Consider the following 129980-nt stretch of genomic DNA (forward strand, 5'->3'; position numbering starts at 1 on the left):
CCCCTGCCTGAAGGAAGTAAAAATGAATAGGGCCTTTGTGCTGGACTCCATGCATCCCATCTGTATTTCTGAATTGCCTGTCCTCTGGATGACTCCCCAGCCCTGTACCATGCTCCTCTGACCTCCAGACGTTCTAGGCATTGCTTTCACCTCCAACAAGGCACTCAGCTTCCTTTACCTCTCTTCCCAAAACACAAATAAAAATGGAAAAGAGAATGTCTGAACTGAAGTTTAATAGGTACAGCCAGACAGGCCAACAACCCAGTGAGCCTTTCCCATTTTACATCTTAGAAATCATCTAATCTCCCAGACACAGCCTTCCAGTTCCATGATGATGGTGTCTTCCACCTTGGGAGTGTAGGGGGTCACTGCCCCAGTCTAATGTGCCTGGGGGTGATCCCTTTATGCTTGTCTGACATGTATTTTATCACATTTATTTCCCCAGTCTGTCTTCTGGTTTTTATAATTTCTGCTTATATATCTGCTTTACACACTCTGCTCAATTGTCTCCACATCCCCCTGAAATTTGGGTAAAGTAGATAAAATCTCTTTTGCTTTTGTCTCTACTCCTTACCTTGAGAGTTTCCTTTAGATCGCCTCTTTTCAGGTCCCATTACTCTCTGTCATCTGGAAAAGGAGCTGAATTCCCTCCCATTGATCATTTTTTCATTTGTTTAATGTCATATTTTAATTTCTTCCTCTTTGAGGAGGAAATTGCTCAATCTCTTTATACCTTTGCAAAATTTCTCAGTTTTGCATTTATTTTAGTTATTATCATAGATACAATAGCGTGCTTAGAAAGATGCTGTCCTTAACCTAAATGCCCATCGACAGACAAATGGATAAAGAAGATGTGGTACATATATACAATGGAATATTACTCAGCCATAAAAAGGAACGAAATTGGGTCATTTGTTGAGACGTGGATGGATCTAGAGACTGTCATACAGAGTGAAGTAAGTCAGAAAGAGAAAAACAAATATCGTATATTAACACATATATGTGGAACCTAGAAAAATGGTACAGATGAACCGGTTTGCAGGGCAGAAATAGAGACACAGATGTAGAGAACAAATGTATGGATGCCAAGGGGGGAAAGTGGCGGGGGGTGGTGGTGGTGGTGTGATGAATTGGGAGATTGGGATTGACATATATACGCTAATATGTATAAAATGGATAACTAATAAGAACCCACTGTATAAATAAATAAATAAATAAATAAATAAAAAGAAAGAAAGATGCTGTCCTTATGGTGTGGACTTTGGTCTCCAACAACCAAGAAAAACAAACAATAACTTTGTGTAATGCTTTCCAGCATGAAAATTGAGTCACAAAACCTGAGGACACATCAGAGAGGGCTTTAACCCCCTAAAATAGTAATAGTAATAACAATATCTGACAAAGTAATAAACTTTCACATACATACACTATCCAACTGATGGCCCTCCTCAACCCTTAACAACCCTATAAGGTAAACAGGGTGGGGCAGTTTCCAGCAACAACAAAAAAGAATTACTGATTCCAATGGTATGTACTCACAAAGATTTCTGCCCTTGTGTTTTGTTTGTTTTTGCCTTTTTTGTTTTTGTTTTGTTTGTTTTTGCATGTGACCTGGTGTACTCAGGTCTTCCTTCTCCTTGAGAAAGAAGGATTGGATTGGCTGAAATTCTTACCTATGAACTCAGAAAATTAATTCACTTTTCCAAGGTTTCTGTCAATTCCAGGAGGCTTATGTCTTATGTGTCTGACTCTGACTTCATGTCACTTCTCAACTCTTGGTCTCATTCTAACCCATACAGTTATTTGCCCTTTAATTGACCCAGACGTGGAACGCAGCCCTATTCTTTAATTTACACATCCACACACGCACACACACACACACACACACACACACACAATAACTTTCTAAATAAGGAAGACTGTATTAAAGGTCTGTGGACAAAGAGGAGTGGGTTTTTTATGAAAAAATAATACAAACCTTCTAAAACTGGACATTAGATTTCTCTGTTCAAATGGGTAGATCTTCCTACCAATTTGGGCAGGCCACCTGCAATCTCTTCCTTGCCCTGTCTTCCCTTTTCTCCACTCTCTTCCCATCTCCCAAGTTCATATCCCTTTCTATGGGAGAACCAACTACCATCTTTTTATCAGGTCTCAATTTCCTGTTGTCAAATTCTCATCTTTTGCCCCAAGAAGTACATCAAGGTGTTTCACAAAACAAAAACAGGAGGAAATCTGGAGATAGCTATAGAGATCATCTCTCTGAATTACAAATACAAACAAGGAAACTGAGGCTCAAAGGCTTTAGGTGACTTCCTGAGACCAGAGAGTTGATATCACTTCCAATCCTCTGTCAGGTGCAAGACACAAAGCCTCAGAGACAACTTTGCAATAAAGCTCCCAGTGCCAGACTGTGGGCCTATTTTAAGATGCAATCAATTGTGCTTCAAACATTTTGGGGAGACATCATGGCCTTCTCCACCAAGCTCCATGAGGTGTTTGTGAAATGCAATTGTGATGTGTGACCTGCTTGATATTTGCCTCACGTTGGTACCGGATTGTGGGTGTTGCCTCCAGTTGCCTAAGGAAGTGTAAACACTAATGTTATTTTGCTTCCACTGTGTGTGATACTTACTGAGCAATACAGATAAAATTAGTTTCTGTTCCAGTAAATACCCAATTTAAAGAGTGTCTCTGTTTTTCTCCTTCCCTTTTATATTGTGTTTTTCCTATACTGTTCATTCCCTTTATTATAATGTGATTTGGTCTTGCTTTCCATTCATAGTTTCCAGCAGTAATAAAAATAATTATTCCAAATGATAAATGCTCACTAAGAGTTCTACCCTCATGTTGTATTTATTTAGCCTGGACTGAGCCCAGGGTTGCATTTTCTGAGCAAATACAGCACACATTAGAGCACTCCACACAATCAGTCCCTGGGGATCCACACACCAGCTCCTCAAAACTTCCTGCGGTATCTCCAGACACATGTCCCCAACACAATTTGGACGGGGCAGTCCAGGAGGGGTAGGACTTGAAACTAAGGAGGAGATCCCAAAGCTGGTGCTGAGAAAAATGTTCCTCATCCCACAGGGGTAGCATGGTGACAGGCAGGCCTGGCCTCATCAGAACCTCTAGTGGAATGATGGATGTGTCCTGGCAGGGGGCAAAGTGGGGCAAATCCAGGAGCAGCAAGAAAGGGAGGCAGCATGAGAGAAGTCCATGAGCAAGTATCAGGGTTCAATCACCAAGGTGGAGTTTGGGGATCTCCTTCCCACCCAGGGGGCAAGGGAGTGTCGAGAGTGAGATAGGGCAATAACTCCCAAAGGACTGGGATACTGGGCAGGTTACCAAGAAGAAGCCCTCACCTCATTCAACAAATATTTTGTGAACAACCACTATGTATCGGGCATTGTTTTGAAGGCTGGGGAAACAGCAATGACAAAATTAAACATAGTTCCTACCCTCATGGAGCTTATAATCTAGCGAGGAAGACAGATCATAATTAAATAATCCCAGAATTTGACTCATGATATGTGCTATGAGGAAAAGGTACAAGGGGCTTTAAGGATGCACAACAGTGAGCCTTCGCTGGGTCTGGGAGGTCAAAAGCGTTGCTGAGGGAGGGGCATTTAGGTTGAGCTCTGAAGGATGAGCTGGCTACCCGAAAGACATTCACCAGAGAGAAAAAACCTCAAAGAAGAGGGAAATCAGCATGTGCTGAGCAGTCCTGCATTCAATAAGTATTTATTAAGTACCCACTATATGCTGGCATTTGGGATACATTAGTGAACAAAAAGGCAAAGATCCCTGCCCTCATGGAACTTATATGTTTGCAGAATGTGAAAGTGGAAAACACATAGGGTGAAAACTGGGCAATGCTAATCACCTCGATGTGGCCAAATGTAAATGGGAGAGCTTGGAGATTAGGCTGCAGGGTGGGAGGGGGCCAGACTACAAAGACTTTTTCATCACACAGAGGAGAATTAGATCACAAGGAGCCCACTTCCCTGGATTCTGCAAAGACAAGGGCAGCATCTTACTCATCTCTGTATCTCCAGCACTTAATACAGTGCCTGACAGATGACAACTGCTCAGCACATGAATGAATGAATGACCTTAGACAGGCCAGTGAACAATGAGAAGTACATTTTAGAAAGATAACCTTTGGTGGGAGGGAGATAAATTAGAAGTTTGGGATTAACATATACACACTACTGTGTATAAAATAGATGAACAACAAGGACCTACTATATAGCACAGGAAACTATATGCAGTGTCTTGTAATAACCTATAATGGAAAAGAATCTGAAAAGAATACATATATGTGTATATATTCTTGTTCAGATCACTTTGCTGTACACCTGAAGCTAACACAACATTGTAAATTAACCATACTTCCATTTTAAAAAAGAGATTGAAAAAAAAATGATAATCATGTAATACAGAAGATGGGATTGAGACAAGGAGACCAGCTAGAAGGAATTGCAGTTGTCTAGATGGGTAGTTGTCATATGGGTTTGCCTGTTTATTTATAAATTGTATACCTCAGTATCACAATACTGAGACAGTCATTACTAAAACACACATAAAAATAGGAATTTTATTATTTTCTTCCTCCGCTCCAGTGGAGATTGTTCTGGAGACCAGTGCTCTAGATGATGAGGATTGAGTAGTGAAAGAGGCAAAGGAGATGGAGATGGAGAGGGGTGTGTTTGAGGACAAGTGGGGGTCTGTGTCCCACACAGCACAAGAGCTGGACAGCAGCCAGCCCTGATGAGAAGGAACATACATGGATAGAAAACAGCGCTGAATTGCTGCTCCAACAAATTCTACGGTCTGACCCACGTGGAGGAATCTGGTCAAACACACCTCATCCAGGATTAGTTGGTGTTTGGTAGGATAACCTGAGGGTGTGGTAAGAAGGGAGAAGAAGGGAAGGTGTCTAGAAGAAATGTGGTTGAGGCCAAAGCAAATCCAGAGAAGGTGACGGCCTTCTGCCGAGGGTGTTTACTGACCTGGATCTACCTGTGAGTGGAAATCTCACCTGGGGCCTCAAGCTGTGAAATCAATTTACAGTTTATTCCCTCTAGTCATGAAGCCAAGAGGGGCAATAGCCAGAAGGCCCATCCACGCTGATGGTTCATCCACTCTGGAAAGTCTTATAGGCAGAAATAGTATTTTCTCTGTCTGCCCAGACTCCCACTGCCCATCAACTACCCTGGTGATGATGATCACTGCCATTTAATGAGTATCCACCATGTGCCAGGCATTGACTTAGGAAATTTATGTTTAGTTAACGCTCACAGCAGCCCTGTGAAGGAGACATTGTGCTCTCCCTGTCCTCATGCCGTAGATAAGGAAAATGAGGATTAGGGACAACGACATTGTACCACCGGTACTTGTCCAAACTGAGATTAGAACCCAGGTATGTCTGACTCCAACTGCATTCGCTTTTCACTATACCTGCCTCTGCCTCATGTAGTTACTGGGAGCTGTGGGTTCTGGTCCTAGCCTCCCTTTTTGACCTTATCAATCCCCATGCCTGCCCTCCCAGGTGCTATGCTCTGCCGCACTAAACTTCCTGCTGCTCCCTTACACACCATCTTCTTCACCATGCTTCTCAACTTTAATGCCAATGCTGTGGGTCCACAGACCACGTTTTGAATAATAAGGACCTAGAAACTCACGACAAATGCAGAATCTCGTTTCTGCCCCACCTCAGACCTACTGAATCAGAATCTTTAACAAGATCCCCAGGGGCTTTATATGTGCATTATAATTTAAGAAGCATTGGTCTCAACCTGAAATACCCTTTCCTTAGTTCTGCACCAGACCACCCTTTACTCTTTTGAGCATTTACTATGTGCTAGGCACGGTGCTTAGAACTGAAGACACAAAGTCAAATTAAATATGAGGCACAAACTTAAGATGATGATAATGTATCCACGAGAAAGACATGTAAATAAATAGTATTTTTTAAAGGGTGAGTGCTATGAACAAGGTAAGGGTAAGAACAGGATGTAGTATTTTCCATACCTCACTATCTCTAAGCACCATCATAATACCAGATACCAAGAAAAGGTCAATGATATTTCTGTAAGAAAGTAATGGACACACATACACTACCAAACGTAAGGTAGCTAGCTAGTGGGAAGCAGCTGCATAGCACAGGGATATCAGCTCGGTGCTTTGTGACCGCCTGGAGGGGTGGGATAGGGAGGGTGGGGGGAGGGAGGGAGACGCAAGAGGGAAGAGATATGGGAACATATGTATATGTATAACTGATTCACTTTGTTATAAAGCAGAAACTAACACACCATTGTAAATCAATTATACCCCAATAAAGATGTTAAAAAAGAAAAAAGAAAGTAAAGGGGGGAAGGTAAGACATAGAAAAGGAAGGAAAGAGAAATGATAGAAGGAATTACAATAAACTATAATTTCTAGGGACTTCCCTGGAGGTCCAGCGGTTAGGACTCTGTACTTCCACTGCAGGGGGCACGGGTTTGATCCCTGGTCTGGAAGATCCAGCAAGCCACTCAGCACGGCCTAAAAAAGACAAATAAATAAAATAAACTATAATTTCTAAAATGACAACTCAAACAAGATATACCCATCAGTGACTTCCCCAAGGGGCATCTTCACTTGAACACTTGATACCCTGATAAAAAGATCACTGTAGCCCCCAATCCACCAAACTCTCCTTTACTCATGTGATTCATTTGAACAATGGTGTTATCATTCAGTAAACAATTAGCCTAGAAATCTGGATTTATCCTTGACTCTTCCTTCTCCTTTGATCTTTCTATAAAGCTATTAAAAACTGCTATTGTTCTATTCATTCATGTATTAGTTACTCAGTGTCCAAGGAATGTTCTGAGTAGGAGGTCAGGGGTTGAAAAGATCATTTCTAGCTGAAGTGCTTGCAGAATTTCTCATGAGAATCAGGAAGTCAGAGCGTGTGGTCAGACAGAGATCTGAATCCTGGCCCAGCCACTTGCTAGTTGTGACGTTAGGGCAGTCCCCTAACCACTGTCTGTAAAAGAGCATAACGATATTACCTCACAGACTTAGGTAAGGAATCAGTGAGACATACACCATTGTTATTATTATCATTGTCATGGAGCAGGGTGGGATATGAACATGCAGTTGATGACATAGCTTAAACAAAGAGAAGAGGAAAGGATGGAGACCTATTAAGGGAATGGTGAGCCATCTGCTTGGCCTGAGGCCCAGGGTATAATAGAAGCAGAGGGAAAAAAGGCTAGAACAGCTTCTTGGGGTCCCATCATGGTGTACTTTGCTACCAAGTCAAGAGATCTGTGGTAAATTTGATAGTAAAAAAAAACACTGAACCTTTCTACAATAGAGGGAATCATGATAAAAATTTGCTCTGCCTTGACGTGTGGGAGGAGAGTGGCAAAGATAGAGATGGAAGAACCTTCAGGTAAAACAGGGTGGTTGAGATTGATTCAAAATGGTGGAGTAGAAGGACGTGTGCTCACTCCCTCTTGCGAGAACACCAGAATCACAACGAACTGCTGAACTATCATCGACAGGAAGACACTGGAGCTCACCAAAGACAAAGGAGAAGCCACAATGAGATGGTAGGAGGGGTGCAATCACAATAAAATCAAATCCCATAACTGCTGGATGGGTGACTCACAAACTGGAGAACACTTATACCACAGAAGTCCAACCACTGGAGTGAAGGTTCTGAGCCCCATGTCAGGCTTCCCAACCTGGGGGTCCAGCAATAGGAGGAGGAATTCCTAGAGAATCAGATTTTGAAGGCTAGTGGAATTTGATTGCAGGACTTCAACAGGACTGGGAGAGAGAAAGACTCCACTCTTGGAGAGCACACACAATGTAAGTGTGCACATCAGGACTCAGGGGAAGGAGAAGTGACCCAATTAGGAGACTGAACCAGACCTACCTTCTAGTGTTGGAGGATCTCCTACAGAGGCAGGGGGTGGCTGTGGCTCACCACAGGAACAAGGACACTGGCAGCAGAAGTTCTGGGAAGTACTCCTTGCCATGAGCCCTCCCAGAGTTCCCCATTAGCCGCACCAAAGAGCCAAATCGGCTCCAGTGCTGGGTCACCTCAAGGCAAACAACCAAATGGGAGGGAACTCAGCCCCACCCATCAGCAGACAAGTGGAATAAAGTTTTACTGAGCTATGTCCACCAGAGCAAAACCCAGATCTACCCACCACCAGTCCCTCCCATAACGAAGCTTGCACAAGCCTCTTAGATAGCCTCATCCACCACAGGGCAGACAGCAGAAGCAAGAAGAACTACAATTCTGCAGCCTGTGGAATGAAAACCACATTCACAGAAAGATAGACAGAATGAAAAGGCAGAGGACTACGTACCAGATGAAGGAACAAACTAAAACCCCAGTAAAACAACTAAATGAAGTGGAGATAGGCAACCTTCTAGAAAAAGAATTCAGAATAATGATAGTGAAGATGACCCAGGACCTCGGAAAAAGAATGGAGGCAAAGATTGAGAAGATGCAAGAAATGTTTGACAATGACCAAGAAGAATTAAAGAACAAACACCTAGAAGAATTAAAGAACAAACAAACAGAGACGAATAATACAATAACTGAAACAAAAAATACACTAGAAGGAATCAATAGCAGAATAACTGAGGCAGAAGAACAGATAAGTGACCTGGAAGACAGAATGGTGGAATTCACTGCCATGGAACAGAATAAAGAAAAAAGAATGAAAAGAAATGAAGAAAGCCTAAGAGACCTCTGGGACAACATTAAATGCACCAGCATTTGCATTATAGGGGTCCCAGAAGGAAAAGAGAGAGAGAAAGTACCCGAAAAAATATTTGAAGGGATTATAGTTGAAAACTCCCCAAACATGGGAAAGGAAATAGCCACCCAAGTCCAGGAAGTACAGAGAGTCCCAGGCAGGATAAACCCAAGGAGAAACACGCCGAGACACATAGTAATCAAACTGACAAAAATTAAAGACAAAGAAAAATTATTGAAAGCAACAAGGGAAAAAAAACCAAATAACATACAAGGGAACTCCCATAAGGTTAACAGCTGATTTCTCAGCAGAATCTCTACAAGCCAGAGGGGACTGGCATGATATGTTTAAAGTGATGAAAGGGAAGAACCTACAACCAAAATTACTCTACCTGACAAGAATCGCATTCAGATTTGAAGGAGAAATCAAAAGCTTTACAGACAAGCAAAACCTAAGAAAATGCAACACCACGAAACCAGCTCTACCACAAATGCTAAAGGAACTTCTCTAAGTGGGAAACAGAAGAGAAGAAAAGGACCTACAAAAACAAACCCATAACAATTAAGAAAATGGTAATAGGAACATACATATCGATAATTACCTTAAATGTGAATGGATTAAATGTTCCAACCAAAAGACACATGCTTGCTGAATGGATACAAAAACAAGACCCATCTATATGCTGTCTACAGGAGGCCCACTTCAGACCTAGGGACACATACAGACTGAAAGTGAGGGGATGGAAAAAGATATTCCATGCAAATGGAAGTCAAAAGGAAGCTGGAGTAGCAGTACTCATATCGGGTAAAATAGACTTTAAAATAAAGAATGTTACAAGAGACAAGGAAGGACACTACATAATGATCAAGGGATCAATCCAAGAAGAAGATATAACAATTATAAATATATATGCACCCAACATAGGAGCACCTCAATAAGGCAACTGCTAACAGCTGTAAAAGAGCAAATCGACAGTAACACAATAATAGTGGGGGACTTTAACACTTCACTTACACCAATGGACAGATCATCCAGACAGAAAATTAATAAGGAAAAACAAGCATTAAATGACACAACAGACGAGATAGATTTAATTGATATTTATAGGACATTCCATCCAAAAACAGCAGATTACACTTTCTTCTCAAGTGCGCATGGAACATTCTCTAGGATAGATCACATCTTTGGTCAAAAACCAAGCCTTGGTAAATTTAAGAAAATTGAAATCATATCAAGCATCTTTTCCGACCACAACGCTATGAGATTAGAAATCAATTACAGGGGGAAAAATAAATAAAAAACACAAACACATGGAGGCTCAACAATATGTTACTAAATAACCAAGAGATCACTGAAGAAATCAAAGAGGAAATCAAAAATTCCCTAGAGACAAATTACAATGGAAACACGACGATCCAAAACCTATGGAATGCAGCAAAAACAGTACTAAGAGGGAAGTTTATAGCAATTTAATCCTACCTCAAGAAACAAGAAAAATCTCAAATACACAATTTAACCTTACACCTAAAGGAACTAGAGAAAGAAGAACAAACAAAACCCAAAGTTAGTAGACGGAAAGAAATCATAAAGATCAGAGCAGAACTAAATGAAATAGAAACAAAGAAAACAATAGCAAAGATCAATAAAACTAAAAGGTGGTTCTTTGAGAAGATAAACAAAATTGATGAACCTTTAGCCAGACTCATGAAGAAAAAGAGGGAGAAGACTCAAATCAATAAAACTAGAAATGAAAAAGGAGAAGTTACAACTGACACCACAGAAATACAAAACATCATAAGAGACTGCTACAAGCAACTCTATACGAATAAAATGGACAACCTGGAAGAAATGGACAAATTCTTAGAAAGGGATAACCTTCCAAGACTGAACCAGGAAGAAATAGAAAATATGAACAGACCAATCACAAGCACTGAAATTGAAACTGTGATTAAAAATCTTCCAACAAACAGAAGTTCAGGACCAGATGGCTTCATAGGTGAATTCTATCAAACATTTAGAGAGGAACTAACACCCATCCTTCTCTAACTCTTCCAAAAATTTGTAGAGGAAGGAACACTCCCAAACTCATTCTATGGGGCCACCATCACCCTGATACCAAAACCAGAAAGAGATACTACAAGAAAAGAAAATTACAGACCAATAACATTGATGAATATAGACGCAAAAATCCTCGTCAAAATACTAGCAAACAGAATCCAATAGCACATTAAAAGGATCATACACCATGATCAAGTGGGATTTATCCCAGGGATGCAAGGATTCTTCAATATATGCAAATCAATCAATGTGATACACCATATTAACAAGTTGAAGAATAAAAACCATACGATCATCTCAATAGATGCAGAAAAAGCTTTTGACAAAATTCAACACCCATTTATGATAAATAATTTCCAGAAAGTGGGCACAGAGGGAACCTACCTCAACATAATAAAGACCATATATGACAAACCCACAGCAAACATCATTCTCAATGGTGAAAAACTGAAAGCATTTCCTCTAAGATCAGGAACAAGACAAGGATGTCTACTCTCGCCACTATCATTTAACATAGTTTTGGAAGTCCTAGCCACGGCAATCTGAGAAGAAAAAAAAGAAAAGGGATACAAATTGGAAAAGAAGAATTAAAACTCTCACTTTTTACATATGATATGATATTATACATAGATTATCCTAAAGATGCTACCAGAAAACTATTAGAGCTAATCAATGAATTTGGTAAAGTTGCAGGATACAAAATTAATGCACAGAAATCTCTGGTATTCCTATACACTAACAACAAAAGATCAGAAAGAGAAATTAAGGAAACAATCCCATTCACCATTTCAATAAAAAGAATAAAATACCTAGGAGTAAACCTACCTAAGGAGGTAAAATACCTATACTCAGAAGCATATAAGACACTGGTGAAAGAAATCAAAGATGACACAAACAGATGGAGAGATATACCATATTCTTGGACTGGAAGAATTAATATTGTGAAAATGACTATACTACCCAAAGCAATCTACAGATTCAATTCAATCCCTATCAAATTACCAGTGGCATTTTTTACAGAACTAGAACAAAAAATCGTAATAATTTGTATGGAGACACAAAGACCCCAAATAGCTAAAGCAGTCTTGAGGGAAAAAAACGGAGCTGGAGGAATCAGACTCCCTGACTTCAGACTATATTAAAAAGCTACAGTAATGAAGACAATATGGTACTGACACAAAAACAGAAAGGTAGATCAATGGAACAGGATAGAAAGCCCAGACGTAAACCCATGCGCCCAAGGTCAACTAATCTAGGACAAAGGAGGCAAGGATATACAATGGAGAAAAGACAGTCTCTTCAATAACTGGTGCTGGGAAAACTGGACAGCTACATGTAAAAGAATGAAATTAGAACACTCCCTAACACCATACACAAAAATAAACTCAAAATGGATTAAAGACTTAAATGTAAGACCAGACACTATAAAACTCTTAGAGGAAAACATAGGAAGAACACTCTTTGGCATAAATCACAGCAAGATCTTTTTTGACCCACCTCCTAGAGTAATGGAAACAAAAACAAAAATAAACAAATGGGACCTAATGAAACTTAAAAGCTTTTCCACAGTAAAGGAAACTATAAACAAAACAAAAAGACAACCCTCAGAATAGGAGAAAATATCTGCAAATGGATCAACAGACAAAGGATTAATCTCCAAAATATATACACAACTCATGCAGCTCAATATTAAAAAAGCAAACAACCCAATCCAAAAATGGGCAGAAGACCTAAATAGACATTTCTCCAAAGAAGACATACAGATGGGCAAGAGGCACATGAAAAGCTGCTCAACATCACTAATTATTAGAGAAATGCAAATCAAAACTACAATGAGGTATCACCTCACACCAGTTAGAATGGGCATCATCAGAATCTACTAACAACAAATGCTGGAGAGGGTGTGGTGAAAATGGAACCCTCTTGCACTGTTGGTGGGAATGTAAATTGATACAGCCACTATGGAGAACAGTATGGAGGTTCCTTAAAAAACTAAAAAATAGAACTACCATATGACCCAGCAATCCCACTACTGGGCATATACCCAGAGAAAACCATAATTCAAAAAGACACATGCATGCCAATATTCACTGCAGCACTATTTACAATAGCCAGATCATGGAAGCAACCTAAATGCCCATCGACAGATGGATGGATAAAGAAGATGTGGTACATATATACAATGGAATATTACTCAGGTATAAAAAGGAACAAAATTGGGTCATTTGTAGGGATGTGGATGAACCTAGAGACTGTCATACAGAGTGAAGTAAGTCAGAAAAAGAAAAACAAATATCGTATATTAACACCTATATGTGGAATCTAGAAAAATGGTACAGATGAACTGGTTTGAAAATCAGAAAGAGAGACACAGATGTAGAGAACAAACATATGGGCACCAAGGGGGGAAAGTGGGTGGGGGGATAGGATTAATTGGGAGATTGGGATTGACATATATACACTAATAAGTATAAAATAGATAACTAATAAGAAACTGCTGTATAAAGTAAGTCAGAAAGAGAAAAACAAATACTGTATACTAACACATATATACAGAATCTAAAAAAAAAAAAATTAGTCATGAAGAACCTAGGGGCAGGACGGGAATAAAAATGCAGACCTACTAGAGAATGGACTTGAGGACACGGGGAGGGGGAAGGGTAAACTGGGACAAAGTGAAAGAGTGGCGTGGACATATATATACTACTAAACATAAAATAGATAGCTAGTGGGAAGCAGCCGCATAGCACAGGGAGATCAGCTCCGTGCTTTGTGTCCACCTAGAGAGGTGGGATAGGGAGGGTGGGAGGGAGGGAGACGCAAGAGGGAAGAGATATGGGGATATATGTATATGTATAGCTGATTTACTTTGTTATAAAGCAGAAACTAACACACCATTGTAAAGCAAGTTTACTCCAATAAAGATGTTAATAAAAAAAAGAACCTGAACCTGCTGTATAAAAAATAAATAAATAAAATAAAATTCAAAAGAAACCTGAACACAAAAAATAAAATAGAGGCTTCCGGGAAGATGGCGGAAGAGTAAGACGCGGAGATCACCTTCCTCCCCACAGATACACCAGAAATACATCTACACGTGGAACAACTCCTACAGAACACCTACTGAACGCTGGCAGAAGACCTCAGACCTCCCAAAAGGCAAGAAACCCCCCAAGTACCTGGGTAGGGCAAAGGAAAAAAGAATAAACAGAGACAAAAGAATAGGGACGGGACCTGCACAAGTGGGAGGGAGCTGTGAAGGAGGAAATGTTTCCACACACTAGGAAGCCCCTTCACGGGCGGAGACTGCGGGTGGCGGAGGGGGAAAGCTTCGGGGCCGCAGAGGAGAGCACAGCCACAGGGGTGCGGAGGGCAAAGCGGAGAGATTCCCGCACAGAGGATCAGGGCCTACCGGCACTTACCAGCCCGAGAGGCTTGTCTGCTCACCCGCCGGGGCGGGCGGAGTTTGGGAGCTGAGGCTTGGGCTTCGGTCAGAGTACCGGGAGAGGACTGGGGTTGGCGGCGTGAACACAGCCTGCAGGGGGTTAGTGCGCCACGGCTAGCCGGGAGGGAGTCCGGGGAAAAGTCTGGACCTGCCGAAGATGCAAGAGACGTTTTCTTCCCTCTTTGTTTCCTGGTGCGCGAGGAGAGGGGATTAAGACCGCTGCTTAAAGGAGCTCCAGAGACGGGCGCGAGCCTCGGCTAAAACCGCGGACCCCAGAGACGGGGATGAGACGCTAAGGCCGCTGCTGCCGCCACCAAGAAGCCTGTGTGCGAGCACAGGTCACTATCCACACCCCCCTTCCGGGGAGCCTGTGCAGCCCGCCACTGCCAGGGTCCCGGGATCCAGGGACAACTCCCCCGGGAGAACGCACGGAGCGCCTCAGGCTGGTGCAACATCACGTAGGCCTCTGCCGCCGCAGGCTCGCCCCGCCCTCCCTGCCCCTCCCTCCTCCCCGGCCTGCGTGCGCCAGAGCCCCCGAATCAGCGGCTCCTTTAACCCCGCCCTGTCTGAGCGAAGAACAGACGCCCTCCGGCGACCTACACGCACAGGCGTGGCCAAATCCAAAGCTGAGCCCCTGGGAGCTGTTACAACAAAGAAGAGAAAGGGAAATCTCTCCCAGGAGCCTCAGAAGCAAACGTATTAAAGCTCCACAATCAACTTGATGTACCCTGCATCTGAGGAATACATGAATTAACAACGAATCACCCCAAATTGAGGAGGTGGACTTTGAGAGCAAGATTTATGATTTTTTCCCCTTTTCCTCTTTTTGTGAGTGTGTATGTGTATGCTTCTGTGTGAGATTTTGTCTGTATAGCTTTGCTTCCACCATTTGTCCTAGGGTTCTATCCGTCCGTTTTTGTTGTTGTTGTTGTTTTTTAATTTTTTTCTTTTTTTTCCCTTAATAATTATTTTTTACTTTAATATCTTTATTATATTTTATCTTACTTTGTTTTACTTTATCATCTTTCTCTCTTTTTTTCTTCCTTCCCTCCTTCCTTCCTTCCTCCCTCCTTTCTTTCTACTTCTACTAATTCTTTCTTTCTACTTTTTCTCCCTTTTCTTCTGAGCCGTGTGGATGAAAGGCTCTTGGTGCTGCAGCCAGGAGTCAGTGCTGTGCCTCTGAGGTGGAAGAGTCAACTTCAGGACACTGGTCCACAAGAGACCTCCCAGCTCCACATAATATCAAACGGCGAAAATCTCCCAGAGATCTCCATCTCAACACCAGCACCCAGCTTCACTCAACGACCAGCAAGCTACAGTGCTGGACATCCTATGCCAAACAACTAGCAAGACAGGAACACAACCCCACCCATTAGCAGAGAGGCTGCCTAAAATCATAATAAGTCCACAGACACCCCAAAACACACCACCAGACGTGGACCTGCCCACCGGAAAGACAAGATCCAGCCTCATCCACCAGAACACAGGCACTAGTCCCCTCCACCAGGAAGCCTACACAACCCACTGAACCAACCTTAGCCACTGGGGACAGACACCAAAAACAACAGGAACAATGAGCCTGCAGCCTGCAAAAAGGAGAACCCAAACACAGTAAGATAAGCAAAATGAGATGGCAGAAAAACACACTGCACATGAAGGAGCAAGATAAAAACCCACCAGACCTAACAAATGAAGAGGAAACAGGCAGTCTACCTGAAAAATAATTCAGAATAATGATAGTAAAGATGATCCAAAATCTTGGAAATACAATAGACAAAATGCAAGAAACATTTAACAAGGACCTAGAAGAACTAAAGATGAAACAAACAATGATGAACAACACAATAAATGAAATTAAAAGTACTCTAGATGAGATCAATAGCAGAATAACTGAGGCAGAAGAACGGATAAGTGACCTGGAAGATAAAATAGTGGAAATAACTACTGCAGAGCAGAACAAAGAAAAAAGAATGAAAAGAACTGAGGACAGTCTCAGAGACCTCTGAGACAACATTAAACGCACCAACATTCGAATTATAGGGGTTCCAGAAGAAGAAGAGAAAAAGAAAGGGACTGAAAATATTTGAAGAGATTATAGTTGAAAACTTCCCTAATATGGGAAAGGAAATAGTTAATCAAGTCCAGGAAGCACAGAGAGTCCCATACAGGATAAATCCAAGGAGAAACATGCCAAGACACATATTAGTCAAACTGTCAAAAATTAAATACAAAGAAAACATATTAAAAGCAGCAAGGGAAAAATAACACACAAGGGAATCCCCATAAGGTTAACAGCTGATCTTTCAGCAGAAACTCTGCAAGCCAGAAGGGACTGGCAGGACATATTTAAAATGATGAAGGAGAAAAACCTGCAACCAAGATTACTCTACCCAGCAAGGATCTCATTCAGATTTGATGGAGAAATTAAAACCTTACAGACAAGCAAAAGCTGAGAGAGTTCAGCAACACCAAACCAGCTTTACAACAACTGCTAAAGGAACTTCTCTAGGCAAGAAACACAAGCGAAGGAAAAGACCTACAATAACGAACCCAAAACAATTAAGAAAATGGGAATAGGAACATACATATCGATAATTATCTTAAATGTAAATGGATTAAATGCTCCCAACAAAATACACAGATTGACTGAATGGATACAAAAACAAGACCCACATATTTGCTGTCTACAAGAGACGCACTTCAGACCTAGAGACACATACAGACTGAAAGTAAGGGGATGGAAAAAGATATTTCATGTAAATGGAAACCAAAAGAAAGCTGGAGTAGCTATTCTCATATCAGACAAAATAGACTTTAAAATAAAGACTATTAGAAGAGACAAAGAAGGACACTACATAACGATCAAGGGATCGATCAAAGAAGAAGATATAACAATTGTAAATATTTATGCACCCAACATAGGAGCACCTTAATACATAAGGCAAATACTAACAGCCATAAAAGAGGAAATCGACAGTAACACATTCATAGTAGGGGACTTTAACACCCCACTTTCACCCATGGACAGATCATCCAAAATGAAAATAAATAAGGAAACACAAGCTTTAAATGATACATTAAACAAGATGGACTTAATTGATATTTATAGGACATTCCATCCAAAAACAACAGAATACACATTTTTCTCAAGTGCTCATGGAACATTCTCCAGGATAGATCATGTCTTGGGTCACAAATCAAGCCTTGGTAAATTTAAGAAAATTGAAATTGTATCAAGTGTCTTTTCTGACCACAACGCTGTGAGACTAGATATCAATTACAGGAAAAGATCTGTAAAAAATACAAACACATGGAGGCTAAACAATACACTACTTAATAACGAAGTGATCACTGAAGCAATCAAAGAGGAAATAAAAAAATACCTAGAAACAAATGACAATGGAGACACGACGACCCAAAATCTATGGGATGCAGCAAAAGCAGTTCTAAGAGGGAAGTTTACTGCAATACAATCCTACCTTAAGAAACAGGAAACATCTCGAATAAACAACCTAACCTTGCACCTAAAGCAATTAGACAAAGAAGAACAAAAAACCCCCAAAGTTAGCAGAAGGAAAGAATCATAAAAATCAGGTCTGAAATAAATGAAAAAGAAATGAAGGAAACAATAGCAAAGATCAATAAAACTAAAAGCTGCTTCTTTGAGAAGATAAACGAAATTGATAAACCATTAGCCAGACTCATCAAGAAAAAAAGGGAGAAGACTGAAATCAATAGAATTAGAAATAAAGAAGGAGAAGTAATAACTGACACTGCAGAAATACCAAAAGATCATGAGAGATTACTACAAGCAACTCTATGCCAATAAAATGGACAACCAGGAAGAAGGGGAAAAATTCTTTGAAATGCACAACCTTCCACGACTGAATCAGGAAGAAATAGAAAATATGAACAGACCAATCACAAGCACTGAAATTGAAACTGTCATTAAAAATCTTCCAACAAACAAAAGCCCAGGACCAGATGGCTTCACAGGCGAATTCTATCAAACATTTAGAGAAGAGCTAACACCTATCCTTCTCAAACTCTTCCAAAATATAGCAGAGGGAGGAACACTCCCAAACTCATTCTACGAGGCCACCATCACCCTGATACCAAAACCAGACAAGGATGTCACAAAGAAAGAAAACTACAGGCCAATATCACTGATGAACATAGATGCAAAAATCCTCAACAAAATACTAGCAAACAATCCAAGAGCACATTAAAATGATCATACACCATGATCAAGTATTCCAGGAATGCAAGGATTCTTCAATATACACAAATCAATCAATGTGATACACCGTAATAAAAAATTGAAGGAGAAAAACCATATGATCATCTCAATAGATGCAAAGAAAGCTTTCGACAAAATTCAACACCCATTTATGATAAAAACCCTGCAGAAAGTAGGCATAGAGGGAACTTTCCTCAACATAATAAAGGCCATATATGACAAACCCACAGCCAACATTGTCCTCAATGGTGAAAAACTGAAAGCATTTCCACTAAGATCAGGAACAAGACAAGGTTGCCCACTCTCACCACTCTTATTCAACATAGTTGTGGAAGTTTTAGCCACAGCAATCAGAGAAGAAAAGGAAATAAAAGGAATCCAAATCGGAAAAGAAGAAGTAAAGCTGTCACTGTTTGCAGATGACATGATACTATACATAGAGAATCCTAAAGATGCTAAGAGAAAACTACTAGAGCTAATCAATGAATTTGGTAAAGTAGCAGGATACAAAATTAATGCACAGAAATCTCTTGCATTCCTATACACTAATGATGAAAAATCTGAAAGTGAAATCAAGAAAACACCCCCATTTACCACTGCAACAAAAAGAATAAAATATCTAGGAGTAAACCTACCTAAGGAGGCAAAAGACCTGTATGCAGAAAATTATAAGACACTGATGAAAGAAATTAAAGATGATACAAATAGATGGAGAGATATACCATGCTCTTGGATTGGAAAAATCAACATTGTGAAAATGACTCTACTACCCAAAGCAATCTACAGATTCAATGCAATCCCTATCAAACTACCACTGGCATTTTTCACAGAACTAGAACTAAAAATTTCACAATTTGTATGGAAACACAAAAGACCCCAAATAGCCGAAGCAATCTTGAGAACGAAAAATGGAGCTGGAGGAATCAGGCTCCCTGACTTCAGACTATACTACAAAGCTACAGTAATCAAGAAAGTATGGTACTGGCACAAAAACAGAAAGATAGATCAATGGAACAGGATAGAAAGCCCAGAGATAAACCCACGCACATATGGCCACCTTATCTTTGATAATGAAGGCAGGAATGTACGGTGGAGAAAGGACAGCCTCTTCAATAAGTGGTGCTGGGAAAACTGGACAGGTACATGTAAAAGTATGAGATTAGATCACTCCCTAACACCATACACAAAAATAAGCTCAAAATGGATTAAAGACCTAAATTTAAGGCCAGAATCTATCAAACCCTTCTTAGAGGAATACATAGGCAGAACACTCTATGACATAAATCACCCACCTCCTAGAGAAATGGAAATGAAAACAAAAATAAACAAATGGGACCTAATGAAACTTCAAAGCTTTTGCACAGCAAAGGAAACCATAATCAAGACCAAAAGACAACCCTCAGAATGGGAGAAAATATTTGCAAAGGAAGCAACTGACAAAGGATTAATTTCCAAAATTTATAAGCAGCTCATGCAGCTCAATAACAAAAAAACAAACAACCCAATCCAAAAATGGGCAGAAGACCTAAATAGACATTTCTCCAGAAAAGATATACAGACTGCCAACAAACACATGAAAGAATGCTCAACATCATTAATCATTAGAGAAATGCAAATCAAAACTACAGTGAGATATCATCTCACACCAGTCAGAATGGCCATCATCAAAAAATCTAGAAACAATAAATGCTGGAGAGGGTGTGGAGAAAAGGGAACCGTCTTGCACTGTTGGTGGGAATGTAAATTGATAGCACCACTGTGTCGAACAGTATGGAGGTTCCTTAAAAAACTACAAATAGAACTACCATACGACCCAGCAATCCCACTACTGGGCATATACCCTGAGAAAACCATAATTCAAAAAGAGTCATGTACCAAAATGTTCATTGCAGCTCTATTTACAATAGCCTGGAGATGGAAACAAGCTAAGTGTCCATCATCTGATGAATGGATAAAGAAGATGTGGCACATATATACAATGGAATATTACTCAACCATAAAAAGAAACGAAATTGAGCTATTTGTAATGAGGTGGATAGACCTAGAGTCTGTCATACAGAGTGAAGTATGTCAGAAAGAGAAAGACAAATACTGTATGCTAACACATATATATGGAATTTAAGAAAAAAAAATGTCATGAAGAACCTAGGGGTAAGACAGGAATAAAGACACAGACCTACTGGAGATCGGACTTGAGGATATGGGGAGGGGGAAGGGTGAGCTGTGACAAAGCGAGAGAGAGGCATGGACATATATACCCTACCAAACATACGGTAGATAGCTAGTGGGAAGCAGCTGCATGGCACAGGGAGATCAGCTCGGTGCTTTGTGACCACCTGGAGGGGTGGGATGGGGAGGGTGGGAGGAAGGGAGACACAAGAGGGAAGAGATATGGGAACATATGTATATGTATAACTGATTCACTTTGTTATAAAGCTGAAACTAGCACACCATTGTAAAGCAATTATACTCCAATAAAGATGTAAAAATATATAAGTAAGTAAATAAATAAATAAATAAAATTAAAAGGAACAGGGTAGTCATGATGCGATACTGGATTGCTGGAAGAGAGGTGTCAACTCACTGAGATGATGAAACTGGAAGTATGTCCGAACGGAAACATCCAGTAGTAGGCAGATGGACATGCTGGCCTTGAGTTCAGGAAATGTTTGGGCTGGAGGGACAGACTTGGAAGACATCATAGGAAATAATAGTTAAAACCAATATCAACGGTTTATGCCCTGCAGGAGTTCAGACAGGGAAGGAGGGACCCTCAGAAAATACCCTGTGGGTACCAGGGAAAGCAAGAGGGGTCAGAGAAGCCAAGAGGAGAATTGGGATTTGTAGAATCATGGAATTAAAAGAATAGCATCAAGTCCTGCAGATAAAGACTAAGAAAAGGACTCTGTGGCAGAGACAGGCACGAGTGACCTTCAACAGGACAGCTCACAGACGAGGGCATTCTTGGTAGTCTCTGCAGCCTACTGTGATGTGAGGCTGGTGGGAAAAGCTTGATAAATATTGGCTACCTGAAGCAGCTGCCATACCTTGGGCTCAACGCATTTAGCAAAGCAGTCAGAGTCCATTGCCAGGGTCCACCTCCTGTAGAGCTTCTTAGCCTAGCCTGGAAGGGAAATTGGTTGCTCTGACTTGAAGTGGTTGTTGGAGGAGTTCACCCCAAAAAGAGTTGTTTCTTTAATCCTGTTCTCTTGGACATTGAGGATTCATTTAACTCCTTGCGTGCCTTCAGACCATATAAGCGAGATAGAAATGATCCCCCTTTTTAGCAGTTCCAGAGGTAATTTCCCAACAAATTTGGTAGTCTGTTCTACAGTCTCTGAAAACCCTTGCCAAGGTCAACTAGAGGATAGGCCTTTGTGGCCCAAAGTTTCTAAAAAGCTCACTTGACAAATTGAGTAATGAGTCAACTGATAGGAAAAATTAAGTCAGAGATTGCCCTGCTTCTGGAAAGATGGAGCATGGGGTCATTGGAGGCTGAGGGAATGGATTGTAAAGGGGGTGCAGAGGCCAGCATCCTGGAGAGTGTGCTCTAGGGCTCTAACTCAGGGATCTGAGGGGCTCTCTCATGCTCAAGAATATCACAAGCATGAAGTACAAAGGAGTATTTGTGCTGTGCCCTGAGAATAAACTCAAATGAAGTTATTCACAAGGAATGATTGTCATCCAGGTCCTGTCATTGAAGTTTTTCCACTTCTTGGTGCCTAGAACTGATAACCCTTGAGAGGAGATTTCGTGCTCAAAGACAAAGGGCATCACTTTCACATCCAGGAGGGATGCTGGGAGGAAAGACGGTGGGAAGACAAAGAGGTACCATGCAGAAAGAAGTAGATTAAAAAAATATGCTCATTGTAGGTAAGGAGACAGAGCTTATAGTTAAGTTATGGAAAATAGTATTTTACCAGATTAAAAAAATAAATTTAGTCATTCAAACATTTATTGAGCGGCTCCTAGGTGCCAGACACTAGGCTGGACAACAGGGCATGATGACACATCCCCTTGAGGAGTGTACAGCCTATTGAGGGAGACAAGTGTGAGCAAACAACTGCGAAACGGCAGGAAAGGTGCTCACAGAGGCAGGTACAGGATGCTAATAGAGGCAGCGGAGACTTACTTCACCAGGAGAGAAAGAAACTTAAAAGAGCAGGACAGAGACATTGTTGTACTCCTGAAGACTTTGGTTTGAGCTACATGTAGCGGCCCACTGGCATTTGCAGACTGAATGTTCATGGATGAAAATAGTCTCCACTGAGTGATCTGAAAGGTCCCTGTAGTGAGGTAATTTGCTGAGACACAAATCTGAATGGCCTGCTAGGAGGCCAGAGTGTACTTGCCAGCCACTTAGTTAGTGAATGAATCACACTCAACACCTGGCATTTGTGCCCCAGCACAGCTTAGCTCTTCTCATTGACATCTATGTAGTAATTCTCATACTTTGATTGACTTCTTTTTTCTTTGCAGCGTCAGAAGAATATGGAGTTAATAAGGTACAGATGTAATGAAGTAAAGAGTTTATTTTAATGGCAAAATTTATTTAAGTAGCTTTTGAAATTACCTTGGCACCATATTTATAGAACCATTATGAGTCTAAAACTGATCCCTTATATTTTTCAGTTACACTTTACTGCTTTTTATAGTGAAAATTGTATGTCATGGTGACATTCATGATTCTGGATGCTCATGAAGGTCATGGATGAACCCTTTGAGAATGTCAAGGGTCCACGTCTGTGAATGATGAGTTATATTTTATTGGCACTCTACTGGACATAACATGGTCTCATTTTAAATTTGAAAAGTAAGATATAGTCTCCTTTATATGATTTTCCTATAATTTGGAGAAGGCTACTATTGCCCTTCCTTATTTATGCAGGCATACCATGTATTACCAGAAGACAAAGGATAACATTTATCCACAAAACTGCAGCCTGACAAGCAACTCAAATCAACAAAGATAACTAAATTCCCCCAGTTAAATGCTTTTCTCTTGGTCTATTTCTTGGAACTTAATAACCACTGAAACTCAAACTCTGGCGCACTCCCCAAAATACACTCCATGTACCTCAAACTCAACATGACAACACACAACCTCAATCTGCTTCCACTTCTGTCACCTTGTTTTGGCTATTAGGATCACATGTATTTAACTGAAGCTGGAAAACTCAGAGTTGACCAGACTCTTCCCCCAGCATCTCCTCAGTTACCAAGTAAATCAGTTTTACCACTTAAATGACTCTCAAAAGCAGTCAGGCCTCTCCAGTCCCATGGCACTGCTCTAGCTCAGGGCCAAATCATCTGTCATCACAATATCCTGACACAGTGCCTCTAACCTATCCTTCCTCTATTCTCCAAATTGATAGAGAGTAATTTTTCTCAAAATGCTAATCTTGCATTCATTAGTTTCCAATGAAGATCAAAATATGGTCCCATCAATAGCTGGTTCCTGGCCAGTGAGCCTGATGCCAATGGTCTACACATAACACTGAGAACTGCATTGACTGTGAGCTGTTTATGTCCCTAAACATGCTGTGTTCTTTCATACTTCTGTGCATTTTTGCATTTGCCCAACTCTCGTCCTGCACTGCCCTTTCACTCTTCTACTCTTAGTGAGCCTCTTATCGGACCTTCCAGATCCAGCTCAGATGCCACTACTTCAAGAGAGCCACATGTAAATCTCTCAGTGGCTCTCCTATCTGGGTTCCTGTGCCCCTGAATACACACTATTAAAGCATGTGTCACAGTTTACAGCGACAAACTGTTCACAAGGTTATCTTCTCCAGTGATCCACAAGCTCTTGTCTTTGAATCCTAGTACTCAGCACAATCCTTGACTGCTTGGCTCCTGCCAGGCGGTCATTGTTTGCTGAATGAAAGGATCAGTGATTGAGATCGGTGGCTAAAACGGTAAAATGAGATAAGCATGTTATCAAAGGGCAAAACTGCTTTTTTGTTAATTCTAAAGTGAATCAAGGTACCAGGAAAGTTAAAATAAGGATGAAGAGTGCTTTTAGATTTCAACTGACTTTTAAATTACTCATCACATCTGTCCTAGCTAAAGACTAACTCTAGCCAGCCTCCTGTGCAGCCTGTTAAGTCAGAATATTTCACACTTGGACACCAGATCCAGCAAATGCTCAATGATCATGGAAGAAATACTTAAAGAGAAGCTATTGGCTTTGAAAATACAAATGTTAAAAAAAAACTGCCCAATAAGACCATTTGCTAATTTTTTTTCTGTTTGGCATTTTAGAAGACAATATTAGACACAGGGCATCATACTGTACACGATGTCCAGTATCTGTGGTGGCAGTTTCTACAGGACAATTACAGTGAGGCTTTTTCTGTTCACTCATTCATTCATTCACAGACAACTGTTGCACAGCTACTATGTGCTAGTCACCATGCCGTGCCCTGGACAAGCGAAGAAAAGAATAGGTCCTAAGATTCCAGGCTTTCTGTAGGCCAGATGGATTACTACAAACGGGTACCCTAGACATGTATCATTAAGCAGTTACTATTTAAATCCAGCCCGGTTCCAAAAATGTTCTCAAGTTCTCCTTGCACTTAACAGGTCACAGGTTACCTTGGGTAACCTCAAGAAGGCTGCTAAGCATTCTAACCCACCTAGTCAGTTCTGCAAGGCACAACCTGTCTCAGGATGCAGCTACATTCAAAAGGCAGTGTTTAGGGTAAGTCCCTTCCTGCTCTAATTCCCCAATGTGCGGGGGTTTGTTGAAAGAGCGTTTTCTAAGAAGGAAAAGATTTGGATGAAGGCAGGCGATGAGTAAAACTGAGCTCGAGCTTCAATCAAAACTCTTGGGAGTTTTGGTGACTTGGTGTTAGGGCACGGAAGGATTCTTTGGGTACCTTCCCCATATACAGTGGTGGAAAGAAAAGCTTCCCCCGTCAGGGAAAGACGGAAATCCACTGCATGTAGCAACATACTGGAGCCCAGACCTCAGCCAAACTCTAATTTAACAAACTACATTATAAATAACGGGCCAATCTCAGATATAGCTGCTCCCCTAACCCTCAGGCTGCCCCAAAGACTCACTGCCGGGCTCCTTCCTCGACCCTGGACAGCGCCGCGCCCTTCTCGGCCCCACCCACCCAACCCAGGAGGGGTCCCCACAGCCCCACGCCCACCCCCGGAACACCACCCACCGCGGCCCCGCCCCTCCCGGGCCCCACGTGTCGGGCCCCACCCCGGCGCTGGCTGCCCTTTAAACACCCCCACCCTTACACAGTACCCCCCCCTCCACGGCAGCCGGACGGCAGCCGGAGAGGGACAAAACTGATGGCGTACAGCCAGTTTCCTCCGCGGATCTCGTCTGGGGTTGCCCAGCCTGTGGGGCCCTCCACCCTGGGCCACAGTCCCCTGGCGGCCCCCCGAGCCCGCGGCGGCCGGGCAGAGGAGTGTCGCCGCGGCCCAGCTGCGGGGCGGGGTCGGCGGGAGCGCAGGTCTCCGCCGCCGCCACTGCTGCCTCCGCCTGCCGCTCGGGCCGCCCGCTCGCCAGCCTCTGGGTGCGCTGCACGCGGGGGGCAGCCGCGGTGCAGAGGTTCATGCAGCGGCGGCGGCGGCCGCGGCGGCGGCGGCTGCTGCTGCTGCTGCTGCTGCTGCTGCTGCTGCTGCTGCTGCTACCGCGGAGGCAGACAGACCCGGCGCTGCCGCCGCCGCCGCCCTCCCCCGGCTACATGCCGCCGCCGCTGCCGCCTCCTCCTCTCCGGCGAGGGGCGGGGGGCTCCGGCCCGGGGTGGGCACCACTCCTCGCAGTGCCGCTCCCCTCCCTGCCCTCCGCGCTGGCCCTGGACCCGGCGGGGGCGCCCGCCGCCTCCTAGGAGCGCACGCTCCGCGCGCCCTGCCGCGCCCTGGAGAGAGGGGGCGGGCGTGGGCAGGGGCGGGCGGGCGTCGGGGCAGCGGAGACCCGGCACGGCGGCGAGAGGAGGGGGCTGCCTCGGAGAATGCCCGGCGCCCGGCTCACCGCTCCTAGGCACGGGCTGAGCCGGACCCGGAGCGGGCGGCGCGTCGCCATGCCGGTGTGACGGGCGCCCCCGGCTGCCCGCGCGGTCCCCCGCGCTGCCCCACGCCGCGCCGCGCCGGCGCCGGGCGGCAGGATGGGCTGTATCCAAAGCATTACCTGCAAGGCGCGGATCCGGCGCGAGAACATTGTGGTGTACGATGTGTGCGCCACCATCGACCAGTGCCCCACGCGCATCGAGGAGACCTCGCCCATCGTCCTGCGCTACAAGACCCCCTACTTCAAAGCTTCGGCCCGCGTGGTCATGCCCCCCATCCCCCGCCACGAGACCTGGGTGGTGGGCTGGATCCAGGCGTGCAACCAGATGGAGTTCTTCAACACCTACAGCGACCTGGGCATGTAAGCGACCGGCCGCGCGGAGTCGGAGTGGGGTCCCTGACCCCGGTCTCTTCTGATCCCGACCCTCCTCCCCAGCTTCTTCTTACTGCTCTCCCCATCCTCTTTCTAAACCTTCCTCCCGCCTCCTCTTCCATCTCCCTCCTCCCTACGCTTTTGTTTCAGTGACAGGGCGGGTGTGTGTAGGGAGGCTCCTCGCGAAGGCATTTTCTCGTGGTTTGCTTCTGACTCCCCATGAACGCGAGAACGGTGCGATAAGGAGGGTTCGAGAGACGGAGGTGGGGGTGGCTGGCTAGTGCCCTGGGAGTTTCGGGGCGCCGCCTGTGCTTTGTGGGGATTCCTGGGAAGAGTTTGAGGGGGATCTGTAGAGAGGAGTGTAGTGGAGTGCCGGGGGCGCGTGGGCTGTGCCGCGCGTCCTTTGGAGAAACCCGAGCGGGCTTGGAGGAGAAGGTCCCGGGTGTCCCAGCTGGACTTGGTGGTTCTGCCCTTGTTCCCTCGACTGTTGACTTCGAGCCCTTGTCCCCCGGGCCGGGAAGCCTGGAGGCATTTGCATCCGGAACCGCAAATCCTGGAGAGCCGCTTTTCTGGCTCGGCTCCCTCTGGACGAGTACTGGGGTTGGTGGGAAACTGGAAGGCACCGGGAGCGTCCCGGTGGAGCAGGGCTGATGGCCTTGTGCGAGCAGCCTCTGGCTGGCGTGGTGCGGTGTGTGTCTTATGCTCAAGGAAAGTATGGGTCTCTTGTCGGTCTAAAGTCTTTATTTACTCCAAAACTTTACTGATTGCGACGCTGGAAGTGGTTCCCCAGCGCCCACCGCCGAATTCTGTTGGCGATCCGGGAGCTCTCCAACTTCTTTCAGCAGCGCCGCTCGGTGCGCGCCGGGCTCGGCGGCTGCGGTGGAGACCCGAGATCGCGGCGATTCCTCTGCCGCCAGGGGCCGACAGCCTGCCCCGGAACCGCAGGCTGCTGACAGTCGCGTCCAGGACTTTTTTATTTACTAAATTTGCATGACTCCCTGCCAGCCTCCTTTCAGAAGTAGACTATGGGCAGTTGGCAACTACAATGACTAAAAGGTTTGGGGCCTGCGTTCTACCTGCTGTTACAATGTAGGTCTAGAGCACCCTAATTAGCTTGCAGCCTGTAGGGAAACCCTTTTCTGGAAAGGCAGCCTCATTTCATTATTAATCTAAAACTCTAGAGTTCCCAAGGTTCATCTTTTGAATATGGATATAAGGTGGGAGAGTTTCCATTTTAAAAGGTCAAACTATGTCTTTAACAGCAGTTTGGAGGCTTTTTATTGCACTCTGAGAGCATGTAAGTTAACACTAGTCGTAGGTGCTAAAAGGAATTTTGACAGGTCGCTTTGTTTCTCCCCCCTCCCATCCCCACCCCAAAGAGTTTGAACTTTTCTCTTTAACCATAGAAGCTAAATGCTGGAGAAAGTTTCTTCCTAGGGAAGATGTGTGACAGCCCAGTTTCCTCTGTGCCTCTGCACATAGAGTGTTCTTGTCTTTCTGTATGGCAGCTGGATATGAGAAATGTGGGACATACTATTTGGGGTGAATCATGCCATTTAAAAACAGACACACCCTCAAAAGAATGATCATATCTGAACACATGTGTCTCTTAAAAGATTTTTTTTAAAGAAACTTCTTATTTCCAGCCAAATCAGAGAAAGCCCCAGACAGGGCAAGGGCACCCTCCCTTTTGTTCTGTTGGCCTGGCCCTAGTGGCAGTGTGCAGCCTTGCTGGGGGGCTGTAGTTGCAGCCTGGGGCCCCTCTGGAGGAGGCTAGGAGGTACTGAGCCTAAACAGCCTTACTTTTCCCAAGATGGTGCAGCCAAGGGTCTCTGTTGCCTCACATCTCTTGTAAATTAGTAAGCGGAAAGCAAATAAATCATTCTTTTCATAAAAGAAAATATATTCTACCTCAGGAGAAGCCGAGGTGAGGTATAAACAGACATGGTAGTTGAACTTCCTTGACTAAGAGAGGATATGCCCTCATGGGAACCTGCTTTAATGGGCATGAGTTGATGCCCGCCCAGAGGGACACATCTTCCCTGACCCTTCCTTGCTGAATTCTTGCCTTTGGGATTTGGGAAAAAAGTTTTGCCTTTAAACTACCACTTTCAGTATTTTAAGATTCTTGGTTTTCCTGTTGTTGATGCCAGGGAGCAAAAATAGTCCCCAAGAAATCACAAAGCATATTATTTTAGAAATGGGTCAAGGGTCTACCTGTCTCTTCATGGCTGCAATAATTGCTATGTGTCTAAGGCCACTTTGGAGCCCAGATCTGATTGAACCAATTTCCAAAAAATGTTTCTGCCCCGAAAACTTCGTCAGTGTAAACTTTTGGATGGAAACTCATATTGCATGAAAGTCATTGAAGTCTATTAGTTATTATGTCCACTTTAGCCAGTACCTTGAGTGGAAAAAACACTGCAGGCTGAATTTTCACCCCTGTGCAATGCTCTTGTTACGTGAAGCATGACACGATGAGAGAGTGTAAGTTAGAAAGCTACCTTTTCAACGTTTAAAAGGGACTATGCCAGAGGAAACGCGCAACTTAAAATGCCAAGAAACTTCTATCTGTAGGTTTAAAAGAAAACATGAGCTTTTGTGGTTTAAATTCGCAACATTTCCAAAACAGAGTAGGCTTCTACAGGAGCATTTGAAATAGTTGATGGTCAGGATGGCCGGAGCTTAATTTGAACTTGAACTCAAATGACTTGGAACTTCTTCCAGTGATTATACAGGAAGCAGGCTATGAATGCTTGTGGTACCCACTTATTTCTCATTTGGCCCTGATGAGCCCTGGTCATGCAGCCCTGAAGGCTTCATCCTTCAGGGAGAAAGGGCTACTGTATTTTCTCAATCAACCCATCAATAAACAAACATTTACCAAGCGCCTCTGATGTACCAGCGCCAGCAAAGAAAACAAAGGAATAAGCACGCAGCGTCACTGATCCTCAGTGTAGGAGGTAGGGGCACACGCAGAAAAAGCCAGTGCTCCCAAGCAGTGTAGGAGAAAGGCCAGAGAGAGGGGCAGGGGACCAGGCCGGGTTTTCTAGATGTGTAAGGACTCAAGCTGAATGTGAGAGGTGAATAAGATTCAGTGAGGCAAGGAGGAGGGACTAGTTAGTTCTAAAGGGGAAAAACAAAGGTATGGAGGTAGGGAAATACAAGGTGTCTTAAGGGGGCATGCGTAGGTAGTAATGGCGCTTTCAAGGGGAAGAACAGCGGGAGATGAGGTCGGAAAGGGTCTGCTGGGGAAGGCCTAGGACAATATGATCTGGAAAAGAGAAGGTTCAGGTCAGGTCTTCTTAACCAGAAGAGTATAAGGAGGCTCTTCATACCTTCTCCATGCCTCTTGGGCGTACAGGAGCTTCTCAGTAGAGGCATGAGACCTTTATGATGGAACAGTTTCTTTTTTTAATTTATTTTATTGAAATATAGTTGATTTACAATGTTGTGTTAATTTCTGCTGTACAGCAAAGTGATTCAGTTATACATATGTATGCATTCTTTTTCATATTCTTTCCTATTATGGTTTATCACAGGATATTGAATAGAGTTCCCTGTGCTATACAGTAAGACTTGTTTATCCATTCTATATGTAATACTTTGCATCTGCTAATCTCAGACTCCCAATCCATCCCTCCCCCGCCCCATGATGGAACAGTTTTGCACGCTAGAGTACAATACCCGAGAACAAAGAGTGGGGTTCACGTGCCAAGGATGAAGGTGAAACTCAGGTCAAGGGGAGAGCCGGCAATGGCTGTCTGGAGGCCCTTCCCACTCCCTTTGAGCCCATGTGCGTTGTCTTCTAGAGCCGTAGGGAAGTCTCTGGTCAGCTTAGGGCTGATGGTGTGGGATTTGGAGAACCTTGTCCTGGGTGAAGCTTGAGAAGGTCAGAGCTTACTCCTCTCAGGAGACAGCTCCTGCCTGCGTCTCTACTCCTCTTTCAGAGCCGACACTGTTGAGGCTTCGACTATACCCACCCACCTCTGTTGACTGTTCAGTTCAATCCAAGCTGGTTTCTATCTGTTCCAAATTTGTTCTTGCTCAGTTCGTCTGGGCTTTTCCATGTTGCCAGATCCAGCAGGCACTTTGAGACGCACCCACCTTTTCATCAATATTCCACATAGTTGACAGCTTCCTGTGTCTTGACTCCTCCCGTTATTTAGCTTTCATGCTGTCTTTCTGGCTGTTCCTCTATCTGACCTCCTAGTACAGTTCATCAGGACATTTCTCCTTCCATACTGGATGGATGGTAATTTCATCTATCCCAATAGCAGCAGATGGTCTCTGTGATACACAGTCACCTGCAGTGTAGGTGTGTGTGCCTACATACAGTTCCTGCTTGGCTGTCTGAAAGACATCTTGAACTTAATGTATCCAAACCTGCACTCTTGATCTCTGCTGTAGCTCCCACCCAAAAGCTGCGCCTCCACCATTCTTTCCCATCTTAATAAATAGCACCTCCAGTCCCTGGATTGCTCCACTGAAAATCTGAGTGTCACTCTGGATCCTTCCCCAGACATCCAGTCCATCATCAAGTCCTGCTGATCCCATCTCAGGATAGCTCTCATCCAGCCACCACGTCCACCCCTTCCATCTTAGCACATGTCCCCATCACCTGTCATTTGCTCCGACGGAGGATTTCTGACCAAACCTGCCACCTCCGTTCTTGCCCTCCCTCTAGTCTATCCCCCATACGATAGCCAGAGTGATACTTTAAAAACATAAATGCTGTCGCTTTCCTGCTTAAACCCTTTAATGACTTTCCATTGCAATCAAGATAAAACTTGAAAATCTCTTCCCACTCTTTGGATTTCTGTTCTTAAGCCCCATCAGCCATTTTGCCATTTCTTCAAAGGAACCAGCTCCAGCCCAGTTCAGAACTTTTCCACGTGCTGCTCTCTGTCTGAAGGGCTCTTCTCTCCCACCGTTGTCTAGCAAATGCCTACTCCCCATTCAGGTCTCAAGTGTTACCTGCTCAGAGAGGCAACCCTGAGTTCATGGTTTAAATTAGGGTTCTCCTATTCTCTTGAGGAATACACTATTCTTTCAGTTGTTACAGTTAGTAAGCAAGTAATTATATGTTTAGTTAACATCTGACTTATCTACAAGAATATAAGCCCCATTGAAGCAGGTATTATATCCATTTTATTCTCTGTGAACAGTGCTTGACCCATAGCAGATGTTCCATAAACATTTGATAAAAATAAATAAAGGATCGCTCCTCAGCCTTTTGGCTAAGATCAAGTGTAAAATAAATAAAGGAGCCATTTTTTTGACCTCAAATAGTCTGTGTGCTCTTCAACAAATCATGTCTCTGCAGAATTAGCTTTTCATATAAAACCTACGGCAACCCCACAAAGCTGTCCAACTCTTGACATTCCAGCAGTCACTTAGCACATACAGTTTAACTCCTCTGTGCTTCTGTGTCATTTTGACCTGCGTCGTCCCACCAGATCCGCTACTCCTCAGCCCAGGGCTCGTGTCTGTCACTTCTGTCACCCTGAGGTGTTCTGAACACCACGAGTGAGGTTCAGCAAACACTGAAGCCTCACTGTCACGTCACCTACTACAAAGTGGCATTCACTGTCTGCCCAAGGAGATGGGACATAGAAACCTTGTCGTAGCACAGTTCCACCTGCATCATTAACTCGCGGCCTGAACCCCAGGACTTCTGGAGGTGATGGCCCTAGCAATCACTTAAACACCTTGCCTGGTAGGGTCATTGCCCCCAAAGTGAACACCTCCCGCCTTGTTCACGGCCGCATGTGCGGCACGGCTGTGAGTGTGGCTCTCAGCGGTCATAGAGATGCCTCCTTCGGGCATTTTGCTCTTGAGGGCCAGCTCGGCTCATCTGTCCAGGGAGCCTGATGAGTCTCCAGGTGCATTGTCCTACCAGGTCCAATGCGCCTCAGCACAGGGCTCACATCTGTTACTTCCTCTGTCTCCCTGCGGAGACTTGCATCAACACCCATCCCCCATTCCCATTACACCCCCCCCCCCAGTCAGGGGCCTCGTGATCTGGAAGTAGCGAGAGCTGCTTCTTATCAGAAACGATGGGGACCCTCAGTCCCAGAGCATCAGATGGGAAAGCAGGATCCAATTCCGTTATTAAAGTACTGAGTGCCCTTGAAGGGGAGGCGGCCTGACCCTTTGCCTCTAATCTTCTCCATCTCCGCCAAAGAGGAGCAGCAGTGGATTAGCTGGTCTTACCAGGAAGCATTAAGCTCTGTGGAAATAAAGCACAACTCTGGAGCCGGAGGGGAGGTGTAGGAGGAACAGGGGAGGAAACACATGATTCAGAAAAGAGAAGGGGAGAAATAAATGGGAGTTAACAACGAGTTGTGGCTTGTGTAGCCTGGGATGCTGAAATACAGCTGCACGGGATGGAGGAAGCAGGGACAGGTGAGCTGGGAGGTGTTGGACTGCAAGATGTCAGCGACCTTCCACATGACAGCAGAGGCGAACGCTGTTTGCGGGGTTAGGTCCGCAGATGCTTCGTGTTCCAGGTTAAAGAAGGCTGGCGATTGCGTAAGGAGATGCAGAATCTGGTGTAAGATGCAAGATCCCGAATATCCCCTTTCCCTCTGATTTGTGTAGCGCTCCGATCTTGTCTGACCCTCCCTATTAATGACCCTGGGAGCTAGAAGCTACTATTACACCTGATGAGGAAACTAAGGCTCACGGGGGGTCAGATGAGAGCATACGTCTAGTAAGCGGCTGAGCTGAATCTTTGTGAGAGTGTGGAGCCAGGAGGGCAAGGGACCAGGTCCATCCACTGCTGAGAAGCTCATTCCCTGGGAGCAGGGGGAGGCCTTCTCAGCTCTCAGGGACCCCAAGCTGGCCAGTCTGGACTGCAGGTTTTAGCCCCGCGCTGTCTTCTTCAGAATCTTCCCCGGGGATCACATGTCAGCTCAGATGGACAGCCCTGGACCCCAGCAGACAGTCACCCAGACCGCTTAGTTACTGGACTTGTGAGTCTGTTCATCCCTCAAACTCTGCAGACAATTGCTGTCTGGAGAGATGATTAGGAAGAAAAAGAGGACCCCCTTCTGCTGGTGGGAAGGACCCCTGGCTCTGCCATCAGCTCATGGGACATTCCGTCGGCTCCCAGGAATTCTTATACTATCATTCCTTTTCCAAGGCCCCCTCTGGCCAGTGTGTTAGCTGTGTGGACCCTGCTCCCCCAGTGGCCCTGATACAAGCCGGTTGGAACTGTTCACTGTGCCAGTTGAAGGTATAGCAGCTGGCTCCCCAGCACAGGGATTCGAGTCAGAAAACCTGGGTTCGATTTTCAGCCGTGTGACCTTTGGCAGGTTCCTTAACAATCCAGTGTCTAGTTTGTATGCATGTAACTCGACAATGAAAAGATCTGCCTTGTCTCCTTGGCCCGGGGTCAGGAATCAAGTGAGATGAAAAGCGTGAAAGAGCCCTCCAAACTGTAGTGTATTGTGCACGTGTCGCTTTTTATTATTACAGAGTGTGGCCGTTATTATTACTAGAGGGTGACTCTGGATCAGCCTCAAGGAACAGGGAGGTTGTGGCCCTGGGGCTTCCCCTGGCAGAGAGAAGCATTCACAGTCTGGAGAGGGGTCCCTCATGCATCAGCCACTGCTCTCCCACAGCCCCACTCAGAGCCAGAGGGGAGGAGAGAGACTCGTTTTGTAAACCCTTCAGAGCCAGGGCTGTTTTCCATTCATACTCAGCGGAGGGTGGTAGCTACTACCTCTTGTCCCACCCAGAGGTCGCCGTCCCAGATCTGCCCCGAGCTGTGGGCTCTGAGCAGCATGCAGGACCCTGGCCACTCCCAGTCCCTGGTGCACCGCCTGCAACTCAGCCATGTCCACATGGGGACTGCCTGCCCCGCCCCCAGGTCCTCCTGAGGTGTATCAGTCAGGCCGCAGATGAGAAGCCAGGGACTCGGGGCTGGGGTGATACTAGAGCATGTAAGCCATGCTGCAGGCTCAGGAAGGTCTGCAGTTTCCAGCCTGGGTGGACGATGAGACCCACACGTGAAATAATTTGTGTCCGAAACGATTTCGAATATATTCTTTCCAATATATCTTTAGTATATCTTAAACGTATACTTCCATGATTTTGTTTCCTTATAAGAAGAAACCATGAAGAAAGAAACCCTTTATAAGGGGACCTCACATAATCCCAAAACAATCATGAAACCTATTTAGGGTAAACATTTTTCCCATTTTAGATAAGCAAGCTGATTAGATAAGTAATGTGCTCAAGGTCACTTGAGGTCACGCGGGCAGGCGCTGGTAGAATCAGGGCTCCCAGCTTCTGCCCTAGTGCCCTCCCGAGCCAAGTGCATGGTCAGCGCCAACCCGGGAAAGGAGGTGGGGATGCGAGAGGTCATCCTCAGAGAGCGACGTGCTCAGAGCCATTGAGCACCCCGGGGTCAGTCGGCACATGGGCACTTTGGGGGGGGCATCATTTATGGCCTCTGAAGACAAGAGAAGGTAGATAGAAACACCTAAATATGTTCAACAGAAGCAAAGAGAAATTTTCAGGGTGTCTGATCAAGACAAAATAAATAAGGCCATGTGCCACGTGATGGCACCTTGGTGGCTGGCTTCCTCTCTTGAGACCTGACCTTTCCAAGCTGGCGTGTGGGCTGTGTCAGGCCGGGGTGCTCAGAGGCTGTCAGAGGTCTGGCTAATGGGAAGCAATAAATCAGCACCCTCAGTCAGCAAGCTCTGCAGCATCCTGAGGGGGCATGCAGGCCAAGGAGGTCGTGGCTTGAGGGCATGCGTGGTGACAGGGACAGCCTTTGGCAAGCCTGGGAACTGCCAGAAACAGACAAATGAGATGTTCCTTGGCCCTAGGCATGGGCGGGAGGAAGGGTTCAGGAGCTGGTATGTGTGGGGAGGGAGAGGCTTGAAAGGGAACAGGATGTGGCCTTCTCATTCTTCCCCCTCCCAAGAGCCACCAGCTGAGCCTCCATTCCAAACTGGCAGCCTCCACGGCTAAGCCTGGGGAACTCGCTTCGAGATCAAGTTTTAAGCAACTCAAATATTTGAGACTCCGTTTCAAACTTCCATAAATAGACTTCACCTTGTTTAAGGAAGGAGAAGAGATTTGTGCCAAAAACTAAACCCAAACTCCTGTTGAAGATTTCTTCTTGGCCTTCAGAGCCAGGGAGTCTGTCTTGCTGGTACATGTGTACACTTTAAGGAGTGGGCAGGTATTTGCTTATTGTCTGTCTCGCCACAAGGCCATGAACAACATACTCAACTTAATGATGATCAACTTAACGTTGAACACTTATCCAGTGCTAAATGCTTCATATGCAGTGTCTAAGAGACAGGTGCCATGCTTTCCCCATATTAGAGATGATGAAACAGAGGCCCAGAGAGGGTAGGTAACTTGCCCAGCATTACCCAGCTCATAAGTGACAGAGCCAGGATCAGAAACCAGAATTCCAGTGATTCCTTATGATGTTTCACTGCCACATTAAGAACGAATGATTGCACGGTAGAGTGAATGAATGAGCAAATGGATGAGCAGGGAGCATTCAGGATATTTCCTGAGTGCTTGCTTTTGTCCTTGCTGTGGGGACCTGGGGAACAAAGGGTTGAAATCACTTTGGGAACAAACCAGCCTCCTCACCTCCCAGCTGGTTTGCTCAGCTGGTCAGGGCATGTTAATGAGATCGGGGTCTCGGGGTCAGACCCAGGAGGCCATCCCAGCACCCAGGTCAGCACTCTGCCCTTCCAGCTGCCTTGCACATGACCGCTTCCAGCTCCCAGTCATAGCAGAGTCTAGATTACAGGGCAGAGAAACAGCCGGGAAAATGCCAGTGGTGGGTCAACAGAGTTCTCCTTGACTTGGGGGTGTCAGGGCCCTGTGGGCAATCGTCTGGCCCAGCTGCTCAGTTTACAGATGGGGACACTGAAGCCCAGAGAGAACACTGAACTCCAGCGAGGGAGTGCTGGAACTGGGCCTCGGACCCAGGTCCCTCCGACTTCACAGCCAACGTTCTTCACCACCGGGCCACACCAGACCTGAGGGGGAGCAGGTTGCTCACTCCGTGGGTCAAGGCTGGGAGCACCCCTGGTCTGTAAAGCAGTCATCAGGGGTCACCACCACCTGTTTTTCCACCCCTCCCCGCCCCCCATTTGCTGAGGGGCCGAGTCTGTGGGCAGAGATGGCCACGGGCCCAAGGGAGGAAGCAGCACAGCCCTGGGCCGCACAGAGAGGAACTCAGATGGGCCCAGGGGATGTCTACACAGTTGCCAGGAGCAGAGAAACCAACCTTTTCCCAGTGTCCATAGGCAGTGATTAGCAAGCCAGAAAACATAGGGGCTCCCCAGAGACGCCCATCACAGATGGCAGGAAATGGGAGGGCTTGGCAGCCCAGGGGAGGAGGGGTGTATGGAAAAATTGGAAACTGAGATTCAGCGTGGATGCCCATCAACCCAGAAACCCTTTTCTCCACCCCTCAACACCACCACCCCCGCCCAGGCCAGGTGCTGATGCCATCCCTGGGCCCCTGGGCCCTACCCACAGACAGGCAGGATAGCTCCATGGCCCCTGGCAGCTCCAGAAGAAACGGGATCCAAGTGGTATCAGAGATGACAGATTGTGAGGGGGCCAGGGCCCTCCCCTGACAGCAGGGCTCAGCTGGGCGGCCCCTGTGGAGCAGAGCAGATGGGGGAGTCTGAGAGGGAGATCCTAGCAGCCTGGAGACTCTGTTTCTGTTGTGGCTTTTAGTTGGGTTTTCTCCATTTTCTTCCCCCCTTTTTATTTTTTGTGAACTCGATACATTTTAGCACAGGGGCATGAGCCAATTGTCCTGCGTCTGCTTACTCTAAAGGAGGTGGGAGGTGGGGAAGGGCAGGAGCCAGCGGGTCGGGGCTACAGTACGATCTGCTTTGCCCTTGTTGGGATCTGAAGGGGCCGAGTTTGTGCCTCTGAGCAGCCTGTCACCTCTGCCTGTCTGGCTGAACCCAGGATCTTTGCACCACTCCAGACTGCCTTTCACGAGGAAGACTCTGGAAATCCAATGCGATGTCAGGGGGTCTGCCTTCCCCATACACGGTCCCATTCCAGCTTTGGCCCTCCCTCTCAAAACTTGCACTTGGGACCTACCCCTGGCCCTCCCTGGAGGCCTCCCTGGAGGAGGAGGCACCTTTAGGTCTCCTGGCCTCCTTGGGACTCTCCCCATCGTCCCACCAACCTGGCTTGGCCTTTTGAAGTCCTGTAACTCTCAGGGCTCCCTGTACCTGTCTGATCAGCCCTGCTACCTGATTTTCCAGTATTTGAAGTATATGAAGTCTATTTTTCAGTATATGAAGGCTCTGCCTGCCTTCGTCCCTGTCCACCACTTGTGCTGTCTCTGTGTCCATCTCAGTGTCTCCCTGCTTGCTCTCTGACCCTCTGGTTTCCCTGCTCGGGCCAGGCACTCTTCAAGCTGCTGGGCCTCAGCTGGACGCCTGCCCCCAGGCCCCCTGTCCTCCTGGGTCCTCCCTGTTGGGCTTACCCTCTCCCTCTGAGGGAGGAGACACAAATGCAGAGGGGGCTGCCGCCGGGTGAGCCCATGAGATCCTCTGTCCTCCTTGGACCTTCTGAGACTGCACTGGGCTTCCACTCTCATCTCATGAGTGGGGATGATCTTAATGAGGAAAATTTCTTGTGACTTAAAGGGGCAACTAAACTAAGTTTAGTTAGTTTAGATGGTTCCCCTAAGGTAACCATCTCCAGGCGGGTGGCCAAGCTGAGTGGCCCCAGCTGAGAGGCTTCTGAGACGCAAGGGAGGGTAGGAGCTGGGAATGCCAAATCGGCCCCTCTGTGGTCGAGGCAGGCATCCTCCTGCACTGGCCAGTGCCGGCTCCTCTCAAATGTCTCTGGACAGCTTGTCTTTTCAGGACCTGAATCCCACAGGGAATCCAGACCAGCTGGGTACCGGTGGGGTTGCTTAGTCACTGTTGAAAAGACTTTCAGAGATGGACCTGCTGCATACTGATACCGAGAGTTGGACCTAGAGAAAGGCTGACGGAAAGGGGTCACGGTGCAGATGTAGTGCTGAGGGCCCGTTTCTCCCTCAGTAACCACCAGGCCTCAGTGCCGAATGGAAAGGGGGAATTTGTCCACACGAGGAGAGGTGCATTTGCCGACATGAGAAAGTTTTCATGGAAACCCTGTCTGTCGACCTTTGGATCTGTGCACCGTTACTTTTTAATGATGCGGCCAATGTCTTTCGCCAAATGGATGAATAGTGGCTTGGGTCCAGCACTGAAGCCGAGACACTCGGGCACAGCCCCCATGGGGGACTGTTTGCGACCACTTAGAGTTTAAGATGGTTTCCTCTCCACTCACACGGGGCCACAGTTTCTGCGGTTTGTATCAATGTCTTCAGACTCAGGATTGAGGAGTCATAGGCCAGGTACCCCACAATTGGACAAGCAACCACCATTGAGCCCAGAAGAGTAGGGATGCTTCTAGGTCAGAACACAGGCATGTTTAGGTGGTTATTCTAAGAAGGAAGTCCCCTACTTGGATGCTGAGAGGGTTTTTTTCCAGGATTTTCCCTCAGCATCTGGTGCTTTCTGGAATGTTTGGGCACCAGGATTGGGATCTAGAATTGCACGCTAGTGTTGATGACTTTCCACGAAAAGGAAAAGCATCTTGGAGTGTTGTCATGCCATTTTGAAAGAACAAAGGCATTGAAAAAGTATTCTCTTAGAAACACCTCTGGTTAAATGGAAGCAGAGTAGCCAGAGAAAAAGAAGTGGGTGGAATGGTCAGGCTGTCTTCCCTGGGACAGGTCAAGGGCTAAGTATATATCCAGAGTTCAAGAGTGCAGACCAATTTACAAGGTAACAAGGAAACTCCTGAGCTGTTATAGCTCAACATGCGATCATTTCCAGTCTCAAGTGTTCATTTTCTTCGGATGCCATCCCCGTTTGTCAGCGGTGTGATATATGCATGACCCAGGACAGAACTGAGATGGGTCTCCCTGGGGGAAATCGCTTTCCACGTGAGTTCAAAGTCCCTGTTCTGGGTCACTCCGTCCAACTTCTGAACATTTCTGATTGGCTTCTATGTATGCTTTAAATGAATGTGTTTTCACCATTTCTTATGTCCGTAAGCTCAAGTTTGTGAGCTGTGTTATACAAATATTCTATATTCTTGCCAAGTTTTATCTGCTTGATCTATCAATTACTGAGAAAGTCTGTTGAAATGTCTCCCTCTGGCTTGTGGGTTCATGACCCTTCCTGCAGGGCTGTCCACTGTTTCTTTGTACGTTTTGAGGCGGAGCCTGTTTACCTCTTTGGTTTTCAGTTTCCTCTTCATTTCTGACCCCTGGGGGGTTATTTTGCAAGCTCAACTGTGGATTCAGTAAGAAATTTGTAATGGAGGGTTTTTCAAGATATTTAGTCTGCCACATTATGATTTGCTTACTAGATCCTTCTGTCCCTCAACCATAGACAAAGCTTTCAGTGGCTACTTTTTCTGGTTTGAATGAATGTCTTTCAAAGCAAGTTGTCTGCCTAGGCAAGGCGCGTTGATAAAAAGAGCTGAGGTTTCTTAGCCCTCGGGCGCTGGGGGTGAGAAGGAGAGCCAAGGCACTGTGGGGATCCTGGATCCACAGCTAAGGACGAGAGAGTCCGTCAGACCCCACCCCCGCCGGGCACTGGGCACGGCTGACGGGCGCAAACTGCTCTCTCCGCGGACCCAGTGTCTCTGCGGTGTGGTAAGCGACTGCTGAATGACTACTGCATTTGCCACCCATCTGTACGCACTTCAGGGCCCTGAGTTGGCCTTGACAAGCTAGAATGTTCTGCTGGAAAAGAAGCTGCTTTCCTGAAGAGCGTCAGGACCCCGCTCGAGCACAGCCAGCCTCAGTGTCTCTCTGCAGCATCAGAGGCTCGAGCTGGCTCCAGGATTCCACGCTCTTCCTCCTTGGGCCTTACCCCCGGGGCTCATTTTGCACTGGCACTTGGCTCCTGGCAGTTCGTGAGCTTGTTTTGCCTCCTTCTCTTCCAGATGGCTCTGAGAAGGACCAACGGGAGGCGGGAGGGTGGGAGGGAGGCGGGAGGGTGGGAGGGAGGCGGGGTGTGCCTTCCAATAGCTGTCTGCTCTTTGGAAGGCATACCCGGGGACCCCTGAGAAGGCGCACATGCCTGGCATGGCCCTGGCACTCAGCAGGCTGATTCTCTCCAGAGGTGGAGGCAGGAGAGGGGGGATTCCCTGCACGGAGCTATTCCGGGCTGTGGAGATCTCAAGGTGGCTGGGACCACGTAAAGCTAGACTCCGATGACAAAAGGCTAGGCTAGCACTTCAGCATTTACAAAAGTGCTTTCGTGTATGTTACTTCTGTTGAACTTCATGCTCACTCTTAGAGATGATATTATTGTCCACGTAACAAGGGGAAAACCAAGGCTCCATAAGCTTAAGCGATTTGGCAGGTTAAGTGAGGAAGTGGCCACACTTGCCATCTGATTCCAAATTGATTGCTCCCTTTAGGTAGCTGATGCTGGAAAAAGAAAAAGCAATAGAACTTTGGAAGCTGAAAAGATGTTGGAATTCCGGGTCTGACTCCTTTTTTTTTTTACAGGTTTAAAAAAAAAAAAAAAAAAAAACAGATGTTAAAAGAGGTAAAAGGAATTGTCCAAGGTCATACAAAGAGTTAAGTGGCAGACCAGTTGAGATCCTCGAAGGACTGCGTTTATTTTAAAATTTTGTCTGTGTTTTTGATAGCAATTCAATTCAGTGAACTGAGTTTTTTAAATGAAATCTTGTCATTTCTCTGGGAAACACACTCCAAAATGGAACGACAGTCTACCGGAATGGCCTAGCCTAATAGACAACTGTATTGGGAAGAAAGGGTCTGAACCACGATTGTCACCTGGGCCTCCTGACTCCAAGTGGTAGAATGAATTGTCTCGTCCCTCATGTCCATTTAGTACCCATTCAGAAATCTGAGCTGTGTCTTACCCACTTGACTGTCAGGGTGAGTCCTTTCCTAACCCAGACATCCATCATTGTTTCATCACCTAATAGGGACAAGACAAACATGAGATGCTACGTGTTTTACACAAATTATACCTCATTTAAAGTTCATTTAAATTCATCTTATCTCTATTTCACTCATAAAGAAACTGAGGCTTTTGAAAGATGGTGTAACAGTGCTAGAACCAGAATTTAACACCAGGTTCAAAGGACTCCAAATCTATGCCCTGACCACCATTATTAGTACATTATTGCTTCACCTAAAAGAGAAAAGTTAATTTCATATTCCAGGCAGGGCTTGAGAATGCTGGGAACAGCAGATAATTTGAACATCTGATAACAAAACTATTGCAAGCACTCTTACCAAACTGCACGCATATGAAAGGTATTTCAGGATTTATCTGTAAGCCAAAAAAACCACTGTTGAAAGAATAGTATCAAAGGTTTGAATTCTTTGTGTTACCAGCTCTCTAGACCCCTCACATCTTACCTTGTATTCATCTGGAGCTTCTACGTGGGTGGACCACAGAGTTAGAGAATCATTGTTATAGTTGGTGTTGTTAAAGATGAAGCGTTAGATTAATAGGAAGAGTGTGCCACAGTGGAGAAGGGCATGGCTTTCAGAGCCACTGGTCACTGAAAATCGCCCTTCATTCCTCTTTGACTGAAGGCAATGTAGTGTTAAAAAGCATGGACCTTGGGCTTCCCTGGTGGCGCAGTGGTTGAGAGTCCGCCTGCCGATGCAGGGGACGTGGGTTCGTGTCCCGGTCCGGGAGGATCCCATGTGCCACGGAGCAGCTGGGCCCGTGAGCCATGGCCACTGAGCCTGCGCGTCTGGAGCCTGTGCTCCGCAACGGGAGAGGCCACAACAGTGAGAAGCCCGCGTACCGCAAAAAAAAAAAAAAAAAAAAGCATGGACCTTGCAGTCTCTGCACATAGGTTCAAGTCCTGTCTCCACCACTTACTTACCGTGTAACTTCAGGTAGCTTAACCTCTCTGTGCCTCTGCTTCCCCATTCATAAAAGGGGGTAATAATAGTTCCTACATCATAAAGTTGTTAGGAAGATGAAATGAGTTTATAAAGTGCTTAGTTATAGCACCTGAGGCGTTGCAGGCACTATGTTTTTGTTACATTTTTTTTTGTAATGGGTGAACAAATAACTAGATGGACAAAAATTTACTGACTACCTGGTATGTGCCAGGAACTGTGCTGGGAAGTGTTTCATAGTGGGAAAAAAACCTGCTGTGGTTGTGTAAAAGCCCTTTATCCAGCTGGATCAGACAGCTGGTGTTTTGAGCACCTTGGTACTTGGCATTGCGCTGGATCCAGCGTAAGCTTCGTGGTCAGGGAGCTCACCCAGAGAAGGGAGAACCCTATAGATGCGTAAAGACCAGTTGACAACCACCATTAAGTCGCCTTTTCATCCAGCCTTCTCCGGGCAGAATTGTGCCAGTTCCCTAAAGCATCCTTATTGGGTCTAACTTGGTCATCCCTGGACTCTGTTCTCAGATAAGATCTGGCCTGAGCGGGCAGCAGCCACGAGCGGACTTCCCCAGGCCTCCGGCTCACTGATTCCCATCTGGGTGTTATTTTGCCGGCATTGTACCTGCTTCTTATCTCTGGAACCACAGCATTCCAGTAAGAGACGCCAGCTGTTACCTTCAGCAACCCCTAGGACTTTGCTGGCTGTCCTCACCTCACACACAGCCTTCCCCGTGTCCATTGCTGGCTTGCGAAGCTGCACTTGCTTCTTTCCTGACCACCTCTCTGCTTATCTCCCCCTAGATGTGATCTCGCTAAAACCCCAGGCAGGTGAGAGCCAGACTCAGAGCTCAAAGCCCTGGAATAAAGTTATGAGCTCAGAATTTCTAGGAACGCTGATGGCTGTGTGTGTGTGCTTGGTGGCAGGGGACGAAACCTGCAAAGAGGAACCGTAGGTCATTATCACAAAGTCGTAAACCGAGCCTGAGCACTGAATACTGGGGAAGGCTAAGGAGCTAATGCTTCTAGAAAAGGAAGCCCAGGAAAATTCCAGGCCCCACGAGCCGAAATGAAATGAACACCAACGCTCAGGAGGCTCTTTGCCTCTGCTGAGAGGTTGACGGAGATGTCCCCCGAGACTCACTCCCCGCCGTTTGTCCACTTTGCCATCCTATTGGCCTTATGGCTTCTGAACGTGAGTGCCAGCTTAATGTGCCACCCCTGACCCAGTAATCAATAAGGTTAATTCAGAGGTCGAAAAAGTGACTCAGACAGGATCCTCATAAAACCCAATGCTTTGTGGTCCCAGATGCCATAAAACCCTGAATGAAGAAGGTGGAACTTGGCCCTTGAGGTCAAAAGCCTTGTCAACAAAACGGCAGTGGCAGTAACTCTGAGACATTAGTCCATTGAACTGAAGGCCTAAAGCACTCCCCTGAATTGTCCTCAGGGAAGATTCTGGCCCTTCCAAGCCATGTCACTAATAACCATCCTTCATTTTGGTAATAAAAGCTTACAGAGTGCTTTGGCTCATAACATTCGTTTCGCTTCTCAGAGTAACTATGAGACTAAAGGTAGAGAAGGTATCATTTCTCTTGCAAATGAAGGAACAAAGACTCAGAAGTGGTATGAGTTGTCCAAGGCCAGAAAGGTGCAGACATAGGCTAACAGAGTGTCTTCTGACTCATTACGCACTGTTTGTCCACTTTACCATCCCACTGGCCGCCTGGGTCCTGAATTTGGGCATCAGCTTAATGTGTAGCCAACCAAATCAATCCCCATTCATTTGGAAAACTTGCATAGATGGGCCCCATTGGGTGCCACAAATGTGTCAGACTTGAGCTTGTCTTTGGGTGATCATATACAGACCCAAGACTGGACGTTCTGCTGACTTTTGCTAAGATAATGCTTTGTGGCCTCTCTTAAACTCATGAAGCAGCTGGAAGGGGGAAACATCTGACTCTTCCTTCACACAGCGCAGAGCAGGTGAACGTCCTGTACCATGCAGGCCCTTCCACACACCCCCTTTGCCTACTGAGAAGCCCTCTTTTCCTTTGAAAGCCCAGGCAAAGCGCTGATGCCAAGCTGGCATCTGGTACCAACCTGCAGGACGCCCTGGAAGGCAGGATGCCAGATATGTTCTGGAATGATATTTTTTTGCCACTCAGACAGGTTGGGCAGGTGGAAAACCATCCAGAATGTAAAATCTTGCCTCAGTTCCATGTCCAGGAGGCACCTCTGACTTGGAGAGACGAACATGATAGAAACAACCTTGATGGAAGAGATGAGAGTCTGAGGCAGGGATGGTGATGACTGCAGTCCTTGGCATCCTGGGGATGTCAGACAAGGGTTCGGCTTTTTTTGTCCCAGGGCCATTGGGGGGACACATCCTTCACTTTGACTAGAATGGATTCAACATAACCTGAGGGCATCCTCCCATCTGTCTTCTCTGGCAAAGTTTGAGATCCAAGGAACTGGGGGCTGATGTGTACCTTTCAAATGATAGTCAAGCCTGGCAGGTGTTGAGTCCCCCTAACACCCACCCCATCTCTGGCTCTTTCAAAGAAACCCCAAACTTCTTCCTAGGCAGGGGATTGGAAGAGGGAGTTGCTTTTTTTATGGAAAGTTGAATGAATTCCTAGGGGAGGCTCTGGGTGAGGTACCATTGTGGAGAACAGAGACAGTGTCTCCCTGGAAGGTCCCTCCTTCCCCTGTGGGCTCTATACCTTTGATGTGATTTTTCCCCTTTGCAGCAGCAGATTTTGCCCTGAGCAGAGTTAGTTTACACCTTGTTGCTGAAGAAAATAGCTGAGGTTTGAGAAATAAACAGCCACCCACTCCCTGTCTGTCAAGAGCCAGTACAGCATAAGATGAATGGGAGACCTCTCTCTGCTACCGTCTCCGCCCGCCCCGTTACTCTGTGCGTCTTCCCACCCCATCATGAGGACAGCCAGCCTCCCTCCCTGTCCCTGCCTCCCACCTTTCAGAACTGAGCTAATCCTTCAGGAAATATTTAATGTTCATATGCCTCCCTTGCATAGAAGCACTTGAAGGGTTCCTGTGATCCTGGATTTAAATCTGTCTCTTTCATTTCCTACAAATTTATTGCCATCTGTTGATTTCATTCCTGTGACACCCACATCAAGATCATTCATAAGGAGGATGAGACCCATTCCTAGACCCCCTCTTACACACAGCTCTTTCTTCCCATCCAAATGCCGGAGCATGCGTGGATCTGTGAAAACATATTCTCTCTCTCTCTCTCTCTCTCTCTCTCTCTCTCACACACACACACACACACACACACACACACACACACACACACACACACACATGCATTTGACAGACTGCAGACTGTCAGGCAATTTTACATTTTGGTATTTATTTCCTGAATACTTAACAGTAGAGACCTGCCAATCCCTTTATTCCTTGGGAACCCTGGTTACTGGACCCACTGATTCGGGTTCAGGATTTCACTCGTGACTTTTGTCAGCTGTTTTGGCTGCCTTATCGTTACTTACTCCTTGATAAAATCTCCTTTTTTATTTTCATCAAAGGTAGGTTAGTAGGTCGTGTCTTATCTGTCCTCCAGGCCCTGTAGACATCTGTTCTTTCCCCATCCCTCCACAACCCCGCACCCCTATGAGGTTTGTAGGATGCGGGTAAGGACTAAGTGAGATGATCCATGCCAGCTGTTTAGCATGGGGCCTGGTTAAGGGCTCCATACATATTATTATTGTTGGTGTTTTGGTATCTGCCAGTCTTGTTGTTTAACATGACTTACTGAACTCATCTTCTTCGGGTCTGTCTGCCCTCTTCTCTCCTCCCCACTCCTTTAGTGCAAGCCTCAGCTTCTCACCTGCCTTAATGCCATGGCCTCCTTACTGGCCTTCCTGCCTCCCATCTCCACACTCTTCCCCTCTACCAGCCATCCTCTGCATCACGGTCAGAGCGAGAACCTCAGACTATCAATCTGATCAGGTCACCCCCTCCTACTTAAAAGTCTCCTGGGGCTTCCCTGGTGGCGCAGTGGTTGAGAGTCCGCCTGCCGATGCAGGGGACGCGGGTTCGTGCCCTGGTCTGGGAAGATCTCACATGCCGCAGAGCGGCTGTGCCCGTGAGCCATGGCCACTGAGCCTGCGCGTCTGGAGCCTGTGCTCCGCGACGGAAGAGGCCACAACAGTGAGAGGCCCGCGTACCAAAAAAAAAGTCGCGTACAGCTCCCCATGCCCTTCGAGATAAAATTCAAACTCCTAGCAAGTTACGCTAAACCTTCCCTGCTTAGGGGACCAGAGGCATCTCTTATCCATCTCATCTGCCTGTTTCTCCTTGGTCCCTCAGCCAGAGCCACACCAAATTACATGCAGTTCCCAGCCAGGATGTATCTCCCCAGAGAGCCTTCCCTGGCATCCTCCCCCAGCCTGGATTCGGTGTCCCTCCCTTCCACTGCCCCAGCCTCTTCCATGTGTGAATAGCTAGCACTTATGTGTTCCCAGATATTTCATATCTCTTAACACATTTAATCCCCACAACAACCCTATGAACTAGGCACTGTTATTATGGCCACTAACAGATGAGGAAATTCTGACATAAAGAAATTAAATGATTTGTCTAAGATCTCACAGCACTTTTGAGCTGGGCTTTGAACCCAAATGATCTTGGGTCCAGAGTCTACACCATAACCACTGGGCTCTCTGGCCTCTGGTGCTGTTGGCCAAACCATGTCCCTCATGGACTGAGCTCCTTGACCTGAGAAGCCCTGTGCTGTGCATCTTTGATCCTGGAGCCTGTCTCCCTGCCTCACTCAGGGTATAAGCACAATTCCTTTTCAGGTAACCCTTCCGTCAATCTATTGTTCTAGGCCTGTGAGACTCAGTAGATTTAACATTAACCTACTTTATGCAACTAGTTGCCCATACATCATTCCATAGAAAAAGGCCTAGAATGCCTTCATGTGTTAGAACTCTGGGGTCAGAGACTTAGAAGACAAGCCTGCACCCTTGGGGAATTTATAATTTGGTTGAAATAAACAAGATTATACACAAACCTAAAGGAATGATAATGATGCTTCAAATCACAAACAAAACCAGTTTCTTTGTCTTATGGTCAGTCCTCATATAAAAATAGTCTCCCACTTGTCCCAGCTAGACCCCAGTACCCTTGAAGAGAGGGCCAATGTACTGTAGCTCAGCACCCGGTACTCAGCAAGTGCCTCTCCATGGACTTAAGGCTTCTGCTGCTGCCCCGTGTCCTAGCCTCAGTTATGCAGTCTTCCCAGGCCTGGGTGAGGTCACACAAAAGACCCAGACATCTGGGAAATTCCAGTTTGGAAGTGGGTTTCTGGGGACACAGTCCCAAGCTGAAATAGACCCAAGTTGTTCAGGATTCTAGAGCCTCATTTCAGTGCAGTCTGACCCCTCCACCCACTACCAATTATTTTCCATTGCACAGCATCCCCTAGTGACCTACCTGGGTATAGACCTCCACAAGGCAGCAGTCCCCTTCCATGCAGACATGCCCCAGGACAGAGCAGGCCCATCCGCCACTGTGCCAATCTCCTGCTCACAGGGGAACTGTGCTCAGAGCACGGAAACCCAGGACCTCTCGAAGTTGGCACATCTTTCCAGGAGTGCAGGGTGCACCACATTTTTGTGGAACCAGATCAGCACCTGTCAGCCTGCCCCTCCCCTTCTCCAGCCTGTCCAGCCCGGAACAGTCCTCCTCCAACAGAGTGGGGGGCACTTGCAGTCTGTTCCTGGCTTGTACGGCTTTGCATGCATCAATGTGGGTGCAAAAGACAATGCACGCTGTCATGGACTGCCTCTAGAAGCAGCTAGGACAACCAGAGGTGGCTGCCACTCATCTGTAGGTTACCCTTTACCAGGCCCCACATGGATATGCACCTCCCATCACCTCCTCGTAGGAACACGCTTTCCTCTTCTGTAAAATGGGGAGAAATACGCCTTCCTTGCAGAGTGATCCTACATCTATTTGTTTAACAAACTTTTTAAGTACCTGTAGGGGCCCAGCTTCCAGCACATAGTAGACACTCAATTGAAATAGTTTTAAGAAACTCTGTCTTAGACAAAGTGGTTTCAAAGCTACATGGAAAATGCACAGTTAGCAGTATTCCAGCTCCTTTCCTTCAGCTGTTTGATGCTGTTAGGATATGCAGGGAAGTGGGGTGTCTTGCTCAATAACTGGAGTAAAACTCACGGAGATTTCCATGTCCCCAAACCTCTGCTTGTGATGGGGCACTTGCCCTATCAACCATTTGTCTGACTGTGATGTAATTGTATGTTGACTTATCTCTCTGTTGCACTAGAGACCATGAGGGCAGAGACTGTCTCTGTGCACCTTATATGTCATTGGCCCGGTGGGCATATCATACGTATCTGTTGGACCACGGTGGGTGAGCCTTTTATGAGCATTCTGCCTGCTCACCGGCCCAGCCTTCAATGTCAAGGGAGCATTGCTAACTCGTGAAGATTTCCGCTTCGTACACACGTAATGCCCCTCTAATTTAGCTGCTTTCACTTACAGAGGTAGCCTGGGCTTTAGTGTCCGAAGGCCAGATTGCAGCCACAGCTCTGCTGTGGGTTAGCCATGAACTTTGAGCGAGTCAAGTTGCCTGGTATCTCTAAGCCATCGTCTCTTCATCTGGAAAGTGGAGGCATTAATAATGATACCTGCCTCCCAGGGCTGTTTTGAGAGCGAATAGGATGATGGGAAACCATTTTGTAAACTTCAGGACGCTTCCCCTCCCTCTCCATGCTACAGACCAGTGGTCAGGACTGATAACAAATCTTGCCAAAAAAAAGTCTTCTCTGTTGTGTTTTATCATAAAGTGTTTTCTTAGAAACCTCAGCTGTTTCCTAACAATCGGCAACTTCGCCCACTGTTTGCAATAAGGGAAACTGAGGCACACCCTATGATTTATTCAGCATCAGCATTCCTAGCAAAGGACAGAGGCCTTCTGCAGGTCAGTTTCCTCATCCCACCCTGGAGCAGAGATGATGGCGCCTCTCTCCCTCCTCTGGTCAGATTTATTAGTTGTCCTATCATTTTCTGAAGGCCCAAAGCTCTGTATTGCTGCTGTCTGGCTTCCCAGATTTATAATCACAGTCTCTAGGCGCTAACAATGTCTGGAGTCTAATTTGCATATTTACTTTCACTGTCCAATCCAAATCCTCCCAGGCGGCAGTCCAGCTGGGGCCAGTTCTCTCATCTGATTGTGGTCTCCGCTCTTTCCCAGCAAGTCAGCCTTCTCTCTCCAGGACAGGGGCAACTCTCAGGAAGTCTCATGTTGGCAGTGGATTGTGCAGTGGATGAAAGAATGAACATGGGATCTGCCCATTTGAAGGTTTGGTGGGGAGGAGGATGTGATGGGTAGGTAGCAATTCTGCTCCTGGAATATCCTAGTCGCTACTAGAAAGGTTATTTTCTAGCTAAGAAGAGTCTGGCTCTGCTGTAGGGTGTCAGACACGCGTGTGCTCTACACCTCTCTTTCCTGCTTTTTTTTTTTTTTTTTTTTGCGGTATGCAGGCCTCTCCCGTTGCGGAGCACAGGCTCCGGACGCGCAGGCTCAGTGGCCATGGCTCACGGGCCCAGCCGCTCCGCTGCATGTGGGATCTTCCCGGACCGGGGCACGAACCCGTGTCCCCTGCATCGGCAGGTGGACTCTCAACCACTGCGCCACCAGGGAAGCCCCTTTCCTGCTCATTTAAAGCAGTCCTCCAAAAAGGTTTGGAGAAATCTGCCTCCACCCTGCCCCACATCCTGCATGGCCTTCATCACATCCTGCCTTCGAGGGGGCCCTGGCAGTGGTGGCAGGGAGGCTGCCGCCCTGCTCTGCATCATGGAAGAGTCCAGCCTCTTAACCTTCATCTCCAAAGTAGGACAGCCCAACTTGGAGCTGCATGAGAAAGCAACAGGGCTGTTCAACTCTCTGGCTGAAAGAACATACTGTGCTATTTCTGGGGCAACAGAAGCCTGGCTGATGGTGTCCACAGGAAGAGTAGCCCAGGGGATTTGCTAGTCTGGTTAAGACGAGCCCTACAGCCCCCTCTGCCAGCTGCTCGTCTTAAACGTATCGGGGTTCAATCTGAAACCAGTGGCAAACCCAGACCAGGCACGTGTTGGTGGTGCTTGTTGGTGCTCAAATGCTACCTCCTCCTCCAGGAAGCCTTCCCCATCTCCCTGACAATGACTTAGGGGCTCCTCCCTCTCTGTTCCCTGTCAACTCTGCCCCTCTATCACTGTGGCCATCTTGTTTGTTTGCTCGGGTTTCTCCACTAGACTGTAAGTGTCAAGTGTGTAGAAACTTATTTTTCCCAACTTTGTAGCCTCAAAGCCCAGCACAGTTCATAGCACACACTGACCTGTCAGCAGTGCTTGTTGAATGAATAAAAAGTCTGATTGCATAGAGAGCCATAGTGGTTGGTTTCTTTTTGGAGACGCCTGTCTTTGCTACTCACAGGAATAGCATCGAAAAGATGGAAAATACATTGGTGTGGGATTGTTTTTACCTACAAAGTTTCTGCATCGTGGAGCTTATCTCGGCTGTTTCTGATGTTGGCCTACCCGCTACTGAATAAAGCTCTGAGCCCAGGCCTCTCCATCTAACATAGCCACTGTACCTTTATGGGCTTCCAAATTCTTGTCTGTGAAATGAGAACAGGGACTAGCTAGGAAAATTTTCAGGTGTGCCCCCTTGCTGTTTTGTGATTCTGTAGCCCTTTAGAGAACACCCCAAGATGGCAAAAGGTCTGGATAGTCTTCATATAATGTTCAAGGGACTGTCGGTACTTAGGGAGGGAGGAAGGAGACTCGGGGACATGCCAGCTGTCTTGAATCTTGAGGTGCTATCGTATAGAAGATGAAGAGGACCAGACTCTCAAAAGGCCCCAAGGGCTAGAAAGAAGACCAATTATTAATTTGTTCAATGAATATTTATTGAGCACCTGCCATTTGCAAGCACTATTCTAGGTAATAGGGACACAGGAATGAACAAAACAGACAAAAATCCTCACCCTCATGGAGTTTACTTTCTAGTGAGCAGAGACAATCCAAAAATAAATGTATTGGGTCAGAGCTTCTTGGACTTCCAAAGTGGGCTGCCTGGGGGCTAATGTTTCCTGTGTTCAGGGACACTTTTATAAATGAGTCACAGGGGACTCATTTATCCATAGTCATGGAGCTAGAACTAAGTATCGGGACCAGGATAGTATGACATAGTGAAAAAGTACTGGACTAGTAGTCAAGAGTCCTGACTTCAAATTTCATCTCTGCTACTGTCCAGCTGCGTGACTTCAGATATGTTAATTTTAATACTTAGAATTTGTTTCCAGTGGCTGGTTAGACTAGACCTTGTTAGTTCCTTTTAGCTCTGCAATCTTATGAGTCTGAGGCTGGTTAAGATGAGTGATCTCTCTGTATTCTAACGCCTCTAGGCTTAATCATGGTCTCCACTCTATGGCAACTCTCATTCTAAGAGAGACAAGGTAGATGCAGTGGCTGTTGTTATGAAAGGTACCAAAACCCAGTACTTCACAAATGTGCATGGCGAGGGGTGGTTGCCTTTTCCTGAGATCGCTGTGACACTGAGGCTGAAGAAGGAGGACCTCAGAGGATAGGCAACCTGGTTGAAGGACCAATGAGAGTGAGTCAGGAGGAAGGGGAGGAGGAGATAACGAAGCAGGGAAGGTGGAGATGGAGCCTTTGATGAGGAGAGAGCAGAAGTAGGAGACAGACAGAGGAAACCCCTCAGTGCAAGACCCAGGAATCCCAGCCTCACTCCCATGTCAGCCATACTGCTGAGTAGCTGGGAGGCTACCTGCAGTATCCCAGGTTCCAATCACACAGCTCATGTTCATTGACTAGGCCTGGGACACGTACTCTGGAGAGCAGGCTAGAAGGGATGAGTGGAATATAAGAGGATGGAGCTTCCACCTCCAGTCTCATGCTCTCCTCTGCAACATACATGGGACCAACTGCCTCCCAGGGGACTGGGGTCTGCTTCCCCTGTTAGCCTTGATTCTCTCCCATTCAGACTCTTCCTGAGCTCCTGCACGCAGGGCTATAGAGAGAAAGCCTGCAGGTGTGGAGCAGATGCAACAGAAGCAGAATCTAGGGCTCCAGACTCCTCACTTCCAATAATACTGCTCTACGTTTTTAGGGCTGCTTACGCCTTTCAATGTTTTCGCGTCTATTGATAGCATCGTGGTGCAGCAGTAAGAACGTGGGCCTGGGAGCTTCAAGTTCTGGGATTCTGGCATTTCATTTGGTTTTCAGTAATTCTGTGAGAAAGATAAAACAGGAATTATCTCCTCTAATCTGCAAGTGAGGAAACAGAGTCATAGGGGACTCATTTATCCATATTTAGGGAGCTAGAACTAAGTATTGGAACCAGAATAGTATGACAGTGAAAACATACTGGACTAGCAGTCAAGAATCCTGCCTTCAAATTTCCCTTCTGCTGCTGTCTAGCTGTGTGACTTCAAATACATTAATTTTCTGATAGACTTAATTTTATTATCTATGAAATAAGTAGGTAGACTAGAAAAAGAAAATATGACAAATAGGTAACATCTTTGGTCCTGTTAGCCCTTTCCATACCTGTGGCAGACATGGCTAATCGATCACAGCACGCTGCTCCCCAGAGCAGCCCCAGAGTCCTCAGTACCATGCTCCCCAGCGGCCCACAGCCACTGCTGAAAATCAGAGTTAACACGTAAAATGAAACTGCTTGTCATCCCCCAACTAGCTCTCCAGGTTCTTTTCCAGTCTAACATTTTGGGCATAGAAACCTGTTTTCCTCCCTTCCAGCCCATGCTGTTTCCACTAGGTCAGCCTGGAACATTCCTTTTCTACAGATATTTAGAAAAAGTAATAGCATGAGACGATCTGTGTTCAGGCGCTTTCTTTTTGCCTTACAGGCTTAGTTTAATTCGAGGGTACTAACACCTACCTCACATGGTAGTTACGAGAAGTGAGGGAGTTAAGGTGAGCAAGCACTTTACTAAACTGTAGAGTGCAGTACACGTACATTCACTTAGCAGACACTCAGTGAGCACCTGCTGTGTGCCAGGCACTGTCCTAGCACGTGGGGTAGAGCCTTATTTGTACTAGGTCAGGCCAGGAACTTGAGCACCCCACCAGGCATCTAGATCTTCTTTCTGCTCAGGGACAGAGAGCCTAGACTCTTGGTCTGGAGCAAGCACACCCACAAATGTGGGTGAGGTAACGCAGGACCTTGGACAGAAGGTGGATTTGTCCATCCTATAGCGTTACTTTCCATAAGTTCATTGCTTTTTTCTTTTGGCAAATCTTCCTGTTACCCCCTTCACTTACTTACCTGCTCTTCAGCTCTTTTATTTTTGGTTATTACTTGTCAGTAAATTGCTGCTGCTATAAAGAAAGTGAGAAGTAAGGGGTCACAGTTTGCAGTAACACTGGCAGTGAGAGTTGGCAGCACTGGCAGCGGCAGTCGGGGCAAAAAGATGAGGCGTCTGGATACGGCTGTCCTGTTACGCACGTCACTGATCCGCTCTCGGGGGCCAGCACACAGCTACAAGTCTGCTAGAAGTCTGCTTCCCCAACCTCACACCCTGTCCCTGCAGGCTCAGGGTTTCCATTACCCAGGCTTGGGGAAGATTAACGTGTCATCCTTAAAGCACTTGGCACTCTTGGAAAAAGCCATGCTGTGAATTCAGACATTGGAATAAGATTGAACTCATTAGATCTCTGACACCCTCCATGCATTAGAATTCTTAGAGCCTTGTTCTGTTACATCTTCCGTGTCCTTTGCTAGTTCCCAGCTGGTCTCATAGACAAGCAAATTACTGGCAGGGTTTGGTTAAGACACTGTACTTAGCCCATCTTAAAATACTGGTGAGTGACAAGTCCCCCTCAAAGGGGCTACGTGAAAAGATTCAGTGTTGAGGCTTGCAACGTTTATACATTCTTTCTGCTCCATCTTGCAAATGCAGGAACCCCTGGGGACTTCCTGGGTCTTGGGAGACTAGATCTCTTCTTAATACATCAAAAACCAGCTTTTGGAAAGTGGGTTTGGTCTGTACTGATTCTAAAATACCTCAGATTATTAACCTTTGCACTATCTCTGTGGAATGCATACAGATTGTAAATCTATTTAGAGGAGAGAGAAACACATTTGGGCACCAACCTCCCCTCTCCACTGGACAGACTCCATGGTGTTGAGTTAGAAGCACTCTGTCCCTGTGTCATTTGGGGCTGGTAACCCAAGAACCCTGACACCTCCATCGGAAACTGTTCCATTTGGAATTCCTTCTGGCCTGATTGCCTCTCCATCCCTTCCCTCCCCTGGCCACAAAAGGAGACTCAGAGAGTGCCATCTATCTGTCCTTTCTTTGAATTTTCAAGGAGAATGTCTCCACCCAACAGGTCTCATGCTATCGGGCTGAATAGGAAAGCAACAGAAGCTTTTTCCTTACTGTTAGTGAAACAGACAAGGGGCAATGCATGCTTTCGATATAAATCGTGATCTGGAAGGATTCAGGTAATGAAACCTGAATCTTCATCGAGATGGTGTTTCCTGCTCTCCCATCTCCCAGCTTTAGATATTGGAGTCAGTTAACCATTCCCAACATACCTTTGTTTAGAAAGGAGTTGTTTTCAGCGTTTTGGACTTTGGAAACAAAAGAATGCATTTTCTTGATGTCATTGCTGTAATACTGTAGTTATAGATTATATATTCCTGCCCCTTGGACTCACTATGTTCATTTTTCTTCTGGGACAGACACAAACCATGTCCACGCAGGTGTGTAAAGAAAATTCCTACTGTAGTAGGTTCTACCTGGAAGACATCTGGAGAAGATAAAGCCCTGTAGGTGGACTGAACTCTTTCAGGAAACTTGTAGGAACCTCAAAATTGTCCTAATTAATGTTTTTGCATAGTAAATTTACCTATTTTCATTGTAGACTTAATTAGCTTCTTTAAAAATAATTCTTCAGGTGAAAGTTGTTAATGGCCTCTCATCCTGACCTGCTGAGCACAGCCAGAGAGCTTGATAGATTTAGGCCAAATAAAAGGAAGTAGTACTTTACGCTGCAGGTAGTAAATGTGTAAAAATTGTTACTCCTAGAAACAGTATGGACTGAAATTATAAATAGATTCCAGGAATGAACTTTCAGAGAGTCATGGATGACAGCTATAAATGGGGTTATTAAAGGGAAGTTAGGGAACGTTTTCTAAATGCTTAAAGTTAACAATACAGATGGGTCTCTCATATTTTCCCATGACCCTCGGTGACACCACCATCAGGGGCTCTGGGTAAGGTGGGGTGAATGCTGATCTGACCTACTGAGGTGTCTTAAATTCTCATGCTCCATTCTTCTTAAGCCAGTTTAACTAATTTAACCTCTAGTCTTTCTTTCTCTTTTTCTTTTGTTGTTGACGATGCTGATGTTCTGATCTCTTTCAATTGGCCACTTCTTCAGAACTCTCTGAAATGATTTGGAAAAACCTAACAGGGTACTACAGCCCAACCATAAGACAGAACTCCTGAGCTCCAATCCTGCCTCTGCCACTAACCAGTTGCTTGACCCTGGGGTGTCACTGCAGCTCTCCCCCCTAGTTTTTCATATCTCAAAGAAAGGGAGTTTGATTAAAACCCCTCTGAGGTCCCATTGGTGGCAAAATTGTATGAATCTATAAATAAATACGATATGCACACTCATTCAGGGAATGCCTAGAATAAAAGAATAGTGGGGTGGAGAGACTGTTTTGTCTTATTTTTCAAAAAAGATAAAGTTGACAATTTCCCCCTTCTGACAGGAAATGAACATTATAGGGGCAGTGCAAGGAAACCCGTGTCAGCATCAGGAAACTCCCCATAATTTCCTTTTCTTTGAATTTGGTAGAGGAAGTGAGAGAGAGAGAGTGGGGAACTCACAGTGTGTGTGAGAGTGAGGCAAAATCTGAGTTCAGATGTGGCTCAGTCACCAGCAGATCCAGATCTTTCAATGGTAAAATGGAAATAGTAACATGGAACTTGTGGGGTTGTGGTGAGGCAGAAATGAGATTAGTGGCATAAAGTGTTCTGTCCAGTTTCTGGTATAGAGTCAGTGCTCAATAAATAATAACGTTTAGAGAAAGGAGAGAGGTTCCAGAACAGGACAATTATAATGGCAAGCTCCTCGTAAGTAGCCGTCAGGGAAAGAGAAGCTGGTGCAGCTGAAGCAATCAGCCTGGGAGAGGTTACAGCCTGCAGCCCACGGCTATGCAAAGTCCGCTGCAATTAACTGGCTGTGAAATTAGCAGTAGAGAACATTCCTAACCAGTAAAAATCAGGTTGAGTGTTCCACATTATATCTATATTTTTTCTTTCTTTAAGGCTGCTCAATTTTGCAGATTAATATTGTTTGAAAGCTGTCTACATTTTAATAAATCAGTGGAAATAACAGTTAGGCACTTGCAGGGACTTCCCTGGTGGCTCAGTGGTTAAGACCCATGCTCCCAATGCAGGGGGCCCGGGTTTGATCCCTGGTCAGGGAACTAGATCCCACATGCATGCTGCAACCAAGAGTTTGCATGCCACAACTAAGGACCCGGAGAGCCACAACTAAGGAGCCAGAGAGCCGCAACTAACGAGCCCGCCGGCCGCAACTAAGACCCAGCACAACCAAATAAATAAATAAAATATTTTTTAAAAAAGACATTACCAAGAAAACTTGTTAAACAAACAAACAAACAAAAAGTTTTACACTTGTGGAATTTGGGGGGATTCCCCACATGATCCAGCTATCTTGTAGTTTGGTTCACATCACTGCCATCTGCTGGAAGAGTATTCAAATTGCAGGGTCTTTTGTTTAAGAAATTGTACCTTCTGCATACGTCTTTGGGAAAGATAACTCTAAACCTAAAGTTATACAGGAACAATCATCCTCTGCTAGAGGTCTTGTAACCTGCTCTTGAGAAAGACCAAAGGGGGCATTATTAGGAGTTTCAAGTACTGCATGCAGCTGCTGGGTCAGGACATTCAGTTCTGCAAAGCTCAGCCCTTGTTCACCATACACAGAGCCAAGAGAAGAACACTGGAGTCCAGACTGTAGCGGAAATCCTGTTCTCAAAGATAAGAAGAGAGTCGCTCTGTCATTCCCAGAGTCAGCAATGTCCCTGTCCTGCCAAGATCCTGCCAATTTAATAAACATTTAATAAACTACCCATACCTTCCCTCATTGCTGGAAGCACAAGTTGCCCAGCAAATCCCCAGCACTGCTGAAGACCTTGGACTGGCCCCAGAGATTGCTCCCGTATCCCTGAAGAGATAAATAGGACAATGGACACCCCTGCAAACTGCCCTACTGCTTTCATCATGGTTCATCTTGGGAAGCCAGCAGATACTATGAAGCATTGTTTCATCACACCAATGAGCTGGTATTATAGCTCAAGTCACTGTTTATCTAATAATACTTTGGGGCCATTAGCAACAAAGCTGACCTTACTGGTTCACATAGTTGATGAATATACTACACTTTATAGTGGTTCCTGCACAGAAAATAACTGGAAGCAAGTGGCTTTTAAACTTGGTGCCTTCATCCTAACATGAGAATCTTTGTCTAATGAGGCAGAACAGTTTGGCAAGAGGGAACAACTGTTAGGTGGAGAATGATGCACTGGAGGGATGGGGGGAAGCTCTCTCTGCAGCACCTTATGGTGGTAGAAGGAGAAGGGAGATGACATGGGAAAGCCCTGGTAATGACGGCTTTAAACATCTCATTTAATCCTCAGCAGTTACTCTATAAAGGTAAGTAGTAGTATCATCCCCATTTTACAGATGAGGGAACTACACCATGAAAATTACATGACTTGCATACTGTTAAGTTGCAGTGCCAGAATCTGAAATCAGGCAATGGCAGTCAACCTCAGTGTGTCATTTTCTTCCTACTGTGAGTGTTGGGAGAGAGATTTGGAACCACCCCTCTGAGTAACAAAGTGAGAACAGAAAAACCAAACAAACACCTTTCAGTTGTTTATGTGAACTGCTTAATCCCCGTGTTACACAATAGTAATGATAAGATATTGCTGAACATATCATATTCACTTTATTACAAGTTTTTTTTAATAATGGCGGCCAATACACGCCCAGTCTTCATAGCCTATCGTGCTTACTGTAGAGACATCTCCTAGCAAATTTTTTTTAATTGGTGAAAAGTGTACTTAGGTGAGCTTTTATGGCCTTCCTGACTTTCAGCCTCAGGCTGAAGCAGAAGTCTTTCTCAGCTGAAGTCCACAGCTTTGAACAGAGTGAAAGCAATGCATGTGTGTCACTGTCACTGCAAAATTTAAGACCTAGGTCTTCTGCGTTCAGCTGAACATCTGCTATTTGGGGCAGGGCTTTTTCAAATCACATGTTCCATGCTAGATGGGTCATAAGCTTAGGCCCTACAGTTGGCACATTGCCACATAGCCTTGCTTTTTCTTTCATAAGACATGCTGGTTATTGGAGGTATCCAACTGGGAACTTCTTCAACATCCCTTGGAGATAATCCAGCTTACCCTGAATCCCAACGACATGGAACCTCATGCAGTTTTATACAGTTATCCCTATTCTTCCTCATATTGGGCCCACATCTGTCAAATTTTATGCTGTCCATGAGTTCCAGTTCTGCCCATGAGAGTCCCTAAGATACGCCTTTTCGCAGATCCGCACGGCTGCCCTGAAGATACTTGAGGAAAAGCTCTTGCCCCGCAAGTCTCCTGCTCTCCCCATCAGTCTTCCTCAGCCCTTTTCCATCCCACCGCTCTCCGGTAGGTGGTGGGTTTCAGGGCATGGGCCCAAATGCTCAGAAAAAGTGGCATCTGTGTCTGTCAGGCCCTCCATGCCAACATGCTGCCCCTCTGCTCTCTCGAGTCAAGAAATTCAGTGAGGTTTTGTGTAGGGCTTCCCAGCTGACATTCTCATCGCTGGATATCAACTCTCCTTGGGCTGCCTCCCAGACTGCATACAGCACTCGGGGTACGGAAAACTGACCTTGATACTATTTGGTCCCTGCAAAGCCACTGTCTGCTGGAGGGTTCAGTTATCCACTGATGGGAGGGGGAAGTCTTTTCCTCTCCCTGGAACCCTTTCCAACATGGTCCAGTGGAGTTGCTTCAACCCTAGAGCAGTCTGGCCCTGCCTAACTGGGATAGGGGTCAGCCGTACTCTGGGCTGCTGGCCTTGCCTCCCACTGTCTTGTTCAATTTGGAGGAGCTATAGATAAGCACCCTGGAGTAGGACTGGGTGGTAGACCAAGTTATCCAACCTGGGCCCACACCCTTGTGGTCACTTTGGCATCTACCAGGCTTAATAATAGCATCTCGGTCCAGTCTGGTGCTTCTGAGTTCCTGCCATGGTGTCTGGCTATGCAGATGGACGCATAATCTAGGAGAAAGAGCACAGTGCTGGGAATCAGGGAACCTGGAGTTAAGGCCTATTTCTGCCACTTAAAGTGCTGTGTTATCTTGGGGAAGCCACGTGACTTGTCTGTGCCCCAGTTTCTTCATTTGAATTGTGGGGTTAATAATGTCTTTTTTATATTAATCCAGGGTTTGTCAATAGTAGTACTATTGACATTTTGGCCCAAATAATTTTTTTGTGGGGGGCTGGGAGGGGGCCTGTCGTGTGAATCGTAGCACGTTTAGCAGCGCGCCGGGCCTCTACCCACTGGATACCAGTAGCTTTTCTGCCTTGTGGTAACAAAATGTGTCTCCAGACATTGCTGAGGGTCCCGTGGTGGGAGAATTGCCTCAGTTGAGAAGCACTGCTTTAAATGATAGGATTATCCAGATACATTAAATAACAGTGTGTGCAAATACAGGACATCAGAGTTGTCATCGTCATCCTTTAGCGTTTTGGTCTTCTCTGATTTGACTATAATTCTGTAGAAGCAGAAAGTAGAAACAGCATATTCTATACCAGACCCCTACATGGTCCAGCAAGTAACTTGATAAGTCCGTGCTTTACTTCATGCAATTCAAGTAAGTTTCCTTCTTCTAACGTGTTTAGTATCGACTGTATGTGAAGTGAAGAGCCAGAGAGATGAGTAGCCATGCCTATTTTCATGGATGATAAATTCCAGTGGGAGGAATATCTAAGCACGGAAATGACTGCAATGCAGAGTGTACATACCTAAGACCAGAAAGAGACACTCAGGTAGCAGAGAGAAAACGCTTCATGAAAGAGGTGCTGTTTGGGATAGGCCCTGAGGGTCCAATGGGATTTCAGTAGGGAGCAGTGTGTTTAAGGGCAGAGAAGCACATGGGACTAGAGGACAAGGTAGCAGGAGATAAGGCCTCGTGGCCAGTTTATGAAGGTTCTGAATGCCGGGTTTGCAAGTTGTCCTTAGCTTGGTGGGCAATGGAGAGCCATGGAAGGTTTCTGAGTAATGGGATGGCATGGCCAGAACTGAGTTTAAAGGGTTTGGCAGTAGTGTCTGGGGTGGATGGGAGTGAGGAGAGGCCAAGTACAAGATGACTGGGGGACCAGACTAGGGTGATAGTGGTTGGAGTGGAGGGACGAGGAAATGGAGAAGAAAGTACAAGGGGAGAAACAACAGGAATTGGGGGTGGGGGGCAGGGAGGAAGGGAAGGAGGCAGAGGGGACTACAGCTTTGAATCGGATCCCTGAGAAAGAGGTTTCCATTAATAGAACAGGAGGAAATGGAAGAAGAACCAGAAATCCGGAACTCTGGGCACCAAACAGGGGCCAGGGAAGAGCATTAAATGTGTGGGTTTCCTGAATCCTTCTGCATCCATCCCTGTACACAGTCTCACACACTTCCTGTGGGAAAAGGCACACAGTCGTTTGCTCAGTGCTTTGTTTTTTCAATAGATATGGGCTTCTCCAATCCATTTATCATTTTTTAGGGACTATTTATCTCAAAAAATAACATTCAGTGAAAAAAAGAAAAGAAGCTCAGCCTGGGGCCTGAGTCCCTGTGCAAAGCACCTTTTATAAGCAGAAAGAATCAGAGTATGGAATTAACTAATTTAACAGCAGGAACAGAATTGCACACAGAGCATATGCCATATGCTGCTTTTTCCTAATATTCTGACAATACACCGGGACGCTGTAAATCTATATACACAGGGGTGTGCCCACAGCAGGGGCTCTGAGCCCAAATTGGTCCAGCTGGACTTCCTGCTCACACACCCAGGCAGGAAAACAGAGGCTGGGCCCTTGAGTGTGTGAGCAGGTATCCCCATGTTTATGTTCCCACAAAAGGCTTCCATCCTTCCCAGGGACACCTCTGTCACATTCTCATCTTGTCCCCTCAGCAGGTGATCCGGCTTTGGTTTATTTTTCCTCCCATGAACCTTCCTTTACCTCCCCTGCCCCCCTGCCACCCTTTTTATTATTTTATTCCAGCACACTCTGCAGTTATGATGTTGAGATCCTTAAATGCATCTAAGAAGGGACAATCAAAGGGATGGCTCCCAGGACACCCGTCCATCTTCCACCCTACGTACATGTTTAGTCATTAATATTTATCTGCTAACCAGCTAAAGGGACACTCCATGCATCTGTGGGGCTGACACAGGAAAGAAGGCCATCCTACCTCAGCCACTCTCGCTGACAATCCCATGCCAGGTCTGCTCCCGGGGGAGAGTGGGAGGAGAGGTCCAAGGACCAGGTCCCCTGGCTCTGGTTTATAGATGTTGGCAGTGGGATCCATCTATGAACGCTTCTCTCCTCTATTCTCCAGCTGATGATCAAAAAACTTAGCCTTACATGTGGATAGCTTTGCACGATTTCATCCATGTTAGCCAAGCCAGCTGTCACGATGGATACCAACACAGGTATGAAGCTCCCGTTTTGTGGGGGACCGAGGTGCAGAGAAGTGCGTGACTCGTCCAGGGCCACACAGCTCCTATGTACCAGAGCAAGGACTGGAACCCCAGTCCTCTGTCCAGGCTCCTGCCACATGGCAACTTCTGTCAAGGCCATCACCTTTGCTTCCTTTCCTCCAGCTGCAGGCTTCCTCTGGTCCATTTCACTGCCGATTAGGGCCTCCGCGGAGTGAGGAACAGCTAGGGAGGAAGAAAATAAATGCATAAAATAAGTGACTAGGGTATGAATAAAATAATGAGGACTAAATAAATGAATGAGGAATGAATTAACTAGAGGAATAAGCAAAGGAAGGAAAGGTGACGAGCAAAGAAGAAAAGGTTAAGTCCTGGGAATATGTCTAATTAGGGTGTCAAAATGATATTTGTTGGCTCAGCTCTCCTATTTCTCGGTTTACACATTTCCTTTAGCTCCTGTGTCCTAGGCTTTTATTTTATACAAGTTTTCTGATATCCCGACAATAAAGCTTATATTAATGAGGCCAACTTCACAGATTGTTTTTATCTGATAGCAAAATGCCTTGTCTGGTATGATGGCTCTGCGTTTTATACTGGTTATTTCAAAGATAATCACAGGCGCTTGCTCAGTAATTCTGTGCAGATCCATTTGCCACCTGACCCACCAGGGCTATCGCAGGTGAGGTGTGACCTTGATACCATCCTCAGCCCGCAGGTTAACCCCAGCCCGCCGTCCGTGTGATCTCACATCTTGGTGCAGCTGTTTCACTGACTTCCCCACATGTGCAATGGCTGTTCAGACAGATTGCTGAACTAAATTTATCTTTCTCTTTCCATCATCAAGTTTTCCTTTGCTAATGTCTGTTCAAACTGGCAAGATATTTTTGTGGCAGTGAGTTCCATTTCTACTAGTAATAACAATAACAACCATTTAATAAACACCTATTATGAATCTAACCCTTTAAACAGAGCTGTAAGCACATACAGTAGGGCCCCAGCTGATGGGAGAGGGAGTGAGGAGACTCAAGGTTGGGGACCCCTGGAGCACCAGATGGGAGTTTGAGGACAGTGGACTCACCATGTGTGGGGACAGATAAGGGGGGTGATGCTCCCCAGTCTCAGGGAAACTCCAAGCTCCCCACTGGATTGGTGGTGATTGGGGGCAGGGGAGGCTATCAGTACATATCCTGTCTCTCCATATTGCTGCAAATGGCATTATTTTGTTCTTTTTTATGGCTGAATAATATTCCATTGTATATACGTACCACATCTTCTTTATCCATTCCTCTTGTCAATAACAAGGACCTATGGTATAGCAAGGGAACTCTACTCTGTATTCTGTAATAACCTATGTGGGAAAAGAATCTGAAAAAGAATGGAGATATATATATATATATATATATATATATATATATGTATGTATAACTGATTCACTTCGCTGTACACCTGAAACTAACACAGCATTGTAAATCAACTATACTCCAATAAAATTTTTTTAAAAAGTACATATCCTGTCTCTGTCTGAGGCAGGGTTGAACTTGGAGATGGATTGTCACTGACTGTAGCTCCAAGAAGCTGGGGAAGGAGATAGGGGGGAAAAAAAAGGAGGAAGTGCCAGCATTTTTCAGAGCCCTGGTACACACATCATTTCATTTAATCTGCACAACCATATGAGGCAGGAGTGATCGTTTCCATTTTACAGGTAAGGATACCTGTCATATGTCATAAGTCTTGTCACCCAGCAAGAGAGAACACCCAGGCTTCAGCCTCAGAATCTATTGTTCCTTCCACAATGCCAGAATTGGACAAGAAGATCTCTAGGATTCCTTCCAAGTTCAGAAACTTCTGAGTCTTGGGTCCCACCTAGCCTAACTTGGTTGACATGGGAGGATATCAAGAAACTTCCTGGTTTGCCATGTGTGGAGAGGGGGAGTATATAGTATTAGGATATGCACATGGGCTGTGGATGTGGTTAGAGCTGGTTAATTCCCAGCTCGAATACCTACAGGTCATGGCACCTTGGGCATAAGCTTGCTCTGCCTCAGTTTCCTCATCTGTAAAATGAGGATAATAATGGTACTCGTCTTATGGCCTACAAGGCCCTACCTTATATGGCCCCTCATTGCCTCTTATCCTCATCTGTCCTGCCCTCACTCCTTCCCAGCCTCAATGGCCTCCTCAGCACTCCCTGAGCACTCCCATCACATCCCCACCTTCAGGCCTTCACACTGGCCGTTCTGTTTGTCCACAATGATCTTCCCCCAGATATCCACATGGCCTATTCCCTCACTTCCAACAAGGTTTTGCTCAAATAGCATCTTCTCAGTGAGACCTCCCTGGACCATCCCCCAGCACTCTCTGTCCCTCTTGCCTGTGCTACAATTTTACCCATAGTATTTTTCCGTAGCCTACTACATATTGACCTTGTTGTTTATTACTTGTTTATTATGTTTATTGCTTGCTATCTGTATTCAGGTCAAAGTTCTTTGTCTGTTTTGTTCGGTGCTGTGTTCCAGGTGCCCAATACAGAGCCTGGCATATACTGGTGCTCAGTCATACTGTTGAAAGGATTAACATGGATTTGTAAGGATTAAAGTAGACAGTATTTGTTAACAGCCTAGCTCAAAGCCTGACCCATAGCAAAGACTCAATAAAAGGCTGCTCTCATTGTATCTGACTTTCATATCGATTAATTTGCTGTTGGGTTGTATTGGGTTGAGGTTCCACTGGAGGGAAACACGGGCCGTGTTCCATGGTCTGTCCATTATGGGCGCAGTCCCCCCTTGCCGCCCACCTTCCTCGTGGACACAAATAGACTATTTCATGGAGCTCTGTGACCCACTGGGGCAGGTGATCAGAGTCAGCTTCAATATGCAACTGGAGAAACCAAGTCAGGGAGCATTTGGTAGTTTGTTTAAGGAAAGACAGTGAGTCAGAGACCTGCCTGCCTGGCTGTCCAGCAACTGTAGGAAAGTGCAGCTAAGTTGAGGAATGCCTCAGCTCCGGGAGAGAATCCCCCCAGCGCAGCACACCCTGACACTGGCCTTACCAAGTTATGTACAGAAAGGAACTGCGATTGTGAGAGATCAATGCAGAAGCCTCCTTTTTTGTGCCACTAAGGAAGTCTCAGCGAACCATAGGAGAAGTCAAATTTGCTTAAAGAATATGGAGACAAGTTGGAGAGAAAGAAAGTGAGGCCGAGTCAGCCAGAGACATTCCACAGAAATGGCCTGGTGGGCAGCAGGGCTCTGGCAAGATTGTTTGGTGTCTGTGCCCACACCCTGCCCCCCGCCCGCCCAATACCGTGGCCTCCAGGACACAGGCATTGTGGGGCTGGACATCTCTGACCCCATTCCTTCCATGGCCCTGCAAAATCCAGCTCCCAGGGGCCCAAGTAGCCTTTTCTCCTTCCACCCTCCTCCTTCTATCACCTAACAAGGAAAGTTCTATTGAGTTCTATCAGGCAGTATTTCGTGAGTGCCAGCTCGGCCATCACTAGGTGTGTGAGGATGGCTGTCACCATCCCTGCCCTTGAGGGCTCACAACCCAGCAAGGCCGACTGAGGCTCTTCAAGCCATTTCTAGTGGCAGTCGTTAGAAGCACAGACCCAGAGCCACCAGTCCTGTGTTTGAACTTGGCTCTGCTATTGATTAGGTCTGTGATCTTGGGGAAGTTACATAAGCCACCTGTATCTCGGTTTCTTTGCTTCATAAAATGAGGACTAATAATTGTGCCTACCTCATCGGGATTTTGTGAGGAGCAAATGAATTAAAGTATGTCAAATACCTAGAGCAGTGCCAGACATACAGTAAATGTTATATATGTTTGTTTTTCTTGTCATTATTATTGTTTACTGTTATTCTGTAATAAGTGATATAAAGATGCACAGGAGTACTAGGAGCCCAAAAAGAGACTTTAATCTGGGAAGCCTTCCTGGAGGAAGTGACAGTGCACTGAGTCTGGAAAGATGAGTAGGCATTACCCAAGCCAAGAAGGTGGAAGATGGTCCAGGAAAGGGGTGTTGGAAACCATATGACATACCTGAGTGTGTTAGGAGCTGCACGGAGGCTAGTGTTGCTAATGTGTAAAGTTCCAGGCAGGATGCTGAGGGAATGAAGCTGAAGCAGGGTCAGATCATGGGGCGTTTCATCAGCTCAGCACCCTTCTCCTGACTTCTTTTACCTCAGATTCCAATCTACTTCCCACTCCATCTAGGCCCAGGTACCAGTCACCTTCCCAGTTCTACTGGCTACGAGAGTTATGGGCAGATAAGCATGTGCCCCAAGCTGGCCAATAATAATGGTCCCCTGGAACTTCCGCTGGGGCCTGGGTGGACCAGTCCACTGCCCCTCGTGGCATGTTGCTGGAGGAGTGTGGTTCTGGGTGACTAAAGGCCTCTTCCCCACTGTGGCATGGTCCCCAGTCCTGGCCCCTCAGGTCCAGGAACTGCCCAGGTTCCTGCAAGCCTGCCTTCTGTGCTGTGAACTTTCTCACTGTCCTACCAGCAAACCTGTTTTTAGAATCTCAGCTTCTTTTTTTTTTTTTTTGACATCTTTATTGGAGTATAATTGCTTCGCAACGGTGTGTTGGTTTCTGCTGTATAACAAAGTGAATCAGTTATACATATACATACATCCCCACATCCCCTCCCTCTTGCGTCTCCCTCCCAATCCTGACTTCTTCAAGTGGGTTTCTGATATTTGCAAATGAAAAAGGCCTGACTAATAGACGACGCCAAGGAGCTGGGATTTCCTCCACTGAGCAGTGAGGAACTATTGAAGAGTGTTAAACTGGGGTCAGTTGGGCCTTTCAGGGATGTCACCCTGACAGCAGTGTGGAGGTTGAATTAGAGAGAAAGGTTGGAGATGGGGACACCAGTGACGGGCTATCATCCTCATCTAGGAGAGAAGTGGCGAGGGCCTGACCTGAGAGAATTGAAGTAAGAATGGAGATGACAGGCTGATCTGAGAAACCAGAGGCGGCCCAGAGCAGGAGGGGCCAGGCGCTGACTGACCATCAGCTGGGTCTCTGCCCATGAGGCCCAGGGCCTAAAGGTCCCTGGACCAGCTGCAGGTGGCCCGGCTTGGAAGGTCAAGGCCAGGAAGCGGCAGGCGGCAGAGGCAGCAAGAAATTCTGTTCTCCCCTTTCAGCCAACCCTTTCTGCTCAGCACACTGTCACCTTGCCGTGTCAGGTCTGCCCCCCAGCGCTCTGCTGTCTGTCACTGCCGAGGGATTTCTTTTAAATGTGTTTGTCTGTTTTCCCATCTTCCTTAGAGTGGTTCCTCATCAAAAGCAGGCCCTGCCCTCTGCTGCTTTTGTACCTTCCTCCCAGGCCTCCCAGCCTGACCATGTGTCCCCACGCAGAAGAGGCCTCCCATAGCTGTGAACAACCCGCTCCATGGGCTTCTAAAGACAGCACGAGGACCGAGGCTCCCAGGAGGGAGGAGTGGAAGGGGAAATGGCCTGAGGGTGGGGGAAACAGCATTTTAAAAGTACATTCTATGGACCTGAGGACACGGGGAGGGGGAAGGGTAAGCTGGGACGAAGTGAGACAGTGGCATGGACATATATACACTACCAAACGTAAAATAGACAGCTAGTGGGAAGCAGCCGCATAGCACAGGGAGATCAGCTCGGTGCTTTGTGACCACCTAGAGGGGTTGGATAGGGAGGGTGGGAAGGAGACGCAAGAGGGAGGAGATATGGGGGTATATGTGTATGTATGTATAGCTGATTCACTTTGTTATAAAGCAGAAACTAACACACCATTGTAAAGCAATTACACTCCAATAAAGATGTTAAAAAAAAAACTACATTCTAAAAAAAAAAAAACTACATTCTATGGAATCAACTTAAGTGTCCATCAACAGACAAATGAATAAAGAAGATGTGGTGTGTATATATATATATATATATATATATATATATACACACACACACACACACACACACACACACACACACACACAATGGAATACTATTTAGTCATAAAAAAGATTGAAATTTTTTCATTTGCAGCAGCATGGATGGACTTGGAGAGCATTATGCTAAGTGAAAGAAGTCAGAGAAAGACAGATACTGTATGATATCGCTTATATGTGGAAACTAAAAAGTACAACAGACTAGTGAGTAAAACAAAAAAGAAGCAGACTCACAGATACAGAGAACAAACTAGTGGTTACCAGTGGGGAGAGGGAACAGGGGAGGGGAAATATAGGGGCAGAGGGAAAAAGACAAAAGGGTTACTGTGGGATTATATGAAATCGTGCATGTGAAACTTGAAAATTGTAAAGCACTATAGAATTTGAAGAATCATGCAATAAAACAATTTTAAAAGAAAATTGTTTAAAAGGAAAAAAACTATTCTATATACCAGAGACTTTACAAACATCATTTCATTTAATTCTCTCAATAATCCTGGTAGATACTTTGTATCCCCATTTTACAGGTGAGAAAGCCAAGGTTCAGGAAGATCAAATGACATACACAACACCATGCAGCTGCTAAGGGAAAAAATGAGGATTTGAGCCCAGCTCCCTGGTGATTCTCACCTTTAGACTGATTTTTTTTAACCTTTTAAGAGTGGGTTGCTGTTATCTCTAGTCCAACATCTACGATTATCTAAGATGTGAGTTGGCTGACATAGTGTTGGATAATAAACTTTACAAACGTGTAAATATCGAGCTGATGGTATCTTCCTTCACATTTGTTATCTGATTTAGGAAGATGTGGGTTGCACTTTTAAGAGACCCAAGGTGAGGTACAAAAGTTTTCTTTCCTTTGGTTTGTACTTTCCCTCAATTCAAGAGCAGCTACCATCACTGCCTGCTAGAAACCTTGCTCATCTGGGCTGTTTGTTTTCCACCTCTTACACTTTAGGCAGATCTGTGTCCTGGGTAGAGCAGCAGTCTTCTGGTTACCAGCTGTGGCATCACACCACACGTGCCCTCAGACCATGCTTGTTCCCTCCCTTAAGGAAGATTCTATTCCTTATCTTGTCTGAGACAAGAAAAAATCCATCTTCCAAGTCACTTCCAACTCCTCAAAATGATGCAAGGCTACCACACAGATCTGGGAATTAATCTGTGATTCAGCAAAGTAGTCAAGAGATGCAGGGATATGACAAAGAGTTATTCCAAACATTCAGGAATATAGACAATGAGTATCCAGTAGGAGCTCCATAGTGCCTGATCGGGAGTTGTCTTGAGGGCTGTGTATCCCTCTGGGAGGCTGCCATGTGAGCCTTACATGCCCTGAAGGTGGGCTCTCCCATGTGAGGAGGGGCATGGGGTGATGGATAGGAGTGAGGACCTGCAGCCAGACAGCCTGCTCCATCAAGTTTAACTGTGGGCAAGTAACTTATCTGCTCTGTGTCTCAGGTTCCTCATCTGAGAAATGGCAATAATGGTACCCAGCTCATGGAATTGTGAGAATTACCTAAGTTAACCCACATAGAATGCTTAGGACAACTATTAGTATGTGATGCTCAATGGGTATCAGTGAAGATCATTGCCACTCTTAGACCCTTGTCCTGGGCCCCATGCCTTAGAGGGCCCTGCACTCCACAGTGTATGCAGTTCTGAAGGGCCAAGGAGACATGTCTGGACTCCTCCTTCTAGACCATACTTCAGGAACCAGGACCTCAGAATTCCCTATTGAAACAGCCTCATGCCTGCTTCCAGGACCCTTGTAGACCTTTTCCCCAGGTCTACCTCCTAAGGGTGGATTCCACTGCCTTGGGAACCCCCAGAGAGGCTCCAGGTGACCAAAGGTGGTGGTGTGGTTGGAACCTGGACCTGTGGACTTTGGTGTCCGTGCCCAGGTGTTATCAGCCCCCTGTGGACCACAGTGTCTGCACCTGTTTGTATGGGGCCGGCCCCTTGTGGCCTTTCATGATGTGGGTGTCGCTCCTCTTGGATTTTGGTGTCCACATCCGTGTGACTGCTGTCCCTCTCCACCGTGGTCCAGCAGAACGCGGTAGAATCTGAGAATTCTAAATTTGAATCTAGCCTTCCAGACATGAAGCTTGTCAAGGTCAGAGAAGGGCATATATTTTATTTAGCAATTTGTAGGATTGATTTATAACTTTTAAATACTTAGTCATATGGTATGTGGGCTTTTTAAAAAATTATTGTCCCAGACCCTGAAAATTTTAGGGGAATTGGGGGAATGTGGTGATGATGTTGGTGGTAAAGAGGGAGATGGAGAGCGATTGCTGAGCTGATGCTCTGGGGACCAACACCTGAAGCTGACGGCAGGACTGTATTGATTTGCTTTCTCACTTCCTTCTTCTGCTAACTGTGGCCAAGTAGAGAGAAGGCAGAGCTGTTGGAAACTTAGGCGCAAAGGACAAAACAAATGGTGTGTGCAGATGCGGCCAGGGCTTCTGGAGTCAGGCCGACCCCTCCCGCCTCAAGCATTCATCCGTTCACCCTGGTTAACTGCGAGCTCTCAGTAGAGGTCCCTGGCTCCCCACCCTCCCTTCTCTTGGAAAGAGCTCTCAGCTCCTCCTGTTTTCTCCACCCACCTCACTCCAGATTCAGCTGGAGTCTGGTGTTTTTACTATCTTCAGCATCCCTGACAGTGGCCCTCAGGGACCCCTCTTCAGGAGCCCCTGGGGCCTGACTGAGCACAGTTGTCTGTACATCTGGCCCTCACAGCAGCCAAGATCAATCCATATAACTCACACCAACATAAACAATTGTATTTCCATGCAAATCGGGTTTGTTCTTCCCTCCTCTGCCTCTCTTCTCCAATTGACCTTCAGCGTTTCCACTGGCTCTCGTTTCAACATGACACGCAGCACACCCCATGCATCTCTTCCTCGACCCGTGTTCCTGCAGCTGCTGGGCACCTTGCTAAGTGGGTGAGGCACGGTCAGCCAGCAACAGCAGTGAAAGAAAGTCCCCAGGTTTTGCGACGGCACGGAGTAATAGAAAGCACCCAGACACACGAGTTCAAAGCACAGCTCCACCACTTAATTCCTGTACATCTTTGGACCAGTTACTTAACTTCTCTGAGTTGTGGGTGCTACATGTATAAAATGAGGATAATAATGTTGAGCTTAGTGCTGTGCAAGGATTGAGAGAGACGGCACACGTAAAACCCCTAGCACAGGAACTGGCAGATACATTCTCACTAAATGTAAAGACAAGGACCTTATTTACCGTTGATTCCCAGCACCCCACCCAGTGCCTGACATAATATATGTTGGTTCTCATCTTTGCGCTGGGAGGAGCTGACTCTGCTGAGAGAGGCGGGCTGAGTTCAAAGGTACAAGTAACAGTAGATCCACTGGCCGAGCCCCAAGCAGAGCTGCCTCTGTTGATCTGTCTTCTCTCTCATCCTTAGCTTTCCTCCCTTGGCTGGGAAAGTCACCCTTGAAATTCGAGTTTGTGTCAGAGCTGGGCAGGAGTCCTGTGGCCCCAGGGAACCACACACATGTCAAAAGTATCGCCTTGGCAAGGCTTGAGGAGTCTCATGTGGCCACTTAAGAACCTCGTCCTTTATTCTCTTGACCACTTACGTTAGGACTGCTGATGTGCTCTAGTCTCCTGCATGAATATTCATTCTTATCTGTCTAAGAGAGACGTGAAAGAGAAGTGGAAATGCAGAAAATGTAAAGGCTTATAAAGGGCAAGGAGGAGGAAAACAGCCCTTTTAGGGAGGCAGCTGGAAGAAGGGTGAAGTTGGTGCTGGCTTTCAATTTATACTCTCCTGGACAAATACAGACCATTCTAATGGTCTGATTGGTTCTCATCCCTCTGGGAAATCTCCCACATGGAAAATGGAGGCCTGACCTGGGCCTCGGATTATACCTTTAAATATGATTGTGGGTAGATAGGGCTTGGTTTTGTTTTGTCTTGTTTACCCTTTGCATTGTCTTCTGGCACTCATACGTTTTGCTGTTTGTAGCAGATGCCACCAAAGTAATTGAAGGCAACTGGGTGTGTTAAAATCATTTTAACCCATCAGGGCTGCTTGGAGTAATTTCCCTGGAAAGCTGTGAAAAGGGTTTTCAGGTTGAACTTGAGACAGTTGTAAATGTGTCCTTTTGTTGGATAACAGAAGGTGAATGCTAATGCTGAGAGGGACTCGGGGAGCTGGACGAGTGCTTGTCTTAGAAGCTCTTAGAAGCTCTCACTGCCTCCCAAGGCCTCAGCTTTCCTGGAGTAGTGGTTTGGAGCCAGCTCTGTAGGGTTGGAACTCACAAGCGTGAGGCCCGTCATGTGGCTGGCATGGGGGTGGCGTGACCGTGGGCCGGTCTGTCCACCTCTGCCCCTCAGGCCCTGGGTCTGTGAAATGTGAATGTGGCAGGACATTAAGAGGTGCTTGTACACAGACCAGCCAGCGTTGGGACACTATGGGCTGAGGCAGAGAAATACAGGCCTGAGCATCAGATGCCATGGTTCTTGTCCCGACTCAGTCACCAACTAACTCAACCTAAAGGAAGTCACTTAACTATGTCAGCCTCCGTTTTCTTAGCTATAAAATGGGGGATTGGATTAGACTGAAGGGTGGCAAACTTTTTCTCTAAAGGGCCAGAAAATAAGCATTTTAGGCTTCACAATCCATTTGGTCACTGTTGCAACTACCCACCTCTGTCATTATAGCACAGAAACAGCCAAGACAATATGTAAATGAATGGACGTGGCTGTTCCAATAAAACTTTATTTGTAAAAACAGACAACAGGCCATAATTGGCCAACCATGGATTACATGACCGATAAGTTTCTTTTTTTTTAATTCACAAGTTTTTTATTAAGAGCTTTGTTGAGGTATAATTGATATACAAAAAACCTCTACATATTTAATATTTAATTTGATGAGTTTAAAATTAAACTCATATGCATACACCCATGAAACCATCAGCTCAGTCAAGGTAATAAACATATCCACTGGAGCCTGTGCTCCGCAACGGGAGAGGCCACAACAGTGAGAGGCCCGCGTACCACACACACACACACACACACACAAAATATATATATATATGTGTATATATATATATATATATATATATATATATACACATATATATACATATATATATATATAAACATATCCAGTAAGGCTCTTCCTAACAGTTAAGTTACACGTTTATCTTGTGAAGTTACAAAACCCATTAGAGTGTGAAATTACTGCTGATTTTATTTGCTATGTGATTAACTGAAGTTACACATTAGATGGCTACCTTGTATATACTTTTAAAAAACCTCATAGAATGTCAGACTCTTAGAGCTTAAAGGGTCTTAGGGACCACCACCTGCTCCATCCTGGAAGCCCCTCTACGAGTCCCTGACTCCTGGTTACCCGTAGTCTGCACTGAGCTTCTCATCTCAGGAGACAGCCCACTCCATCCAGGCCCCTCCCTCTGTCAACAAGTCCTCAACAAAGGCAGACTCTGCTTCCTTGTGACTTCCCCCGTTGGTCCCACTTGTGCATGCTCCTTGCTTCTACCATCTCCTACCCTCATCTCCCACAGATGAGTCACACTTGCCCTGTCGAGTCCAGGAGGTTTGCCTCAAAGGACCACTTCAGCACTGCCTCCTTGCTTCCAGTTGAAACCTGGCCCACCGCTCCTGGACCCCCCACCTCCTCCCCAGCTGCCTCATGCCAGGCTGGCTCCACGCAGGCCCAGACTTTTGGAGAGAGCGCTCTCACTCCAGGAGGATGCATGTTAGCTTTCCATCCCAGCTGCACTCCCAGCTCTACGTCTCAGACTGCACTTGGTTCAGCCCCTGTGCCCTTCCCAGATATCCAAAAGCTCTGCTTGTGTCCAACCCCTGGGCCCCAATCATCCAGGAATGTTTAGAATACATGATAACTCTTTAGGTATTTAAAGTCCACTCTTTTCCAGACTAATCAGAACCCCAGTGCTTTCAGCCTACCTATACACCCACAGTTCAGCCATTCCTACCATGAATAAAACAGCTAACTGCCTTCTCAACAGAAATCTATGCTAATGAAAGCATATATCCATAGAAAATTAAGTGCCATTAAAACTGGAATGAAACAGTGGCCCTAGAAACTACGCTTCTCAGGTGGGAATAAATGTATGCTTATGTTGTTAGCCTATCAGAGAAGCAGTAGCTTGTGCTGACGAGGAAACGAGGTGTCGGGGGAGCCAAGACAGTAACAGCTGATCATCTAAGTGAACAAAGAAAAACTTGCTATTTGGGGTCTATTATATCTGCTGTTGTGTTTATTGAACACCAACAGCAAACTACATGCTCCACCCAATGCCGTATTAGGCAAGAATCCTCCCCAGGGACTTGTGTCTTTCCCTAAACTGTCAGGGGAAGCAGAAAGAGACCACGGAAAGGGAACAGTCAAGATAAAAGTCAAGGGACATGGTGACTCCTCAGCCAGGACAAGATGGCAGGGTGGTGCCATTAAAAACGAAGGGTTCCTCAGGGTAAAAAAAAAGACTTCTAAGTCTCGGACTCTTATCAATGATGATGATCTGATATGTTTGGATGACTTTTTCTCAATCGCTTACAGCCTTGGTTCCCAGTATCTGGAGTAGAAAAATGTGAGGGCAGATGGGATTTGGTTAGCTAATCTAAAGAGTTGCTACCTCTCTATTCTTCTGTAGCTCAGACTCCAGTCATTCTGTGTTTGGAGGTTTAAAAGCCAAATTTGTTTTCTGATTCATATTCAAACAGACATTGAGTGCGAAAATGGTTTGGCTATTTCTTGAAGGGAGTCAGGTCTCTTCTTGTGTGAGCTCTGGCTGGCCCCATCCTTGGCTGTATCCCATGTAGCTGTTTCCTGTTCCTCCCAGGCTGCCAGTTAGAAGTGTTGCCATACTAGTCTTCCAGGAGTAGCCGTACCAGAGAACCAAGGTTATGCTCCTTAAGTAACTCGTGACGCAACATAATTTTTAAATCATGGAAATTAATTCCACTACATATTAATGGGATATTTTTTCTTGAAAAACACATCTAAAAATTCCTGTGGAATAATTAAGTCAATGAAAATAGTCAAGAATGTTTTGAAAATGAGGGACTTGCCCTATCAAATACTGAGATACACTTTTATTAAGTAGTTTTAATTGACAAAAAAATAAATGGACAGATGAATGGCACAGAATATAACGCAGAAGTAGACTATTACATAGTTACAATTTAGCTGGTGATGAATGGGAGTCACATATATTTGGGGGGAAAGAGAGTTTAAAGAAGGATGATTGATTAACTATTCTTATTGTTAAATATGTAGATCTTCACTTTATACTGAAAAATTATAGAAGGAAACACACAAAACAAGTCAAACTAGCACAGGTAACTTGGTATTGAATCTCAGAGCGGAGGAGTTTCTAAACATAGAGCAGTAGTTGAAATCATATATTTTAAGCATAGAATTTAAAACAGGAGTGGAGAGGAGGGAAAGAGTGAATAGGCGGAGCACAGAGGAATTTTAGGGCAGTGAAACTACTCTGCATACTATAATTGTGCCTACATGTGATGCATTTGTCATACATTTGTCCAAACTCACAGAATATACAACACCAAGGGTGAACTCTAATGTAAACTATGGGTGATAATGATGTGTCAGTGTAGGTTCATCCGTTGTAACAAACGTACCGCTCTGGTGGGGATGTTGATTATGTGGGAGGCTAGGTATGAGTGGGGGCAGGGTGTATATGGGAAATCTCCTTATCTCCCACTTAATTTTGCTGTGAACCTAAAATTGCTCTAAAAATAAAGTCTATTTTAAAAAAAAAACTAAAAAAAAAAGAACCCCAAAAACAAAGGGTCCTGAGACCTTGGAGTCATCTGTTCTCATCCCCCCATTTTACAAATAGTTTTTGAGGCCCAAGGGGTGCTCGGGGTCACAGAACCAGTACCTGAACCCAGCCAGTGTTCCCCTAAGAATCGAGAATGGGTGTTTCAGCTGAGGAGGGTGAGTTTTCCATAGGACAACTCTGACTGGAGAAAATACTCTGGAAAATGAAATACATAAAGCCTGGGATTATTGAAAGGAAACTGTCTTCTTCATGAAGCGACTTAGGAAAAAGAGCTTCTTAACCATGGAATAAGGTTTGTGGAAAGCACTTCATTCTAAGTTCGTTGGGGATTGTTTGGTGTTAAACTATGACTCTGCCAATCTGCAGATGGAAATTTACTCCCCAGATGGACCTTGTTTATAGAGAGAGCATGCTCTTCTCTTTCCCTGGCTGAATGCCTCTTGCTACAGAGAAATGCAGCTCTGGACAGAGCCAAGCCTGTTGTATGTGGCAACAGTGTCCCCCTCTCGGATGCAGAAAAACGGCAGTGCAGGGTGGCCGCCTCTCATCTGGGGCTTGGGGAGCAGGGTCAGGGTCCCATCTCTGGTTCTGGTTGGAGAACACAAAGAGCCCAGAAGCAAACAGGTGTCTACACATGTGTTTGAACAATTCCAGTTACCACTGGAGCAGATGCCATGAGGGTGGCTCCAGCAGCCCTACTGGTGGCCACGGTATGCATGGAGTCCACATGATGCAACCAGGCCTCTGGCCGAGAAACCTGGCTTAGATCTTCACAGACTGAGCCACCAGCTCCAGCTGGCTCCAGGGGGAAGGAGAGAGGCCGGGAGCCTGTGCACTCAAACCCAGAGTAACAAAATACGTAGGAAGAGAAAACAGTGCAGTGAGCTAATAGCAGTGTTTTACATCTGTCTGAGGCTTTACAGTTTTCAAAGCACTTTCACACCTATGACCCCGTTTTCTCTTTAGAGAACAGGTATTATTATTGTTCCCATTCTATGCACAGTGAAGTCGAGGCTCAGAGACATCAAGGGACTTGACTGAGATAGCAAGTGAGCAAACCTGGATCCATAACACAGCTGACTTCTGGCTTATTTCACAACTCTTCCTGCCAGCTTTGGTGACATCTCCTCTGGAAGGCCTTTCCTGAGCCCTCAGCTCCTCCAAGTGCCCCCTTAGCACTGACCATGGGGTACTGGACTCCCTCTCTTTGTCCGTCATCCTTCCCTAGATCATAAGCTGCATGAAAGCAGGGGGTCATGACTGTTCATCGGAGTATCCCCACGTCCTAGGACATGTCTGGCACATAGAAGGTGCACAGCAGACACCCAGAGTCCATTCAACATGGCTTCCAGGCCCCATAGGATCTGCATCACCCCTGGGTCCACAGCCCCTTTGACCTCACCTCTACCCACCTTCCCCAAGCCGACCTCAAATGCAAGAAGTACTTCCCCACTCCAGGGCCTTTGCCGGCCCCTCTGCCCGGAATCCTCCCCTCCACGCATCCGAGCAGCTCCCTCCATCACTTCATTCTGGTATTTGCTTAAAATGACAATGGGACAACATTCCCAAAGAGGCCTTCCCTGCATCTCTGTCTTAAAAAGCAGCCCCATCCTTCATTACCTGTATCCTGTTTGTTTGTTTGTTTGTTGTCCTTTTCTCCTACCACGTAAGCTCCCTGAGGGCAGGAGCTTTGTTTTGTTTGCTACTGTGACTCCAAGAGCTTAGAACAGTCCCTGCCACTCGGCAAACATTTATCGAATGAATGAACAAACCATGCTGTTCCATGTTAAGGCACCAACAGCTGCTTTCCTGTCACATCTGGAGAGCATAGTGGTATCACATACCCCTCCTATTCCCTCATTCCTCATACTCTGCCCTCCCCCCAAAAATATGTGAGACCCTCCAGCTCTATGCTAACAATTAGAGAAGGCTGAGGGGAGCGTTTTGTACATGATCAGACTATCTCCCCGGGAGTTGGGAGCCCTGAGGTTGATGTGGGTCAGACACAGTCTAACTCTGCAAAGATATTGGCTAGCACAGCTATGGTTTCTGAGTTTTGGTGGGGGGAAAACAGAGAACCTAAGCTACACTGTTGTCTCTTTTGAAATAAGGAATCCACATTGTTATACTGTGCTGGGCAGGCTCCACATCTCCTTCTGTGTCCTCTGAGGTGACTAGCACAGGGCTGGGGAAAGGGGAGTAAAGGCCACCACCCCACCCGCAGCCTGTTGCAGTGCGGGATGGACTACATTTTTTCAAGTCCTGCTGGAAATCTCCTGGCTGGAAATGTTCCCAGATGCCCAATTTTCTTGCTTGAAGTGCATTTCTTTTCTCCCTGAAAATTAGTACAGGAGAATTTGTCTCCGTTATAAACCGCATCCTGGTGGCAAGAGTAGAGGGTTCAGTATTCACACAGAACTCCCTAAATGCTTGATGCGTACAGAGCACTGTGTGAGGGGCTGCGGCTCCTAGGGATGGGATGCAGAGAACTGGGGGAAGGGACAGGTCACCCAAAGGAATTTCCATGGACTCTGACTCGGGGGATGTGTAAACTGACCCAGGACTCCTCTGTGTCAAGACTTAGGAAGAACTCGCTGTAGGGCTGAGATCAGGAAATTGGGGTGCAGAGCTCCATCCCAGAAGGGTCACATGCCCCATTCCTTATTAAACTTCTCCCCTCAGTGACCAAAATTGCAGGGGGCTTGGACCATTCGTACCAGGAGACCCAAGGGAAGGCAGAATTGGCCTTCTCCTTGGGGACAAGGGCTGAGACCTCAGGAATGTATTCATTCTTTTAATAAGTCCATCACACCTAAATATATAGCAGCCCTGTTCTGGGCCGTGGATACAGAGAACTAAACTGAGCACAGGCCCTGCATTCAAGTTGCTTCCATTCTGTAGGAGACAAACATGTAGGCACGTTGGGACATGGTGGGAGATGAGGTCAGAACATGGAGAACTTTGGGAGCCTCACTAAGGAGCCTGTCCTTCCTTCTGTGGATGATAGGGAGCCACTGAAGGGTTTCGAGAAGAGGAGTGGCTCGCTTAGGTTTTCATTTTCAGAAGGACTCTCAAAGGGGGTTCTTAGGAAGACGGTTGACTTGGATTCATCATGGAGGTCCCCAACCTCCCTTGACCATGAGCACCACCTCCACCCACCTCCCCCAGCTGGACTGGGTGCATCTGCCACACACTCATGTTGCACCTGGACTTCTCCCTGCTGCAGCACTCATCCTCTTTTAGGGTTGCCTGTTCTCTTGTCGTGTCCCTCACTAGAATGGCAGGCACTAACTTATGCACATCATTCTATCCCAGTGGCCAGCATTGACACTAAATATATACATTTTTTTAAATGAATGTCAAATTGAATTATTGCAGTAGTGCAAGAGACAGAAAATCAGGGTCTGGGTAAACTAGAGCCATGACAGCAGGAGGATGGAAGGAAGGGAAGGACGTGCAAGATGGTGGACAGCCCTGTAGCGGTCAGCGTTCCTGGCGACCTCAGAGCAGCAGCCCTCTGCCTCCTATCCCTCTCCTGCTTTTCTCGTTTGTAAAGTGGGGTTGTAACACCTCCCAGGGATGTCGTGAAGATGAAACCAGGTGTAAAGTGGCAGCTGACCGCCTGTGTGATTGGTGGATGCTGGGCCGCCTCTTTCCCCAATGTGATCTGTCTCTGGACTCGTAGGAGCTGAGCAAAAGAGAGGCACAGTTTGAAGGCACAGTTTCTACCTGTTACTCCCCCCTCTGTGTCCAAGAGAGCACCCACTGTCCTGGGGAGACCACATCAACCAAACAGGCGTACCTGCCTCTCACAAGCTCCTGGATCCTCTGGCCTCAGCAGCCAGTCTTTTCTGAAAGATTACAGATCTACGCCAAAATCAATTCGGAAAACTCCTGGCCACTCTGTGACTGAATGAATGAATGCGTGAACCAATGGCCTGTAGCCTGAGCTCTGCCATTTACTATGACCCAGGACACCCTCCCTGAGCCTCAGTTTCCTGACCTCAAAATGGGCATTAGACTATGTTCTGCACAGTTCGTTTCAAGCATTCAGTTAGATAGTGCATGTGTGAGCACCTCAGAAATCCTAATGTGCGATAAAAATGTCTTTTTATCGTCATACATTGTATCCCCCAGCAGTGCCTGACATAGCGTGTGCACAGAGGGGGCCTTTGGCTGAATATTAAGAGCATAAATGGCGTCTTGTTATGTAAAGAATTTGCATGCCAACTAGTACCTGCAGGGTGGTGGATCCCAGCATGGTGGGTGGTGTTACTGGCTCTGCTGGGCTGCCTCCTTTTGCCCTGTGTTTGACCTTAATGGTTCATGCGTTCGGATCCTGACACTGCTCCTGCCAGAAGTGGCATCTTCCCCCAACCTCCCCATCCTACAGGGCAGAGCTGAGATCTCACAGCTGCTCCCATCTGCATGCAGACCCCACCTCCTTACCCTCCCTTCAGCAACCCATGTGTACCAGGAAGCACCAATTCGTTTCTGTGCAGGGCTGTTCAAGGAAACACACTCAAGTGTGAATGCCAGCTAGAACAACACAGCAGGGCCAGAGCCTCTTTGAAGGGAGGGACAGCACGATTCCAGTCCTCCAGGCCTGCCAGAGGAAGTAAGTGGGATTCCTGGATTTCTGATGTCATATCAACAACCCACTGCTTTGAGCGTCATTTGTTTTATCAGATTCCTCTTTTAAAATGCAAGTATTCTTTAAAATGCAAAACTCCTAATGGTCATTCACACCCTGATGAAAATGAACTTTGTTATATATTTCATTACTAATGTTTATAAAGCTTTCCCTGTGTTCTCTCACCACACATTTAATTTAATCTTTATAACGTTGTTGGAGTGATTAGCTCTGCTTCACAGCTGAGGAAACCGAAGCTGGAGTGGTAAAGTCGTCTGAACATGCAGCTACAAATAAGAGAGATGGAATTTCAAATCCAGCTTTTTCCCCTTGCAAAGAGTCTCTTTTCACTAAACCACATTGTTTCCGAGGAAACCTGTAGGGGGCAGGACCCTGATGGGGACAGGCTGTGAGTCCGGAGCCCGCAGGAGGGGAATCCTGGCTGAGGACAGCTACCTGGTCCAGAGGGCCGTCATGAGAGTCAGCTTTCTCATCTGCTGCCCCCCGCCCCACACACACATCCAGCCCCCCACCTGGGCCAGGACAGGGCGTGCGGAGTCTGGGGGGCCAGTGATCATCTTCAGGCTGAATGACCATCAGATGGGGCACAGCCAAGCCTGATTCATGATAGGAAGTTTCTGTGGTTTTATTTTTTAATTAGAAAACAGATTTGTTTCTAACCTCTCATCTCTCTAATTTAGCCAATTTAACAATGTATTTTAAGTGGGTTTCCCAAGAATACAGAGTCTAATGGGTTCATAGCCCAGCTCTGGCACCTGTTAGTGACTTTGGCTGAATTACATAACCTCTCTGGGCCTCAGTTTGCACATCTGTAAAATGGGGGTCACCTAGTATGTGCTTCATAGAATTGTTGCACAGATGAAAAGAGGTGAATGTATAGAGTACTTAGCGTGGGGCCTGGCATGTAGGAAATACTCCCAGAATTGTAGGTGGTCCAGGGCCTTGTTGTCAGACCCCCATCCTCCTCGGTTTGAGGGCCAGGAGCTGAGACAACACCTGCCTCTTGGAGTAACAGAGCACCCAGCTTCTCCTTGAATAGTGGGGCGTCTGCAGAAAGGAATGACCAGAGTGGGACATCAGTGTGTACTCTGCTCTTCATCAGGGAAATCCGTGAATTAACGTCTCCCTCAAGGCCTTTCCTCAGGTATCTTATCTGAGGCAGTGCCATGAGGGCTGAGGGCCCAGAGCTCGGTCTGGCAGCGTTTGGAGGATGATTCTAAGGGAAAGTACCCTTTCAGGCGCCAGAGGTTTCCCTCCAAGGTAATTCAGACTGTTGACCTAAGGACCTGATTAGTGCTTTTTTATAAATTGGGTGAAGTGAACAGACACAGAGAACAGACTTGTGGTTGCCAAGGGGGAGGGGGGTGGGGGAGAAATGGCTCAGGAGTCTGGGATTAGCAGATGCAAACTATTATATATAGGATGGATAAACAACAAGGTCCTACTATATAGCACAAGGAACTATATTCAATATCCTGTAATAAACCATAATGGAAAAGAAACAAATAAATTGGGTGAAGCGAGGTGAAGATTGGAAGAAAAGAACTAGGCTGGACTCCATAGAAGCCGACTTTGGGCTTGGACCTATATTTTCTCTCGACCTTTGTCTCTGTTTTGTGTCTATCCAGGGACTGGGGTCGTGAGTATGATTATAATAAAAATGTGATAAATGAATAAGAAAGCTAATCCCTAGTAAATCCGTTCTGAAGAGGGAATGACTAAGCTGAAAGAGAGCTGTAGACAGAGCCAGTGGGGAGATACACCCCAAGAATTTAGACAGAAACAGCAATATGCCAGAGAGACCTGGCTGCTTCTGGAGACGAGATTGCAGAATTATAGCCAGGGAAGGCTATGGCACTGAGTAATGTCTCTTGTTGCTAATCAAGTCTTTGAGAACCCGGATCATGCAACTTACTGAACTCAATTTATATTATCTTAGGCAAAATCACTATGACCTGGATGGAAACTCAGCCAGAGAGCAATAAAGAATGGAAAGCCGCAGGTAATGAACTAGCCTCTGGGAAGCCAGGAGCCCTAGTTTCTGGCTGGTTATATTTTAAATATTACAGAAAATTAGATAACATTGAACATTTGCCAAGTACTTATTAAGTGCTTCGAACTTTGATGGCTTGCACTCGTTGGATCCCCTCAAAAGCCCTGTGCGGAAGACATCCTGGTCTAGTAACCACTTGACAATTTTCTGTTATAAAGACATATTTTGGGACCTTGTGGATTTGACTTTTCTCCCACTTCAGGTGGCCAAAAGGAAGTGGTAATTCCCAGTTATTTGTAACTAAAGTAAGAGACTAATTACATTTCCAGAACAGACTGTAGGTGCAGCACAGACGCTGTACGTGAACCATGGTCAGTGTGTCCTTGCCGGATGACAGCTGTTCTAGCCTGTGTTACAAGTTGTCCTGGACTCGTCTGAGACTTCTAGCTTTCTCTCTGCATTGGTGCAATCATCGTATTAGGCGTCTTGACTTGACAACCAAGCTCTGAAAGTACAGGCCCATTTATTGGGGTGCAGAGAACAAACGTGAAAGCCAGTATAACCTCATCCTTCCTATTCCTGCCCATGAGTCCTGGAGAGAGTACCTATTTTTAACAAGCCATACATTTGGGGTCTCCTTGATGCAGAAAAGAGCAGATGCACTGAAAAATGTGTTCCTTGGACGGATCTCAGCCACCTAAATTCCATAGTTGCTTGATCCAGGGAACACATGAAAGAGAAGGGTCGGGGTCAGGCCAGCATTTGTGGGATGGTCAGGAGACCCTACCTACAGTGGTCCCATCAGGCGTCTTCACACAGAGGCCTAATGCTTTCCACCCTCCAACTCTGGTCATCAAAGACAGTTCATACTGGTCACTTGGTTTTCCACAACTGTGGCGTCCTTCATTTGTGCTCAGCAGGGACCTTTCAGGTTTCTCGGTCATTCCTGTCAACATTTACAGGGCATAGGGCCTCCCAAAGCTTGATGGTACAGTGCCAGCCCATGCTCACACTTGTAACTTATTAATTCTCAGTATTACATGCAGAGAAGCTGGAGGCTCAGAGCTTGTGTCTGTCCTAAGCCATGTCATCCCATTATATCTTCTGTCTCACTCCTCACAGGTCCAGATGTGCTCAGCTTCCCGGAGCTCTGCCTGATGAGAGAGCAGAAGCTGAGTCTTTCATAGTCGAGGGCCACAAACTCTACTCTCCCAAAGCTGAGGATTAGCCAGCAGCCAGCATGCACATGACATGTTCTCATGGCATCAATGACCGGCAAGCAAGAAAGAAGCAGGGAAGTCAACTATTAGCTGGGCTTTGGGGAGCAGCTCACGGGAGGAAAAGCCAGGATTGCTCACCACTTGCCTTGGCCTCAGCCAGAGGAAGAAAAGATCATGAATAACAACATCCGAAACAGCGGAAGCGAGAGAGCAGTTGCAGTCTCTTACTGCCTGACTCTTCAAAGCTGCCCACCTGTGCCGAGAGAGGATGTGAAGTCAGGGTTTCATGATACCCAGGATCAGGGCCAGTGATAAATCCTGTTCTTTTCCTTTTGAACACAGCTCTTCATCATCGCTTGATCCTAGGACTCCAGCCTGGTTTCCCTGGCAACTAGGCTGGCTTCCAGAGGCAAAGGTCAGGGTGCGGTGGGATGCAGGCAGACCTGCCATGACGGGTGTTCAGGGCAGGAAGGCCAGCTGGGTGAAGAGAAGATGAGAGCATTGAAACAGACCTCTCTGATGACTTCAGGGCAGTCAGAGACATTCCTCTCCTTAGTCCCCATCTTGGATGATGAAACTGAGGCATAAAGCAGCGAGGGAACCCGCCCTAGGTCACACGGCCAGGACATTATACAACCAGGAATTAGATCCTGAGTTTTGCTTCCTTCCAAAGAAAATGCTGCCACTGACCAGCCGCCAGGAGGTTGTGTGCTTAAAGCTGTTTCTCTTGGAGAAGAGACAGGGGTATAGTGATGTGCGTGGGGGGCTCTTTGGGCTGGCCAGCAGGGTGAGCTTCCAGCCCACGGGTGGAAGCAGACCCAGCTCACCGTCCTTGCCAGAGCCGCAGCCCACATGCTGGCCGGTGACGGCCCGTTCTCAGCAGTGGCTCCTGGCTAACGAACGACAGGGGCCCAAAGGGGAGCTGGAGGTCCAAACTTGTGTTCTTCCCACCAGTCAGAACAAGTCAGGATGAAAACTTGCTGAGAGCAGCAGAGAGGCTCCTGGGATGACTGAGTTTCTTAGAGACAGACACTCTGTTGGTACCAGATGTCATTTTAAGCTAAAAACCTATGGTTATGTCACTTAGATGATCTTTATTTACCCTAACCCATAATCCAGAAGCCGCTCTAGATTGAATGTGGGCCATTAAGCATTCCTGTGAGAACCACAGTTCAGTATTTTTAGGTGTTGCCATCGCCACATGGGGAATTACCTTGCTGTCTGCAGCTTGCTGCACTTAGGATCTGATTATCTCCGTGTTTATTCTGACCCCGTCACCAGTCCTCGGGAGTCGGCACCTTACTCCTGTCTGCCGGCGGAGTGTCTCCACCCACAAGAGTTCCTGATTCCATCCCCTGCTCCAGCCCCAGAGACCTTTTGGGAGGTGGCGGGGGAGGGTCTGAGCCTCACTCACTGTATCTATCACTTGGGCAGTGCCCTGCCTATTTCCCCCAGCACCTTTCTTGGCAGGGGTGAAGAGAGGGATGACTGAGGAGGCCTAGGGGTCCCTGGGGTGCAAGAGTTCTGGGGCAGAGACAGGGAGTGAGGATTCTCTGCCAGGGCAGTGCATGGCAGTCTGTGCCCAGAGGCTCTGGCTGTACTGTTCCTATTGAAAGCGGCCTTCCTTCCAGGGTAGGCCCTAACCTCCCCTCCCCGGTGGCACCTGACAGCCCACGCCGCAGAATCGAGAAGCTGTGAAGCTGTGTGCCCAAGCCCCCAGATGTGCCCGAACCTCGGGCCGGCACCAGGACTGCCTCCGTGTCTTGTGAACACCCCATCTCCGTGAGCTCTCCTGCCTGCCTGCCCCGGATCCTGGCCCGCTGGCCACCTTGACCGCTGCCTCTACCTGCCCCTCTGCCTTCTTTTTGACCTGCCCAGATTGCTCCCCACACCCCTGGTCTCACCTATGATGCCTGTGCACTCCTCTGCCCAAGTCCTTCTGGGCCTGGCCTGCCACCACAGTGGAACTGGGGAACGGGAGGGGCTGTGGGCTGAGTTTTCCGTGCTCAAAGGAAGGGAAGGGGAGGGGTGGGAAGCTGCCACCACAGGGCCTGGCAAGCCCTTGGGCAGTGGGAAAACGCAGCCACCTGAGGCCCGGCCTCCTGAGCCCGCACGTGTGCCCGCAACCCTGCTCCTGCAGAGGCCCGGGGACAGAGCTCCCCCTGCCTAATGCGGAGACACAGGAGCAGCTGAAGTGTCAGAGCAGCCTGCCAGCTGAGCCACCTCTGACTCCCTACCTTGAACAAGCTGCTTCAGCTCCCTGAACTTGTGTTCTTATATATTAAATGGGTCTAATAATATCCACTGTGCAGAAGCATGGTACTAAGGATTAAGGGAAGAAATGTATATAAAACGCTCTATCCTGTCTGGCATGTCACAGGTGCATAAACCACAGTAACTAGTACTACTCTTGTATCGCTGTCACTACAACAGAAGCCCCATCTTGTTCTTCCCCTGCAAGTCTCAGCCTCAGTTAGCCCCAACCATCCTCTGCTCCTCCCAGGGCTCCTTCCAGAATATGTGACCATTTTGATTCATGGCAGCATCCATACGGGGCGAGAATGTTCACTGCAAAAGAATTCGGGCGCATTCTGTCCCTGCATCTATAGGACTGTCTTGCACTGTCAGCCTTCTAAGTACACACTGTTTGAGGCAGAGGGAAATCTGCTGTGACAGAACATGACAGCAGGAATCCAGACTCATTGCAGTCCTGATGCAGCATGGCCAAGGGCAGCGCTGGGTCCACCTTGATTGCAGAATGCCCACTGCAGCACTCTGGCAGAGAGCAGACGTCAGCGTAGCACACACACCTCCGGGGAGAGCGGCTTGGAGACTGATTTCACAGGGAGCACAGGATACTTCCTCCTTCCATAGTGGAGTGACAGCCTTCCACTTCTGTGCCCCCCCTCCTGGCTGCAGCCTCCCGCTCCATCGGGACCGAGACTTTCATTCCCACCATCTCTGTGTGCTCTTCGGTTACCACCATTTTTCTTTTGGCTGTGGGTATGGACACTCCCCTAGGCGCATTCCCCCTCAGATGACTTCTGCTCTGGGGCTGCATTCAGCACTTGCTGTTTGAGATCATCCCTGCATCCCAACCTCCCGCTTCCCTTCCCTGTGCTGGACCTCTGGCTCTATAAAGCATGGAATCCAGAACACACACACACACACACACACTCACTCACTCATTCACACTCCCTGTGTGGCCCCCCTCCCTCTTCCCCACATCCCCACCTCTCCCCTGTGCACAGTCATTGATCCCAAGATATGCAGTTCCTTCCTAGCAGCCCTGTCCTTATATCACCCGAGCCAATCAGGAGGTATCAAGTCTTTCCTGAAAATCAGTGCCTGCCTTACCTTCAGTGCCTAATCGATATCTGCTCATTTTCTCACTTTCTTTAAAAAAATAATAAAGAGCCCTTTCCATGTGACCCGCCTGCCTGCCACTGCCAGGCCCTTGAGAAGCCTCTGCTGATCAGGATCCTTTTACTCTGCAGAGAATTGCTCTTTGACACACATTTCTCTCATGAGTTTGTCGTCCGTTCGTGTAGCACAGGTTCAATCTCTTAGAGCCTTTACATGTGGGAAGGGCCCCGAAAGATACTTGATGATGAAGAAGGCAAGCACCCTGCTTTCACAGGGGTTCTGTGAACTCTGGGTCCCATAGAACCTGGCAGGGAGTGACATTTCAGCCTATTTCCTTCTGCTTTTGGCCCAGGGGAAAAGGAAATAAAAGGTAACAAATGCCCCCGCAAGACTCCATTTTTTTTAAAAAATCTATTTCATTGAAGTATAGTTGATTTACAATGTTGTGCTAATTTCTGCAAAGTGATTCAGTTATAGATACATATATATATATATATATATATATATATATACACACACACACACATACATTCTTTTTCGTATTCTCTTCCATTATGGTTTATCACAGGATACTGAATATAGTTCCCTGTGCTATACAGTAGGCCCTTGTTGTTTATCCATTCTATATACAATAGTTTGCATCTGTTAACCCCTAAGTCCCAATCCATCCCTCCCCCAACCCCCTCCCCCTTGGCAATCACAGGTCTCTATAAGACCCCTTTTTTCCTTGGTAAAAGTAGTGGGAAGGGCAGGGACTTAGAGTAGCTGCTTGAAAATTAGAATTTACTGTCAGCTGCCTATTTTTCCTGCTGTTCACGACCACCATTCACAACTAGACTTGAGACACAACTTGGCCACTTTACTGGGTTATTTCTCACAAACTGACATGCCCCACTTTAAGGAACTGGAGATATATATAGAGAGAGATAGATATAGATATAGATAGATATACACACACACATATATATATATGTATATATATATTTAGAGAAACTTATAAAACCAGAAAACTAATGGGTGCTTATTTATGCTACATAAAGATTTTTCTGTTCCAAAATGCTTCTCTGCGAGGCTCCTTTAAGGAGTAGCTGCCCCCATCTATTTGTTTCTTTACATATCCTTGACTACTGCTGAAGTTCCAAGTGGATTTGAAAGAGTGTAGGTTTGGGGCTCAGGTAGGCCCAGGTTTAACTCTGGCCTGACCACTTAGTGGCAAGTTAGAAGGTCTCTGAGACCCAGTGTGCTCCTCTGTAAAATGGACATTGTTGGGAGGATTAAACAAGTTCCTTATTACTTCATTCATCAAAAATGTAGATTAGAATAACATTTCTGAGAGCCTCTTTTACCGTACCACACAAAAAGAACTGCGCAGATGTCACCAAATTTAAGAGATTATATTTGGGGTGGTTGGACCTAAGATAAAAAGTGTGCCATGTACACAGAATTCACTTTGTGGGGCTCACACCTAGGGCTCTCAAGGGTCAGGACTGGAGTTCTGGGTGGGCAAGGCTGGCTTGTAACTGAGGAGTATGGAATAAAGGAGAAGCCAGGTCTGCATCCTGGATGACAAGAACGGGCTAAGGAAGTTTGAAGCATGAAGACTAATGGGCAGAGATTAGGCAGAGAACCAGAAGTGAATCCAAGGCAAAAGGTCTGTGGAAGAGAAGAAACCGAGCAAGACTAACTGGGGGCAGGAGGTGGGCGGGGGGGGGGGGGGGGTTGAGACCACTGATCACCTGGAGGGGTCCCTTTAAACAAGCCCCCAGCGTGGGTAGGGTCAGGAACACCAGGCAGGTTTGGAATTCAGGCTATGCAGAAGGCAGGCCAGCCCGGGACCCCTTGCTGGGGAGCAGGGCCTGGGTCCCACCATCCAAAAGACAGTTTCCCATGGCTTTTTATCTCCCTCATCAGTGCTTGCCTCCTTTGGCACAGATGACTAACATTGGTGGTAGCTCATTAGCTAATTGTTTCTTGTTCATGTTTACTAAGTGTATTATAAACAGTTTGGACAGATCTTCTTCCTGAGAGTCAAGTTCTGGAAAATTCTTCAGAAAAATGGGTTCTTCATACCCAAACCTCCCACCCGTTCTGTATTTCAGAGAAATGATAGCTCAACTGTGTCAACCACTGAGTTTCCAGGTTCTCGGGCCATCTTGCCTCAGTGACGGCAGTGGGGCATGTGGTAGGAAACATACAGAATGTGGCTATAGGCTCAAGACCTGTCTCCATCGCTTACTAACTGCTGGACCTTGAGAAAAATCAGTTAGCCTTTCCGAGCTTTGGTTTCCTTGTCTATAAAATGGAGGACATACTGTCTGTTTCACCCAGGATTAGCATGAAGATTAAACGAGATCATTTAGAAGAGGAGTATATTGTGAAAAGCAGAATATTAAGCCCGTATTTGGCTGTGGTTGTTTTCCCATTCATTCAGTCACCGAATATTGTGGAGCATCTCCATAGCAGCAGGAGGTGGCAGGACCCACAAGGAATCACTCTTGAGACCCTACCTCCTTGCACCAACCTGACCAGACAGCCCTGGGGCAGTTGTCAAGGCCACCACCTCCCCTTCAGCCTCGTCCTCCCTCACTCTTAGCCCAACATTATGTTCAGGTGATTCAGAAATTGCTTCTTCTACCCCTTCTGCCCACACCACTCGTTAAGGCCTTTGCTCGTGCTGCTTCCTCTTCTGCTATTCATTCTTTATCCAGATCCTGCTCAGGAGCCAGCTGGCCTGCATTCAAATCCTGCGTTACCAGGGCTTCCCTGGTGGCGCAGTGGTTGAGAGTCCGCCTGCCGATGCAGGAGATGAGGGTTTGTGCCCCGGTCCGGGAAGATCCCACATGCCGCGGAGCGGCTGGGCCCGTGAGCCATGGCCGCTGAGCCGGCGCGTCCGGAACCTGTGCTCCGCAACGGGAGAGGCCACGACAGTGAGAGGCCCGGGTACCGCAAAAAAAAAAAAAAAAAAAAAAAAATCCTGCGTTACCCTAGTCTAGTTTCTTTACCTCCCCAAATCTCAGTTCCTCCCCTGTAAAATGGGGACAAGGCTAGTTCCAGCCTCACCGAGTGGCTGTGAGGGTCAATCAGCTAATGCATGTGAAGGGCCGTGAACGATGCCCGCACAGAGCAGGCAACTCCATCAGCGCTGGCAGTCGTTATTACCACCACCATCCTCTCCCAGCAAAAGCACTGCTGCCCTCATGATGACATGTCTCTGTACCCAAATATCCCACATTGTACTGAAGTAATCTGCCTCTAAGTCCTCCCCAAATAATGTCAACATTCCCTGAGAGCAGGGACTCTGTTTTATGAGTCTTGATGTCCTCTGCACCCAGGACAGAGCCAGGCACATGGTAAGGGTTCAAGAAATCAGGGAACTGATTTAAAATGAGCCATATCTCTGGGGTGGTTTTTCTTTTTTCTTTTTTTAATACCATTTTCTATTACATAAGTAATTCATACGTAAGAGTATAAGGCAGAAAATAAAATCACCCACAATGCCACTCTCAGAGATAACATCATATTTCAGTATACGCTTTAGATGATTTCTGTCCTGTCTAATGGCATTTGAGCTAGACCTGGGGTCTGGAATACAGACACTGTAGTTGGGTGAGACTTCAACGTAACTTCTTCCCACAATTTATCTGATTATGTTTGAGAGCAGGATGCTGCTAAGGGGAACTTGGCACACTTCCCTGCCTCCACATCCATTTCATCATGATTTTTTTTTTTTTTTTTTTTTTTGCGGTACGTGGGCCTCTCGCTGTTGCGGCCTCTCCCGTTGCGGTGCACAGGCTCCGGACGCGCCGGCTCAGCGGCCATGGCTCACGGGCCCAGCCGCTCCGCGGCATGTGGGATCTTCCCGGACCGGGGCACGAACCCGTGTCCCCTGCATCGGCAGGCGGACTCTCAACCACTGCGCCACCAGGGAAGCCCATCATGATTGTTTTTTAATCGAAGTATAATTGACCTACAACCCTATGTTAGTTCCAGGTGTACAACATAGTGATTCAATATTTTTATGCATTACAAAATGACCACCATGATAAGTCTACTTACCATCTGTCACCATGGGGTGGTTTTTCTTTATTACCGATTTTGACTGGGACAGCATTCCCTTCGGTGGGCCTAGTCTTAGCCATAGAAGGATGGACTTAACCTCTGATCTTGGATGGCTCGTACCCTGTTGTTGTCATCCAAGTGGCCTCCTCCTTCAGCTCATGGCGCCTACCTCTCCTGATGACTTTTGCTTTTCCAGCCCAGTCTTCCTGTTGCACAAGGGTCAGTTTCAGTGGCTGGGGCATTGGTCTGCCTGTCCATCCAGGGGCTGGGCTGGGGAATGAGCAGGTGGAAAACAAAGAGTTACCCCCATGACTGTGTGCTCAAGAGCCCCGAAAAGTGACACATACAAGACACGGCTTCCCGTTTCCCAGTTTTCATGTTGACATCTTTCAACCCACATGAGAGCAAAGGGTCAGGAAGTGAACACTGGGAAGAAGAATTGTAGGCCTGGGCGGGACAGGAGGAGTATTGTGTATCTGACCTTGGTATGAACCTTTCTATTATAAAAGAGCTACATCTGCAAGAGGCTATTACCAGCTTCCTGTTTAGCTTTCCATCCCTGCCTCTGCTGTTCAGCTTTTTCATTGCTTCCAGAGGACTAAGAGACCCAGTGTGGCCCAGGGAAGGTGTAAGCTGAGTCTCACAGAGTCCATGCAGCGTTTTTGGCCACAGGGCTCCAGACCACTCTCCAGAGGGAAAGCTGCTATTAATCCCCACTGCAGTTGTATTCACAGAGCCCCTGCCTCCCAAAGAGAGTTCCCTCCTGCTGAGTCCAAGGGATACACGTGAAGTCCCAACTCCCTCAGACACCTGCAGGGCAGGGCTTCCCCATACCACAGGGTCACGGCAACATGGGCCCATCCGTGGAGCCCTCTCCTACTTCCCGGTCCATTTCCCAGCTCCCGGGGCCCCCTGGATGCCCCGATTTCACAAAACCCCATCGGGAGGCAGCATGTACCCTTTCTGGGAGCCTCAAAACAGACCATCCTTCAAGGCTACTCCTGTGAAATCTTAAATTGAAACAGTCATCCTCAGGCCTTCCACTGGATTCATCTTCCGTCTCACAGAGCCCTCTGCCTTCTCCCTGCCTCCTTACCTCTCAGGCACGTCACCACCATCACTCTTTTTCCGACACCCTCCATCCTCTTGCCTCTTCTGCAGACATTCACCCTTCCACACGTTCATGACATACCACCGTGTGGCAGACTGTGGCAGGTGCCGGGTCTAACAGTGATCAGAGTTGAGCTGTCCCAGTCCGCATGAAGAGACAGATGTTAAACCATAAACACACTCACATATGTAACTGCAAACAGTGATATGTTCTATGAATCAGAAAAAGAACAGGGTTCAATAAGAGAGACCAAGTTTAGTTCAGCGTTGGGGGAGGGTGTGTGCAGAGTAGAGAAGGTCCCAGAGGAAGTAATACTCGCACTGAGAGCTAAGGATTATTCAGAGTTACCCGTGCAAACAGTGGGAAAAGTGCTTTCCCAACAGCACCTGTCTGCCAAGCCCCTGAGGCAGGCATGTTTCAGGACTATAAGGGAAGCTGGTGGGGATACAGCCCTGAGAGCACAGGGAGTGTAGTGTGAGATGAAGCTGGAGAACGAGTCAGAGGCCAGATTAAGTGGGGCCGTGTGGAGCAAGTTAGGGCTCCAGGTTTTATTCTACCTGTGATAGGAAGCCTTCGAAGAGTCGTAGAGTGGAGAGGCCACCAACCCAGCAAAACCCAAACCCCAGATTAATCCAGCTTCTGCTTCCTCTGCCCCTACTCCTGGGAAGAAGTCACACAGCCCTCTGAAAGCCAGGTGGGCTAGACTGATCAAGAAGCCCTTCACATAGGATCACAGGGCAGAAATGGCTTGGCCGTAGCTGGAAGTTACTCAGTGAAGCCTGGAAGTTGTAATGGGCATAAAACCTAACATTGCACTTACTTCTCATGTAACCCACATGGTGAATCCGTAAGGGGGCATTATGATCTCCATTTTACAGCTCAGACAACTGAGGCCTAAGAGAGTCCTAGTGTAACTCATGCGAGTCATGTGGCTGAGTGACAGTCAGGAAAGTGGTCCTGGATCTTCTGCCTCCCAGTGCTTTTTCTGCCCCACCCAGGCAGGGTCTGCAGAAGAAAGAAAATTCCCTTGGAAAGAGAGTGAGGACAGAGTGGAACGTGGTGGGGCTGAAGCGCCATGCTGGTGTGATGCTGAATCCACGGCAGCTCCCACATTGGCTTTGATGGGCTTCTGAATAAAGGAAGAGTCATAAACCTCCTGATTTCAACTGAACATCTAAAAAGCATGAGGTTCCAGAGGCCTCTGTTGAAAGCCAGCTCCCCTGCTGGCTCTCAGGCTGATGCCAGAATCATCAGAGCAGAGATGATCCATCCAGGGGCAAAAGGCAGTCCCCTGAGTGTTTGATGGAGGTGACCAACAGCTTGAGCAGAATTGGCTCAAAGCATCCAAGCCTGGACTTCATGTTGGGGAAGGCTGACTCCTGAGCCACCGCCCCTGGGGTGCGGAAGGAAACAGCAGCAGACACAGCGCTTCCTGAAATCAGTTGCATTTCAGTACACTGATAATGACTATCTGAAAAGGAAATCAGTAAAACAATGCCATTCAAAATACTCAGAACAAGTGCCCTCTGCCATCCCAGCACCCCCAGAATGTTCTCTGGTTGAGCGGCACTCCTCACCTTCCTCCTTGCATCAAGGTCATCAAACCCACCAGGAGCCAGGTCACAGCCAGCTTTGTGTCCCCTCCCTCATATTGCCTTGGACACAAAAGGACTTCAAGAATTACGTGCTAAAGGAATTAATTAAACAACCAACAAACAAAACAGATTGGGGCAGACGGTGTCAAAAATACAGTTGTGGGCTCCCCTGGTGGCGCAGTGGTTGAGAGTCCGCCTGCCGATGCAGGGGACACGGGTTCGTGCCCCAGTCCGGGAAGATCCCACATGCCGCGGAGCGGCTGGGCCCGTGAGCCATGGCCACTGAGCCTGCGCATCCGGAGCCTGTGCTCCGCAATGGGAGAGGCCACAACAGCAAGAGGCTCGCGTACCGCAAAAAAATAATAATAATAATAGAGCTGTCCCTCAGTATTCATGGGGGATTCGTTCCAGGACCCCCAGAGTATACCAAAATCCGGGAATACCCAAGTCCATTATATAAAATGGCATAGTATTTGCATATAACCTACACACATCCTCCCATATACTTTAAATCATCCCCAGGTTACTTATAATACCTAAGCCAATATAAATGTTATGTACATGGTTGTACATACAATGTAAATGCTATGTAAATAGTTGCCAGGACATATGGCAAATTCAAGTTTTGCTTTTTGGAACTTTCTGGAATTCTTTTTCCCAATATTTTCAATCCGCCATTGGTTGAATCTGCGGATGCAGAACCCTTGGATGCCGAGGGTCAGCTGTAGTGTAACTTTTTAAAATTTAAAACACAATACCGTCATGTAGGAGGCACCCAGTTTAGGAGAAAGGGTGTGGCGTCTCTCTTGGGGTAAACCTCAGCTCTGCACTTACTAGCTGGAAGAAATGTACACAGGTTAACTAACTTCTCTCAATCTAAGTTGCTGAATTTCTAAGTCAGGGTTTTGCCTCCTTCACAAAGACAGTTACGAAAACCAAATGAGTTGATAAAGAACCTAGCGTGGTGCCTGAAGCATAGTAGGAGCTCAAGAAAAGGTACTTTCCTTCTGTCTCTGGAGGGCCGAGTGCTTAAATATGGGCCATGGAGGCAACTGCTTGGGTGTGAATCCTGGCTCCACGGCTTACCAGCCACGTGATCCCAGGTATCTCTTAATCTTTCTGAGTCTCAGTTTCCTCCTTTGCAAAATGGGATGGTGGTAAAAGAAGCCACCTGGTAGTGTTGGCACAGGTTCAAGACAGCAAGTGTGTGAAGCATTTACCTCGACCGTCGCCCAGAGGGGCATCCCGCCTGGACATGCTGTACTGGGGGAAAACTTAGAAGCCCCTGCGTGCTTTGGAATCTCTCTGCCCTCTAGTGTAATAACACTCCCGTGAAGTCCTCTGTGCTCACATATGTGCGCAACTCCCTGCACCCAGGCGCCCCTTCTGTGTGCTAAACAGGGACCTGTCTAATAAATCACTTTCACAGCCCTGTCACCAGGACACACACGGAGCCGCCGGCATCCTCACACTGTCTGCTCCCAGCTTCGCTGCTGCCGATAACTCCCCACATCTGCTGCCCCGCTCAGCGGGCAGTGAAACGTGGCCTGTGATGAACACGCAGTGGAAAGTTAATGAGAACAGTAAACTCTGATTTTAAAAGTCTGCGCCGCTGCATAACTCCACCTCCATCCTCAGCCTGGTCCCTCCTGTGAGCCTGTGTCTGTCTCCCTCCTCGGCTTAGACTAAGGAACCTGACCCTTCCCCACCCTTCCCCTTCTCTCCTTGGCCATTATTTAGTGGGAAATGGGAGCTCCCTAAAGAAGCAGCGGAAGGACTTGGCAGCTGGGAGAAGGGGAACTGGCATATCCATGTTCTGCGAGTGCCGCTTCCATCTTCCCGGCCACACCTGGCCCAGTGCTGGTGGGAGAGGACTGGTCCCAGCAGCACCTGGCAGTCTTGTCCCTCTGCCACCATGCCTCCTCTGGGGACTCATCTTAGCTGTAGTTTCACCTGTACAGAGAACCAGTGTTTGGGGAATCAGGTTAGGGGACACAGAACCAGTACCTTTGGTTCTGGACAGCAGGTGGGCACAGGTGCTAGAGAGTTAGGTTCATACCAGCTCAGCCACCTACGTGCTTTGTGACTTTGCCAGGTGACTTAACCTGAGCCTCAGGTCCCTTATTCGGGGGAAGAAAAAAGTCGAGGGAGCAACAGTGCCTCCTTTGAGGTTGATGTATCAAGCATTTAGTCGAATGCTTGGCACATGGCAAGCCCCCAGTATATATTAGCGGTTCTTATGAGTAGCAGCAGTATTAATAATGCCTGACTTCTGAGAGTCTCCCCTCTGTCTGCCTTCATCTTCTCAACCCTGTCACCGTGGCTGTTTTGCTCAGTCTGATTCCCCTGGTCTTGTTCTGGCTCCAATGAACAGATCTTTAACTTTATTTCCTGGTTTCCAGACTTTAGGCTCCTCTAGACGCTGAGGCCAAGGAACCCCCTCCCCAGACCCTGCATCGACCTTCCCCCCTCCCCCACAGTACCCAGATCCTTGAGCCTCAGCCCTGTGGGACATTCCTCACGGCCAGCCGATGGGGTGGGCACGAGTGGAAGGAGCCAACCTTCTCTCTTCCCCAGGCTGGGATCAGTGAGCCTCGGGCAGCTCTGGTCAGAGGAGCTAGGTTTAAACAAGATGACAGCAGACATGTCCAAATCCTAGTCACTTCTCCCTGGGTCCTGAGACCTCTGTAACCAGAGGCAGGGGAAGGGTAAGAATGCTCTCTGATACCAGAGGGTGGGCGGTGCCCCTTCACGCCTGCTCAGACACTGTGCCCAGGAGTCCTGCTGTGGTTCATTCATTCATTCATTCATTCAGATGATATATATCTAGTGACTTCCTGTTCATCTTGGGGAAGATTTGGCAATCGTGTCATTACCAATATCTCCTTGCCCTTGAAGAATCTTTGCCCTTCATCGTTCCCAACTTGGATGGGAAGAAATCACAACAACTGCTGTCCAGGCCGACAAATAGGAAGACTTCTGAGTTGGCCCCAGCCCCCATCCACGTTAGGTCCAGATGGCAGAGTGGGGTTGGCAGAGTGGCTCTCTCCTCCTCGGGGGGGCCCCAGCCAAGCTTCCTCACATCGTCTTCATCAGATACATGTGCCACCATTGGATTCAGCCCACAGAAAACTAGCTGTATCTTTGTTAATAACAGTTAAAGCTGCAGATGTTCTGGGCTAAAATGAGTCAATGAGACTACAGGGCACGCAGTGCCAGACTGTGTCAGCTCACCAAGATGGGGTGAATGGGAGGACCGCAACACGTCCTCCTCCAGGGATCACCAGAAGATTCCTACTAGGAATCCCACTTGAATAACAAAAAAAGAAATAAGCAAACCACACCTCCTCCCAGTCAGGGACAAGGAACAAGAGGAAAAATGCAAAGAAAGAAAGAGGTTGGGTGTTGACAGTGTCAAAGGTCTTTCATCATCACAGGAGCTCCCAGATTCTAGGCTCCAGTGGGAGCTGTAGGAGAGGCCTGGCTTGGGGCTGGGATCCAGGTGGTGTGAAGGCAGGAGCGGTGTCTCCTTCCACCACCCAAGGCACAGACTGAAAGCCTGACAACCGGCAAGTCAGAGACACCCATCAGGGCTCAAGAGCTGCAGTGACTCCCCAGCAGTAGGTAGTGCAGGAGACTCAATCAGGACGGTGCCAGACCCTGGAGTGGAATGTGAATGGGGACCCTGGCCCAGTGTAGACCCAGGGAAGCTACCCTGAGTCCCCAGTGGCCTTGGATCTCAAGGAGAACCAGTTGTGTAGGATCCTGTGTTCTGGGGAGAGCAGCCCATCCCTGGGGAGTACCCACTACAATTCTCTTCTGAAAGCATAACTTCTTCCTCTATGGCCCTGAAAATCCCACTGGCCATCAGTACAAGGACTGAGGTCTTTGGTCAAAGAACATATGACTAGACATGGACTTATTCGTGAGATTATTGTGCGTTCCACCCTCTCAGTTTTATAGATGAAAAAAATTGAAGGTGAAAGGGCTCGCGTTGGAGAAGGTAGCCCAAAAGTCATCCCAGAAGAGCATGAGAGAGTGGTCTCTGGCCAAGCTAGCAGCTTCCAAAGCAGGACCCTTCTCCCATGAAATCGCATGCAAAACTTGAGAGGGTTGGTGTCCTAGGTCCTCTCTGTTAACTACAAAGTCTGACTCAATGTTGAGAAGAAAATCTCAAAAAATCTTTGTGAAATGAACACGTGGATGTGTGTCGTTCTTGGTGAGTGTCATGAATGGATCATCTCTCTCTCTCTCTCCTTCAGTGTCCCCATCATGTAAATGAAGGGTGGCCATCTACCCTCCTGTAACCTTGTCAGTATGGAAGGGAAATACTCAGGTGCCCACATCACCTGCATTAAAGGAGGAAACACCTCTTACCCTTTGAGGGTAATGTTGAGTCAACATTCTCCTTAAATGAGCAGTCTCTGTAATAACAGTTCCCATTTGTGAATCACCTACTTTCTGCCAGGCACTGCAGAGACTGCTTTGCATAGGTTTCTCATTTATTTCTAAAAGCAACCTATAAGGTGGGTTTGATTATTATTACCATAATACTTGGAAACTGAAGACCCAAGAGGCCTAGCTGTTTGCCCAGGTCTCCATGGCCCTGTAGGCAGTGCCGTCCAGAGCTGCACACAGGTCAGTGTGAGTCCTCCTCGCTGCCTCTGCATGTCACCTCCAGCTGCCCCTCGGCCCGCCCAGCTCAATTCAACCTACATTATGTTGCCACTCGTCTTCCTCTTTTTTTCCCCCAAATGCTTCACCCTCATGATACACAATTCTGTGAAGCAATTCATCTCTTTTGATTACAGAATAAATACAAATTAATTATTTTTTATATGAGGATACAAAATAAAAATAAAAGGAAAATATCCATAATCTTATCATCATACTTTGAACATTTTGATGTCTCCATCCAATAGTGTCTTTTTTTTTCATTTTAACTGAGGTTCTACCTGTAGTAGCAGAATTCCAAAATAAGAAGAGAAACAACACACATGTCCACTTTCCCTCTTCTCTTGTCCGCTATTTGTCTGCTTTGAGGGCTGGAAGTAGAGGATACAGCTGACTGCCATGGCCAGATCATGACCCCCACCAACTGGTGCCTCCGGCCTCTCCCAGCACCTGGGGGCGCTGGGCTCATGGGCAATGCTGAATGTCAGAAGGACATTCAACTCGAGCTCCAAGCCGGGAACCTCAATGCGCTCCTTCCAATGTGTCTTCAGACAATCCCTTCACATTCCTTTGGTCGTCACATCAGGCCTGTTCCCCTGGTCTCTTGAAGACCCTGCCCCATAGCATCCCCTCTGCTGCCCTCTGGAACAAACCTCAATTGCCGGCCCTGCCTGCTTTGCTGGAAACACTCGGCCCGCTCATTGCAGAAGCTTGAAGGAAGCTCCTGCTCTGGGCTCGCTGGAGGCACAGTGAGGCCTGTCCTCGAGATGCCTGCAGTCTGGTGGGGAGACTGGCACCGTCGGGCAGCCCCTCTCAGGAGGCGACTTGGAGCTGCAAATTGAGTATGAAAAGGAGGCAAGCATTGAGAGAGCTGGGGGAAGAGGGTTCTGGGCAAAGGGAACAGCAAGTCCAAAGGCTCAGAGGTGGGAAGGAGTTTGTCTTGTCCCAGGATGAAAAAGGTCAGTGTGGGGGGTGTATAAGGAGCCAGGGGGAGGTGGTGGAGATGAGACTGTAGAACTGGCAGGGGCCAAATAATGCAGCGTGGATGTTCAGTGCAAGAGAAGCCGTCGTCGGAGTTTTCAGAGAGGTGAGGCATGATCTGACGTTCATTTCTTAAAAACCACATTCGTGGCTTGTGGGGGGCAGGGCAAGCTTAGACATGGGGGCCCAGCAAGGAGGTCATTGCAGTGGCCTGGAGAGAGGAAGAATGTTGAGGAGCAGGGTGGTGGCCAGGCACATAGAGCGAAAAGACAAATTCTGGCGTCTGACGCACCAGGAGGTCTGGCTGGTCACCTCAGGCTGGCTGTGAGCTCCTTGAGGCCAAGCACAGACCCTCACATGCCCAGCAGAGTGCCCATACCTGGCCGGCTCTGTAAGGGACACAGCCTGGGTCCGCATTCCCGCCCTGCAGGCACGCATGAGGATGCTCCGTGGGTAAGGCTACCGGGGCCCACAGCTCTCTCTGTGGGGAAAGGCGCTTTGCTCCAAGAAGCTCAGAATTGGAGTCAGAGGCAAACCATACTCAGACATGACCCAGAAAACTGGCCGCTGATCCAAGACCTCAGGGCTGTCAACTAGGACGAAGCAGCAGAAGTCTCTGAGAACCCAGCCAGATCAAGGGCTTCGAGACAGTAACTGACTTCTAAGTGGTGAAGAGTAAATACATTTTTTTTAAATTTATTTATTTATTTATTTTTGGCTGCATTGGGTCTCCGTTGCTGCACGCGGGCTTTCTCTAGTTGCAGCGAGCAGGGGCTACTCTTTTATGTGGTGTGTGGTCTTCTCATTGCGGTGGCTTCTCTTGTTGCAGAGCACGGGCTCTAGCCGCGCAGGGTTCAGTAGTTGTGGCTCACGGGCTCTAGAGCGCAGGCTCAGTAGTTGTGGCACATGGGCTTAGTTGCTCTGCGGCATGTGGGATCTTCCCAGATCAGGGCTCGAACCCATATCCCCTGCACTGACAGGTGGATTCTTAACCACTGCGCCACCAGGGAAGCCCAAGAGTAAATACATATTGAGAAGGTGTCTCCAGTGGTAGAGAAACGCAGTCTAAACGGAACATGAGGGTGGCTGACAAAAGAAGCCTTTCAGTTAAACATGGAGCCTCGCCCAACACTGATGACTCTTTAAAAACACTGGAAATTGTCTTTTCTGCTGTGGGGGAAAAAAAAATGCCTCCCTGTGTGCCAGAAAGAAAAGGATGTGGTCAGGAAGGAAGGGGGCGGAGGCAGAGGTGGGAGGGTGGTATTTACAGGCTTCTTGGAGTCTGACATAAACAGTGCAGAATGAGGAAAAGCCTAATTTTAAAACTTACTCTGTAATCATGGTGAGAATCGGGATGTGTGCCAGTGCCGGGGCTGGGATTGGTGCCTGAGTGGGCTGGGAGGCTACCCAGGGGCCATGGGCTTCGTGACTCCCTGGGTGATACAGGGTATTGGCTTCCCCCCAGCCCCACCTCCGCCCTCTCCCAGCCCTGAGCTCTGCTCCTTCCAAAGGGTCTTCTCTCCACCCTCTCCCTCTCGACCTCCCTGCCCACCATGGACTGCTGTCTCCAGAGCCTCCTGTGCAGGGGTTTGGGGGTGAGGAAAGATGCTGGGCACTGCCTCTGCCGAGTCAGAAGTGTTGCTGGGCAGGAGGCTTCCCAGGACATAGGCACATGACTCTTCTCAGCACTGGATAGAGAAGAAAAGCTGAATTCTCAGAAAGCATAGTGTTCTCTTTAACTAAACTTTCCACGTGCCTGACTGGTAACTCTATTGGTCTGAGCCATGACATAAAGAAACAAGGTAAGGGCCTCTTTTCCACCCTCTAAGTGCAGCAAAGTTTACACAGCGGTCAGTCTTCTTTAAGAGCAGATGCACTGAGGCGGTTAGACCACAGGCTCTCAGAACAGCACCTGGCATGTGATCAGGACTGATACCCAGCTACAGAACTGCCTCTGCTCTGCCTACACTAACCCTATAGTTGCTGGATTTGGGACAGAACCAGGGCCCGAGAAGGAACCTGGGTAGCCAGGGAGGATGCTCCTGGGGAGAAGGGAGTCTCTTTAGCCATTGTTCTAAAACTGTTTTAATATTTTAACAACAGATATGGTGAGAGCAGTGTGTGCCAGCTAATATCATCCATGACTGTTATTATTTTTCAGAGCCTTTGGAGAACTAATTTAGTACCAGGGAGTCACTTTAGGGAACACGTGTGATTTAGAATAAGATCTTGTGTTCGCAACTCACTTCTGCCCAGCACTAGCTGTGTGACCTTGAGCAGGTTCCTTATTGTGTAATGGAAATGGAATGATGCCCATGTCGTGCGATCCATGTAAGAAGTAGGTGCAATGCTGTTTCCAAGAGTAAATGTTAATACTAAACAGATGTGAATAAAACTCACATACCCAAAGAAAATTCAGGGTTGGAACTGTCCATGGTTCCAGAGCTGTGGATACAGATCTCCCACCTGTTACCCATCCCTAATATTTGTAGGGTCCAGGGGAAGAATGAAGGCCCACGTACCGTATTTTAAAAATATTAATATTAATTTTAAGCCGAACTAACAAAATGCTAAATGTATAATTCAGACTAACAGAACGCTAAGTTCTATCCTCTGACCTTGACAGATGTATCTTTATAACAACCTGAAGGCCAGGTTCAGGTTTAGAATTCTTGGATTCCAAAAGTTCTGTGCCAGATGTAGCAGCATAGGAATAGCCAACCTTCAGCCCCTGGTTCCGTTTCTCTTCCTTCCCCTTGCTCTGTACCGTATCGAGATATGGACCATCACACATATGCATGTGAACGTTTAACATGTGTATGTCCAAACTCCATGCATACCCCCAACAAACAGCCTTGGGGCCAGGGGTGTACACACAGGGGGAGTGGACCCCTTAGGAAAACAGACCAGGAAAAAAGCCTGTGTAGACCCTGAAGGCAAGTTTGGGGCCATCTGAGCTGGATCCCAGATACCCGGAGGGTGGTCTAGAAGGAGGGGCACAGGTTCTAGGTGGGCATGCCCCCTTAGCCCCACAAACTCCTGGCCCAATGTGTAAGGGCATAGCCAGAAGATACTAGAGTGGGTACCTTTAAAGTGTTGGGCCAGGCAGGGACTTCTCTTACCTAGGCCTAGGGGCAGTACCATCCTGGATGGCCTCCCCTGGGAGCTCTACAGGCTTGAAACTATCAGTCCTCTCCATGTGTGGTTCCCCTGACTCCCATTCCAGCCTCCGTCAGGGGACAGTAGTCTCAGCAGTGCCCCTGCACACCTGCCCACTCCCTGCTGGCCCCCCATCCCCTTGATGACCACAGGGCTTTGGCAAAAGCAAAGCAAGGCTCCTTCAGAGAGGTTGCTCTGGCCCTCATGGACAGTAGGAGAACTTGGCTGGGTCTGGGTGGAGACCTGGACCTCAACCCAGGGACCACTTATTTGAATGAAATGCCTCACATGAGCTTGTTTGATTGAGATTTGTCTCTTTCTTCTTAAAATGGAATGCAGAAAGCACGTAGGTTGCAGTAATCGATGTTTTCATTGTTAGCTCCATTGGCGAGTCCAGTAGCTGTGAGCTTTGGGTCAATGGCTGATTGTTTGAAAGGAAAACACTGTGTTTATCACAGTGAGGAGAAGGGTGATTGGAGAAGGAGGGGAATGAGATGATAAGAACTAATATTGACCAAGTGTGTTACACTTTACAAAGCAGTTGCTCACAGATCATCACCTCATTCGATCCTGGTGATAGCCCTGAGATTAAGGAGGCGGGGTTATTTTTCTTCCCATTTCACACATGAGCAGCCTGAGGCTGATTTGCTGAGGTCAGCCAGCTGTCACCTTGGGATTGACATCCAAGACTCCTTTATAGCACTTTATAGCACAAAGGGCAGTCTTTGTTGCTTCCTCCATTCACCACACCAAAGACTTCAAAGAAAGAGAGATGAAAGTTAGAACTCAAAGGAGCTCTTCCCACAGTGTGATGCAGTAGAAAAGACAGAGTTTGGGGCCAGGGAGGCTTGCCTTTACACCCTGGCACCGCCCCTTACCATCTATATGACTTGGCCTAGTCCACTTTTCCTCATGGATGAACAGCGTATAATAATCCCTGCCTCATATAGTTACTATTAAGTGCTTGCACGTGGAAGGGTTCAGTGGCTGTTCATTTCCTTTTTCTCTAACGCTGCCCCGTCTCTGTTCCTGACTGATACCTAACCTTCAATGTAACGTACTTTGTGCCACGCTGTGTTAAGTACTTCCCTTCATTATGTCATTTAATTCTCACACCAAGTACATCAAGTAAGTCCTGTTCTTACATCTATTTGATAAATGGGGAAACTGGTATAGAAATGGCAAGTAACTTGTCTAGTAAGTGGTAGCTACTAAGTGATAGCACTAGGTTTACAAGCCTAGACAGCCTGGCTCCAGAAATCCTCCCTTCAGCTTCTTTGCTTGAGCAGCTCTCTACTTTATCTTTCTTGTCCCATTCATTGCCCAACTTCTTTTTTTTTTTTTCTGTACACGGGCCTCTCACTGTTGTGGCCTCTCCCGTTGCGGAGCACAGGCTCCGGACGCGCAGGCCCAGTGGCCATGACTCATGGGCCCAGCCGCTCTGCGGCACGTGGGATCTTCCCGGACCAGGGCACGAACCCGTGTCCCCTGCATCGGCAGGTGGACTCTCAACCACTGCACCACCAGGAAAGCCCCATTGCCCAACTTCTTGAAGGAACTCCCTGAACTCTCCATTCTTTCTTGTGTTTATTCATTCCCTCCATAACCCCTTACAGAATGGCCTCCACCAGCATATCTTTACTGCTGTCTTGATAGTAAATCTAATGGCTTTTTCTTAACCCCACTCTCTTCCATTTGTGTGGCTTTTGACAGTGATGACTCCCTGAAATTCTCTTGACTTTGTAAACAAGTTCTACCCCCGCTTCACTGGCTATTCTGCTTTTCAGATTCCTCTTTGTCTTCTGGCCATCTAACAAGCCCCCTAAGATCTCTGTTTCATCCCCAGAGATCTCACACATCCCCATCACATCAACCAATTCTCTCCATGCAGACAGTTGCCAAATTTACATCTCTAGCCCTGATTTGCTCCTAAGCTCTAGACCCAACTTTGCAACTTCATAAAAGCAGCAGCATCCCAACTGAAAATAGTCTCCTCCCATCTTTCACTTCAGATCAATTCAACGCTTACTTATTTAACAAATAATGTTGAACTCCTGTGTGTCAGGCACTGTTGTCGGTACTGTAGATACAGCAGTGAATAAATTGTCAGTACTGGAGATACGGCAGTGAATAAAACATAGGAAATCCCTGCCTTCTTTGGGGTTATATTTAGGGAGTGAGATGAGGCGAGATAGACCATTAGCTAAGTAAATTATATAGTATATTAGACAGTGCTATAAAGAAAAATAAATCAGGGATGGGGAGGGCTGGGGCAGGAACTTGCCATTTTGAATATGACTGTCAGGAAATATTGCACTGAGAACATGATATTTGAGCCAGGAATGATGGAGGCAAGGGAGCAAGCCTTTCAGATAATTACAATATAATCTGGGACCTGTAAAGATCTGGATATATCCATGGGAGCACAGAAGAGAAGGCTTCCTGGAGGAGGTGATACATGCAATGATTCTCAAATGTCAAGTAGTTAAACACAGTGAAACTTTAGGAGAGGAAAGAGCAGTGCAGGCAGACGGCACAGCATGAGCAAAAGGGCAGAGGTGAGAAACAGCATGGTGTGTGGAGACAGGGAGGCCAGACTGCAGAGGGCCACATATGTCCTATTAAGGAACTTGAATGTTATCCTGTAGGTGATGCCAGTGATGTCCAGGTAAAGGAGACTTTGAAGGGTTTTAGGTAGAGAAAAGACATAATCAGATCTGCATATCTGTACATGAGTACAGCCTAAAAGATGAATTTGAGAGGGACCAGGATTGGATGCAGAGAGACAAGTTATGGGCCATTACAGCAGACCAGGTAAGAGATGCCGAAGACTTGGATTAAACAAGGGCAGTGAGAGTTGAATGGAGAAAGGGAGATAAATTCAAGCATCGCTTATGGGGCAAATTCACAAGATGCAGTAACAACAGCTTTGGCAGTCTAGGAGAAGGCAGAGGAAGAGCGAAAGATGACCCTCACTCAGTCCTGGAAGACAGGGTGAGCAGTGGGCCAATGCCTGCAGCAGAGACGGGGGAAAGGGCCAAGTTTACGGTGGATGTGGTGAGTTTGGTTTGGGCTATGTGGAATTTGAAGTGATTTTGGCATCTCATTCAAAGTAGTCATAATGGTCATAGAGTGATTCCAATGGTGCTGTTATTCTTGGAACTTATCAGGAACTATTTGAAAACTATTATGAAAGCCAATTTATCAGCTACATAAACCAGTCATGCATTTTACAGGCAAAACTCTTTTTGCAAAAATAAAAAAGCCACGACCTTGGAATGCACATTAATAGCTATTTTTCATAAAAGAAACAAAAATGATATGATACTTTTCAAAAAGAAACCTACTCCCTTTTCACTAGGCTTAAGTCCCTATTCGCTATGCTTAAGTCATAATGAATTTTGGCTGCTTCCAAAATCAAACCCTCCATTAATCATGTAGTCCTGGGGCCCCTGGGCCTATGGAAAAGAACATGCCTCAGACCTGAGGGATTTCCAGTAGAGCAGTGGCCAAAGTCACAGCAATGGATGGAACGAGTGTGTAGCCTCCCAAGGTCACCATGCCCATTAGCTACACTCACCAAGTGCCTTTGTTTTTGTTTTTGTTTTACATCTTTATTGGAGTATAATTGCTTTACAATGCTGTGTAGTTTCTGTTGTATAACAAAGTGAGTCAGCTATATGTATATATGTGTGTGTCTGTCTGTCTGTCTCTCTCTCTCTCTCTCTCTCTCTCTCTCTATATATATATATATATATATATATCTCCACATATCCCCTCCCTCTTGAGCCTCCCTCCCACCCTCCCAATCTCACGCCTCTAGGTGGTCACGAAGCACCGAGCTGATCTCCCTGTGCTATGCGGCTGCTTTCCACTAGCTATTTATTTTACATTTGGTAGTGTATATATGTCCATGCCACTCTCTCACTTCATCCCAGCTTACCCTTCCCCCCAACCATGTCCTCAAGTCCATTCTCTACATCTGCGTCTTTATTCCTGTCCTGCCCCTAGGTTCATCAAAACAATTTTTTTTAGATTCCATATATATGTGTTAGCATATGGTATTTGTTTTTCTCTTTCTGACTTACTTCACTCTGTATGGCAGACTCTAGGTCCATCCACCTCACTACAAATAACTATTTCATTTCTTTTTATGGCTGAGTAATATTCCATTGTATATGTGTGCCACATCTTCTTTATTCATTCATCTGTCAATGGACACTTAGGTTGCTTCCATGTCCTGGCTATTGTAACTAGCACTGCAATGAACATTGTGGTACATGTCTCTTTTTGAATTATGGTTTTCTCAGGGTATATGCCCTGAGAAAGTAGTGGGATTGCTGGGTCATATGGTAGTTCTGTTTTTAGTTTTTAAGGAACCTCCATACTTTTTCCCATAGTGGCTGTATAAATTTACATTCCCACCAACAGTGCAAGAGGGTTCCCTTTTCTCCACACCTTCTCCAGCATTTATTGTTTGTAGTTTTGTTTTTTGTTTTTTGTTTTTTTTCTCGGTACGTGGGCCTCTCACTGTTGTGGCCTCTCCCGTTGCGGAGCACAGGCTCCAAACGCGCAGGCTCAGCGGCCATGGCTTACGGGCCCAGCCGCTCCACGGCATGTGGGATCTTCCTGGAGCGGGACACGAACCCGTGTCCCCTGCATTGGCAGGCAGACTCTCAACCACTGCGCCACCAGGGAAGCCCAAGTTTATTTTTGTGTATGGTGTTAGGAAGTGTTCTAATTTCATTTTTTTACATGTAGCTGTCCAGTTTTCCCAGCACAACTTATTGAAGAGGCTGTCTTTTCTCCATTCTTGCCATATACTCTTGCCTCCTTTGTCAAAGATAAGGTGACCATATGTGCATGGGTTTATCTCTGGGCTTTCTATCCTGCTCCATTGATCTATATTTCTGTTTTTCTGCCAGTACCATACTTTATTGATTACTGTAGCTTTGTAGTATAGTCTGAAGTCAGGGCGCCTGATTCCTCCAGCTCCATTTTTCTTTCTCAAGATTGCTTTCGCTATTCGGGGTCTTTTGTGTTTCCATACAAATTGTAAAATTTTTGTTCTAGGTCTGTGAAAAATGCCCTTGGTAGTTTGATAGGGATTGCATTGAATCTGTAGATTGCTTTGGGTTGTATAGTCATTTTCACAATGTTGGTTCTTCCTGTCCAGGAACATAGTATATCTCTCCATCTGTTTGTATCATCTTTACTTTCTCTCATCAGTGTCTTACAGTTTTCTGCATACAGGTCTTTTGTCTCCTTAGGTAGGTTTATTCCTAGGTATTTTATTCTTTTTGTTGCAATGATAAATGGGAGTGTTTCCTTAATTTCTCTTTCAGATTTTTCATCATTAGTGTATAGGAATGCAAGAGATTTCTGTGCTTTAATTTTGTATCCTGCTACTCTACCAAATTCATTGATTAGCTCTAGTAGCTTTCTGGTAGCTTCTTTAGGATTCTCTATGTATAGTATCATGTCATCTGCAAACTTGAGAGCTTTACTTCTTCTTTTCTGATTTGGATTTCTTTTGTTTCTTTTTCTTCTCTGACTGCTGTGGCTAAAACTTCCAAAACGTTGTTGAATAATAGTGGTGAGAGTGGGCACTCTTGTCTTTTCCCTGATCTTAGAGGAAATGCTTTCTGTTTTTCACCATTGAGAATGCTGTTGGCTGTGGGTTTGTCATATATGGCCTTTATTATGTTGAGGTAGGTTCCCTCTATGCCCACTTTCTGGAGAGTTTTTCTCATAAATGGGTGTTGAATTTTGTTGAAAGCTTTTTCTGCATCTGTTGAGATGATCATATGGTTTTTATCCTTCTATTTGTTAATATGGTGTATCACATTGATTGATTTGCATATATTGAAGAATCCTTGCATTCCTGGAATAAACCCCACTTGATCATCATGTACGGCCCTTTTAATGTGCTGTTGCTGGATTCTGTTTGCTAGGATTTTGTTGAGGATTTTTGCATCTATGTTCATCAGTGATATTGGCCTGTAGTTTTCTTTTTTGTGACATCTTTGGTTTTCGTATCAGGGTGATGGTGGCCTCGTAGAATGAACTTGGGAGTGTTCCTCCCTCTGCTATATTTTGGAAGAGTTTGAGAAGGATGGGTGTTAGCTCTTCTCTAAATGTTTGATAGAATTCACCTGTGAAGCCATCTGGTCCTGGGCTTTTGTTTGTTGGAAGATTTTTAATGACAGTTTCAATTTCAGTGCTTGTGATTGGTCTGTTCATATTTTCTGTTTCTTCCTGGTTCAGTCTTGGAAGGTTGTACTTTTCTAAGAATTTGTCCATTTCTTCCAGGTTGTCCATTTTATTGACATGTAGTTGCTTGTAGTAGTCTCTCATTATCCTTTGTATATCTGGTGCCTTTGTTTTGATGTGATGATTAAGAAGTCTATTTTATTTCTCTCTTCCAGAGAATCCTCCAAGACAAGGGTAGCTTTCCTTCTTTCTCTTTTAAGACAGGAACAAGAGTGCAACTTTATTGTATTATCTCTGTTTTCAGAAAATCTGGGACCAAGCTAAGCTTTGTGATTTTCCCACAAAACTGACCTCTAGACCCTGGGCCCGAGTCACTGCTCACATAGCTCTGGACAGGAAAATGGAGAAAAAACATGAATGTAAAGACTCTATAGACAAAGTAATTGAATAGAATGCCAAGCTAGTCCTGAAAAGGACAGTGTTATAACAAGCCAAACTCCCCAGGCAACATGCCACAGATGGCCCGGTGTTTAGGACAGGAGGGCAAGTACAATTTTACACTTATTGGGAATACTTGTCCTCCAGTCCCACAGAGGAAACCAAAGGCCAGCAGAGCCTGATCACTGTAAATAAAATGAAGAACAGGGTTGAAGCAACACAGAAAATGAATGCCTGGTGACTGAATAATTGTCACAACCCTTTGACTCGGGGCACAAAACTGCCTCCAGTGTGACCATTTCAACAACCCAGCAGGCAGATTGGTTCTCACTTGACCTGAACTTGTATGATTTTACCCCACTCAAACAACACTTATTCCCTTTTGTACAGTAAGAAGTGACTATAGAATTATCTGGGAGCTACTCCTTGGCCCAGCTACAACTAGCATGGGTAACGAAATGGTAACTTAAGTCTCTAACTTTATGCATCAAGTCAATTCCTCTTACTTAGTTTCTGCCAAGCATTATACACTGCAGTTTTTCCCAGCGGTTATCAAGGGCATGGAGGCAAGAGAAAAGGTTCTTGCAGCTGTGGGCTCACCTCCTCTCCAGGCAATCCAGCCTGCCCCTCCCTTCAGGCTGGGGCTGCCTAGCATCGGGAGTACTGTGGGGGGCAGCAGGAGGCAGCAGTCAGTTTCTCCATGTCCCTGTGTGAAGGATCCTGAGATAGTTCAGTATTAACCTGGCAATACAACTCCCTTTTAGGCCATTGGTTTAAAGTCCTGCAGGGACAGTGGCACCCACTGGCACTGGCTTATCACATTGGGACAAGCTTCTAAATATTTGTGCCCCAGCATGAGCCGAAGGTGCCCTCCGCCTCTTTAGGAGACTCTCCAAGACCAACACACAAGGAAGCAAAACTGGTGAGGGGGGCTTCCCTGGTGGTGCAGTGGTTGAGAGTCCACCTGCCGATGCAGGGGACACGGGTTCGTGCCCCAGTCTGGGACGATCCCACATGCCCAGAGCGGCTAGGCCCGTGAGCCATGGCCACTGAGCCTGCGCGTCCGGAGCCTGTGCTCCGCAATGGGAGAGACCACAGCAGTGAGAGGCCCACGTACCACACACACAAAAAAAAAACTGGTGAGAGGTTAAATAACCTACCTAAGATCATACAACTGCAGTGTGGCTGACAGCGTTTTGGTGCTCCGGCTGGGTGTCAGGCCTCTGAAGGAGGAGAGCCGAGGTCAGGACATTGGTCCACCAGAGACCTCCCAGCTCCACATAATATCAAATGGCAAAAGCTCTCCCAGAGATCTCATGCTCAATGCTAAGACTCAGCTCCACTTGACAACCAGCAAGCTACAGTGCTGGACACCCTATGCCAAACAACTAGCAAGACAGGAACATAACCTCACCCATTAGCAGAGAGGCTGCCTGAAATCATAATAAGGTAACAGACACCCCAAAACACACCACCGGACGCGATCCTGCCCACCAGAAAGACAACATCCAGCCTCATCCACCAGAACACAGGCACCAGTCCCCTCCACCAGGAAGCCTACACAACCCACTGAACCAACCTTAGCCACTGGGGGCAGACACCAAAAACAATGGGAACTACAAACCTGCAGCCTGTGAAAAGGAGATCCCAAACACAGTGAGTTAAGCACAATGGGAAAACAGAGAAATATGTAGCAGATGAAGGAGCAAGGTAAAAACCCATCAGACCAAACAAATGAAGAGGAAATAGGCAGTCTACCTGAAAAAGAATTCAGAGTAATGATAGTAAAGATGCTCCAAAATCTTGTAAATAGAATGGAGAAAATACAAGAAACGTTTAACAAGGACCTAGAAGAACTAAAGAGCAAACAAACAATGATGAACAACACAATAAATGAAATTACAAATTCTCTAGAAGGAATCAATAGGAGAATAACTGAGGCAGAAGAAAGGATAAGTGACCTGGAAGACAAAATAGTGGAAATAACTACCACAGAGCAGAATAGAGAAAAAAAGAACAAAAAGAACTGAGGACAGTCTCAGAGACCTCTGGGACAACATTAAATGCACCAACATTTGAATTATAGGAATCCCAGGAGAAGAAGAGAAAAAGAAAGGATCTGAGAAAATATTTGAAGAGATTATAGTTGAAAACTTCCCTAACATGGGAAAAGATATAGTCAATCAAGTCTATGAAAGAAATAATGAGATCACTGAAGAAATCAAAGAGGAAATCAAAAAGTACCTAGAAACAAATGACAAAACATGACAACCCAAAACCTATGGGATGCAGCAAAAGCCGTTTTAAGAGAGAACATTATAAAAAAAAATCCTACCTCAAGAAACAAGAAACATCTCAAATAAACAACCTAACCTTACACCTAAAGAAATTAGAGAAAGAAGAATAAAAACACCCCAAAGTTAGCAGAAGGAAAGAAATCATAAAGCTCAGGTCAGAAATAAATGAAAAGGAAATGAAGGAAACAGTAGCAAAGATAATAAAACTAAAAGCTGGTTCTTTGAGAAGATAAACAAAATTGATAAACAATTAGCCAGACTCATCAAGAAAAGAAGGGAGGGGCTTCCCTGGTGGCACAGTGGTTGAGAGTCCCCCTGCCGAAGCAGGGGACACAGGTTCATGCCCCGGCCCAGGAAGATCCCATATGCCATGGGCGGCTAGGCCCGTGAGCCATGGCCGCCGAGCCTGCGCGTCTGGAGCCTGTGCTCCACGACGGGAGAGGCCACAACAGTGAGAGGCCCGCATACCGCAAAAAAAAAAAAAAAAAAGAAAAGAAAAGAAGGGATAAGACTGAAATCAATAGAATTAGAAGTGAAAAAGAAGAAGTAACAACTGACACTGCAGAAATACAAAGGATCATGAGAGATTACTACAAACAACTATATGCCAATAAAATGGACAACCTGGAAGAAATGGACAAATTCTTAGAAAAGTACAACCTTCTAAGTCTGAACCAGGAAGAAACAGAAAATATGAACAGACCAATCACAAGCACTGAAATTGAAACTGTCATTAAAAATCTCCCAACAAAAGCCCAGGACCAGATGGCTTCACAGGTGAATTCTATCAAACATTTAGAGAAGAGCTAACACCCATCCTTCTCAAACTCTTCCAAAATATAGCAGAGGGAGGAACACTCCCAAATTCATTCTACAAGACCACCATCACCCTGATACCAAAACCAGACAAATATGTCACAAAAAAAGAAAACTACAGGCATGTATCACTGAAGAACATAGATGCAAAACTCCTCAACAAAATCATAGCAAACAGAATCCAACAGCACATTAAAAGGATCATACACCATGATCAAGTGGGGTATATCCCAGTAATGCAAGGATTCTTCAATATATGCAATCAATCAATGTAATATACCATATTAACAAATAGAAGGATAAAAACCATATGATAATCTCAACAGACGCAGAAAAAGCTTTCAATAAAATTCAACACCCATTTATGAGAAAAACTCTCCAGAATGTGGGCATAGGGGGAACCTACCTCAACATAATAAAGGCCATATATGACAAACCCACAGCCAACATCGTTCTCAATGGTGAAAAACTGAAACCATTTCCTCTAAGATCAGGGAAAAGACAAGAGTGCCCACTCTCACCACTATTATTCAACAACGTTTTGGAAGTTTTAGCCACAGCAATCAGAAAAGAAAAAGAAATAAAAGGAATCCAAATCAGAAAAGAAGAAGTAAAGCTCTCACTGTTTGCAGATGACATGATACTATACATAGACAATCCTAAAGATGCTACCAGAGAGCTACTAGAGCTAATCAGTGAATTTGGTAGTGTAGCAGGACACAAAATTAAAGCACAGAATCTCTTGCATTTCTATACACTAATGATGAAAAATCTGAAAGAGAAATTAAGGAAACACTCCCATTTACCATTGCAACAAAAAGAATAAAATACCTAGGAATAAACCTACCTAAGGAGACAAAAGACCTGTATGCAGAAAACTATAAGACACTGATGAGAGAAAGTAAAGATGATACAAACAGATGGAGAGATATACTATGTTCCTGGACAGGAAGAATCAACATTGTGAAAATGACTATACAACCCAAAGCAATCTACAGATTCAATGCAATCCCTATCAAACTACCAATGGCATTTTTCACAGAACTAGAACAAAAAATTTTACAATTTGTATGGAAACACAAAAGACTCCAAATAGCCAAAGCAATCTTGAGAAAGAAAAATGGAGCTGGAGGAATCAGGCTCCCTGACTTCAGACTATACTTCAAAGCTACAGTAACCAAGACAGTATGGTACTGGCCCAGAAACAGAAATATAGATTAATTGAACAGGATAGGAAAACCAGAGATAAAGCCCCGCACATATGGTCACCTTATTTTCATAATGGAGGCAAGAATATTCAGTGGAGGAAAGACAGCCTCTTGAATAAGTTGTGTTGGGAAAACTGGACAGCTACATGTAAAAGAAGTAAATTAGAACACTTCCTAACACCGTACACAAAAATAAACTCAAAATGGATTAAAGAGTTAAAGGTAAGGCCAGACATTATAAAACTCTTAGAGGAAAACATAGGCAGAACACTCTATGACATAAATCACTGCAAGATCCTTTTTGACCCACCTCGTAGAGGAATGGAAATAAAAACAAAATTAAACAAATGGGACCTAATGAAACTTAAAAGCTTTTGCACAGCAAAGGAAACCATAAACAAGATGAAAAGACAACCCTCAGAAAGACAGAAAATATTTGCAAATGAAGCAACTGACAAGGGATTAATCTCCAAAATTTACAAGCAGCTCATGCAACTCCATATCAAAAGAACAACCCCATCCAAACATGGGCAGAAGACCTAAATAGACATTTCTCCAGAGAAGATATACAGATTGCCAACAAACACATGAAAGGATGCTCAACATCACTAATTGTTAGAGAAATGCAAATCAAAACTACGAGGTATCACCTCACACCAGTCAAAATGGCCATTATCAAAAAATCTACAGGGGTTTCCCTGGTGGTGCAGTGGTTGGGAACCCACCTGCCAATACAAGGGACACGGGTTCGAGCCCTGGGCATGGAAGATCCCACATGCCATGGAGCAACTAAGCCCGTGTTCCACAACTACTGAGCCTGCACTCTAGAGCCCATGAGCCACAGCTACTGAAGCCTGCATGCCTAGAGCCCATGCTCCACAACAAGAGAAGACACCACAATGAGAAGCCCACGCAGTGCAACGAAGAGTAGCCCCCACTCACCGCAACTAGAGAAAGCCCTAGCGCAGCAACAAAGACCCAGCACAGCCAAAAATAAATAAAGAAATAAATAGATTTATTTTTTTAAAAAATCTATAAACAATACGTGCTGGAGAGGGTGTGGAGAAAAGGGAACCCTCTTGCAGTGTTGGTGGGAATGTAAATTGATACAGCCACTATGGAGAACTGTATGGAGGTTCCTTAAAAAACTAAAAATAGAACTACCATACGACCTAGCAATCCCACTACTGGGCATATACGCTGAGAAAACCATAATTCAAAAAGAGTCATGTACCACAATGTTCACTGCAGCTCTATTTACAATAGCTAGGACATGGAAGCAACCTAAATGCCCATCAACAGATGAATGAATAAAGAAGGTGTGGCACATATATACAATGGAATATTACTGAGCCATAAAAAGAAATGAAATTTAGTCATTTGTAGTGAGGTGGATGGACCTAGAGTCTGTCACACAGAGTGAAGTAAGTCAGAAAGAGAAAAACAAATACCATATGCTAACACATATATGTGGAATCTAAAAACTACGGTCCCGATGAACCTAGGGGCAGGACAGGAATAAAGACGCAGACATAAAGAATGGACTTGAGGACACGGAGAGGAAGAAGGGTAAGCTGGGACGAAGTGAGAGAGTGGCATGGACATATATACACTACCAAATGTAAAATAGATAGCTAGTGGGAAGCAGCCGCATAGCACAGGGAGATCAGCTCAGTGCTTTGTGACCACCTAGAAGTGTGGGATAAGGAGAGTGGGAGGGAGACGCAAGATGGAGGAGATATGGGGATATATGTATATGTATAGCTGATTCACTTTGTTATAAAGCAGAAACTAACACGCCATTGTAAAGCAATTATACTCCAATAAAGATGCTAAAAAATAACTGAATAAATAAATAATAAAATAAGCTACAAGGATATATTGTACAACACAGGGAATATGGCCAATATTTTATAATAACTAAATGGAATATAAGTTTTAAAAATTGTGAATCATTATATTACACACATGTAACATATTTTGTTCAACTATATTTCAATAAAAATATTTAAAAAGAAAAAATAAAGTCGTAGGATATTCTATCACTTCCTAAGAGAAGAACTTCATTTCGAACAAGCCTTCCCCCTCTTAGCTGATGAGTGGACAGTCTCATTTCTTTCCTTAATTATTAAATTCTCATGCAACACTGCTGAGAGTCATTCTTGGTCCCAGGAAAGGATTTATGCAGGATGCATAGCCAGGTTCTGCTGACTAAACGTCTGCCCCTAGGAGGACCCAGTCCATCTTCCCATGGCAGCTCTGGGAGCTGCTAGCCCACTGGATAGCCTGAATGCCCTCCGCTCTGGCTTCCTCCAGCATCATGTGAGGACACTTCAGAAGGCAGTGTAGCACGGTGGTCAAAAACATAGACTTTGGAGTCAGACAACTCCAAGCTCCACGTCTTACAATCTGTAGAACCCTTGGCATGTACCTTAACATCTTTAAGCCTCTACCCTCTCATGTGGAAATGGAAATAAAAATGTATTTATTTTGTGGGATATTTTGAGCATTAACTGAGATGACATAATTAAAGTACTCAGCACGGTGGTCGGAATAGTGCAAGCGTTCAGTAAGTATCAGCTATGATGAGTAGCCCATAGCACTGGGGGAGACACATGGGCTAAGAGTAGGGCACATATCCTCCTCCTTCCCTCTGTTCAAGGTTGGGAGCAGCTAGGAGTAACAAAGCACCCAGAATGGCAAGTTTGCTAAACTAAGCAATTAGACTTCCAGGCTGGACTTAAAGCTGATGGGAGAACAACATAGTAGAGACTATGTATGCCAGCCTATGGTACAACTTGCACATTGAAGTGTTTTCCCAAAGGTGACCATTATCTCCTGTGTTATCAGTTTCTATGTCTGTTTTCTAAATGCTGGATTGGCCAATGACTAGAATTTAAACAACTTTCTTTTTTGAGTAGAAATTCTACTACTTTGATTTCCTAGGAAATCAGTATAACCTTTAACCTTACCTCCCTTTGCCCTCCTTTCCACCTGATACTTCCTTCCAAGTATGTCAGATTTCAACCACCACCTTTTCTTAACAAAACTTAGAGACGTGATACTTCCTGAAAAAGTGGTTTTTGCAATCGAATGCCTCTAGGTAGTTCATTACAATTGCACCATTCCAGCTAATTGTTGCCTCATTGCACCATTCCAGCTAATTGATGCCTCTTTGTGGGTCTCATAAATGCTTCTTTGAGCTTTTTGTTTCCAGTTGGACCAGCTACAGCTTAATTTAACTTGTTCTGGTATTGCTTTTTTATTTTTGATTTGTTCTCATTTAATCCCGAAACAGCACAGCATAGAACTTTTTGACCTGAATTCCCCTCTGAACTTCCCATTTTGCCCAAGTTGACTGTGATAGTAAGTGGTGGGCATCTCTCCAGCTTTTGAAAAATTCATTCAGCCTCTTCTTTTCTTGTGCATCTCTTCTGCTTTGCCAGGTCAAGCTGGGAACTGCCTGACTTGAGGGAAGGGAGAGTAAAAGCCATCAGTGACTCAGATGGGGTGAGCTACCCTTGGTACGGGAACACCACAGAAACTGTGACTCTGGTTGGCCCCACCAACAAGATCTCCAGGTTCTCCGTCAGCATGAATGACAATTTCTACCCCAGTGTGACATGGGCAGTGCCAGTGAGTGACAGCAATGTGCCACTGCTCACGAGGATCAAGAGGGACCAAAGTTTCACTACCTGGCTGGTGGCCATGAACACCACCACGAAAGAGAAGATCATTCTGCAGACGATCAAGTGGAGGATGAGGGTGGACATTGAGGTGGACCCTCTTCAGCTCTTGGGGCAACGGGCCCGGCTGGTGGGCAGGACTCAGCAGGAGCAGCCCCGGATCCTGAGCCGGATGGAACCTATCCCCCCCAACGCACTAGTGAAACCCAATGCCAACGATGCCCAGGTCCTCATGTGGAGGCCCAAGCGGGGGCCACCTCTGGTTGTGATCCCTCCTAAGTAGAAGCAGACTGGCCTGACTGTGTGTGGAGCACACGCCACTGAGACACACAGTGAGGTTGCCAGGGGTGGCAGGAGCCAAACTGAGTTTCTGAGCCAAAGCAGACCTCGTGGTTTGCCAGCCTTTGCAGCCACTTGTGAAGAGTAGAGCTGCTCCTTGGGTGGTAGAACCATAATCCTTAGGGAAAATCCCTTCCTTTTAGGAATAAAGAAATCACTGATTTGACAGACTTGCTGTGATTACCATGCAAGTAGCCATATTTTGGAGCTGACCAGGATGATTCTTTGAACTATTGACCATTTCTTTCCTGTGAGATGCAGGGGATGGAAACAAAATTAAACAGTGCCTGTGGCAAATGCTGCTTCCCAACCAATTAGAAGTGGGAGTGAAAACATCCACACCAGGTGTTTGTAAGACATACAGTTCCACTGCCCAACTGGAGGGTGCTGGGGAAAGGGTTGGAAGGAAAGTCAGGTGGTGAAGAGAATGGGCAATGGAAGGAGGAGGGAATAATTTGTTACTGCAAAATAATACCTGTGCATGTCTTAGTTAATCATCAACACGCTCACTGGAATGAAAGAAACGCTAAGAAAACGGGAGACATGATATTGGTTCCATTCTGAGGGAGAGCCTCCTAGGAACTGTCCAAGTTGCTGACCGTAGTTCTAATTGATGGTGACTCTCAATGGTTCCATCTACCCACCTCTTTCCAAAAACTGCTTATTTAAAGTATCCTCAATCACAGTATTTGGATAGATAGTTCTGTATTCTGCAATAGCTGTGATATTTGGGGCCTTCACCATGTTTTCAGTGAAACCCGAATTGTGATTTTGTTTACAGCTGCTTATTCTGTTCCCATTACCAGCCCTAAATTTACAAAAAGATAATTGTTTATAAGCCATGAACCCATGTCGAGTTTCAAGAACATTTCTACAAGAATAGTATTTTTACTGTTACACGTTCACACATGCAAGCACACATGCCAGGATATATATAGCATAATTACTAGCAGATTTGCCAGCTGTACCTGCATGTGTGCTTATAGGCTTTATGCATACCCAGTACATATACTGTGTACCTATATATGTTTATTTTAGCTCAGCCTCACAGAAGCTCAACTCTAACTGCTTGAGCATTTGTGAGAAAGTGCTTCATAAGTCTTAACTTCAGACTCTTAATGAAAATCTGAGTTACCCACAGTAAGCAAACCTGTATTGCTGAGATCTTTAGTCAGGCCAATATAAACTTTTAAAAGTATCCAGTCTTTACCATATGGATCACCACAGAAAGAGCTTTTAAATCACTACAAAAAGAGCTTTTCCTTTTATTCTCCATAGTGCTGATTTTGATTGATAGATAGATAGATATATAGATAGAAAGATGATAGATAGATAGATCCTTGTTCAAACCCCCCCCATGCAAAATAATTATAAAACTCTCATAATATCATCGTGGATTTTATGGGTGGATACTGCCAGCCTAATTTCAGAGATGAGAGAGTTACGATTCAACACAATTATTACAATCCCATGGTTGGCTCCAGTGACCTGTCTTTTATCAGAGTTTGAAAATGGAGAAGAAAAAACAGGAGGACTTGTTTATTACTTTTATTAAAAATGCAATTTAGTCTAATTTATTTCAGGTCACTTCAGGTCCCAGGAGATGGTGCTTATTTACGTGAGAGGGTTAACAGATCCACTCCAAATTATGTAGTGTTAATCTCACACCCCAACCACCAGCTACTCTCTTATAGATCAGTTATTGATGGCAAGCTGAGCTATTTATAACACCACGTTAATGACACATCGGTGACTCACAGAAGACCTGGAGACATTCCCATTTAGAAATAATTCAGCTATTAAATTTGGATTCCTCTGTCGCTTCCCATGTTATGCCTCCTTGTTTTATGGGAGAGGTAGTCCCAGAGAGCTCCATGGTTTAAATATAAAACTGCTTAATTTCCACGCTGATGTCAGAAACAGGACTCTCTCCCTGTGAATGAATTAGATGCTACCCTTATGGAATTCTGGAGTGTGGATACTTATCCTGGAATCCAATCCCTGTTGGCCCTACTTTAAGAAAACCTGATATTTAAAAATCTAAAATTGTAACAAACAGAAGGTTAATGAGGAAGTATTTTTTACATTGCAAAATACTACACAAGATTTCTGCCCATTAAAATAAGACATTACTTACACAATTATGTTTATAGCATAACTTTTATCGTATTTATAAAGCAAGGTGCTACATACTTAGTTAGACTTGTTCCTACTGAAAACTCACACTTTTCAGAGTTTTAAAAGAAATGACCTCCCACAAGTTTTCTGGAAAATTATGTAACAACAAAAATGAGAAAAGTAGATGGGAAAGTGCTTATGAAAGTTAAAGGCACTGTGCAAATATACATTATGATTATTGTCAGTGATACTGTCGTGAACTCCATAGTTGGGTCTCTCAATTCTGAAATCAGCCTGGCAGAATGCTCTATTGCCCTGCAGCCTATTATTTTAAAGTTATAGTTGCTGTATAAGGAAATGATCCCTTTTCTTTCTGTCATCCTTAGATCATTACCTTTCAGCTAATCAGGATATTGCCGAATGAAACTCTCCAACAAGAGAGAATTCACCTTGAAATCTCTGTTGGGGTCACCCCCATCCTCCCATGAGGCCTTTCTTCCCCTGACAGTCCCTGGGTCTGATGCCAGACACCATCAGCTTAAAGGGGCTCCTGTGGTGCCTTGATTAGGTTTTAGTTGGGTGGTCTTAGTACTATATTTGGATTCTAAACACATATACACACAACAGTTGGCACAAGAGTTTTAATTCCTGTGTGGAAAAGAGCATTTCATTAGGTCATAGATTCTTTAGTCACCTTTGAGATTTTTTATTCCATGATCTCAAGGAAATTGAGGTCGAGCTATATTAGCTCATCTATTCAGGGTCACATCATTCAAGGGGTCATAATTAGCAGCAGAGCCAAGAGAAGACCCTAGGTCTCCCATATCTCATATCACAGCATGGTCACACTTACCTAAGACCCACAGTTTTCCCCTTGTCTCCAGCCAAAGCATTGTCACCAACCTTGAGCCATTCACCCTTTTAGCACTAGAGACAATTGAATCCATCCTTTAAAGCATAGGGGGCAATCCTTGTCACAAGTATGTTCAAAAAATGAATGTTCCTGGTTTCCTTTTATCTATGCAAGCTGTTCTGAGACTGAACTCTTAATCTGGGCCCTTTGCAGCATCCTACATTCCCAGTTCATTGCTTTGTTCCACAGCACCCAGGAAGGTTGGAGGCGAGTTCATTCTCTGCCTCCCCTTCCATGGGCCTTTTTGCAACTCCCTCTTTCCCAGTGCTAGGAATATCTCACAGGTCAAAATCATGTTCTCAGCAGTAGTTCTGAGCAGTAAAATAAAAGAACTACAATTTATGGAGTATTTTACAAAAGGCTTCCACATGCATTTTCTCATCCCCAGACAGTCTTATGAGTGTAATATTGTTGTTGATATTGCTATTATTATCCCCTTTTTACAGACAATAAATTGAGATCCAAAGGAGTTAAGTGACTTATCCATAGGCACACAAATAGAAAATGTCATGAGTTAGGATTCAAACTGAGCCACTTGGCTCCAAATCCCATGCTATTACACTATACTGTGGTGCCTCCCGCGTTGTTCCCTGCCTAGAGAGCACAAAAGAGAACGAAGGAAAGGAGAAAGCAAGTCACTTTCACGCACACAGTCATGTAGTCCCTACCAGTCTACTAAGTGGACATATTAAAATAAGAGAAGTAATACTGTTTTCTTATGCAGAAAACTGTGTAATCCCCAGGGAGATTTGCCCAGAAGAAAGCCTGTCGGGGGCTGCAGTGTGGGAGGTGGCTGTCACTCGGCATCTCTTAACACAGTACTGGTAATTAGTGGAGTAGGAAATCTGCTCTCCTGGTCTGAGAATCCCTGAAACACCATGAGCACAAAAGGAGGAGGAAAGCATGCATCCCACAGCTGAGGTCCCAGCTGAGCAAGGCCCTGCCACCCGCCATCCCTCAGTGCGTCAGGAGCAGCATGTGGGGCAGAGGTACTGGAAACAATGGCTTTCCAAGCTCCGGTTGGCACCTTGAACATTCTTGCTAGAACTGAGGGCACAATTAAACATTGCCAGAGCCAGCTCCCGACTGAGTTGCAAAGAAAGATGTAAACACACACACACACAGAGACCCGCTACACTCACACATGCTTCAAGCTGAAAAGAAAATTAATTAAAACCCCAATGAATGCCCGAACTCTATAATTAAGCCTAAAAGATCCTTAGATAGAAAGGGAGTGGAGTAAGCAAGCTCAGTGCCCAGAGATATTTTTACCCCAGAGTCTTATTGCCATTAATTTCTTCTGAGATCTTGAGTACATCTGGTTCCAGTTTCCCTGGTAGGACATCTGCCTATGCAAGGCCTTCAGAAGAGTTGCCAGCTCAGTGGCCAGAGGACAGCCAAGGTTCTTTGGCCATCCTTAAACACTGTTATAGGAATGCCTCTAGGGAGACGGACTGCAGTTGCTCTCCTTGGTCAGCCATGCTCCCTCCCATGATGGATCCCATCACTAACTAACCTCAGTCCTCCTAATAATTCTTTTGAGGTCTGCAGTGCTTTACAGTTTAAAGGGTTTTTACCTTCCTTTGTGTGGAGTAAAAAACATCTCTAATCAAGATAAAAAATCTTAGTATTGGTCTAATCTTTCTCTTCTTATTGTTATTAATAACAATAACTCCCATTTGATTAGTATGTTGCAGTTTGCATAGCACAGACACAAAAATTTTGTCATTTGATTCTCAACAATCTTATAAGGTCTGCTTTATATCCCCACTTTACTGACGAGGGATTTGAAAGTCAAGTGACCTGTCCAAGGTCACACTAATATCAGTGGTGCTCTTATCTAGATTTGAATTTCAGTCTTCTGGCACCGCACTTTTACTCCATTCTCACAGAGCATTTTCTCCCTAGTTAAATGCAGGCATCCTTCTCTGCCTGTCCAGCCACTGCTAGTCCTCAGGCAGGGCTGACTGACTAGCAGAGGGAGTCTTTGCAGGGTCACCCTAATAGATCTCTGGATGCACTTTGTGCAGACAGAATAAGCTGTCCTGAAGAGTCTGGGTTCAGCTGTCTCAGGGTCTGTGCCCTCAGGTGATTTCTCTCCTCTTCCACCCTGGAAGAGTACTCTGAGTCAGGAGGCCAGAGCCCAAGACCTCAGCATGACTTGAATTTTCTAAACGCAGCTTATGAACTAGACCTTTAGCAAATCACGTAATTCATCTCAGCCTCAGTTTTCTCCTTTGTTAACTGAGCCACTAATACCGCCCAGCCAACATCACAGTCAGGAAGACACAGCAGGATGATGTCTGGAAACACTCCACAATGTCTAAAGTGCTGCCTGATGTAAGGTTTTGTCACTTCAGTAGAATCATGGGGCCCAGGGTTAGTTGCAGGTCCTCAAGTGCCATTGAATTGGACGCCCAAGACCATCTCAGGGAAACCCACTGTCCCTGCCAAGGGAGACATGGCCTTGGGGGAAGGTGGGGTTTTTGAGCTCCCCCTGACCCCAGACACCTTGATGGAGAGAACTGGACCCTGGCAGTCAAGAAAAGAAAGGAGACCACTGCATAGCCCTGTAGAAAGCAGCTTTGGGCAGAATTTATAGCTGGAATTCCAAGAGTTCCTTTCCTTCTGGAAAGGAAAAGAGGTTGATCAGATCTGGGCTGGACTTGAAATCCCAGCACAATTTGCCTAGTTTAAGTCTCCTGGAGAAGCCAGCCAGGGACAGCTATGTTTTTCCTGTCACTGGCTCAGGCAAGGGATACAGAGGGAAAAATTATTAGCATTATATGTACATATAATTTCATGTGGGTCTCCACTGGCCTGTCTGTCCCTGGACGGTTTTTGATGCCCCAGATCTTGGCTGGGACGCCACAGTTTGTAGGTAACATTACAGATTTGGTCACGTGGGTGCACATAAAAGGAGGAAATACTTTTTCCAACGCTGCCTCCACCCCTAAGCTGTCTCACCACCGTGGAGGCATATTTGGCTGTGGCCCCTCTCTCTGCCGGCCTTGCCTGCTATAGCCCTATTCCACATGGCCCCATCTGGACCAGCCACATAGCCTGCTTCAGGGCTACTTCCCAAGGCTCCCTGCCCCAAACCCCAATCTGTGCCTCACTGCCAGGTGGGCCCCACCACAGACTTTCTGGGGAGAAAGGTAATTTTGCCCAGCTGGAGAGTGGTCCTGACAAGAGCCTACTATCTCTTCTCACCAAGGCAAATGTGAAAACAGGCCTTTGGGTAGCAGGCCATGTGGCCTTGCAAAGGAGGCTCTTCTCTGCCTCAGGGCTCCTATTTGTCCTTCACTAACCCAGAAAACGTGGCCTGACCCTTAAAACAGCTGAATGCTGGGTCAGAAATGCCCGGGAGAAGGGAATATAGACATTCGAATTACAGCAGTGAGGGGAGAAGGCCGAGACACAGAGCGGCCACAGCCCAGCTGCACTCAAACCTCCCTGGAGACTGTGAGGGGCTCTGAGAGTGGTGCACGTGAAGCATTTGAATGGAGAGATGGCTGAGTTTGGGGCTGACCTCAGGCTGGCTGAGACCCAGCATCACTAGCAGCGGGGAGGAGACAGGAGGGAGGACGGAATGCTTTGCTTCAGGCCAGGCCCGGGACTAGCGTAAACCAACCAAGGTGCCTGGGCTGGAAAATCTAAGAAGGTGCTCACTCCTGTTTGCAAGCTCTGATTCTGTATCTGCTGAGAGGGAGCCCCCTTCAGTGTCTGCCCTCGGCACCTGGCTTGCCTCACCCCAGCCCCAGCCCTGCTTTGTGCCATCTTCTATGCACTGTTCTCTTCAAAAGAAGAGCAGATATGGGAGGATGTTGTGAGACCCCTCTGGATACTCACTCTTACAAGTATTTGTAGGGGGTGTCTACTATGTTCCAGGCTAAACAGAGTCAGCAGGTAGACAATGCTCACAGGAAACTTTGGAAGCCACTCATTTTCCCCTTTGGAGTCACACATCACAAAAGGAACCCCAGAATCTTGGCAAGTGCTCCCTTGGTCTGCCTGTCTGGCCCAAGAGCTCAGTAAGGATGGCTAAGGTGACAAGGCAGCACTCTGTCAAGCTCTTTGAGCTCTTCTAAAGAAACGCACTGGGGAAAACCTACAGCCACATCAGTACATGCACGGCTCTGGTGATGAAGGGAACAGCTGGTTCTCTTTCCATCTGCTCTCATCCCATCACCCCCACCCTTCAAACCAATTAGAATATTCCACACAGATGTGATCCAATGAAACGTTAATTGGAAAAATAACAGGAAGGATAATACATGCACTTCAGGCTAAGAACTATTTCAATAAATTGGGCTTTGAAAGCAAGACAGCCAATTAGATTATTTCCCACTTCATTCCCTCACGTACCAGAAACTATAGAAAGCTATTACTTCTAATTAATTAGGAAAGAAAGAAGGACTCTGCGTATGCATATCAGGTGAACAGGGACTGAGGCACTACCCCACTTACCTCTTCATGCACAGTGCGCATGCATGCATGCATATACACACACACACACACACACATCAGGGACTAAAGACTCATCTACTATCTCACCTGGAGAATTTCATGGGTCTACTGAAACAGCAAGAAAATACCTGCTCCTAGGAGCCACTCACAAAATCAAAAAAGAGAAATGCCTTCTTTGGGCATGTTTATCAGAAAGGAAACGTGGCATTTCTTATGAGAGAATAAGCAACTCTAAATTCACTTGGATTCCAAACTTTCTGCATCTGAAACAGTCTTGTCTTTTCCTCTTCAGTAAAGAAGGAAGCATCTCCCAAGCCTATTTCAAATGCTCAGGAGGGTCTAGTGGACCAGGAAATCTGAGACCCCTGAGGCCTGATTTTTGAATTGACTTTATTATGCAGGTCAACTGCACTTTTCCATCTGTAAAATGGGAAGAAGACCTGTCCTCAGTGCCACAGTCACCCCTTTAAAGGTTTTAGGCTTGTGGGAGCACACTGACATAGAGCTCTGACCTTCTTGTGCCTTGCCTTGGGGAAAACTGATAGACAGAACTCAACCATGCAGTTAAAATATTTTTTGCACAAAAATTTTGCTAACCCAAAGGCATCCTTACTGTGTAATTAATATAATATGAATAACATGATAATGAATATAATAGTCATGTAAATCAGTCATCATGATGATACGACTTCTGCACACAGGCAGTGTGGTCCATCGGCAACAGAGAGACTCCGAGGTTGTCTCAAAGCCTCTGCACACCCGTACCCACTTGGTACTCTACTCTCCCCCATCACCTACCATGTCTGTCACTCTGTGCCATGCACAACGTCAAGGGCTGGCAGAGCCTGGCGCAATCAGTGCCTCTGACCAATCGCTCACTGCAGGAAGAGGAACTCGCATTCATTGACACTAGAGCATGGTAGCTATTCCAGAGCACAAGGTGTAGGGCGGGACAGTTTCTAGAATGGCTTCTAGGCTACTAACTCCCCACTTGCATGTATAACGGGGTTGTCTGCAAACTTCAAACAATTGGAACAAGTTTATTTGACCATCTCTATAAGAACTTGGAATTTGGCTTCTTTCTGAAACTGAAACCATGCATAAAATTTGAAAATGCAACAGTGTTCATTTAGAATCATAAGAACTAGTTATGCCATTATAGCAGTACATCCCTGTAAGCAAACCCAGCATGTCAATACTCCAACGAAACAAAGCATACAAAAATGATCAGGGAAGAAAGAGGAAGATGTCCGATGCTTGGATTTACCTCAGAGCAACTCCTTTCATACTTTCAAAAATACCCTTTTTATTTTAAAACTTCAGTTCACCACTTCTTCTTTAGGACCACCACTATTACATGAAGCAATATATACAAGTACCCCAAAAAATAGTGGCAAAATTTTTTCTTTTTTTAAAGAAAAACTGATTGACAACTTCAAGTTGAATAATACAGGCATATTCAAAAAGTTTTAGCACAGTTGAAATATGTGCCCATGCACAGGTATACTGGGTGAGCCATAGGGTTCTGGTGAATCAGCGATTCTTGCAAATTACCTTGTGCTTTTAGATGCTGAGAACCAAGGCCATGGAGGGTCTGGAATTCCCACCCATTTCTATAGATCCTTTTGTGCCTTGCTGATGGGTTACCCCTATAAACAATCTAGAATCCCTTAATATTATTTTAGTTTTTAATCATTTTTAAAAGAACCACATAAATGCTATAGACGATCTTGACAGAGCAATGCATATGTAAATAAGTACCCATAATTTTGCATAAAAATCTCAGGGTCGTTGTCCCCTTGCAATCTATTTATGGAACCCAGATTATGAACATCTGCTTTTAAGGAATGACATTCTTTGGTCACTGTCTTAATGCCCATTTTATTTACATGTCTCCATGTCCACATACAGGTCACCTAGTAGGACAAGGCACACCCAGGAGCAGAACCACATGGCAGAGACTAAAGAGGACGAAATGAGTGATGGCTGGTGGCTCCAGAAGCTGAAGCCCTGGACAGCTGATTTCCCATTAAAATGAGTGCCATCCTACCTGTCTCCTCGCCATCCTCCCATCCCCTCATCCCATGACCTGTACCCCTCCCACCCCACCACGTGCCATACAGCAGTCTCCATGGGCTAGCTGGCTAGCTGGCTGGCTCCTGGGGAGCTGTGTTAAAGTGAGAGTTGTGCCTGCTGTATCTTTTTTTTTTTTTTTTTTTTTTGCGGTACGCGGGCCTCTCACTGTTGCGGCCTCTCCCGTTGCGGAGCACAGGCTCTGGACGCGCAGGCTCAGTGGCCATGGCTCACGGGCGCAGCCGCTCCGCGGCATGTGGGATCTTCCCGGACCGGGGCACGAACCCGTGCCCCCTGCATCGGCAGGCGGACTCTCAACCACTGCGCCACCAGGGAGGCCCATGCCTGCTGTATCTTTTTGTGTGGAAAGAGTGGGTCCATCCAGATCTCAAGTCCATGCCCATCCCTCTAAGTGAAGCTGGGATGAAGTACTGGTCAGCTTGGACTTCAGATACCTAAAATGTTCCAGCATTGGTTCCCAAACCCTGCCTGCCCTGCCTACACTTTTGGGTGAAAAAGAGAGGGAGTATGTATCTCCACTCTTTCTCCCTTCTCCACATGGGTGGCCAGTGTTAATACTCTCTCTAGGTTTCTCTGATCCTTGGAGAGCCAGGGCCAAAGCAGTCTTATTTCCCCTACATGGCCAGGCTGGGTACCTTCGGGTGACCAAGGGCAAAGTGTATGTCACTAGGATCAGTGGGGTGAGGGAAGAACCACCCTAAGAAGGCAAAAAGTGTGTGCATTATTTTATTTATTGCCTTGCTTATTGATTTATTTATGAAATATGTATTTATCATACAGCAGAAAATCTACTCCCATCTTTGAAGCACCCAGCCCCAGAATTTGTCTTCTTGGCCCCATGGGGCACAGTGAATTATTTCTCTTTTAAATGACAGAAAACAGTGGGGGAAATTCTCTCCCTCTGCCCAAACACCTCCACCTCAAGCAGATTTGAACCAGAAGTGGGGTTAGAAACCACCAGCTTGTGAGGCTGTAAAGCCACACACATCAGCAGAGGCTTGACTGTCCAGATAGAAGCTCTCAGAAGCCCCTAACCCTACCCCCTCAGATCAGTCCTCCCCTTCTCCTTCTTCATGTGCGTGATGGTGACTAGCCACTCAGCTCCAGCCTGACCATCTCAGAACCAGACTTCGCAATTGCTCTGGTGCTGTCTTCTTAACTAATGCCACATGCACATTAAAGACACCTGAGGAGCTTACAGAAAACCCAGTTCTGGTCCCCTCCCCAGCTCATTCCAGCAGAATCTCTGGGGGTAGCCTAGCCCTGGTATTTTTAAAAGGTCACGCAGAGGATTCTAAAGTGAGACTAGAGTTGAGAAGCACTTCTAGTGTCTTCTCTCCTTTGCTTCTTCCCACCACCCACATCCTTCATCCTTTATTTCCCAAGCTTTCTTCAGCACCAAGAATAGGAAAAGGCCATTGAGGAATGATGAGTTCTCTTCCCATTCCTCCAGCCCTGAACCTTCCCCATCTCTGACCCTTCCCACTGAACTTTGCCCATCAGGTCAACCAACCTGAGCAGATCCCTGGAGAGCTGGAAGGTCCCTCCAGTTATACATAGAGGCTGGTGCCTGCACCCAGCCTGGGGGCTGCTCTCAGACAACTTCCAGCTTTTCTCAGAGCAGAAACCTACCCTTACCCAGATTCTTTCCCTACTTGCCCTTCCCCCAGGCTCCCAAACTCCAAAGCTGGAGACATTCATTCTCCAAATCCCAATCCAGATGGGAATGCCCGTGCCCAGTCTTTATAACCCAAGCCTTGGCCATTTCTGCAGAGCCACCTGAATTGAATGCAGGTCTACTGATAACAGAGAAAGGAGTCACATTGCCCCAAGCCAGTCCTTTCCCCAAGAATTGGACAATCCATACCCCAGATGGCTAATAAGAGACACCTCACATTTCACACTTACAAGATCTCCACTGCTGAGTGTGAGTAAATGTGTGTGTGTGTGTACACATGTGCACACACTATATACAAATCATAGAGATATACTACGTTCATAATAGACCCAAGTGAATTCTATATTGGATATATACACAGAATGTTGTAATATCTACAAACTGTTAGACACACCACACACACACACACACACACACACACACACACACACACACACACAC

General features: G+C 46.2%; 1 protein-coding gene across 1 annotated transcript; it reads left to right on the forward strand.

The window, feature by feature from the left end:
- The first annotated feature begins 26594 nt into the window (after positions 1 to 26594).
- On the forward strand, positions 26595 to 118432 carry FAM78B (family with sequence similarity 78 member B). Its single transcript, XM_029230079.1, has 2 exons — positions 26595 to 26909; positions 117688 to 118432. Exons 1-2 carry the CDS (start codon positions 26647 to 26649, stop codon positions 118208 to 118210), a joined length of 786 nt encoding a protein of 261 aa, XP_029085912.1. The 5' UTR covers positions 26595 to 26646; the 3' UTR covers positions 118211 to 118432.
- The last annotated feature ends 11548 nt before the right edge of the window (positions 118433 to 129980 follow it).

This window comes from Monodon monoceros, unplaced genomic scaffold (assembly GCF_005190385.1).
Source record: "Monodon monoceros isolate NGI ecotype Baffin Bay Population unplaced genomic scaffold, NGI_Narwhal_1 Super_Scaffold_18, whole genome shotgun sequence".
Taxonomy (NCBI): Eukaryota; Metazoa; Chordata; class Mammalia; order Artiodactyla; family Monodontidae; genus Monodon; species Monodon monoceros.

What these genes read in the sequence shown, in the direction of transcription:
- FAM78B (XM_029230079.1), top strand. Translation starts at nt 26,647, where the DNA reads ATGGGCTGTATCCAAAGCATTACCTGCAAGGCGCGGATCCGGCGCGAG. An exon ending in ACCTACAGCGACCTGGGCAT is followed by an intron (nt 26,910 to 117,687) that starts GTAAGCGACCGG and finishes CTGCTTTGCCAG; the next exon opens with GTCAAGCTGGGAACTGCCTG.